Source organism: Amyelois transitella, chromosome 16 (assembly GCF_032362555.1).
Source record: "Amyelois transitella isolate CPQ chromosome 16, ilAmyTran1.1, whole genome shotgun sequence".
Classification (NCBI taxonomy): Eukaryota; Metazoa; Arthropoda; class Insecta; order Lepidoptera; family Pyralidae; genus Amyelois; species Amyelois transitella.
In genome coordinates this window covers 2442429-2584266 of record NC_083519.1, presented here as the reverse complement: position 1 = coordinate 2584266, position 141838 = coordinate 2442429, and the positions used below count along the sequence as shown (strand labels likewise).

Genomic DNA, 141838 nt, shown 5'->3' with positions numbered 1-141838 from the left:
CAAAATCCTATTTGGATGAAAGAAGTTTGTCGTGTGAAGTGATGACATACATTTCACGTTTGTGACTCATAAGGCTGCGCGTCCATTTTGTTTGTTTTTAGTTTTTTTTTTAAATATTTCAACTGTGATTCTGTATATTCCCTTGTGACTATTTAGAGAGAGAAACCTTCTACTTAATTGTCTTATGTTAGATTTTATTGTGTGAAATATAACCTTATAATTCCTTTAGTGTAAGTTTCCTTTTTCCAAAAAGGAAAGGAAAAAATATAAATGCCGTGTGGTTCCCGGCACCAATACAAATAAGAATAGGACCACTCCATCTCTTTACCATGGATATCGTAAATGACGACTAAGGGATAGGCTTATAAACTTGAGATTCTTTTAGGCGATGGGCTAGCAACCTATCACTATTTGAATCTCAATCCTATCTTTAAGCCAAGTAGCTGAGCGTGGCCTGTCGGTCTTTGCAAGACTGTAGGCTCTGTCTACCCCGCAAGGGATGTGGACGTGATTATGTGTATGTATGTACCACTCCATCTCTTTACCCTGGATGTCGTAAATGGCGACTAAGGGATAGGCTTATAAACTTGAGATTCTTCTTGTAGGCTAGCTAGTAAAGCTAGCAATTTGTCACTGTTTGCATCTCAATTCTATCACTTAGCCATACTCGTATATCGGAACATGGCCTTTCATTCTTTTCAAGATTATAACATTCGCAAAAAAGGAATTAAGAAGTTCAATCGATTCAATTCAAAGTTATGCTGGAGGCAGCTGTTCCCTTTTTTATTTCATTGGCACTAGTTCTAAGGCTGCTCCGCCATTTCTATTGAACTTAACAATAAATTTTAATACAGTAGTTTGCTGAAGCCGTAACCTGGTAATTAACAAATTAACTCGGCAGCGTTAATTGCTCACACCTGCACGTGTTTATGATTCGGGCACATAAAAATTTTACAATTACAATTCCAACTTTCAGTGCCTATTGGCAGATGTCGTGTTATTTTTTTGCAATACAACCATACATACATATGGTCACGTCTATATCCCTTGCGGCGTAGACAGAGCCAATAGTCTTGAAAAGATTGAAAGGCCACGTTGGGCCTGAGTTGATGGTTTCGCAACCTGTCACTATTTGAATCTCAATTCTATCATTAAGCCAAATAATTGAACGTGGACATTCAGTCTTTTCAAGACTGTTGGCTCTGCCTACCCCGCAAGGGATATAGACGTGACCATATTTATGTATGTATGTTCTCGAAATACTTACTCTTCAACATTGATGTCATATCAAGATATACGTGTATAGTTGTCGCCAATTGACTATTGCGTTCTAGAACTATCTAATACTCTAATGTAGTAATTGGATATGGTGAGCTTTGATATAGTATATTAGATCTAACAGGTCGTCTGTTACCTGAAAGCAATTAGCGCTGTTCCATAGATATATTATAGAGTGGCAGAATTGTGTCTTGTAATACGTAAAGTAGTTTTTATTGGACTCTTTAATGAATCATTTCATTCATACATACATACATACATAACACGTATATATCCCTTGCGGGGTAGATAGAGTCAACAGTCTTGAAGAGATTTTTAAGCCACTTACAACTGTTAGGATTAATGATAGAATTGAAATTCAAATAGTGATACCCCTTAAAGAAGAATCTTAAGTTTATAAGCCTATCTCTTAGTCTCCTTTAACGGCGTCCATGGAAAATAGTTGGGGTGGTCTTATTCTTATTTATATTGGTGCCGGGAACCACACGGCAAATACATAAAAGGGTGGCGACAAATGAATAGTCTGCCTAACATCCTGAGAAAAAAAAAGTGTACGACATCGTAAATGTGTGCTTAATCCTTATGAAATAAAAACTCTTTTTCCTTAATCAAAAAACCCACCCCAATAATCATCATGATCATTACTGAGAAGAGAATTAAACTATCGGATCTTATTGAAATGTGACAAGGTTCTATTGTGCAACTCCGTACAGACTTGATCTAAGGTAAATGAGATTATAATAGGACCCTTTCACAATAGAATATCGGAATAGCGTTATAATGAGCAGGATCGAAGACTGTTCATTTTAATAAAGAGAATAATCCACTAAGGCTTCTTATTTGTTAAAGTTTTTCTGTTTGGTCAGCTGGTTGACTGGTAGAGAATGCCAAACGGCATTAAGTCCGCCTTTTGTGCATTTTTTTTGTGCAATAAAGATTTAAATAAATAAAGTAAATAAATATAGTACTGAACCAAAATAAGAAAAGCCAGAACGATAAAATTGTTTATGATTTTTTACAACTTATGTACAGGGTGGGCCATGAATTTGTTTACATTTGAATTTGACTTCGCGCGCAAACACCAGAGGGGCGTGGTGCCGGGAGAGGTCTAACAGCTAGCTCAGTTCTTGGAAATTTAGTTGACATGGATCGCTTCACGGGACCGCAGCGTGCTTTTTGCGTAAAGCAATTTTATTTAATCAATGGTTCGCTCATCACTGTGCGGCGTCTATTTCACGTGGAATTCCATTTACACGACCTAAATGAGTGCCCAAGCTCAGTTTTAATAAAGAAATGGGTAAACAAATTTGAAGAGACCGGATCGACGCTAAATGTGAAGCAAACCGGCGGCCCACGGACTTCACGGAGTGATGAGAACGTGCAGAGAGTTTCAGCTTCAGTTCGGCGCGATCCAAATTTGTCGACGCGCAAACGCTCGGCTGAATTAGGCATATCTCGCACGTCTTTACGCTGCATTTTGAAATGTGATTTAAAATTACATCCATATAAGATTCAATTAGTGCAAGAACTAAAGCCTAATGATTTGATTTTACGCAACATATGCTGAAACAATGTTGGATCGCTTCCGTAACTTTGACAACATCTTGTTCTCTGACGAAGCCCACTTCCATCTCAATGGGCACGTCAATAAACAAAATTACAGATATTGGAGCAGCGAAAATCCCAGGGCTAAACAAAGGCCTCTTCATTCCCCTAAGGTCACTGTATGGGCAGCCATTTCAGCTACAGGAATCATTGGACCTTATTTTTTTGAGGATTTTCGTGGCTGTACGATCACAGTAAACTCCTCCGAGTATGTGAAGCTGCTGAGAGAATTTTTGACACCACAGCTGCAAGAATTTGCCGGCTACAATCGGCAGACGTGGTTTCAGCAAGATGGAGCGACTTGCCACACGTCTAATGAATCCCTACCGGTCGTCAAAGAAATGTTCCCAGAAAAGCTCATTTCCCAAAGAGGTGACATTCCGTGGCCACCTAGGAGCCCTGACCTAACGCCAGCCGATTTTTTTCTTTGGGGATATCTAAAACATCGTGTCTATACCCACAAACCAAAGACATTGCTTCAATTAAAGGCGAAAATAAGAGACGAAATGTCAGCGATCCCACGATCTTTATTACGGCGAGTATTCGAAAATTTTCGTGCTCGTTTAGAGGAATGCCAACGCCGTGATGGTGGCTATTTAAATGATATTATTTTTAAAAAGTAATTTCCATTTTATAAGCTATCTCTTAAATAAATAATTTTTGATGTAAATATAATAGTTTTTTTTAATGATTTTTTAAAATGTTAACTAATTCCTGGCCCATCCTGTATATATGTATGTTGCCGCTATAACAATAAATACTAAAATAAAAAAAAATTTGGGGTCTCCAAACAAAAACTGATTTTTTTGGATTTTTTCAGCTCAATATAACGACAGTACTTGATAGACACTTGAACTTTTCACAATATACTTAATTGTATACCCTTTCAGAATAAATAAATAAATGACAATAAGATTATTATTAAAAAACAAACGAAATTTCTTTATACATATTTTTTCGAAACCCTTCGTGCTCGACTCCGAATCGTACTAAGCCAATTTTTTATAAAAAAAAAAACAAATAGACCAAGAGAAACTATCTTGATACATGTCAAGTGGACATCCATCCTTACGAATTCAAAGAATAGGCTTTTCTGAATAGGTTGAAGATCCCTGATATTGTATTGTTAGCTGAATGGGATTCATTATAAAGACATCCAGAAAATTGTCTAAGAATAACCAGCATTGTGCATTGTTTGTGGAAGTAAGTACCCCTTTCCATACAATACGTATTGTACAAATTTAAAAAAAAAGAGCAGAAACAATTTTCCTAATGACAAACAGAAAAGTCTTACTATTATGAAAGCGATATTATTATGGAAAACTTTTGTTCAGAATCTACTAGAAGATACTAATTTCTAGAAATTTAACATAACATATAATCACGTCTATATCCTTTGCGAGGTAGACAGGGCCAACAGTCATCAAAATACCGAAAGGCCGCGCTCAGCTGCCTGGCATAATGATAGAATTGAGATTCAAATAATGACAGGTCGCAAGCTCGCCTACAAGAGGAATCCTAAGTCGCCTTTTACGACATCCATGGGAAATATGGAGTGGTCTTATTCTTTATTGTATTGGTGGCGGGAACCACACCGCACTAGAAATTTCATTTTTATTTTCGTTTTCTTAAATCTTATCCTTCATATGAGAAATTCCATTAATGTGTATATTTTTATTATTTATTAATGTAAGATACTAAATATAAATAAATATAAATATATACGGGACAAATTACACAGATTGAGTTAGCCTCGAAGTAAGTTCGAGACTTGTGTTACGAGATACTAACTCAACGATACTATATTTTATAATAAATACTTATATAGATAAACATCCAAGACCCAGGCCAATCAGAAAAAGTTCTTTTCTCCTCATGTCCTGGCCGGGTTTGAACCCGGGACCTCCGGTGTCACAGACAGTGCGTACTACCGCTGCGCCACAGAGGCCGTCTACTTATTTAATAAATTAATAGTTTAATATTAGAGTAGGAAACTAAAGGATATGACAATTATTTAGTGATGTTTGAAATGTCCCATAATACTGAATAAAGTTGTAGTTCACTTCTACTCGTACATAAAAATTAAATGACAAATTTTCATTATTTTTAGTTTTTAAGAATAATACTGGATGATTATATAAAAAGGCGTAATTTTATGTATGTACGTTTGTATGTATTTCTCTCTACTGTTGTAACATTTTATCATCCTTAATCACGTTTATGTTTGCGGGGTAAACAAAGCCAAACGTAATTTCAAGACTGAAAATATTGTAGAAAAATTCACGCTATAAAGGTATTAAATATGTAAGTAAGGTAAGTACAAAATTATAACAATAGATTAAGTTTAACATAACATCCATGCTACGAGACTGTCTACGCTCGTAGCAGTCGTAGCACTGTCGTAGACACTTCGTAGACACGTTGTCAACTACAAGTTGGAACACTCAGACGTATTATATAATTATACCTTTTATATAACTTCATCTATAAACAAGTATTTATAGGATATGAGACTTAATTAAGATTCTTTATTTTATTTTTATTGAATCTTTGTACGTTAATACATATACTCACATTTTATATACCTTGCGAGGTAGATACAGTTCATATGCTTTTCCCATAGTCACCTTTTACGACATCCACCTTTTACGGTATGAAAAATAGACGTTGGCCGCTCACCAAATTTCATGAGAATCGGTCAAGCCGTTTCGGATGAGTACAGGAACGAACATTGTGACACGAGAATTTTATATATAAGATTAATATACAATTTTGCATGAAAAATGTGACGTCCTTTATAATGGCACATATCTACACATATAATAAAACAATAAAATTATTTTGTCTGTACATTTAGTATTTTTGACTGAAATGGATTTTTTTTTATTTTTTGTCTGTCTGGACTCTATGTATGATCACGTTTATCTCCGAAAGTACTAAACCGATTTACTTAAAACTTTCTCTTTAAGTTTGTTTCATCAAAATCGGTTCACTAAAAAAAGTTATCGTCATTTGAATGAACTCGGCATAAGTGTGCCTGCAAATAAGTTAACGCACAAAAATTCGAAATTTACGCGGACGAAGTCGCGGACTACAGCTAGTATATAATAAATTTTCTAATAACGGACGGCAAAGCAATAAACTGTCGTACAAATGGACCAGCCATATCTGAGAGTGTGGTCATCACACATTCTTATCAGCTGTTATCGTTGTGTAAGACGCTGAACGTTTTTACGTGATAGAATTTATTTATGACCTGAAATAGGTTATTGAAATTTTAGACGGCTTAATTCCTTGTGGTTCCCGGCATAAAAAGTGGAAAAGGACCACGCCATTTCCGATGGAAGTCGTAAAAGGCGACTAAGGTGAAGGCTTTTAAACTTGTGATTCTTCTTATAGGAGATGGTCTAGCAACCTGCCACTATTTGAATCTCAATTCTATCACTAAGCCAAACAGCTGAATGTGGCCTATCAGTCCTTTCAAGATTGTTGGCTCTGCATACTCCGCGAGGGATAAAGAAGTGACCTTATGTTATTATATATGTAATAAAAATTACTATATATGTGACTATTCATTATATCTATCAAAATATAAAATTTACCATTTTAATGCCGTGTCGTTCCCGGCAGCAATAGAAAAAAGAATAGGACCACTCCATCTCTTTCCCATGGATGTCGTAAAAGGCGACTAAGGGATAAGCTTATGAACATGGGATTCTACTTTTCGGCGATGGGCTAGCAACCTGTCACTATTTGAAACTTTATTCTATCTTAAACCCTAATAGCTGAACGTGGCCTGTAAGTCTTTTCATGACGGTTGCATCTGTCTAACCCGCAAGGGAAAGAATTTAGACGTCTGTTTGTATGTATATAATTTACCAAAAGGTCTGCCGCTGACAAATTGAAAAAAAAAAACACTTTTATATCCTAACAAGAACACATCAGTTCAATCCCATAATATCATAAGTGATTTACAATTTTCTTTGGGAATTTGACAATATTTCTAAGAGCGTTGGCACCGTGTAGTACTATTTATTGCTTTCAGCTTGATGAAAATATAAAATTGTGAGATCCTTTGAAACTTGGATACAATTTCTTGACTATGACACCTGGATACCAATTTGTGACATGGAATACATACGGGTCTGTTGAATATTTTATTTATATGTTATAACTTTGTACATAAATAACATACATAAGTAATAATTTGAAAGCTTAAAAGATAAGTATCACAAATCTGTAAATGTAAAATAACTTTTTTATTCCGTGTGGTTTCCAGCACTTTATAATTGGACCACTCCATTTCTTTCCTATTGATGTCGTTAAAGACGACTACGGGTTAGGCTAATAAACTTAACTTAACTTTAGGCGATGGGTTACCAACATGTTGCTAGTTGAATCTAAATTCTTTTGTTAAACCATACAGCTCGACGTGGCCTTTTAGTCTTTGTGAGACTGTTGGCTCTGCCTTCCCCGTAAGGGATAAAGACATAATTATATGTATGTATGTATGATTGACTGACAGGGCATGATAAGAAAAGAACGTTTTCTGATCGGCCTGGGTTTTGGATTATCTATATAAGTATTTATTATAAAATATAGTATCGGTGAGTTAGCATCTCGCAACACAAGTCTCAAACTTACTTCGAGGCTAACTCATTTAGTGTAATTTGTCCCGTATACATTTATTTATTTATATATTTCATCTGATTTCATGAAGGATAACTAGATGCAGTTCTTTCTATTTTGCACATAATAGACAATTTATTGTATGTGATAGTCCAGTTAGTTGTAATAATAAAGTGTCAATTTATACATACATGCATACATACATACATATGGTCACGTCTATATCCCTTGCGGGGTAGACAGAGCCAACAGTCTTGATAAGACTGAATGGCCACGTTCAGCTTTTTGGCTTAATGTTAGAATTGAGATTCAAATAGTGACAGGTTGCTAACCTATCGCCTAAAAAAGAATCCCAAGTTTGTAAGCCCATCCTTTAGTCACCTTTTACGACATCCATGGGAAAGAGATGGAGTGGTCCTATTCTTTTTTGTATTGGTGCCGGGAACCACACGGCACGGTAAATTTATATAATTAACATCAGAAAAACATACACAGCGACACATAAAAACTGAAAGGTCACGTGGAATCGAGATTCAAATAGTGGCAGGTTGCTAGTCCATCGCCTAATCTCAAAAATAGGTTATGAAAATTATTTAGTGTAGTATTGTAGCACATTTTCATTAAAAAAATATTCTGAACATTTTTTAATGAAAATTGTATTCTATGCTTTAATAAAAAATGTATTTAAGTATTTTTATAAAAATCTCAATTTCAAAAATGGAATATAATACAAGCGTATGCATATTTTTTTTTTTGTTGTTATAAATAGCATTTTTTTTTCTAAACTCCTAACATTGTTATGCCAAAAAATAACCAAGCCAGTATCTTTTCTGGTTAATTTAAACTGAGTTCGCTGGTTTAATGGCCGAATTTATGTACTTGTTTTATGTCCCTATAAAGTTGCTTCAGGGGAGCAACATCGTTAATCCAGCGTTCCAATAAAATGGGACTCAATGATGTGATGTGGCTAGTATGTTTGTAAACGACTTTCAATGTTGTTCAATGTATCGGTGAAATGGATAAAGTACTTGACGAAAAGTGAATTGAATGAAAGATACTACTTAAATGAAATACATACATACATATGGTCACGTCTATATAGGACCACTCCATATCTTTCCCATGGATGTTGTAAAGAGCGATTAAGGGATAGGCTTATAATCTTGGGATTCCTTTTGTAGGCGATGGGCTAGCAACTTGTCACTATTTGACTTTTAGTTCTATCATAAAGCCATCCAGCAGAACGGGGCCTTTCAGTCTTGGCTCTGTCTACCCTGCAATGAATAAAGACGCGACTGTACGTATGTATATAGATAAATATCCACGACTCAGGCCAATCATATAAGATCGTATCTCATCATGCCCTGGCCGGAATTCGAACCCGGAACCTTTGGTGTCACAGACAACAATCTTTTATACATAAAATGAAAGAAGTGACGTCATAAACCAATATAAATATATATAGGCACGAAATACCTTAAAAATACACCCGAAAACGACATTGTCACTTGGAAAAAAATGTCGCTGTTCATTCCCTGGCGAGTATATATCGTTGTTTAAGCAAAACAACTGACTCCCACAGCGGACATATCCGCGTTGCGGTGATAGCTAGACGAAATATAACGCCCTAGGGATGCATTCAATTAGACCATGGAATTCGCTTCTCGATTATTGTAATTCTATTTCCTTTTTAACCGACATCGAAAATGGAGGATGGTTCTCAATTCGACCGTATTTTTTTAATGTTTGTAATTCTCCGATATTTATAAATCTTCTTCTTTTTCCCATGGATGTCGTAAGAGACGACGCTTATAAATTTAGGATTCTTCGTTTAAGCTAGGAACCAGTCACTATTTGAATCTCAATTCTATCGTCAAGGCAAAAAGCTGAACGTGGCTTTTCAAGACTCTGTCTACCCCGCAAGGGATATAGACGTGACATATTTATATAGTTGAAGAATTCTTTTTTCATTCAAAAGAGTAGTATCCATGTGGTTTGTTCCCATAGAAATTTGGTTTAAGATCTAGTTATCGTATTCATGTTAAAGATATTTCAGGGAACCAGCTCAAACTTCGACAAAATGAAATCTGCAGTTACCACATTTATAACTGTGTATATGGCAAAGGTCACTTCTCATAAGGAGGCACATGACCGTTATACGCATTTATTTATCTCACTGACTAGTAAAAAACCAGTAAAAAAGCTGAAAGAAAGTGAGCAGATATTATGGAATAATAACATTACTGTACTTACACTAAAAAGTATCAAGTAAAAAAGTTCCGACTTCAAAAAAAAAGTTAAGTATAATTAATTGGATTAACAATACGTCGTACCTAGCCGATTAGAGAGTTGGTGCCTTTTGATTTGCTGAATGAAAAAGCACAACCAGCTCTGTCGGAATGACAGAAGTGGTTGTGCTGGGATGGGACCCGGCAATCAAATATCTAGTCCTACTAGAAGCTAACACAAGCTTTAAGCAAAGGAATAAGTGCACAATTTTTTATTAAAATCATTTGTCAGCCAAAAATAGATGACTTCCGAATCAAATGTCCCAGAGAATGAAAGGCTAACTGTTAACTCAAAAGGTCGTGACAAACCTTTATATATTTAGACAATGGTTAAGAGCTATCAATTAAATCCAAAGTAAGGATTGTTTGACAACGAAATGGAATTCTTATTCAGTGGCTCTTGAAAATTTCATTAGTCAGGGAGGTTCTGAACCCTTCTCTAATTAAACATCATACCATTTATACTATTTGTAAAATTTATTTTAGAACTATTTTGTACAGTAGCAATTTCGAACTTGAAAAATCAAACATGAAAAATTGTCATTTTACTATATCTAAGACAGAACGGCTTAGATATAGTAAAATGTCGATCTAAACTATGGAAAGATCACTCTAAAATGATAACCTTTTTCTAAAATTACTTATATCTCAATAACATCAAAAACCCTAATCCAGACTTGTAAGTTATACTTTGAGATTCTCCTTTTTCCGTGTTGAAAACTACAAAAAATATATTTTTTCAACCAAAAAATTACTAAAAATCGGTTCACGTAAAATGTACTAGAAATATGTAACTACACGCGGAGCCGCGTAGCTATTTAAATTTACCGACCAGCCAACCGCTACAGATTTTTAACCGCCCCATTCCTTGCTTCATTAACCCTGCATTGCCGTCGGCTATGAAAATATTAGCTGCGGTGTGAAACGACGTCAGGCTCACACACCGTACACATCTTGTTAGTTCCAAATTTGAATATCAGCCAATCAGCGCCCGCCGCCGAGGGAAGGGACGACCCAACCAGATTCAATTATTGTTTTTTTTTTTTTATTTATTTATCGGGTATTTGCAAAACTGCGACGGTAAACAAGTTTTCGTATTACTGGCGGCAGTTGTGATTCGATGTTTGAATTTCGTTGTTAGCGTATGCAAATATTTGGTGTTGTATAACGTACATATTCATGTAGTTAAATCAATATTTACTTTATTACAACTATTGGTTCTAAATGAGTAAAGTTTTGGTGTTAGGTAACTTTTGCGTTGACAAATTGTTTGTATAATAACTTCGATTTAATGGTCGGTTCATATGATACTGAAAACAAAACTTATAAAATAAATTGTTATAACATTCGTCATTTGAAAAAATCTAAATATAACTTAAGCTTAAATTAACCCACAGCATTCTAACGACTGTAAACACAAAACGTCAATAACATCGTGACATGCTGCAATAACAGACCGCAATCGAAAACGACAAATATACTCGTTATTTTCCAATTCTTATAAAAGCCAATCAAACGTAACGGGTGCCAGCGAATGTCAATAAAGCTTATAACACAAACGTTGACCTCTATGTTACTAGTCTGAATGTTAAAGTAAGCAAGGTCCAGTAATAAAAAATACGTTGACAGAGGTCCGTGTTAAATGTCCAAAAGAATTATAATAAGAAGGCTATTAAACCCAATAATGTTGACCTTAACTGATAACGATAAAATAAATTTAAAGAACAAAACCTAAAGCCCTAACTGATAATAGTAAAATAAATTATAGTACAAAACCTAAAGCCCCATTTTACTGCACAAAAATTAAAAAAATAAATCTAAAAAAAATAAAAATGGAACTTTTGTAAGTTAAATATGAGAACATAACCACGGTAATTATTATTGAAATATTAACAATATTATTATTGAAATATTAACAATGCCCCTAAAAACCTGTATTAGACTGTGTTGTGTTTTTTAAACGAATTAAAAAATACAACATGATTTTAAAAGAAATTCAAAATATTTTTTTATTTATCAGTCTAGTGAGTATTCGCATAATACGTCATTGCCTACAAGATACGCATCACCAGGGAGGCGGAATGTGTTTTTTATTAGGGATACGAGCCGCAAAAAGGTGAGTACACTGACGGGTTAAGGTTTTGTAAAATAAACGTTCAGATATGCAAGATTCTCTCTCATCTTTGCCTATAAGATTGCACCCTCCATCGCAACGCTTCAGAGTCCTGGGTCTGCCTTCTGAAGAAATGCCAAGCAATTTCTTGTGTTATTTAAGTTTAAGATAGCAAATAAAAGGAGCGTGGGTTTGTAGCGACATCACTAATGTCACACAACAACTTTCAATCATTGCGAAGAAAATGACGCGCTCAGCCAATATTAGCGAAGAATCTAAAACGCGCAAGCAAAGGTTTCACGGATTGGAGCATAAAAACGACCTTCGACTCAACATCTTCGGAGCCGCGTTTCCCCAGGCATCACACCTAGCCTGGCGGAAGTTCTCTTTGGTAGCGATCGAGCACGAATCATCGCTCCTGCTACAAGTTCGTCGGCCCCATGTTTATTTTAAAAATGTTTTTCGAATCGGAAATGAGTTTAAAAAGTGCTTATCGGTAAACTGCAACAAAGCCATCTAGTGCAAATAGGTAGAACTATACCGCGGTCAATACATATTGTTGCGCGTCCACTCCTAATAAGTTCCGAGAAGCAAGTTAGATGGCGCTGTCCAAAGATACCTTGAGACATTTTCTCTCCACTTTTTCCAGTCTTTGGCATCTATTCTGATTAAAACCAGGGTTTTGCTCTCTGAGCAATTTCACCACTGATTTGCTGCCTTTCTGTTGCAAAAGACGTATTATAACCCTGACATGTAGGTATATCTTGACCTTGACTTGAATATAAACAAAAACACATGTCTGACTCGATATGTATTTTTGTTTTTATTTTCTTATAGATAGGCTTATAAATATGCGATTCTTCATTAGGGCGATAGACTAGCAACCTGTCACTATTTGGATCTAAATTCTATTATTAATTAATTCTACTATTAAGCCAAACAGCTGAATATTGCCCATGTCTTTTGAAGACTGTTGGCTTTGTCTTGCCCGCAAGGGATATAGACATGATTGTGTGTGTGTGTAAAGTGGCAGGTCGCCTAAATGAAGAATCACAGTATATCCATTAGTCGTCTTTAACGACATCGATGGGAACGAGATGGACTGACAATGAATGACAGTGGAGACATTTTTTATGTATATACATATTTATATGTGTATGTTTTAACGAACACGCTAAAAAGTTATGTTTGTAGTCAGGCTATATAAAAGCTAACAGCGTTTTAACAAATTGATCTACTAGAATATAAAAGATAGCTAGGCTATACACACAGAGATAACCGATAAACCGGACACACCATACTGTTTTTTTTATAAACAGAAATGTGACTTTTGGATTTTATGTTAATTGGGTTAAAAAACAATAACTTGAAGTTATTCTAACATTGTTAAGAACTTGCGTATTCACGAATAACAAATATTATTTCAACAAATAAAAAGTTACCTAATTTTTTTAGCGAAATGTAGTGCTGCGCCTATTTAAATAAAATTTAATTAGGTATTATATTATAATACTACGCGCCAAATTCTAATCTCGATTTAAAAAATAAATAAGGACAGAGCCATTAGTCTTAGACTTTGAATGCCACGTTTCGCTGGATCGTTAAATGTTTAATTTGAAATTAAGATAATGATAGGTTGCTAAACCATCATCTAAAAATATATTCCCAAAAAGTTTATAAACCTTGACAACAAATCAAATTCATAAACCGCCCCTTATTAAAATCTTTTAGAAATGTTGAAAACAAAAGTCCAATAACTTACCTCTTAATGTAGTCAAACAATCGATTCGGAACTTCTATTGCCTAACTTTAAAAGCCTAGCAGACCCACAAATGTACCGACCGCCTCGTTTCAAATTTAAATTTGGAAGGAACGTGTTTTACAATTCAAATAAATGGAAACTTGGACACCGCGCAAAGGTGAGAACTGTTTTATACCCTACTTGATCCTTTTTAAGTTGACTTATAATGCCTTTTAAATAAAGTTCATAATGCCTCCGCCCATCAATAATCTTCGGGAATCTTGATGTTATTAAAATAATTGTTTTCTTTCAAATTGTCATTGATATGTTAATGTATAGACTTGATATGTTATATTTTTGTACGAGTTATATTCTGTTTGCTAAAATTATATTGCCGGTACAGATATTTTTGTTTAAAATTATCCGAAATAAATATTTTAGAGTTAAAAATCAAAAGTAGCTCTGAGATATATTATTTGTTGTTGCAAATATTGATCAAATTGTTACTATTCTGTAATGGGTCACAGATCTCATCCATACTTAAATACCTTATTAAAAGCTTATTAAAATACAAATTCATGTAACATAAACATTTTTCATTCATTTCTTTTAAAATTAATGCTAAGCCGTATACCACAGAGTATTTACTTCGGTTGCAAAGTTCTTTCCTCGTTCTTTTCTTATATAATAAACATTAAAAAGATTAATATCTTGCCATTAAATTCAAATAAGCATTTGTTTCAACTGTAAAACGAATTGAATAAAAATCTTTGAAACTGTGCTCTTGTTATGAAAATTAAATATGAGTACAAACAGTGCACACCCGCTTATAAGCCATGTACACACGAAAGTCCATTCCATCATTAAACCATTCAGTTAAACGTGGCCTTCGACTGCTTGGACGGCTCTTTCTACCACGTTAGTTTCATTATAGTAATTAAGTATGCATTAAAAATAATAAAGAAAAAATATTTTTTTATTCTAAATTTATTTGCCAACTAAGTGTAGCTAACATTCTTATGATGATCTCTCTCTTATGGTCTTCGAACCTAAACCTTCCGAAGTAACATTGGCGACTTTTATCTGACAATATATAACAAAACATATAATATATATATTCCAAGTCTCAGAGCCGTATGCAAAAGTTAGATATTACATACATTTTTAATCCACTTTAAGATGACTTTTTAATGCCTCCGTTTTATAATTAAGCAACGCGAAAGTTTAAAAGCAATAAGACATAAAATATAGGCATATTCTAAATCTTAACCCTGAAACACTTGAAGCAAGTCACGGGATTTTCGCTACAATAAATCTTGAGGGTTAAGACTTACCCCGTCACATCTTTGCGTGGGATTATCCCCAATTACTTTCTTCTACACGTTTGTTCGAGCACATACACCAGAACTGGGAATGGACTATCTTTCAACCGTGACCTCGTTTGGATTCTCATATAAAAATATTAATCTGAACAATGTATTCTCTCGTCCACATTCTATTCTAAGTTTAATTGATATTGTGAAGTTGACATTGTTGAAGAAAATGCTGCAGTGCAGTTTGTTACCGCTTCTTCTGCACTGACGCCTTGGAAGCGGCAGTAAACTTAGTTTTAAGTAATTTATTTGACGTCAACCAATGTTGTTAAACCATACGTTTTGACAATTATTAAGCGATATGAAGTATCCTGTACTTCCATTTTGAGTTTGAAGGGTTCAAAATTTTTTTTTAATAATATGCGTGCATAATATGATAAGGCGGTTATAATTCAACTGTATTCAATTTCATGATAAGGTGGTACATATTTAAACCGTGACCCCGTTTGTATTTATATAACAATAGCTTTTGCGGTTTGCCCGCGCACATTCTTATTAATATTAGAAATGCCACGGTATAAGTTATTTTGAATAATAAATAAATAAATATATACTGGACAAATTACACCACCTGTAGCTGTTTGACCCAACGATAGAATTGAGATTCAAATAGTGACAGTTGCTAACCCATCACCCAAAAAAAGAATTTCAAATTTACAAGCTTAACCCTTGGTATTGGTAGCCTATTAACGACATCCATGGGAAAGAGATGAAGTGGCCCTATTCTTTTTTCTATTGATGCCGGGAACCACACGGCGCAAGTTGGCGCTGAGTTTACCTGAAACCTTCTTCTTCCTCGCTATCAATTAAAGTGTGATCCCAGCTTTATTTGGCTTCATTCAAAATTGAAACACTCAACAGCCAAGCAAACAATACTGGGCTCAGTCTTGACTGTAATATAATTGAATTGTTCAAAACGATAACAAGTCCACTGAAATTTACCTAGGAAGACGGACCCTGGACCCCGGGCTCCGAAACACTTCTGTGGAGGGTGCAACCGGGAACACGCAGAGATGAGAGAGTTGCATTCTAAGTAATTGTTTGAAAGATTAAATATTTTGTGAATGTTTGTTAGAAGTTATAGTATAACGTAAAGTTGCTTCCCCGCGTATTTTTTGTGTGTATGTTTGAATCTTTAAAACTATATAGCGGATTTTGATGCAGTTCTCATGGAAGAGATTGCTTTAGCGATAAGTCCGCATTTCGTCGGGGATAGTGCAAATCCGCGAAGCTACCATACGTAAATGGTGCGTATCTGCAATAGATCCAGTTTAACAGGGGAAGGTTAAAACTTTAAGCTCATTTTACACAAAAAGTAATTAGTAATGTGTTCTATCTTTTGGTCAAAATGAACTCTTTTCAAGTCGGTGGCAGCCTATCAAGATTTAGCGTGAATTTCCCGCGAAAACTTAAAATGGCTACATTTGTCATATACGCGGAATTATCCAATGCTAGTTACGCGGATTTGAACTATCCCCGACGATTTGTACCTCATTGCCTGTGTTTTTTTCTGTTTTTCTTTTTTTTTTCTTATGGTGTAATAAAGAGTCTATCTATATATCTATTTAAAATCTTCATTGTCAGCATCAGATAAGATGGTAGACAAAAGCCTACTCCAATATTAAATAAAACTTACAGAAGAGAAGCTGTTTTTAAGAATTTATAATGATAGAGCCATGGTGTTAAAATTCGAAATCCGACAGAGTAAAATAAGACCACTTGTAATTTCTATTCTATTCTCATCATATCCCTGTATTGTCCGGCCGTCCCTACTAATGACTGATTGACTTTTGTATGGCGTAAACATTCGTCAAAGTTTTTAAACTATTAAGTACAATTGTTACCGCTTCTTCTGCACTGACGCCTTGGAAGCGGCTAGTTTTTAATTTATTTGACGTCAACCAATGTTGTGAAACTAAAAGTTTTGATAATTATTAAGCGGTATGAAGTATTCTATAATTATGAATAAAAATTTTGAATTTGAATTTGGACATGTGTCAATTCTATAAAATATCAACTCTATGTTACACTCAAACTTCATCAACTAGTACTTTTCTATGCTAACTAATGAAAATAATAATGTGGCTTCATTCCACCGCCTGTTCATTACACTAAATTATTTCAAGAGCTGGCCACTTTGGTGTCTGAATTAATTTGTTCTAATTTTAATGGCAAACTAACTTTTTGAATATTCATAGTTCGCGGTCGTAGTCGAGTGACTTGCCAGTGTTGGAAAAATAACCATTGGAAAAAGAAATCAATTCGAATTCTTATTTCATATTTGAACCAAAATTAAAATTGACGTGCAGTATGTTAAATCGAAATATTTTTATAAATTTCTTTTCTTGGGATTTAACAGTGACTTACTTTCTTTATTTTTATTATTTTCAAGAACAATTCCAAAAAATAATTTCTTACACTTCCGTAAGGTACATTGTATTTCATGCTAAATCGAAAATTAAATAAATAACCGACCAATTTTTTTAAAAGCCAATACAAAACTGACAAGTCTAAAGCCATCCGCATAATTTCTTGACATTATTTTAGAAAAATAGCATAATTTATACTTTAATTACTTTGTATGTTTTATAATTACTTGTAAATGTACATAATCTTAAGTCAATATTGATTTAATGGATCGTACAAGTTATTTTTAATTTCAAAAAAGTATCTTATTTCAAAACTTTTGATTGAAATACTCACGAAAATATTTGAAAGAAAAGATCAAAGTGAAAGGGCTTTTCAAGTGCGGAAGGGACCCATACAGCTCAATGATTCGCTTTTGTCATGTCTTGTTACGAGTTATATCTTATTTCTTGGAACACTTTCATATTTTCTATTTATCAATATTGATAGATATAAAGATTATAAATGCGAACGTTTGCAACGCATAAACATGCATACGTAAAATCACGTCTATATCCCTTGCGGGGTAAAGAGAGCCAATAGTCTTGAAAAGACTGAATGGCCACATTCAGCTGTTTGGCTTAATGATAGCATTGAGATTCAATTAGTGACAGGTTGCTAACCCATCGCCTAAAAGAAGAATCCCAAGTTTATAAGCCTATCCCATAGTCGCCGTTTACGACATCTATGGGAACGAGATGTAGTGGTCCTATTCATAATTTTTTATTATTGGTGCCGGGAACCACGCGGCACTACGCATAAACTACTGCATAACTGCATTAAAATTACATAATAAACTATATAATGTTCTTAACATTATTTCGGGTAGATTCACAAGTAAATTCCTACCACTATACATACATATCTTAGAATTGTTGTTGTAATAAAAAGCCTTAGTGCTCAGGTGGCAGACACATAGCACTATTAGTGAGACTAACTACCCAACTACCCCATTATGGGTAGGATTACCTTACCGCAATGATATTGTGGTGTTTGCATTACGTTAATTACAGAAAACTTGCTGTAATTAGTTCTAGTTAATGTTCCGGGTAATTTTAGGTTATTTCTTTGTATGCAATTTCATGCTTTGTTTTGGAATATAGGTCCGTTAGGTTGGTATTACATACATACATACATATGGTCACGTCTATATCCCTTGCGGGGAAGACAGAGCCAATAGTCTTGAAAAGACTGAATGGCCACGTTCAGCTGTTTAGCTTATTGATAGAATTGAGATTCAAATAGTGGCAGGTTGCTAGAGTAAGTTTTATTTTGTTTTTCGGAATTCTTAAGTTAAAAATAAGTGATTTTTCGGACGTAATACGAGTGAAATATTACAACGATGCATTCACATAAGAAACGATGCACTTAAGCAAATAGAGCGGCGTGCTACTGTTTCATACAGCTAGGAACTTTGAAGTATTTTGATGTTAAGTTTGTCCATATTTTTCAAATTTTGCTTGCACGATATAGGCTTGACTTGAATTATATCCCTCCTAATTTTCAAACGCGATTTTGTTCATTTATATGTATATAATATATATCTAGCCGTGTGGTTCCCGGCACCAATACAAAAAAGAATAGGACCACTCCATTTCTTTCCCATGGATGTCGTAAAAGGCGACTAAGGGATAGGCTTACAAAGTTGGGATTCTTTTTTAGGCGATGGGCTTGCAACCTATCACTATTTGAATCTCAATTCTATCATTAAGCCAAATAGCTGAACGTGGCCATTCAGTCTTTTCAAGCCTATTGGCTCTGTCTAACCCGCAAGGGATGTAGACGTGACCATATGTATGTATGTATGTATGCATGTATGCACGCTCGTCAGTTTTTGGTTACTGTCTTGACCTGACCTTTTGCCACAACCTACATTTATCACGTTTTTATTACTTACGGGGTAGATAGAAACAAAAGTTATAAGACTAATACGTTTGTGATTCAGATAGCGACAGTTTAGTGAATTTATCACATTATTTGTCACAACAAATAATGTGATAAATTCATTAAACTGCCTAATCAAAAGCCTACATCAAAGGCCAACAATCTCGAAAAGACTGAAGAAAAAAAGAAAAAAGAAGTGGCATTTCAGTCTTTTCGAGATTGTTGGCTCTGTCGACCTCGTACGGGATAAATAAATATATATACTATTAAATTAATACGTCACTATGATAGTACAAAATACTTAGATTTATATTTATTTTATGGCTTCAATACAATTTTACTCCTTATCGAAATAGATAACATTAAGTATTAACTGTGATTCTTGACATTGATTTACTGATATCATTTTATACGATAAAATATTATTAATTCTTGACGATATCATTATTTTCTAACTCCTTATCTATTATCCATTTCCTAAATTAAGAATAGCAACGAATTCACAGTAGTTATTATGTTATATATAAGAATATTTTACTAATATGTAAATACATACATATAGTCACGTCTATATCCCTTGCGGGGTAAACAAAGCCGACAGTCTTGAAAAAATGAAAGGCCATGTTAAGCTGTAAGGTAATATAATGGAATTGAGATTCAAATAGTGACAGGTTGCTAGCCCATCGCTTACAAGAGGAATCCCAAGTTTATAAGCCTATCACCTAGTTGCCTTTTACGACATCCATAGGAAATATACGCAATGGTTGTATTTTAAAGTACCGCAAAACTTGTTATTTCGAATCTAAGGATTAAATTTAATTTTCTCTAAAAATATTTTTATAATTATAATCAATAATGCCTTTCAGTCTATTATTAGAAGACACTAGGTTATCTTTAGAAAAAAAATTCTAAAACATTGAAACACAACTGCTAACCATTAGCCCGTGCTTTCAGTTCCAAAAAACCTCTGCCCGAAAAACATCAAGACCTTTTCCTACATTTATAATGACGAGAAAAGACAAAAGAAACAGGAAAACACATAAAGGATATCAAATAACAGAACTATCACACCATAGACTCTAACGAGACAACTCAGAACAACATCAAAGGGCGTCGTTATTTTTAAATTCACTTTAACAAAGAGACTTTATCCGTATTTCTTTAGACGGGGTAAAATAACCAGGGGAAATTGTTTATTTCACGTATAAAAAATTGAGAAGGTTAACCATATCTTGAAAGATGTAAGTGTAATATTCCGGCTCTTATATCTCAACCATTGTAATTCGTAGATACCCAATAAACATATATTATTTTATAGTAGGTAAAATCAATCACTATCAATAACTATTTGTTGAACCACAATAAACATACATACGGTCACGTCTATCCCTTGCGGGGTAGACAGAGCCAACAGTCCTGAAAAGACCAAATGGCCACGTTCAGCTATTTGGCTTAATGATAGAATTGAGATTCAAATCGTGATAGGTTGCTAGCCTATCGCCTAAAGAAGAATCCCAAGTTTGTAAGCCTATCCCTTAGTCGCCTTTAACGACATCCAAGGGAAAGAGATGGAGTGGTCCTATTCTCTTTTTCATTGGTGCGAGGAACAACACGGCACTGTAAATTACAGCAAATTCATAATTATGCATTGAAAATATAGCAGCAAAAGGTGACCTTATCAATTAAAGCGATCTCATCCAGGTAACCTGTAAATTGTGTATAAAACTTCACCCAGAAAAACATTACATGCTGCATTCATACATATAATCACGTCTATATCCCTTTGCGGGGTAGACAGAGCCATCAGTCTTGAAGACTGATAGGCCACGTTCAGCTATTTGGCTATCTGGCTTTGAGCTAGAATTGACATTAAAATAGTGACAGGTTGCTAGCCCATCACCTAAAAAGAAGAATCCCAAGTTTATAAGCATATCCCTTAGTCGCCTTTTACGACATCCATTGGAGATAGATGGAGTGGTCCTATTCTTTTTTGTATTGGTGCCGGGAACCACACGGCGCAAGGTGCCGCTGAGTTTACCTGAAGCCTTCTTCCTCCTGGCCTTAGTCCCGGTTGCGTCCTCACCCCTCTAGAGAGGAGCCTTTGACCATGGACCCTGTTATCTTATAGCCTATTCTACTAAACACGTTATAAATATTATAAACCTATATAAACATACCTAAGATAAATCACATACCTAGAATGGACACTGAACCAAAGCTATAAGTAAGAAGTTATGAAGAAAGAAAATGTAGTTGAACAAGATTTTTAAACATCGTAAGGAAATCGTGTGGTTCCCGGCATCAATACAAAAAAGAAAAGGACCAGTGGAGTGGTCCTATTCTCATATCTTTCCCATGGATGTCGTAAAAGGCGACTAAGGGGCTTACAAACTTGGGATTCTTTTCAAGTGATGGGTTAGCAAACTGACACTATTTGAATCTCAAATCTATCATTTAGCCAAATAGCTGAACGTGGCCATTCAGTCTTTTCAGGACTGTTGGCTCTTTTTACCCCGCAAGGGATATAGACGTGACCATATATATGTATGTAAGGAAGCCTACGCGTTCAGGCAACTGGATTTAGGGCTTAGGTACAGCTCTTACAGGATCAACTAATTAGTATAACCCCAGCATACGCGTTAGACGACAACGTTTAAGATAAAACTTCTCGAGAGTACCAAGATAATAAATCGTCAAGTTTCTCTTCTCGTTGGCAAGTCTTTTGTCCTTGATATAGGGTTGCTAGATGTGGCTGATGCGTTGGTGGTCACCTCAGCCATGTATAAATGAGGATTTTTGAAATTTTGTAAATTAGTTCGAGAATATTAAGTAATACTCTTACTGTGAGGGAATAACCTTAGAAGACCTGCATATTCAGGCAGCTGGATATGTAGCCATAATCCAATATGAGTAACGTTCCCCTGCAAAGTTTGCGGAGATCAGACGGGACTCGCTTCGTGTAAAAAATTGACTAACACAATCCAGGATACATACTCGTAGTCTTAGGCATACCCCGGGCTCCTCTCCAGAGAGGTGAGGATATAACCTAGACTAATAAAAAAGTAACAAAATAAAATTTTGAATGAGTTCATACATACATACATAAAATCACGCCTCTTTCCCGGAGGGGTAGGCAGAGACTTCCTCATTCCACTTGCCACGATCTCTGCATACTTCCGTCGCTTCATCCACATTCATAACCCTCTTCATGCAAGCTCGGCGGTTTCGGGTACTTTTGACCTGACCCTTTACCAGGGTAATGAGTAATTAACATTAAAACATATTGTTAATTTATTTTCAGATTTCTCTTTGTGAATTCTATTTAATAGATACATTTGACAAATGATCCCATTGAAACTAATGCCAATATCGCAAAACGTCACGATTTTTGTGGTAAATGTGGTTTGGGAATTGTTTACGTCACGCATTGCGTGTTCTACTATTAGATGGATCATTGGTTCGAATCAGGTCGGATTAATTACTGATTATTTTGTTTTTATTATGTCTCATTTAATGTTTGGAATAATATATGTTTGTTTTGGTTTGTCATTCTGTGTTTATGACTGGTGGTATCTATTTATGTTTTAATCATTGTTAGAAAAATGGTTTGGAAGCACAATGTTTTAAAATATAGACATAAAAAATAATAGACACGATTGAAAGATATGTATTTGTTTTCATTGATATATTACACTTTTATTAATAACAAATTAGGAACAAATATGAAAAATAAAATAAAACATAATTATTTTTAGGTATATTTCCATTAAAATTTAAGCTACAGTTAAATTTTAATGAAAATACCCGTCGGTGGTTCCGGTGTCCAATTGAAGCGTGATATGCATAGAAACACAGGTTAAAATTTTACCTCGTCCATGAACTAATTACTCATTTCCGTGTTATGTACATACATACATACATATAGTCAGATCTTAATCCCTAACGGGCTAGAAAGTACCCACAATTTGAAAAGACTGTAAGGCTACGTTCAGCTGTATGGCTTAATGATGGAATTGAGATTCAGATAGTGACAGGTTGCTAGGCCATCGCCTAAAGGAACAATCCCATATTAATAGCCTCTTACGACATTGCTTTATTTATTTTTCTTTTTTTTTCTTTCTCTTTTCTTTATAGTATTTTAATTTTAGCTGTTAGTTCTGTTAGCCAGGGTATTAAAATCCGAGAGGGGTGGCCTAGTTACCTGTAGTTCAGGTTCGACCGAATCTTTTTCAGGAACTAGCCTCCCAGCAAAGATCTTTAATAACCATTTAGCTATAAGTAGTTAAGTTAGCTTAAGTTTGATCTTTGTAAAGAGGAAATAAACGAATTTTGAATTTGAATTTATGGGAAAGAGATGGATGCTCTTATGGAAAATTACGCAAGGGTTCCTGTACATTCAGGCAACTGGATGTGTAACCATGATCTATGACACAATATGGGTTGGGTTGGCAGATTTCGAATGTCAGGCAGGAATCGCTTCGTGTTAAAACCTGACTCACCCAATCCAGGATCTATCTATCCACAGTGGTGAGGATGTGACCGGGACTAACGCAAGGAGGAAGAATAAGGGAGTTAATCTAAGTAGTTTTTAAATAAATAAATAAATATATACGTGACAAATTACACAGATTGAGTTAGCCTCGAAGTAAGTTCGGGACTTGTGTTACATGATACTAACTCAACGATACTATATTATATAATAAATACTTATATAGATAAACATCCAAGACCCAGGCCAATCAGAATAAGTTATTTTCTCATCATGCCCTAGCCGGAATTCGAACCCGGGACCACCGATGTCACAGACAAGCGTACTACCGCTGCGCCACAGAGGCCATTTAAAAGGCATTTCCATGTAGTCCTATATCTATCACCATGCCTTGTCCTACCTTATGACTTAGCTAAGGCATAAATTAAGCTGGCGGACGTAATGGGGCAATATTCGAGACAAGACTGTTTTATTGCCATACTTCGGCTGTAAGTTGGGAACGTGTGTCCTTTGCCTTATATGCAATTTTAAAAATAAACCATTCGATACTGGCCATTCGCGTGAGTAGTGTTCTAACTTTTAAATATAGAACTCTTTATTGCAGCGATAAGTTATGCGGTAAAATGAAATATTTTATTAGCTACTTTCTGTGGGAATTTCGAGATAAAAAATACCGAATATATTATTTCAGGTTTATATACAGGTGTAGTTAATTTCATCGAAATTCTTCCCGTAGATTTTGCGTGTAAAAGTAACAAACACTCATTCATTCTCACTAATTTTCGCATTTATATTTAATTCGATGAGTTAACGAAGTAATATACGGGGCAGTGATCATTTCTTATTTTAGATAACTGAATTTAAACACTTTGGAATTTGATACTCTACTTGTACATCTAAACTATAACATCGTTTCATATTTCGGCTAAACATGCGCTTTGAAGCCAAGTTGTCTGTTGTATGCAATACGGTAGAGTAAAAGTAGTTGTTTAAATATCCTTTAGACACCCTTACGATATCCAATGAAGAAAAAATAAGAGTGGTCTTATTTATTTAAAGGAAACCACAATTTCCATCGATTTCAATAAATTCCAATATAACTGTTTCTCTTAATAAACAAGCATAAAAAATAAACATCGAAATAACAGAAATTTACAGGAAACATTACGATTCCGAAATATTTGCGAATAAACAATACATAAATATTAAATTGGAATTCCATTATGAAAAGTAATCCAAATAATTCAATGTGTTTACGAAGCGAAAGCAAATATACGAATTCTGTTTTAATTAATGAAAAGCTCCTGCCCTTAAATAAAGGGTACCGCAAACTATTCTTCCGTAATAGCCAAGTGACATCCCAGATCTTAATCGCGGAAATTTAATAAACAAGTAAGTTTTTGGTAACACTGTTAATTAAATAAGCCAACTTTTTAACTGTTATCTAATGTTAATTTTCAATTATTTTTCTGCTTCTATCGTCTATGTAATTCACATTTTCTTACGGTTCAGTGCTGTCCTCATTTGAAATAAATAGTTTTATTTAAAACAAAGACGAAAAAAATTATGCCCAATAAAGCGCTTGTAATGTTATTCAGTAATTTAATGGAGAATATTTATAATCTTTGTCTCTTTTTTAAAATAAAATTATTAATTTCATTTGAGTGCAGCACTGTGCCGTTGAAAAATGTAAAATGTTTCTTAAAGTAATGGAACGATATAAATATCGATTGGACGCAAGTACATTGCTAATTAAATAGCTATAATAATAAATCATACGATAAAATTACTAAAACAAAACTGTGCCTAAAATTAAGGAATGGAATAATCTACTAGAAGTAATGCGTATTCAAAACCAAATCTGTATGTGCGTTTGTTCATTTCGTCGTCATATTAAAATGGTATGTCGCATAGTTTTTTTAATTATTTACATTTTAGTGCATCAAATGTTATTAACTTTGATGGATATATTGCATGTTTTGCTAGTGCATCCTCTGGATAAAACTAAGATTGTAATTCGAATGGCGTACACTTAAAAAAGGGGAAATAAATCTACCTAATTAATACACATTTTATACAAAATAAAGACTGTCTTACCATAATGGCAGTTCTTTCATTTGTTTTTCTTATTAGTTCAGTTTTGTATATTGAGCATCCCTGACAACAATGTGTATAACAGGAAACGGGTACATATATCTTATGAAGTACTTATTTGACGATAGTATGAAAGCTACAACGATGAGCGTTTAAGGCTATTATGTACATTGGGCTAGCGTATGAGCCAGTAACATAGGCCAGCGCATAAAGGGTTAGATGTACTTAATGTATACTTATATCCAAAAGAGATCAAATTTCTAATTATTCGATAATAAATTGACCATTATCTGCGGGTCTAATAGGCTATGTATGAAAAAATTAAACGTCAGGATTCAGTCTATATATAATTTATATATGTATGTATATAGACTCCTCCCATACTATCGTCAAATAGGTTAAACTTCTTTTTAGAACTATCACAACAGTAGTGAATGAGTAATTTTATCGGTATCGTGGTACTGTATTTTTTTTTTCTTAATTTTGATTTGAAAATACTTAATGGCCAACGAGTAGGCCAGTAACTGGCTCAATGTGAACACATCCTTTATTTTAAGGGCCTGTTTAATTAAGCTCAGTTAACTACCTGTGGTATGGCAGGCGTTGGCACCTCAACTGTACATTTTGATTAGCGAAACGACTGAAAGGCTAACTAGTTTCCCTTCGTGGCTTTGCTTTCGTGGGAATTATCGAAAATTCTCTATTATGTACAATTTCGTCATTAAAACACCCATAAATCTTCAATTTAATTTAAACTAATGTGTTTTTTATCAGAAAGATTCACCATGGCCGCAATATGATTGAAATGCTAGATGAAACATACGAGTCAGATATCTAAATTGGAATAAGACCACTTCAATGTATCCCGTGGGCGTTATAAAAGGCGACTAAGCAAATAGGCATATTTGTCTAGTGCAAGCTTCCATGCTGGTGTGGTAACGAAGAAACAACATACTTAATGTGTGCTACATACATATATTATATGTCACACGTCTATGCGGGGTAGACAGAGCCATCAGTCATCAAAAGACTGAAAAGCCACGCTCAGGCGCTCGGCTCATTGTTAGAATTGAGATTCAAATAGTGACAGGTTGCTAGCCCATCGCCGCCTATCCCTAAGTCGCCTTTTACGACTTACGTGGGAAAGAGATTGAGTGGTCCTCTTGCTTTATTGATGCCAGAAACCACACGGCACAATTATTTGTGCTACATTTGTTTGTTTCGTTTTCACAACGCTACCTGACCAAAATGGGCTCAATTTGTAGTCATGAATTCTCCTTCTATTTAATAATTCCGTTTACCAACTAAATCTCACCGCCAATGACGTCACAAATCCTAGGACGATACCAGCAAATTATGCAGTCGACTGGGCTATTAGACTCAGGTGCGCAGTGGCCGAATCAATTAGTGTTATTGCCACGGCGGCGGACTATTGGGTATTTGTGTTATTCCCTTAATAAGCTGAGCAGGTGGTCGTGTAAACAACAGCTAGAAACAAAAGTGTTATGCAGTAGCAATGTTTTTTTTTTTTCTATCGTTATATGTCCAAAAAAATTTGGACTCCAAAATTTTTCAAAACTATAAACAGCTCCTAATATATGTATTAATCTGTCTAAGGTTTAGGAAAGTCTCCAAAGTTGGCCAGTTAAATACAAGCTGTTAGTGTTTTCTACGAAAAATAACGAACAATTGCCATAACTTAATTACCTTGAGACGACAAATATTTTAGCTACTTATCACTCGCAAGTATTTTCTTTTTCGTCTTTTTATATTTTCGCAGAGATGAAGTGACACTATTAATTATTCGGAAACAGAACTTCAATATCTCTTTTGTGCTGTAAACGTGTAGTTACCTGACATAAAAAAGAATATATATGATACGCTGAAGCCTACATTCTAACGTTCTATTTCTGAGGTAGCAGAAATCTTATAAAACTCAATTTAGTTAAAATCGGATTGCGTTTCCTTTGCACTGGGATAAAGATGCGATCACACACGTCGATGCCGCATTTATCGATGTTATGATTGAATTTAACATTATTTAGATAAATATCGATACTGTGTAATGATTCTCTTGCTAAGTGTAAATAATAAACTGCATTAGGAAATCATAATAATGTTGTTTAACTATAAATAAATTACTTTCCGTCTTATAACATGGTCGTGGAAGGATACAGTTCTCTCTCGAGAAAACAAGCAACCAGGTTAAGTAAAGGTTATATATTGGGTTTTGTATATGGTCTAATTAAATTGAATGTACTACAAATTTTTTATATATATAAATTAGGTATATATTTACTCAAATGTGCTTATAACTAAACTAATTAACTGAATTAAAGATCAGATACCATTTACTGTAAAAATATTTAAAATAAAACACTATATACTTACTAGATTTACAGATTAGAGAGACAAAAGTGATGAAAATGTCGCTGGATGATGATGAAATCAAACAAAAAGATCGTCCGCACGTTTATACGGTACAAAATTATTTAATATTATCGATAAGATAAAGTGCTTCTTGCACATCACTACGGCAGAATCTTGTGGGATCTTATGCGACGAATGATTTCAATTCTAGATAAGTAGATTCGGCTTTCATATATTTTTATTATTAATGTGTTAGATTCCGAAATCCAGTTCTTCTATGTTGGATGCATTTGATTTTATTTCGAGTTTAGTACCCTTTTCAAGATGAAATTCACTCATTCATTCATATAATCACGTCTGTATCCCTTGCGGGGTAGACATAGCCAGCAGACCGACAGGCCACAATGAAAAATATATTTATTTTATAAAGGTCTAAGTCTAATTCTGTCAATTCACATTCTTTTGAATGAGAAAAAACTTCTGACACTTTACGAAAGTATCATATTAAATATGGTAACGAAAAAGTATCGGGATTTTGTTTTTCCTCGTGACAATATATTATTACTTTACACTTAAGTAGATATTACGCCTTTATCTGTTACAGATTGGACACCATTATGACAATGCTTATAAAACAATTGCGTTATATATCTATATGTGGCGACTTCACAAACATCACTCTCTATTAAACCAATCACAGTGAGAATACGACGTAGCAGCGAAAAGTTTAAGCCTATAACAGCGCGTATGCTAAATCGCACAAGCAAAGATTTCACGGATTGGAGCATAAATACAACCTCTGACCCAACATGTTCGGAGCAGAGGTTCCCCAGGCATAACACCTAGTCTGGCGGAAGATCTTCCCTTTGTGGCGGTTGAGCCCGAGTCATCTCTCCCACTACATATGTATATTATTATTCCAGTAACATGACATTCTCAAATCTTGTAAACATAACTCCATTGCGGTAGAAGTATAATTATGTTTTCAGCAGTAACTAACAACACTATACTCCTCCTCTATAATTTGGATATGAATAGGCTGTAATTTAGACGGGAATTTAATTACAAGACCTCAAATTTTACCGCCGTCGGAGTCTTGAATTTTAAACATGTACCACGAACTAATAAGTTTGTATATATTGCAAAACATGCTTATATCTAACTCTATGGAGTTATCAAATCACCTTGGGTATATATTATTAGCTCTTTAATACTTAATAGTGCATAGCTAACAATACTATTTGGCAATAATAAAATACATACAAAGATAAACAAACATTTAGGGTAGGAAATTCAGGAAATCGTTTTCACTATATGTACATCTTAACCGACACCTTTTAACTAAGAGGCAAACTCTACAACATGCGCCACAGGAAACCGTGTTGTGAATCTAGAACTAAAAGTCAAGCAAATTATACCAAACGAACAATAATTTTTTCGGCTTTTCGACAATCCGGTCCAAAACATTGTATCAAAATCGTACTGTTGCATTCGCTAGCATGCAAAATCTCATGACAACGTAATTAAAATTTTAATTCCTTTTCTATTTATCATGATGGCTTTGGCGGCGCTTGTCTGTGACATCGGAGGACCCGGGTTCGAATCCCGGCCAGGGCATGATGAGAAACGAACTCGCTCTGATTGGCCTGTGTCTTGGATGTTTATCTTTTTTCTTCCTGGCTTTAGTCCCAGTTGCAACTCAATCTGTATAATTAGTTCCGTATATAATAAAAAACCTGGTTCAATCAATAAATGTCAGCCATACAAAAAAGAATAGGACCACTCCATCTTTTTCCCATGGATGTCGTAAAAGGCGACCAAGGGATTGGCTTACAAACTAGGGGTTCTTTTTTTAGGCGATGGGCTGGCAACCTGTCACTATCTGAATCTTAATTACAAACAGATCGTCCGCACTTTTATACATACGGTACAAAAGTCAGTCACTATTTGAATCATAATTCTATCAGTAAGCTAAATGGCTGAACGTGGCCATTCAGTCTTTTCAAGACTTTTGGCTCTGTCTACCCCGCAAGGGATATAGACGTGACCATATGTATGTTTGTTTATAGAGCGGATTACTCGCATAACATAATTTCGTGATAAAACCACTTAGGCTACACCCATAAAACTAACATGGACCGTCCTATATTTAATGAAACAAAAGATTTCTCGCCCTTCGCTAAATTATGGTCGTATAAAGTGTTGGTGACAAGAAAGAAAGTTACAACCCCTAAAGGGCCGTGGGATGACCATAGGATTCATTCTTGATAGAGTGAACGTTTATAACCATTTGGAATTTATTTTTAATAATCCAGATTACAATTTGGTGTAAAGGTTCGGCCGGTGAGAATGCATTATGGCATGAAATCCACTTATTGTAGATAATTTTTAGGCGCAATAAAATTTAAATAAATAAACATTCTTGAAAATTTTCAAATCATTAGATTAAGAAAAAAGGCTAGGCATTCTTGGAGCTTGCATATACTTCAGACATCATGCTTACCATTTCGCAGATTTAGGTTTTAAAAAACTCAAATTTAATTGAAAAAGAGAACTAAAAAATACTTTAATTTGTACTTAAAACCATCTTGTTTACAGTGTAACCCAACTAGGCGATAGGCTAGCAACTTGTCACTATTCGAATCTCAATTCTATCTTAAAGCCAAATAGCTGAACGTGGCCTATCAGTCCGCTCAGGACTGTTGGCTCTGTCTACCCCGCAAGGGATATAGACGTGATTATATGTATGTATGTATGTATGTATGTAACCCAACTCAGATTATCACACATCTCATTATGGATAAGAGTTACTCTGTTTTTAATGCGAGTCTATTTTTTCTTTAGTCTATGATGTTCCACCAGATTTTATTACTAGAGCAAAAAGAAGAATTTCTGTCATTCTATGAGGGACAAAAAGTGTCGCTCCAAGAAAAATGTGTTTCAGTAAGTCTGACGGCTTCAATGTTTTTTTTTGTTACATCTCCTTTTTTCTATGATACCGTGTTATCTGTACCTTTTGTGTTTTTCCTTGTTATATTACGAGTCACGGAAAGACTGATTTAATAGATTTCAATATTTTTTAAAATATTTTTTAACATAATAATAACGTCTTTATCCCTTACGGGGTAAACAGAGACAACACTCTCCAAAACACTGAAAGGCCACGTAACGATGGCATTGAAATTCAAATAGTGACATCGCCAAAAATTCTTTAGTTTATTACAATTTCCCTTGATTGACTTATACATTCTGCATGGAAAGAGAATCAGCTGGTACGTATTGGGTATGTTTTTTTCGTCGCTAGTGGGCCAACGTAGAAGCTGGCATTAGATGAGTGTGCACCTATTCACTTAGTCATGACATATAATTTTTCGTTTTCATGAGAAATTTGAAATAAGAATTCTTGTTTAATCTTACTTTAACAGGATTTCTTCCTTCCTCCCTTTTTTTTATTTTCAAGGCAAAATTTTTAGGTTAAAAGGCTAGGCGTTCTTTGAGCTGGCATATACAACCTCAGACCTAATAAACTAGTGTTTAATCACAGTCCTAAAGGAATTTCCTAACATGAGAGCACTAAAACGTTACATTCTGAGCGTAATCCCCAACGCGTGGGTTTTAAAGAAAATTTAATTAACTCAAGCCTTAAGTTCAATTTATTATCGTCCATAAAATCTAAAGTGTTACGATAAAACTGGTAACGTCACGACTGCGGCTTCGAGCTTGGTAAATACACGATAAAATGCTTTACAGCAAAATAATATGAAAAAGGAAAACTAAACACTGATCTTGCCAAAACTGACGACGAAATTTTAATCTTAAACCTTTTTTTTTTGTGCCGTGTGGTTCCCGGCACCAGTACAAAAAAAAAATAGGACCGCTCCATCTCTTTCCCATGGATGTCGTAAAAGGCGACTAAGGGATAGGCTTACAAACCTGGGATTCTTTTTTAGACGATGGGCTAGCAACCTGTCCCTATTTGAATCTCAATTCAATCATTTAGCCAAATAGCTGAGCGTGGCCTATCAATCTTTTCAAGACTGTTGGCTCTGTCTACCCCACAAGGAATATAGACGTGACCATATGTATGTATGTATGTAACCTTTTTTATTTTATATATTTATCCAATATTTAGTGTATCTTACAGTTAAAAACTAATACGATAAACCAGTAAGTACCTTTATTGTAACTTTGAATAAACAAAGCCGTCAACTTATAGAACATGTCATTAAAAAAGTATTAAACAAGTTAAAATCATAACACGATCAAATAAATATATGCATAAAGACACATCTATATCCCTTGCGGGGTACATAGAGCCAAAAGTCTTGATGTGACTGAAAGGCCACGTTCAGCTGTTTGGCTTCATGATGAAATTGAGATTCAAATGGTGACAAGTTGCTAGCCCATCGCCTACAAGAGGAATCCCAAGTTTGTAAGTGTATCCCTGAGTTGCCTTTTACGATATGCATGGGAAAGATATGGAGTGGTTTCTGAGTTGGGTACATAACATACATATGGTCACGTCCATATCCCTTGCGGGGTAGACAGAGCCAACAGTCTTGAAAAGACTGAATGGCCACGTTTAGCTATTTGGCTTAATGATAGAATTGAGATTCAAATAGTGACAGGTTGCTAGCCCAATGCCTAAAAAAGAATCCCAAGTTTGTAAGCCTATCCCTTAGTCGCCTTTTACGACATCCATAGGAAAGAGATGGATTGGTCCTATTCTTTTTTGTATTGGTGCCGTGAACCACTCGGCACATTGTGTACATATTGATTGCTAGATGCTCCAACGCTGAGGGGAAACATCGTGGGGAAACCTGCACATTCATAATACTGGATTGATCCATGATACAATATGGGGACGCTTCGTAAAGATAGGTAAAAATATGATTTACATAATCCAAGATCGTAGGTTATCATAGAAAAATCGCAATTTTATCACTAAGCCATACAGTTGAACGTGTCACTTCAATCTTTGTGAGACTGTTAGCTATGTAATACTTGATTATATACTTACTTGATGCATGTACCTGTGTATTTTTAACTATAAAATTAATACTCGCTGTTACAACAGTTTACATTCGTACAATTTTAAATATTTTAAGACTAAAGTCGACTTTCTTTACTTTATGTGCTTGTTGAAAAATGTAAAAGAGTGAAAATCTTCAACAATAGAACTTTTACTGCCCTGTAAAGTTTCTCATTGTATTTTTACTAAGGAAATTCGTTATGGTAGTCTTGAATACGTAGTTAAAAGAAAATTCATTAACGGACCATGAAATTATAAACTAGTTGATAAATATTTTTCATTTTATTCTTATAATAACGTCCATATCCCTTGCCAGGTAGACAGAGCAGTCTTGACCTGCTGACAGGCAACTTTCAGCTGTTAGGCTTAATGATTAAATTTGAGATTCAAATAGTAACAGACTTCTACCCCATCGCCTATAAGATATAATCCCAAGTTTATAAGCTTACACCTTAATCTCCTTTTACGACATCCATGGGAAAGACATGGGGTGGTCCTTTTATGTTTGTTGTTGCCACACGGTACCAATTCTAATACCGTACTTGTTTATACGTCTATATAATAATAATATATATATACGTCTACATAAATATAATTACGCCTTTTTCCCTGTAGGTAGGCAGATACTACTCTTTTCACTTGCCACGATCTCTGCATACTTCGGCTACTCTTGATCTGACCCCTTGCCAGGACGTCCTTAATTTAATCAAGATACGTTCGTCTAGGCCTTTCCATCCCTGTAATATGATATATATATTACTAAGGCGGTGGATGCAATACAGCGTTGCTACAACTCTGAAAAAACACAATTATTAATGCAACAATAAACACACTCAAACGGTGATTGTCTTAAACACGTGAGTTTGTTTTATACAATTACTTGAAGTAACTTCAACTTAAGCTTCACTTATACAAGGCGAAGTTTTAGGCGAAACTTTAAACTAATAAGAACATTGTCCAGCAGTCAGGAAGAGATGAGAGTTATTATAAAGTTGTAGAGTATAACGGGTTTCACAAGTAGCGTAAACAATTAAGAGTTCTTAAAAAACGATATGAAAATAAACAAATGATGAGGGACAAATTATAAACTTAGGATTCTTTATTTAAGCGATGGGTTAGCAACCTGTCACTCTTTGAATTTCAATTCTATCATCAAGCGAAAAACTGAGTGTGGCTTATCAGTCTTTTCAAGACTGTTGGCTCTGTTTACCCCGCAAGGGATATAGACGTGACTATATATATGTATGAATAAAAGGTAAAAGGTAACTAAAAATCGCATTTATTTATAGATTTAAAGGCTGGAAGACAATAGCTATATATGATTATCAGATTTTTAACTCCTGGGTCGCAGACTTAACCAAGAAGACAAGTCGCAAAGACGATAGTAATGACTCTTCTTAGGTTCAAAAAATTAAGATTTTCGAAATTGAGGATTTCAATAATCTTCTTTATGTGAACCGTGTAGCAAATGCAGGAATAAGACAAGTGTGAAGTTACGACAGTAACTCTACTAAGCTGGACGACAGCTAACTTACAACTACAACATATCTCAACGCGGAGGTGCGAAGTAATTATCCCGCTTCGCTTTCTGCTACAGAAACTTTGCCGTTGTTTCTTTAGATAATATAGTCGTATTTCTTGTTAAATGTTGTTAACACAAAGTTTTTTGATATATACTTTGATGATAATCATCAATGTATAAAATTGTATCAAAAAGTTTATGAGTGTACAAGCTAATTTTTGTTTTAATAGAATTGATGGATATTGTTGCGGAATGCATCTTGGAAACAAGAATACCTTACCAAAATTTATCTTTTTGAAACTATTACGAATAAAGAATTAAACTATAATAAATAATGATACTTAATTAACTGGGCCCATAACCTGAAGGAAGATTAGTTACAATTTCAGAGTATTACAGTATATGTAGGTACTTGTGTCTATTCCGTATAAGAGCTAGTACAAGAATCAGAGTTGACAATCTTTTTTACAGTAAGTAGCTATATAAAGTTTTTCAGTATTCTATTTTTATCAAACAAATTGCATCCTAAACATAAATACATATAGTTACGTCTATATCCCTTGCCGGGTAGACAAAGCCAACAGTCTTGAAAAGACTGATAGGCCACGTTCAGCTTTTTGGCTTGATGATAGAATTGAGATTCAAATAGCGACAGGTTGCTAGCCCATCGCCCAAAAGAAGAATCCCAAATTTATAAGCCTATCCTTTAGTCGCCTTTTACGACATTCTGAAAACACTCGTTTACCTTGATACGAGTATAGTTAAATTATTTTACGCTACTGTGATTTATGCAGAAGCAATTTTTTCGTTTACGCCAAAACACCTTTTATGGGCAAAGTTTTACTGTGTTGCCAATTTAGAATAAGTTTCAAATGTGTTCCAAAGTTGCCACGTTCATTTAACTACCTCTGTTGTGCAGTGATAAAATATTCCTACATCTGAATTCAGGCCCCGGGATCGGCCCTCGGACGGGTTAAGGTGAATTATGGTTAGACATATTCATATGAGAAAGATATACCATTAAGTCAAGAGTAAATGTAATTGAGATTTTCATAGTGACAGGTTTCTATAGCATTAAAAAACAGAAAAGCCATGTTTTGCCAAAAACTTTCGTTTGATGTACTTTTATACTTATTTAAAATTTTCAATCCATAAAAAAAAAATATTATTAAAATCTATTCTCTATTCTCTTATCCACATTTTTAAGTTTGAATAGTTGTGAAGGTAACGTTGTTGAAGAAAATGCTGCAGTGCAGTTTGTTACCGCCTCTTTTGCACTGACGCTTTGGAAGCGGCTGTAATTTAGTTTTAAGTAATTTATTTCACGTCAACCAATGCTGTGAAACCAAGAGATATGACATTTATTAGGTGATATGAAGTATCCTATAATAATGAATAAAAATTTTGAATTAAGAATCTGCGCAGGAAGAGAACCAATTGGCACACACTTTATATTTCTTCGCTGCCACACAGAAGCAGATGAGTGAATCGAAATTATAATTAACATTGTTCTTTTAAAATCAAAATAAAATAAACTCTGTACAAATATACCTAAACCTTTATCTACAAAACGTCCGGCCTCAACTTTGTCCACTTAATAATTTATTTTGGGGTCTGAAGCTTTGCCCTTTTCGCGTCTAATTGTAACACGAAACCGTTTTCTTTTTAAGGTGACGGTTGGCTGTGTTCCCGAAAGATAAATGTGCTAGACTTTTTAGAATTCAACCTTTTTTTGCGAAAAAACGCTGAGATTTTTTTTTTATTATACTGCGCGTTATTTGCTGGCGGTTGGCAATTTTATTTTATGAATTATTACTTCGGGTCGTTGAATTTTTTCTTCTTCTAATATTGAAAAAGTCTTACTGTTTTCTATTATGTGTGGCCAGTAATTAAAAAACGGGCTAAGTGCGAGTCAGACGCGCGCTCGATTTTCGTAAAATATAAAGGGTGTAATAAACCTTCCACATTTGCTAGAAGGCTTATTGCACCCTTTTTATTTTATTAAAGGCCTATTCACATTCCTTGATTTAGTTAGCGCAGCGGTAGTGTGCTTTTCTGTGACGCCGAAGGTCTTTTTCTGATTGACTTGGGTCTTAGATATATATCTATTAAATATTTATAATAAACGTAACACAAGTTTCGAACTTACTTCGAGGCTAATTCAATCTGTTTAATTTGGCCCGTATATATTTATGTGTATAGGACGGGTACATATAAAAGATGAATTATTTGAATCTGTAAATCCCACACTAGCTTTAACAAATAGATCCTTAATCAAATATTAGGAGGGGCAAATGAATAATAACTCCCAAATTCGGCTAATGCGGCGAATAATACGAGTTCCTATGAGTTATGCGTCACAGTATATTATATTACGCAAAACATTACTTCTGAAAATTGTAGTGTAATGTTGCATAATTTATATCAAGTTATGAATTTCCAGCGAGAAAATTACCTTTCGGAGTAACGACACTTGAAAATTGCGTTAGGTATTCCTGTTTATTTTTAAATCATGTAAGTAATTAAGTACGTTTTTTTTTCTATAACGCGTAATATTTATGTACATGAAAATAAATCCAACTAGAAGTTAGGATTAAGAGAAAACTATTCTTTATAATATTTTTTTATAAATAATTAAATTTTATATTTTAATTAATAAACTTGCACGTGGCTAGTTTTATTTTTCAACTTATTTACTTATTTTATGATGAAAATAATTACTTAGTGGTTGTTTAGAATCTTTATAAGTTTTTAATAATCCACACCTACAAAATTGTGACTAAAGGGATTTTTTTTGCATTTTTGTTTAAGAAACTATGATTAGTTTTTATGAATTTAACCATAGAGAAAGATTAATCATTAGAAATAACATAACCTAATTATTTTCTAGAAATGATCGTGGGATCATCTCGTTCCCATCGTAAAAGGCGATGGGCTAGCAACCTCTCACTATTTGAATCTCAAATCTATCATTAAGCCAAACAGATAAACGTGGTATATTAATCTTTTCAAGATTGTTGGCTCTGTCTACACCGCAAGTAATATAGACGTGAGAATATGTATGTATTAACGATTGTGGGAGCAATGACTCCAACAAATTTTAAATAGCCTAGTATTACCCACTGTAATAAAATCGATAAATAATTATTTAAAATTAAACTGTAGCGTTACTTATATGTTAATTAAAATTACTCATTTCAGACCCCTTATTTCCTTTCTTCTCGTATTAAAACAAGAAAACGCTTCAACCGATCTCTTTGAAGTGTTTTGGCAAACTTTTATGTGTTTATGGCATGTTTCGATAAAGGAAACATTGTGTGCGCAGGGACGGATTGAGGCTGTAAAATTTATTAAATACTATGGTAAGCCCGCAGTTCTGCCCACGTAAAATAAAAAATTTAATCCCGTTGATTCCTATTCCCGTGAGAATTTCAAGAAATACCAGAATACGCATTTACCGTTACAATTTCATGAAATACCAGAGTATCCAATAGTTTCTGCTGTACGTTGTTTGTCAGTCGACTGACTGACTGATGCACAGTATAGTCTATCTATAAATTATAATAGAATAGTTTTATTTTCAAAATTGGATACAAGGTATCACTTATTGACGTCTCATAACTTACATACTCGTACATACATATGGTCCAAATAGTGACAGGTTGCCAGCCATTCGACTGAAAAAGAATCCCAAGTTTATGAGCCTAGGACCACTCCTTCTCTTTCCCATGGATGTCGTAAACGACGACTAAGGGATAGGCTTATATACTTAGTATTCCTCTTTTAGGCGATGGACTAGCAACCTGTCACTATTTGAATTTCAATTCTATCGTTGAGCCAAATAGCTAAACGTGGCCTATCAGTCTTTTGATGACTGTTAGCTCTGTCTAACCCGCAGGGGATATAGAATTGATGATATGTTATGTTATGTCAGAGGTTTGATTTATTTTTTATCTAATGTTACTTTCCTATACCCAACTTGAGTTCAGATTCGTCCCTGGTTTTAGATGTAACGCTAGATCGTTTCTTAATAAATGATTATGTTTTGATGTAAAATTATAATTCAATACAATACAAAACAAATTATCTTTATTGCCCATAAGAAAATACATATGTAGAAGAAACATACATTATGAATATGTTGAGCAAAGGCGGACTTATCGCTAAGCAATATCTTCCGGTCAACCTTTGGGGAGTGAAAGGTAAAATCTTGGAATCGGATAATCTATACGTTAATATATATATTTTATTTTATACGTACTGTGCCAATTCGCCTTACTATTTTTAGTTTCCTCCCACCCTAAGGTTGACTGGAAGAGATTGCTTTAGCGACTTCCTTTGTATCTCATCACCTGTGTGTTTTTCTTTTCTTTTTCTTATGGTGCAATAAAGATAGACTACGTTTAGCTGTTTGGCTTATAAATGATATATATTTACTATTTGAATCTCAATTCTATTGTTTAGCCAAACAGTTGAACGTGGCCTATCAGTTTTTTCATGACTGTTGGCTCAGTCTACTATGTATGTATATAAATAATGCATTTATATGATATGCATATCCAAAGAGTGCAATTAAAAAAAACAGTCCGTGTTAACAATAATTTAATCTCATTAGAAAATCAGATCAGGATATCGATTTGGAAATATGTTGTTTTTCGCTACAGACTTAATACAAAAGAAGTATGAAATGAAAACATGTTATAAATCTTTGCGAGTTTGGTTCTTTGGGATAGAAAGATCTAAATAGCGAACATAATCTGGTCATAGCCGTCTTCTCACCAGAGAGAAAGGGATCAATCTAGAACTAACACCAATAGAAAAAAACCACTGCGCGAACAAGTAAGAAATAAATTGTAATACTCTATAGGATTATTCACTCGATTTGACTATTATACAAAGATTCATTTTGTGGTCCGAAGTCTTAGAGCTTGTAAAAATGCAAAAGAAAGATTGCGTAGCCAGTTCAGTGAGCAAAGAAACTTCTGTCGGGAATTTTAATACGGGGTCACTTAGCAGGAGTTCACGGGAATTCTTTGAAAGGAATTTTATGAATTCATAACTAGACTCCGCCTTCGATTTTTGCACAAATTCGATATTGCAATTGTAAATATAATCATGTCTATATCCGTTGCGGGATAGACAGAGCCAACAGTCTTGAAAAGACTGATAGGCCACGTTCAGCTGTTGGGCTTTATGATGGAATTGAGATTCAAACAGTGACAGGTTGCTAGCCCATCGCCTAAAAGAAGAATCCCAAGTTTATAAGCCCATACCTTAGTCGCCTTTTACGACATCCATGGGAACGAGATGGAGTGGTCCTTTTCTTTTTTTATTGGTGCCGGGAACCACACGGCAATTGCATTGTAATTGTAGTTTTCAATAATCTAAATCTCTTCCCACTTAGATTGTAAAAGATGATTAAAGGATAGGTTTGAAAAAGTAACATTTTTCTATTAGGCGATCGCCTAAAAAATAACACCATATCTCATAATCTCAAATCCATTGTCAATCCATTAGACCTTTCAATCTGTATATATTGTCATTTTCTATCCATTCAGAGGCAAAAGGTTAAAACTTGCATGAAGAGAGTTATGAATTTGGATGAAGGTAAAAAAAAAATTAGTTACGTTGTACTGCGGTTTTGACAAAATCAATTTAATATACAAGTTAACATCGACAGTGAACCGCATAACTCTATAAAATTTGAGTTTGACATTTTTAACCCAAAATTTGCTGCATATTCCAGAATACTTAGGAATATACTTTATCACAAACTGACACCTTAAGTTAAATCCTCAAATTTCTTCTAATTGAAATTTTTCCAATTGTATCTGTTTGTTTTGTTTTTTATTTGTTTTATTTTATTTTTTTTGTTGTGCTAATTGTGGCAAGGCTTGTTAGATTTGATTTAATTGAAATGTAATATAATGTATTTTAACGCATGGAACTCTTTCCCCGTTTGTTTTTTGCATAAACACATCCTGTGGGATACTACCCAGATCTGTTTCTACTATTTCTTTTATATCTTATTATATGTTCTTAGTTGTATTCTGTTATGTGTAATAATAATAATAAATAAAATAACTGGTAAACTGCATTATCTTCAGTGCACTAACTACTTAATATTTTTTAATGCATTCTCTATAAAAATGCTGGAAGATTCACAGACATTCATTGCTTTAAATTGCTGACTGGATAACGGAACATTAGTCAGTCAGCAATTTGAAGCAATCTGTTTGGTCCAACAAGACCTGGGGAGGAGCTAACTATTAGTGGTTTGGTACAAGTCATAAGCTGAACGAGTCTTGAAAATACAGAATAGAATAGAATAGATTTATTTTCAAAACTAGCTGTGCCCGCGACTTCGTCCGCGTGGAATAGATATTTTGGGCATCATTGAAGCCCTTAAGAGTGAATAATTTTTTCCCGTTTTTTTCACATTTTCCATTATTTTTTTGCTCCTTATAGTTGCAGCGTGATGTTATATAGACTAAAGCCTTCCTCGATAAATGTTCTATTCAACACAAAAAGATTTGTTCAATTCGAACCAGTAGTTCCTGAGATTAGCGCGATCAAACAAACAAACTCTTCAGCTTTATAATATTAGTATAGATTGGATACAAGGTATCACTTATTGACGTCACATAACTCACTGTGATTGGCTGATGGCATGTGACGTAAGTGAAGTCGCCACGCATCAATCAGACCTTCTTAAACTATTTGATCAGTACAGCAGAGATACAATAATATAAATATTTATATTATTATAAGAGGTTACCCACAATCACCCATGACTCTACCAATAATCTGGCTGCGCGCGCTGATCTCGCATTCGCATTTTCTGCCAGCGCATCCTTTCTTGACTCTTTAAAATATTTTTAAGTAAAAGAAAAGAAAGAAAAAAATTATTTATTCGCTACAAAATTAAATATATAACAATTTATCTACAAATGTACCAAACAGGTCTCCGCTCAGCAAATGTCACAGTGTGAGCCGCTTTAGCCGCTAAGTGCTATCGGAATCTTATTAACGCTCTTCAATGTCCGATATAAAGTTGCTGTAAACGCTATATCTCATAAACCTGCGCTGTTTAAGGTTCCCCAAGCCTGAAATTAAATCGGCCGTGTGATTTACATTTTAATATGTCGGGGGACGTACCTGTAGTAAAACCAAATTTATGGTATTGACGGAATGGTGCGTCCGACGCGAATGCAGGATTTTATGTTGATGGAATTAACCGATCCATTCTCTTTATAGGAAGCTTGTTTTGAGAATGTATCTCAAGATTTTTATCCTGTTGTTTTTTTTTCCATACATACATATGGTATAGACGTGTCTATATCCCTTGCGCGGTAGACAGAACCAACAGTCTTGAAAAAGCTACATATTTGGCATAATGATAGAATTGAGATTCAAATAGTGACAGGTTGCTAGCCCATCGCCTAAAAAAGAATCCCAAGTTTGTAAGCCTATCCCTTAGTCGCCTTTTACGACATCCATGGGAAAGAGATGGAGTGGTCCTATTCTTTTTTGTATTGGTGCCGGAAACCACACGTCTCACTCATTCTCATGAAGTTTTGTGAGCATATTGAGTAGGTCTGAGAATCGGCCAACATCTATTTTTAATACCCCTTAGTTATCCACCCTTAACATTTTATTTTAACTAGAAATTACTTTAAAATTATTTATATGGCAAAACAACATTTGCCGGGACAGCTATACATTACTATGGTCTGCCGGCCGACTCCTAAGCCTGCCTCTTTACGTAATTGTACTAGTTACGAACTGTTTTCTGAGTTACCTATACATTAGTCTATTTACTGACCAATATTCTTACTGTGAGGGCAACTTGATTCAAGCATGATAAGGTTCTTCTGCAGGGTCACCGAAGTCAGATAGAAGTTGCTTTGTGTAATTTTCTGACTTACCGACTTCAGATTCGTAGTCACAGGTTGGCACCGGACTCTTCTAAAGAAGAATACGCAACTACAACACTAATGACTGGAGATTAAAGATTAAGAATTCTATGGACACCTAACTAACCACACCCCTCTTTTAGATCTAGGGTAAAAACAATACAATCACACCGCGGGAACAATTCGTGAGAAATATTATCGCCTATTACAATGTCCGCAGTACGTCGCGATATAAACTATCAGCCATTACGAAAACGGGAGTTTAAGTCTGCAAGGAATGTGCTGAGCGTTTCGTCAGGTATACAGCCCATGGCAGGGTTGCCAACAATATGTACTAAATTTGGGTAATTTTTTTAAAGTATATTTTGGCCACTGAATCTTGAGTTCTTTATATATAGATAGATAGACTCTTCATTGCACCACAAGAAAAAGAAAAACAGAATAAAAAACACAGGTAATGAGGTACAAAGGCGGACTTATCGCTAAAGCAAATCTCTTCCAGTCAACCTTAGGGTGGTAGGAAAAAAGGCGATTGGCGGATATGCTCGTAGGTACCTATGCATATGAGGAAAAAATTAAACGTACTCTTCGTTTTGGCAAAGGTCGTATTTGGTACTGTAATTGCCTCTTATAATAAATAATCTCCAATTTGATATAATTTTATCTCTGCTATGCTAATCAATAGTTTAAGTACCTCTGATTGATGTGTGGCGTTCACTTGCGTCACATACCATCAGCCAATCACAGTGACAATTCTATGCGCTTAACCAATAGCGAAAGCCTATGACGACATCTCAAACGTCACACACCACAAAACGTATCAATCGAGCTAACAAAGACTTCACAAATTGCCATACAATTAGTGGATTTCAGTATTTATGATAGTTTTGGCTCTGTCTACCCCGTAAGGGATAAAGATGTGATTATTTGTATGTTTGCATTATTATATGATGATATTAGGTAATCATTTTATTTGGGTAAATTAAAACTTATAAATCAACATTCCACATAATACCGATTTTTGGAGACTCCGCGGAAAGGGAGTAACATACATACATATGGTCACGTCTTTATCCCTTGCGGGGTAGACAGAGCCAACTTTAACTTTTTTCTTTAAAAGACTGAATGGCCACGTTCAGCTATTTAGCCTTATATTAGAATTGAGATTCAAATAGTGCCAGGTTGCCAACCCATCGCCTAAAAAAGAATCCCAAGTTTGTAAGCCTATCCCTTAGCCGCCTTTTACGACATCCATGGGAAAAAGATGAAGTGGTCCTATTCTTTTTTGTATTAGTGCCGGGAACCACACGGCACTTGTATTAGTAGTAGAAGGGAGTAACAACGGGATTTTTTCATTTTACGCGGGTGGAGTGACGGGCGCTCGCTAGTTTGTTTCTACAACCGTGATTGACAAAGTGCCAACCCTAGCTTGCTATCGCGCATTATTCATGAAGCTATTTATTTGTATTGCTTACTTGCCTTCACTCTGTTGGTTTTCCGGGCGAGTTTTCTTTTTTTTCCCCTGCCAAGGAACGCATATTTTACTAGAAATAAAACTAGAAGTTGACAAAATGAGAAGGCTGAGTATAAGACGATTTTACTGAGTGACGGTTTTAGAAATTATAATTGAAAATTTTGTCAAAATTCTTTGATAAATGATCTTAGGTAGTATTAATCTGATTATTTTTAATGGTTTTGTTTCATATCCTCCTTGTTGATATAGTATTTTATTTTTAAAATATATCTAATAATACAATTTTAATTTTTTTCTACAATTAAGCACTAGGTACTTGTTTTAATGTAGTCCGTTAAAAAATATCAGTAGTATGTTGAAACGTGGCGTCACAAATTGACAACCTCTTATGAACTCTGAACAAATATGAAGATAGATTTATAGACTCTTTGTACCATAAGAAAAAGAAAAACAGAAAAAAATACCACACGTAATGAGGTACAAAGGCGGACTTATCGCTAAAGCAATCTCTTTCAGACAACCTTAGGGTGGGAGGAAATCAAAATGATAGGAAGTATTAAAGATATTTTATTTCAATTTATTTAATGCATATCGTTTTGTACATTTCATACATACATACATATGGTCACGTCTATATCCCTTGCGGGGTAGACAAAGCTAAAGTAAAAGCTAAAGTTCAGCTATTTGGCTTAATGATAGAAATGAGATTCAAATAGGGACAGGTCGCCAGCCCATCGCTTAAAGAAGAATCCTAAATTCGCAAGCGCATCCCTTAGTCGCCTTTTACGACATCCATGGGAAAGAGATGGAGTGGTCCTAATCTTTTTTTTGTATTATTATATTATTCATTTTATTTGTACATTTCAGTTTTAACTAAGTACTACAATAGTCACTGTTTAAATAATGGGTACAATGTGAACCCCGTAGGGTATATAAAAATTTAAATTAGAACGGCAAGAAGTTTTTTCAATTAAATTAAATGTAAATTGATTTTATTTAATTCGATTTGTTCATTTGTTCACTCAATTCAAATTAGCGTATTATTTAAAATTTTATTGTGTCAATATCATTAATTTTTATTTAATGTCAAATCCAAATGTTTATCGTTAAAAAAACTCGTCAATCGTATAATATGTTTTATTTATTAGTAATAATTTTAATTGATTTATAAATATTTCATCTTTTTCTTCACACCGTAAAATTTATTGCAAAATTCAGTTCATGATTCTATCTACGGAACAAACTAATCCGAGTCGGGATACCGATGACGTCACGCCTCCTCCCGGAATTCCTGTTCTGGAATTCAGTAGAGCCAGTAATAATCCGATAGAAACTGGTTTGTTGTAAAATTTTATAGTTTTCCTACTGAATTAGGCAACAGCGCCGTGTGGCTCCCGGCACCAATAAAAAAAGAACGGGACCACTCCATCTAGTTCCCATGAATGTCGTAAAAGGCGACTCAGGGATAGGTTTAGAAACTTGAGATTCTTCTTTGAGGTCATGGGCTAGCAACCTGTCACTATTTGAATCTCAATTCTATCATTAAGCCAAACAGCTGAACGTGGTCTATCAGTCTTTTAAAGACTGTTGTCTCTGTCTACCCCGCAAGGGATATAGACGTGACTATATGTATGTATTTTAATAGTATAAGATTCGTAGACGTACCAACACGAAAAACAGTAACCAGAAAACACGTCAGGAAGATGATGACGATAAACAAACAATTACATACATACATACATATTGTCACGTCTATATCCCTTGCGGGGTAGACAGAGCCAACTGTCTTGAAAGACTAAATGGCCACGTTCAGCTATTTGGCTTTATGATAGAATTGAGATTCAAATAGTGACAGGTTGCTAGCCCATCGCCTAAAAAAAAAAGAATCCCAATTTTGTAAGCCTATCCCTTAGTCGCCTTTTACGACATCCATGGGAAAGAGATGGAGTGGTCCTATTCTTTTTTCATTGTTGCCGGGAACCACACGGCACCATAAACAAACAAACTTACAGCTATCCTATGCTCAGAAACCACAGTTCATAATATGAATACCGAATCAGCGTTCCAAATGACCTCATTTCTGGAGCAGACGAAGCCGGGTCGCATCACTAATAAAGCCTTCGGCAATCAAGAGGTATTCTAATTCAAATACGGTCTCAAGTTTGGCAGCAGGTGTTCATTCTATGTTAGCCAGATGTTAGCGGTGTAACTTGTACGGGCCGTGTGAATTAAGTTCAATTTTTTCCTTAATTTTGAGTTATAATAATAATTTTGACTTGAGTTTTTTTTTTGATTGCGTCCTCTCAAGAGAGAGGGCGAGAGAGAGAGAGAGAGAGCGTAAGAACTACAACGAGATTCTATTTTTAGTCTACCCAGGAAGGCAGCAAACTGGTATTTATAGTGATAATATGATAGTGATAGTTCACGACTTTTCCATGTCAATAAAAATCAAAATGCTTAATAACATCATTAGATCTTGTTAAACATGTTTATAAAGAAAACAGAATTTAATAGATTTGAACTCAATTCGAATAGATTTTTCATTCAACATTAGAACATATTTAAGAACGAAATCAACTGGTCTTGAAAATGAACTTAATTTGTACGAATCTAATACGAATATAACAACTTTAAACTAACAGTATACTAAGTCAAAATCCAGCCATGTGTATTAGTTTAGATCAATTTGTTTTGGAATATGCTATTCATCTCCCAAACGCCTACACATTAAGTCAGAATTTCAAGTAGGTAGATAGTAAGAACAAATATTTAATTATATAAAAGACTATATATTATCCGCAGTTACAGGTTACAGCTTAAATTTTGCGCTATCTGCAAAAATCGATGAATTTGACGTCCAAAAGTAGTACCACTTACAAATAGCATTGAATTTTACGCCACCGACAAAAAGCGACGAATTCAGCGCTACATACAAAAGAATAAAGGTTTTTCGCAAATCCTACGGGAACTATAGTTTTCATCGGGATGATATGTACTTCTTCAGACTCTTATTATATATACGTAATAATTCAAGAAGAATAATTCAATAGATCATCCGTTAAGAGGTAACAAACAAACAAATAAACTCACTTTCGCATTTTCAATAAGTTTTTTTTAAATTGAATATTACCTTCATCAATTCTCAATTGTGAACGAAAAAAAAAATCATACGAAATCGTACAATACCGAAATAGACGCCGACCGTTTCGGTTATTTACGTTCGCCGATAACGATTCTTCTTCGCGTACATATCGTTACACCGAACAGTTATTTCTGTCTTGTGCACCAGTCACACTTGTTATCCTGTCCGGCCGATGGACTTGGAGGAATATATTACGCTTAAATGTCCATACGAAACAAATGTACTATTGTTTAAAGGTAACCCTTCGTCGTTTATAAATATATACATACATATCATCACGTCTATATTGTCTTGAAAAGACCGAAAGGCCACGCTCAGCTGTTTGGCTTTGTGATAGAATTGAGATTCAAATAGTGACAGGTTGCTAGCCCATCGCCTAGAAAAAGAATCCCAAGTTTATAAACCAATCTCTAAGTCGCCTTTTACGATATCCATGGGAAAGAGATGGAGTAGTCCTATTTTTTTCTATTAGTTATTTTCTATTAGTGCCGGGAACCACACGGCACATATAAATATATATAACAAAAAAATATTACAAACTATAAATAATGGGCCCACAATACAAACTTTTCACTCCGAAAGACAGACAGACAGACAGACAGACTCCGATTGTTATAGGCGATGGGCTGGCAACTTGTCACTGTTTGAATCTCAATTCTATCATTAAGCCATACAGCTGAATGTGGCCTTACAGTCTTTTGAAGATTGTTAGCTCTGCCTACCCCGCAATGGATATAGACGTGATACAGTGACGTACGTACAGGTGTTATTTAAGTGTTATAGTGACGAATTATTGGCATTAGTCATATATTCTCCACTTGTTAAGATAATGATATGTAATGATAACGTAAATTCTAAAGGACTTATTATTGAAAATTATGTTCTTACTAGAGTTTCTCGATATTTGTTCTTTTTTCAATTGCTCGAAATAAAAGTAGCCTTAAAGGATAGATAGATCTTTGTTAAATTTTATCACACATCAAAAAACAGTGAAAAAATACAGCACCAACAACTTATGTACTTAGCAGTCATAAATTAAATAAAGTATCATAATGTTTTAAGGATCAATTTAATAATTATTATTTGTAAGAGCCAAATTATGATTACTACGAGATGTTGTTTGTCACGGACAATTATTATATGTTTTTGATAAAATTGTGAATATTTCAAAACGACTGAACCGATTACGTTGCTCTACGAACTTGCATACATACATACAATAAATACAAACATACAAAGAATTAATTTTCACTCGGAGTTGACTTTATTTTTATTGCAAGCCAACATTATACTTTAAACAGATATTATTATGTTTAACTAATAAACTATCGATAATAAACAATAGATAAGATAATTATTTGCATTAATTCTTATTGCACGTTTGCAATAGACAGCAATGGATTGGATTTGAGTTGGATTATTTATATTATTATTTTTTGCTAATTGTGTAAGAAGTGAAGATGTTACTTTTCGTTCCAAAAATGATGAAGAATACTGTGGTGATTTGCTATTTTGGGATTTAATCAAGTCATCAGTTACAGATAAATCTTATTTTATATCACCAAAGAAAGTTTTAAGTTGTTTTTCGTCTGATATCATCAATTTGACTAACAGTGTTCTACAAAATGAAGTGACTTTGGATGAAGTTATGAAAAGTGATGATATTACTTTGATTGTTTATAAAATGAATGGTTCAAATGAAACAATACACCAACCAGTTGACTTGTTAGCTTTAATTGATAGCCATGTCAAAGGAATTGCTACAATCGGGATAAATTTAAACGTTTTTAACGATAACAATGGAGCGAATTTTGTTTACGTAAGTATGAAAATAACAGAGCACATGATATTTAAACTAATATTTTTCTTATTGTCTTAATCATGACGAAATTGTAAAACACTAATGACAGCTAATTAATAATAAAAACAAAAATAAATTAATTTGTCGTAACATTTTCAGCTAAAACAAATATGGAAATCAAATAAAATAGCAAAACTACGCAATCGATCAAAACGTAGTTTGAGAGAAATAGACAACTCTGTCAATCTATCAGCTTGGGAAAAAGACACAAATGTAAACAATGAAGCGAAATCAAATGAAAGCAATAAAGAAGAAACAGGAGAACCAACAAATATAACAAAAGAAGAATACTTCAAACAAGCTACAAATAAAAATCTAATAAAAACAGAGAATTTTATAAAAACAATTATTAAGATGATGAAACAAAACAAACAAGTATCAACAAACTCTTATGTGGAAAAAAAGACCCAAATATTACAACAGTTCGCTACAACCAATGACTTTACAACCACCGATCATACAACAGACTCTACAACCACCGACCATTCAACAGACTCTACAACCACCGACCATACTACAGACTCTACAACCACCGACCATACAACAGACTCTACAACCACCGACCACACAACAGACTCTACAACCACCGACCATACTACAGACTCTACAACCATCGACCATACTAAAGACTCTACAACCACCGACCATACTACAGACTCTTCAACCACCAACCATACTACAGACTCTACAACCGTCGACCATACCACAGACTCTACAACCACCGACCATACTACAGACTCTACAACCACCGACCATACAACAGACTCTACAACCACCGACCAGACTACAGACTCTACAACCACCGACCATACTACAGACTCTACAACCACCGACCATACTACAGACTCTACAACCACCGACCACACAACAGACCTTTCAACCACCGACCATACTACAGACTCTACAACCATCGACCATACTACAGACTCTTCAACCACCGACCATACTACAGACTCTACAACCACCGACCATACAACAGTCTCTACAACCACCGACCATGCCACAGACTCTACAACCACCGACCATACTACAGACTCTACAACCACTAACCATACTACAGACTCTACAACCATCGACCATACAACAGACTCTACAACCACCGACCATACAACAGTCTCTACAACCACCGACCATGCCACAGACTCTACAACCACCGACCATACTACAGACTCTACAACCACCAACCATACTACAGACTCTACAACCATCGACCATACAACAGACTCTACAACCACCGACCATACAAACGACTCTACAACCACCGACCATGCCACAGACTCTACAACCACCGACCATACTACAGACTCTACAACCACCAACCATACTACAGACTCTACAACCATCGACCATACAACAGACTCTACAACCACCGACCATACAAACGACTCTACAACCACCGACCATACTACAGACTCTACAACCACCGACCATACTACAGACTCTTCAACCACCGACCATACTACAGACTCTACAACCACCGACCATACAACAGACTCTACAACCACCGACCATACTACAGACTCTACAACCACCGACCATACTACAGACTCTTCAACCACCGACCATACTACAGACTCTACAACCACCGACCATACTACAGACTCTACAACCACCGACCATACTACAGACTCTACAACCACCGACCATACTACAGACTCTACAACCACCGACCATACTACAGACTCTACAACTACCTACCATACTAAAGACTCTACAACCATCGACCATATAACAGACTCTACAACCACCAACCACACAACAGACTCTACAACCACCAACCATACTACAGACTCTACAACCACCGACCATACAACAGACTCTACAACCACCGACCATACAACAGACTCTACAACCACCGACCATACTACAGACTCTACAACCACCGACCATACAACAGACTCTACAACCACCGACCATACTACAGACTCTACAACCACCGACCATACAACAGGTTCTACAACCACCGACCATACAACAGGTTCTACAACCACCGACCATACAACAGGTTCTACAACCACCGACCATACAACAGACTCTACAACCGTCGACCATACAACAAACTCTACAACCACCGACCATACAACAGGCTCTACAACCACCGACTATACAACAGACTCTACAACCACCGACCATACAACAGACTCTACAACCACTGCTTATACTACAGACTCTACAACCACCGACCATACTACAGACTCTACAACTACCTACCATACTAAAGACTCTACAACCATCGACCATATAACAGACTCTACAACCACCAACCACACAACAGACTCTACAACCACCAACCATACTACAGACTCTACAACCACCGACCATACTACAGACTCTACAACCACCGACCATACTACAGACTCTACAACCACCGACCATACTACAGACTCCACAACCACCGACCATACTACAGACTCTACAACCACCGACCACACAACAGACTTTACAACCACCGACCATACTACAGACTCTACAACCACCGACCATACAACAGGTTCTACAACCACCGACCATACAACAGGTTCTACAACCACCGACCATACAACAGGTTCTACAACCACCGACCATACAACAGACTCTACAACCGTCGACCATACAACAAACTCTACAACCACCGACCATACTACAGACTCCACAACCACCGACCATACTACAGACTCTTCAACCACCGACCATACTACAGACTCTACAACCACCGACCATACAACAGACTCTACAACCACCGACCATACTACAGACTCTACAACCACCGACCATACAACAGGTTCTACAACCACCGACCATACAACAGGTTCTACAACCACCGACCACACAACAGACTCTTCAACCACCGACCATACAACAGACTCTACAACCACCGACCATACAACAGACTCTACAACCACCGACCATACTACAGACTCTTCAACCACCAACCATACTACAGACTCTACAACCACCGACCATACTACAGACTCTACAACCACCGACCATACTACAGACTCTTCAACCACCGACCATACTACAGACTCTACAACCACCGACCATACAACAGACTCTACAACCACCGACCATACTACAGACTCTACAACCACCGACCATACAACAGGTTCTACAACCACCGACCATACAACAGGTTCTACAACCACCGACCATACGACAGGTTCTACAACCACCGACCATACAACAGACTCTACAACCACCAAGCATACTACAGACTCTACAACCGTCGACCATACAACAGACTCTACAACCACCGACCATACAACAGACTCTACAACCACCGACCATACTACAGACTCTACAACCACCGACCATACTACAGACTCTACAACCACCGACCATACTACAGACTCTTCAACCACCGACCATACTACAGACTCTACAACCACCGACCATACTACAGACTCTACAACCACCGATCATACTACAGACTCTACAACCACCGACCATACTACAGACTCTACAACCACCGACCATACTACAGACTCTTCAACCACTGACCACACAACAGACTCTACAACCACCGACCAAACAACAGACTCTACAACCACCAACCACACAACAGACTCTACAACCACCGACCACACAACAGACTCTACAACCACCAACCATACTACAGACACTACAACCACCGACCATACAACAGACTCTACAAACACCGACCATACTACAGACTCTACAACCACCTACCATACTACAGATTCTACAACCGCCGACCATACAACAGACCCTACAACCACCGACTATACAACAGACTCTGCAACTACCGACCATACTACAGACTCTTCAACCACCGACCATACTACAGACTCTACAACCACCGACCATACTACAGACTCTACAACCACCGACCATACTACAGACTCTACAACCACCGACCATACTACAGACTCTACAACCACCGACCATACTACAGACTCTACAACTACCTACCATACTAAAGACTCTACAACCATCGACCATATAACAGACTCTACAACCACCAACCACACAACAGACTCTACAACCACCAACCATACTACAGACTCTACAACCACCGACCATACAACAGACTCTACAACCACCGACCATACAACAGACTCTACAACCACCGACCATACTACAGACTCTACAACCACCGACCATACAACAGACTCTACAACCACCGACCATACTACAGACTCTACAACCACCGACCATACAACAGGTTCTACAACCACCGACCATACAACAGGTTCTACAACCACCGACCATACAACAGGTTCTACAACCACCGACCATACAACAGACTCTACAACCGTCGACCATACAACAAACTCTACAACCACCGACCATACTACAGACTCCACAACCACCGACCATACTACAGACTCTTCAACCACCGACCATACTACAGACTCTACAACCACCGACCATACAACAGACTCTACAACCACCGACCATACTACAGACTCTACAACCACCGACCATACAACAGGTTCTACAACCACCGACCATACAACAGGTTCTACAACCACCGACCACACAACAGACTCTACAACCACCAACCATACTACAGACTCTACAACCACCGACCATACTACAGACTCTACAACCACCGACCATACTACAGACTCTACAACCACCGACCATACTACAGACTCCACAACCACCGACCATACTACAGACTCTACAACCACCGACCATACTACAGACTCTACAACCACCGACCATACTACAGACTCTTCAACCACCGACCATACTACAGACTCTACAACCACCGACCATACAACAGACTCTACAACCACCGACCATACTACAGACTCTACAACCACCGACCATACAACAGGTTCTACAACCACCGACCATACAACAGGTTCTACAACCACCGACCATACGACAGGTTCTACAACCACCGACCATACAACAGACTCTACAACCACCAAGCATACTACAGACTCTACAACCGTCGACCATACAACAGACTCTACAACCACCGACCATACTACAGACTCTACAACCACCGACCATACTATAGACTCTACAACCACCAACCATTCTACAGACTCTACAACCACCGACCATACAACAGACTCTACAACCACCGACCATACAACAGAATCAACAACCACCGACCATACTACTGAGTCTACAACCACCGACCATACTACAGACTCTACAACCACCGACCATACAACGGACTCTACAACCACCGACCATACAACAGACTCTACAACGACCGATCATACTACAGACTCTACAACCACCGACCATACAACAGATTCTACAACCACCGACCATACAACAACAGACTCTACAACCATCGACCATACAACAACAGGCTCTACAACCACCGACCATACAACAACAGACTCTACAACCACCGAATACACTACAGACTCTACAACCACCGACCATACAACAGACTCTACAACCACCGACCATACTACAGACTCTACAACCACCTACCATACAACAGACTCTACAACCATCGACCATACTACAGAGTCTACAACCATCGACCATACTACAGACTCTACAACCACCGACCATACAACAGACTCTACAACCACCGACCACACAACAGACTCTACAACCACCGACCATACAATAGACTCTACAACCACCGACCATACAACAGACTCAACAACCACCGACCATACAACAGACTCTACAACCACCGACCATACAACAGACTCTACAACCACCGACCATACTACAGACTCTACAACCACCGACCATAATACAGAGTCTACAACCACCGACCATACAACAGACTCTACAACCACCGACCATACAACGGACTCTACAACCACCGACCATACAACAGACTCTACAACCACCGACCATACAACAGACTCTACAACCACCGACCATACTACAGACTCTACAACCACCTACCATACAACAGACTCTACAACCACCGACCATACAATAGACTCTACAACCATCGACCATACTACAGAGTCTACAACCATCGACCATACTACAGACTCTACAACCACCGACCATACAACAGACTCTACAACCACCGACCACACAACAGACTCTACAACCACCGACCATACAATAGACTCTACAACCACCGACGATACAACAGACTCAACAACCACCGACCATACAACAGACTCTACAACCACCGACCATACAACAGACTCTACAACCACCGACCATACTACAGACTCTACAACCACCGACCATAATACAGAGTCTACAACCACCGACCATACAGCAGACTCTACAACCACCGACCATACAACGGACTCTACAACCACCGACCATACAACAGACTCTACAACCACCGACCATACAACAGAGTCTACAACCACCGACCATACAGCAGACTCTACAACCACCGACCATACTACAGACTCTACAACCACCGACCATACAACAGACTCTACAACTACCGACCACACAACTGACTCTACAACCACCGACCATACAACAAACTCTACAACCACCGACCATACAACAGACTCTACAACCACAGACCATACTATAGACTCTACAACCACCGACCATTCTACAGACTCTACAGCCACCGACCATACAACAGACTCTACAACCACTGACCATGCCACAGACTCTACAACCACCGACCATACAACAGACTCTACAACCATCGACCATACTACAGACTCTACAACCACCGACCATACAACAGACTCTACAACCACCGACCAAACAACAGACTCTACAACCACCGACCATACTACAGACTCTGCAACTACCGACCATTCAACAGACTCTACAACCACCGACCATACTACAGACTCTACAACCACCGACCATACTACAGACTCTACAACCATCGACCATTCAACAGACTCTACAACCACCGACCATACTACAGACTCTTCAACCATCGACCATACTACAGACTCTACAACCACCGACCATACTACAGAGTCTACAACCACCTACCATACAACAACAGACTCAACAACCACCGACCATACAACAGAGTCTACAACCACCTACCATACAACAACAGACTCAACAACCACCGACCATACAACAGAGTCTACAACCACCGACCATACAACAGGCCCTACAACCACCGACCATACAACAGACTCTACAACCACCGACCATACTACAGACTCTACAACCACCGACCATACTACAGACTCTACAACCACCGACCATACTACAGACTCTACAACCACCGACCATACTACAGACTCTACAACCACCGACCATACTACAGACTCTACAACCACCGACCATACAACAGACTCTACAACCACCGACCATACAACAGACTCTACAACCATCGACCATACAACAGACTCTACAACCATCGACCACACAATAGACTCTACAACCACCGACCACACAACAGACTCTACAACCACCGACCACACAACAGACTCTACAACCACCGACCACACAACAGACTCTACAACCACCGACCACACAACAGACTCTACAACCACCGATCATGCCACAGACTCTACAACCACCGACCATACAACAGACTCTACAACCACCGACCATACAACAGACTCTACAACCATCGACCATACAACATACTCTACAACCATCGACCACACAATAGACTCTACAACCACCGACCACACAACAGACTCTACAACTACCGACCATTCAACAGACTCTACAACCACCGACCATACTACAGACTCTACAACCACCGACCATACTACAGACTCTACAACCATCGACCATTCAACAGACTCTACAACCACCGACCATACTACAGACTCTTCAACCATCGACCATACTACAGACTCTACAACCACCGACCATACTACAGAGTCTACAACCACCTACCATACAACAACAGACTCAACAACCACCGACCATACAACAGAGTCTTCAACCACCTACCATACAACAACAGACTCAACAACCACCGACCATACAACAGAGTCTACAACCACCGACCATACAACAGGCCCTACAACCACCGACCATACAACAGACTCTACAACCACCGACCATACTACAGACTCTACAACCACCGACCATACTACAGACTCTACAACCACCGACCATACTACAGACTCTACAACCACCGACCATACTACAGACTCTACAACCACCGACCATACAACAGACTCTACAACCACCGACCATACAACAGACTCTACAACCATCGACCATACAACAGACTCTACAACCATCGACCACACAATAGACTCTACAACCACCGACCACACAACAGACTCTACAACCACCGACCACACAACAGACTCTACAACCACCGACCACACAACAGACTCTACAACCACCGACCACACAACAGACTCTACAACCACCGATCATGCCACAGACTCTACAACCACCGACCATACAACAGACTCTACAACCACCGACCATACAACAGACTCTACAACCATCGACCATACAACATACTCTACAACCATCGACCACACAATAGACTCTACAACCACCGACCACACAACAGACTCTACAACCACCGACCACACAACAGACTCTACAACCACCGACCATACAACAGACTCTACAACCACCGACCACACAACAGACTCTACAACCACCGATCATGCCACAGACTCTACAACCACCGACCATACTACAGACTCTACAACCACCGACCATACAACAGACCCTTCAACCACCGACCATACTACAGACTCTACAACCACCGACCATACAACAGACTCTACAACCACCGACCACACAACAGACTATACAACCATCGACCACACTACAGACTCTGTTACCATCGACCATACTACAGACTCTACAACCACCGACCATTCAACAGACTTTACAACCACCGACCATACAACAGACTCTACAACCACCGACCATACAACAGACTCTACAACCACTGCTTATACAACAGAATCTACAACCACCGACCATACAACAGACTCTACAACCACCGACCATACAACAGACTCTACAACCATCGACCATACAACAGACTCTACAACCATCGACCACACAATAGACTCTACAACCACCGACCACACAACAGACTCTACAACCACCGACCACACAACAGACTCTACAACCACCGACCACACAACAGACTCTACAACCACCGACCACACAACAGACTCTACAACCACCGATCATGCCACAGACTCTACAACCACCGACCATACAACAGACTCTACAACCACCGACCATACAACAGACTCTACAACCATCGACCATACAACATACTCTACAACCATCGACCACACAATAGACTCTACAACCACCGACCACACAACAGACTCTACAACTACCGACCATTCAACAGACTCTACAACCACCGACCATACTACAGACTCTACAACCACCGACCATACTACAGACTCTACAACCACCGACCATACTACAGACTCTACAACTACCGACCATTCAACAGACTCTACAACCACCGACCATACTACAGACTCTACAACCACCGACCATACTACAGACTCTACAACCATCGACCATTCAACAGACTCTACAACCACCGACCATACTACAGACTCTTCAACCATCGACCATACTACAGACTCTACAACCACCGACCATACAACAGAGTCTACAACCACCTACCATACAACAACAGACTCAACAACCACCGACCATACAACAGAGTCTACAACCACCGACCATACAACAGGCCCTACAACCACCGACCATACAACAGACTCTACAACCACCGACCATACTACAGACTCTACAACCACCGACCATACTACAGACTCTACAACCACCGACCATACTACAGACTCTACAACCACCGACCATACTACAGACTCTACAACCACCGACCATACTACAGACTCTACAACCACCGACCATACAACAGACTCTACAACCACCGACCATACAACAGACTCTACAACCATCGACCATACAACAGACTCTACAACCATCGACCACACAATAGACTCTACAACCACCGACCACACAACAGACTCTACAACCACCGACCACACAACAGACTCTACAACCACCGACCACACAACAGACTCTACAACCACCGATCATGCCACAGACTCTACAACCACCGACCATACAACAGACTCTACAACCACCGACCATACAACAGACTCTACAACCATCGACCATACAACATACTCTACAACCATCGACCACACAATAGACTCTACAACCACCGACCACACAACAGACTCTACAACCACCGACCACACAACAGACTCTACAACCACCGACCACACAACAGACTCTACAACCACCGATCATGCCACAGACTCTACAACCACCGACCATACTACAGACTCTACAACCACCGACCATACAACAGACCCTTCAACCACCGACCATACTACAGACTCTACAACCACCGACCATACAACAGACTCTACAACCACCGACCACACAACAGACTATACAACCATCGACCACACTACAGACTCTGCAACCACCAACCATACAACAGACTCTACAACCACCGACCATTCAACAGACTTTACAACCACCGACCATACAACAGACTCTACAACCACCGACCATACAACAGACTCTACAACCACTACTTATACAACAGAATCTACAACCACCGACCATACAATAGACTCTACAACCACCGACCATACAACAGACTCTACAACCACCGACCATTCAACAGACTTTACAACCACCGACCATACAACAGACTCTACAACCACCGACCATACAACAGACTCTACAACCACTACTTATACAACAGAATCTACAACCACCGACCATACAATAGACTCTACAACCACCGACCATACAACAGACTCTACAACCACCGACCATTCAACAGACTTTACAACCACCGACCATACAACAGACTCTACAACCACCGACCATACAACAGACTCTACGAACATCGACCATACAACAGACTCTACAACCACTGCTTATACAACAGAATCTACAACCACCGACCATACAACAGACTCTACAACCATCGACCACACTACAGACTCTGCAACCACCGACCATACAACAGACTCCACAACCACCGACCATTCAACAGACTTTACAGCCACAGACCATACAACAGACTCTACAACCACCGACCATACAACAGACTCTACGACCATCGACCATACAACAGACTCTACAACCACTGACCATACAACAGACTCTACAACCACCGACCATACAACATACTATAGAAACACTGACCATACAACAGACTCTACAAACACCGACCATACTACAGACTCTACAACCACCGACCATACAACAAACTCTACAACCACCGACCACACAACAGACTCTGCAACCACCGACCATACAACAGACTCCACAACCACCGACCATTCAACAGACTTTACAACCACAGACCATACAACAGACTCTACAACCACCGACCATACAACAGACTCTACGACCATCGACCATACAACAGACTCTACAACCACTGACCATACAACAGACTCTACAACCACCGACCACACAACAGACTCTACAACCACCGACCACACAACAGACTCTACAACCACCAACTATACTACAGAATCTACAACCACCGACCATACAACAGGCTCTACAACCACCGACCATACAACAGACTCTACAACCACCGACCATACTACAGACTCTGCAACTACCGACCATACAACAGACTCTACAACCACCGACCACACAATAGACTCTACAACCACCGACCACACTACAGACTCTGCAACCACCGACCATTCAACAGACTTTACAACCACCGACCATACAACAGACTCTACAACCACCGACCATACAACAGACTCTACGACCATCGACCATACAACAGACTCTACAACCACTGCTTATACAACAGACTCTACAACCACTGACCATACAACAGGTTCTACAACCACCGACCATACAACAGACTCTACAACCACCGACCATACAACAGATTCTACAACCACCGACCATACAACAGACTCTACAACCACCGACCATACAACAGACTCTACAACCACCGACCATACAACAGACTCTACAACCACCGACCATACAACAGACTCTACAACCACAGACCATACTATAGACTCTACAACCACCGACCATTCTACAGACTCTACAGCCACCGACCATTCTACAGACTCTACAACCACCGACCATACAACAGAATCTACAACCACCGACCATACTACTGAGTCTACAACCACCGACCATACAACAGAATCTACAACCACCGACCATACTACTGAGTCTACAACCACCGACCATACTACAGACTCTACAACCACCGACCATACAACAGACTCTACAACCACCGACCATACTACTGAGTCTACAACCACCGACCATACAACAGAATCTACAACCACCGACAATACAACAGACTCTACAACCACCGACCATACTACAGTCTCTACAACCACCGACCATACAACAGACTCTACAACCACCGACCATACTACAGACTCTACAACCACCGACCATAATACAGAGTCTACAACCACCGACCATACAACAGACTCTACAACCACTACTACGGAATCAACTACTACAATTATAATACCTATTACTGATGACAATTTTTTTACACCTTTAAATACAACTTTAATAATAATAGGAGCAGTCTCTTCTTTTTTGTTAGTGGTATTCGGTTTTTATTATTATGGGATTTTAAAAGGTCGTGAAGCAATTCTTTATGTTCTGAATCAAGGAATAGACGATTTACCAAGAAATTACGTTTTCCCAAGGCCACAAATTAGGTTTAATGATTTTGATTTGTATTCAGTATAAATATTTTTTTACTGTTAACTTTGCCACTTAAATTATCTTTCGTGTAATATTGTGGTGAATTTTTAAATCCATTTCTTTTATATGAAACTAAATTCATTTTTTTTTCCTTCTGTTGCTGTTCAGTACAATTAACTAAGATATTTGCTCCTAAAATAGGCTGTGTTATTAGAAAAATAATTAAAGTAAATAAGACGGCGAACGGATATTTTCTTTTTTTAACATAAAATAAAGAAATTTGATCTGTAAATAAAGCAATATTCATTTAATATTAAGAATTTTGTTTGAATTATTAGAAATTGAAAGTTTCCGAATTGTATATTATTTTTTACTTTGTTTATTTAGCGCCAATTCAAATTCAAAACATCATCAGATTCAAATTTTTATATGCTTTAATATTAGTATTATATAAATTCATAACTGATAAATAACTCCACCGACAAGAGTTACCTTTTAAATTTACGATGAAGAATAGTACAATATGTGTACAAACTTAGATTTTCTACCAACCCTTACGGATATTGCAAATATTTTTATAGTAGGCAAGCATATCAAAAGAAACTAATTACAACTTTTTAGGTATCTGTCTAAATATAACTATATGTAGGTAAATATCGTATTCTATATATACCTAACCAGTGCTAGTTACAATTATGTAATCAATTATTTTTAATCGGATATAAAAATCAATACTTCTCCGATAAGCCACCATTGAGGCATAGATAAAGTATTAAATTTATAGATCATTTAATTTTGACTGTGTCTTAACATCGTACACAAAATAATGTGTAGAATATTATTAAGGGTTTTATTTGCTTTGAATTTTCAATTTGTTTTATCAAGCTTATTGATAAATGGAGATAAAAATATGTGCAGTGATTTAAGCTTACTTATCAATGAAGATATTGACTTTTTGAAACAAGAAAACATCAAGTGTGTGTACTCGAATGTATTTAAGTTAAAGAAAGGAGTGTTAAGTGCAGATATTCAAATTAAACAAATTAATAATGAAGATGTACTTAAATTTTTCCTATATTCTAAAAGAACTGAAAGTGTCGTTGCACGAAAAACGTTCAAAAAAGAAGATTTATTCAATGGATCACAATCAATTTATTTGGACTTGAATCCAGGAAGAAATGGAGATGGATATGTAAGTAATAAATTTAATTTAATATGCTTTGTTTTCTTCGTTACCATTTTTCCACTCTATACGCTGGTTTGTAACAGAAGGTTAGGGAATGCCAATTTGTTTTAAAAAATAACTAAGTCCAATTTTTGATCATTATGATTACCTAAAAAAATGATCTTGTATTCTAATATAACTGTTTTTTATTTCAGGTTATTATATTCACTAAGTGCGCAAACTGCAATGTCTCCATACGATCGCTACAATTTTTACTCCAACCCTTTACTCATGAATCTACAATCAACAGAAGAAATTTACAAAGTCACAATCGATATTTGGAAAATATTTTAAATAATGTATTCAATTCCAAAAGGAGACGTCGCTCCTTATTTAAAACAGTCACACAACATTTGAATGATCACCGTGATTCACTGCTAAGAACAGATGAAACAATTAGTACTAATGAAAACATAGAAGTTACGGAAGCAATAAGTAGCACCAATACTGAGATATCAACAGAAAATCCAATTACAAATACAGAAGTCATTACAACTCAGAACACAGACCAAAGTTCTGATGTTCCAACTTCAACAACTGAATATATTGATTCTACTATTATAGATTCAACCTCTTTGTTAGAAATTACAACAACTGAAATCTCAGTTGATCCAACAACAACAGAAACGACAGAATTGTCTACTCAAAATGCGATCACTACGACGGAATTCACTACTTTAGAACCTTCAACAGTTACAACTGATGTCACAGATTCTACTACACAACATTTAATTTCTACAACAGAAACAACTTTGAATCCTACGACTGTTGATTTTACAACTATTACGACAGATTCATCAACGTCAGCAACAACAGAATCTTTTACAACAAATCCTTCTTATGAGCCTACAACTGAATTTACTGATTCATCTACTACAGCTTCAACTACAGAAGAGCCTTTTACTACCACAGAATTCACTACAACTGAAATCATAACAGAGTCTTTTCCTACAAATCCTACAACTGATGTAACTGATACTAGTTTAATTACAACGGAAACAACTACTTTAGATCCTATTATTGTTGACACAACAACAGATTTAACAACATTAGACCCTGATACTACCACGGAATTAACAAGTGAAATTACCTCAGAAATGATTACCAATCCCACCACAGTTGAAACAACAGTCGATTTCACAGGTTCTACAGAAACAGAAACAACAACACAATACCCTATTACAATAACAGAGATAACAACAGAAAGTAGTACTACAGATCATACAACTGGTGTAACAGATTCTATTTCAACAGATGCGACTACAACAGAGTTAACAACATCGGAAAGTGTTCCAACAGATGTGACTTATTCCACTACAACAATTATAACAGAATCTACTTCAGTTGATCCTATTACTACAACTGAGTTTTCAACAACGGAAATCACAACAGATCCGGTTATTACAACTGAGTTCACAACAGAAAGTACTACTATAGACCTTACACCTACAGATACAACAACAGATGTAACTGATTCTACTACAACAATTACAACAGAATCGAGTACAACTGACTCTTTTACCACAACTGAGTTTACAACTACAGAAAGTTCTACTACAGACCTTTCAACAACAGATGTAACTGATTCCACTACAACAATCATAACAGAATCAACAACAACAGAGCCTGTTACAACAACGGAAAGTACTACCACAGATCTTACAACTATTTATATAACAACAGATGTAACAACAAGTACAACGGAACATACTATAGAAAGTAGTACCACAGATCTTACAACAGGTGTAACTGATTCCACTACAACAGATTCAACAATAACGGAACTTACGACAGAAAGTACTACCACTGATCTTACGACTATTGATACAACAACGGATGAAACTGATTCTACTACAATAACAACAGAATCAACTACAACAGATTTTTCAACAACTGAACAAACAACGGAAAGTATTACTACAGACCTTACAACTGTTGATACAACAACAGATGTAACTGATTCCACTACAACAATAACAACAGACACAACGACAATGGACCCTATAACAATAACGGAATTAACAACGGAAAGTACTACTACAGATCTTACAACAAGTTTAACTGATTCCACTACAATTATTACAACAGAATCAACTACAATAGACCCAGGCACTACCCCAGTGCTTACAACGACTGAAGTTGTAACAACTACTATAGAACCTATCACCGACGATACAACAAATCCTAGTACAGAATTTTCTACAACAACTGACTCTTCTACATCAGATTCTACAACTGAAATTACAACAACTGATGGTACAACAACTGATGGTACAACAACTGAAGTAACTGACACGCCAATACCAGGGCCACCAGAGGACACAGGATATTGGATTTTGATAACAATAATTATTGTAGTGTCTGTAATTGTTGTAAGTATAGTAATATTTGCTGTTTATAAGTTGATAAAAACTCAACAGGCTTGGGAAATGTCGCCTTTGAAACGGTCGTCGTATATGTCCGATTTTGATGGACTACCAACTTTGACGAATCTCCCTAAGCGAAGAAGTGTTGAAGATGGTTTTTGAGTATTGTTCTTCCTCCTGGTGTTAGCTCTGGGTCTATCTGGAGCAGAGCCATGAAATTTCTCCTGGATTGAGTTAGTTAGGGTTTTACATGACGTGACTCCCACGTGAACTGCACAATCTTTGCAGTTATCTGAATGTCACGATGTTTTCTCTCGCCGTAAGCGCATCAGTTAACACTCAAACTAATGTAGGTACATAACTTGGTACTGCGTCAACTTAACACATGGCAAATAAAGGGTATTGAGAATTATAAACAGGCAAGTATAATGAGATGTTAAATGACAGAAAAAAATCATAATAAACTATAATCACACCAAGCATTTCATATGTAAAGAGAATAATAAGTAAGATAAATAAGACTATTATTTTTACATAATAAATTCTGAAATTCAATAATTTGTTATTGCTACGATTGATATTCATAGTTATTTTTATTTAATAAGAAAATTGGTGCCAATAGTCCTATAACCAAATGCTGTTGTTGCTATAAAATATAAAAAAGTTTTATTGGAAACAAGATAAAAAATTTGTTCCTATCTAATTCTTTCTTTATATTTAGTTTTACATAAAATGTATTGTCGCCCTTAGCGAAATATCATTAATTTAAGATTACTTTGTACCTTATTTCTGTAATTAAAAACTGTGATTATAAGATGAATGATAGTTAATATACGAATAGTTTTGAAAATATATAATGTAAATGAATGTTATTTATGAACAGGAATATCCTAATAATATATTTGAATTATCAACGAAATTCCTAGTTGTCGGTATAATAAAAGTAAATTAATTATATGACAAGAATCTTATCGCATTTATTGAAATATTTATCACAATAAATCTATTCATCCATTGCGTGGGTAATTACTTTTATGGTTTTCTTTGATCGCGTACGATTATGTTTATTTAAAAAAATATATTTAAGAATACGTGTACTTTGTAATGCGGATGTTTTATCTTTACCCGAAATTTCTTAAAAAAGCTTACATGATACGATTCTAGCTAGCACTGATACAAATACTATTGTAATCGTTCCAATCTGAACAATCCTTCTTCCTCCTAGCTTTAGTCCCGGTTGCAACTTCATCACTCTGTAAAGGAGAACGGAGTGGGCCTTTGACCATGGATCCTGGATTGGGTGAGTCAGGTTATTACACGAAGCTACTCCCATCTGACCTCCACCGTCTTTGTTAATAAACCTAACTAGTATTCTATCAATCATGATTGCAAATCCAGTTGTCTGAATGTGCAGGTTATCTTCAGAATGTTTTCCCTCAATTTAAGAGAATTACACTAATGTATACATATACATACATATAACCACGTCTATATCCCTTGCGGGGTAGACAGAGCCAACAGTCTGGAAAAGACTGATAGGCCACGTTCAGCTATTTGGCTTTAAGATAGAATTGAGACTATCTATATTTTTTTACTTATATATATCTAATGTATATAAGTCAAAAAAGAGTTATTGGTACATGGACGAAGGTGCTTAGGTTGCCTACAGTTATTGAGAAGGCAAATATACTCAAAGTATCTTTAATAATATCAGGCGGCCTTGCGACGACTACTTATATTAATTTAAATAAATATTATCTCGCCTTTACCTCTTTCGAGGTAGACACAGCCAGTACAGTCTCAAAAAGACTGAGAGGCTACGTTCAGCTGTATGGCTTAATGATGGAATTGAGATTCAAATAGTGAAAGGCAACTGGATGTGTATCTAAATCTAATTTTTTTTTTCTCCACAATCTTATGAAGTTAATGAATTTGAGGGTTTCATTAAAAACCATCATCGTAGCTGGTTATAATACTACTCTGTCAAGAAAGTAGCAGGAAAAGATCAATAATACACAAACTGTTTGTTATTCATCCAAATTTATTTTATCACCTTCAAAATATGCTCCTTTAGAAACGATACATTTACGCCAACGAATAATCCAATCATCAAAACATTTTTTAAACGCTGTTTCCGGAATTGAGGTCAGTTCTTGCCGCGAATTCTCTTTTATGTCTTCAACCGATTGAAAACGGGTGCCACGAAGTGGTAATTTGAGTTTAGGAAAAAGAAAAAAAGTCGGCTGGAGCCATATCTGGTGAATATGGTGGTTGCTCGATGGTATTTGTTGAGTGTTTAGTTAAAAATTCGTTCACAATGATGGCCTTGTGCGAAGGTGCATTATCATGGTGCAAAATCCAAGAATTTTCTTTCCACAAATCTGGCCTTTTTCGTCGGATTTGCTCTCTTAAACGCCGCATAACACTCAAATAATATTCCTTATTTACCGTTTGACCTTCCGGCAAGAATTCCGAGTGCACAACACCGCGATAGTCAAAAAAAACAGTCAACATGACTTTGACTTTTGAACGACTTTGGCGTGGTTTTTTCGGTTTCGGTTCAGTTGGAAGGCGCCACTCCGAAGCTTGTTGACTAGTTTGCATGTCAAACTCGTAAACCCACGTCTTGTCACCAGTAACAATGCGTTTCATGAATGTTGGGTCGGAATTGACTCGTTCTAGCATGTCCTCAGCGACTCTCATGCGATTGAGTTTTTGAAAAAAATTCAGGTCTTTTGGGACTAGCCGAGCGGCAACAGGTTTATACCCAAATTATTAGTTAAAATGGTACGGATCGACTCGTGAGATACAGAAAGTTCGGTGGCTATCTCTCTCAAAGTTGAATGAGGATTTTCAGTCACTATTTCCTTCACTTTTGCGATGTTAACTTCAGTTGCAGACGTCGATGGCCTACCAGAGCGAGGCAAATCTTCCATCACATCTCGACCGCTTTTGAACGCTTTGTACCACTCATAAGCACGAGTTTTTGATAAAGTCGATTCACCGTAAGCCTTCTGTAACATTTTCAGTGACTCCGAACACGATATTCCATTGGCAATGCAAAATTTAAGACAAACTCTTTGTTCGATGTTTTTATCCATTATGAAATTAGCAATACACACTAGATATGATATAACTAAAAATAGCACTGTATTTAATGTAAACAACAGATGCAACTCAAACTCCGCGCCAAAATGGAAAACAGTTGTGCCAATCTAACAACAACAAAAAAAACAAAAATTTGAATTTGGAACCATAAATAAATAATCCATTCCCGATACTTTTCTGACTGAATGTACATGGTTACAAAAATGACAAGTAAATTCAATGTTGGTAACTGTGTAGCTAGCCCATCGCGTAAAAGAAGATTTCCAAGTTTATTAGCCTATCCCTTAGTCGCCTTTTACGACATCCATGGCAATAACACGGAGCGGTCATATTCTTTTTTTTATCCCGAGAACGACACAGCACAAGGAGAAAAGAAGAGTGCACAAATTAAAATAGAAGTACCAGGATGTATTTTTGCGGGCAGCTATATTTTTATGCTGGAATGAAATCATAATATAAACAACTGCTATCGAAGATAAAGTATCAAACAATATGTCACTCAATATTATATTGCGGCAATGAGGCGCAAATCTAGTGGCAATAAAATTATATCCACGTGGTAATTGGATCATGAAATTGTGAATGATCGACAACAACAAAAGTTTGAGTGTCTTTATGTTTTAGAACAAATAACATACATACATACATACATAAAATGTCGTAACCATGAGGTGCCGTGTGGTTCCCAGCACCAATACAAAAAAGAATAGGACCACTCCATCTCTTTCCCATGGATGTCGTAAAAGGCGACTAAGGGATAGTCTTACAAACTTGGGATTCCTTTTTAGGCGATGGGCTAGCAACCTGTCACTATTTGAATCTCAATTCTATCATTAAGCCAAATAGCTGAACGTGGCCTATCAGTCTTTACAAGACTGTAGTCTCTGCCTACCCCGCAAGGGATATAGACGTGATTATATGTATGTATGTATGTATGTATGTTAAAGAAAAGCAATCAATTTACGTAAGTTACCTACGACATTCTCGCCTTTATTGATTTTAGACTCATCATAATCCCACTCATATCAAAAAATTTATTAATTACATCACCAAACTGTGACCAACCTAATCTTTAGTAATAATCAGATTCAAAGAATAATATCTAATCAGAGATAAATTAGCTATGTGAAAAATATAAGATAGATACGATTGACATTACCATACTTGTGAATTATAATTTGAATAGATCGTAAGCCTAATTAGGTAATATTGATTTTAATAATGTGGAAACACTTCGCAGTTTTCTTAATTTTGATTCCTGCTATATATGGAAGTGTCTGTGTTCCTTACAACTTCGAAGAAGGTTTCGACAATTTCGATTCCACGCTCGGAACAATATGTCAAAACACAAACAATAATTGGTTATTGAGGCCTTATACTTCAACATCTATACAGCCTTCAATAGCACAAAGTGAAACGCATATAACTTCTGTGGCCCCAAGCAGTTGTGTTTCATCATTTTTCTTTGACTTTGAAAATGATGGCGTCGTCGAAGTCGCTGTGTATATGGTTTTCAACGAATTCTTAACAATTGACGTTAATAATGACGCAGGACAACGAACTTCTGGTTGGTCGAGTTTTAACAATCCAATACCAGCTTTACAATGGCAAATTATTAGATTCAATGTCACCACAATTAACCCATTCCGTGGATATGTAAGTATTATCTTTCATTTTCTTCTTTACCTAATTGTGTGCCTGTTTATCATTGCTTCTATTGTTAATCGGGTCGGGTAGTCCTCGCCTCTCTGTAGAGATTCATCTTTTCAATGGTATAGCCAATCCTGGATTTTATAAGTTAGGTTTTATTTAAAACGACATTTCTGGCCTCTGAAAAAGGGAAACCTAATCCGTATTGGATCATCTATGTGTGTATTTATTACGAAACAAAACAATTAATATCACTAAGGTCATCAGCTTCAATCACTTTCGTCAATGATGAGTCAGTGTGTGAATCATAAAATACTTTTATTTTAAACATAATGATAAATTACAACAGGTTTACACAAAAGGTTTCATACTCTATAAAAGCTTGATCTTCGGCAGCCAGTTCTAAAGAACAAAATGAATGTACCAAATATCCACATAACTGTGGATATCCACATCCATTTCCATCCACATTTCATTCTAACATTAAATTACATTGATTATTATTTCATACATTTCTCATTATGTTTCAGATATCAATATTTGCTACTGTATCAACAAGTGAAACGATTCTAATAGACTGGTTTCGGTATATTCCTCCAAATCACGATGTAAATGACAGCGAATGTGCTATATATAATGATAATATCGGTGGAACAACAGAATCTGTTACTACTGAAAACGATGAAACAACAGAATCAATTACTACTGAAAACTATATAACAACTGAAACAGTTACTACAGAAAATGATGAAACAACTGAATCCGTTACTACTGAAAACAATGAAACAACAGAATCTTTTACTACTGAAAACTATATAACTACTACTGAAACAGTTACTACGGAAAACGATGTTACAACAGAATCCGTTACTACTGAAAACTATATAACTACCGAATCCGTAACTACTGAAAATGATATAACAACTGAAACCATTACTACTGATAATTATATAACAACTGAAACAGTTACTACGGAAAATGATATAACAACAGAAACAGTTACTACTGAAAACTATATAACTACTGAATCCGTAACTACTGAAAATTATATAACAACTGAACCCATTACTACTGATAACTATATAACAACAGAAACAGTTACTACTGAAAACGATATAACGACAGAATCGATCACTACTGAAAATACGGAACTAATAACAACTGACAATGGTGATACAACAGAATCTATAACCACAGAAAATGATAGTACAACCGATGGAATGACTACGGAAAGTGAAACTACAGAAGAATCGACTACTGATGAGTCTAATACCACAATAGACTCTACTCCTGAAAATACCACCGTGACAGGACCGGAATCTAACACTGATGGTTCAAGTGAAGTAGATACAACTACTGCTGGTTACACTACTGATATAGATTCAACTGAAGAAACAGACGAACCTGATGAAGATGAACCTTATTCTTTCTGGACACCATTAACTATAACTTTAGTAACATTAGGGTCTCTTCTTGTCCTTATTGTAATTTGTTATATCTCTTATTTGTGCGGTAAGAGAAAAGAGCAGAAAAGGGTGCCTGAAATCTTGTATTATGATATTGAAGACATTCCTAAAACTATAGTTGTTCCTAGAGTTAAGAAAGTCTACACTGAATCTGTGACTAGTAGTAATCCTTACGCTAAAGATTATTATTAATCAAATTATAGTATAGAATAAAATAAAGTAAGTATTAAGAATTAAGTAAGAATTAATTTAAGTAAGGATAAATAATATCCTATTCAATATAAAGCTACAATTATAACATGACATTTAGACTACCTTCCGACAACATCTCCAATTCGCGTGGTCTTGAACATTTTAAGTATATGTTAAAACAATGGACTAGCATTAGTGATAGTTTTGGTAACGTCAAACTAGGATCTCTTAGAGTCAAACGTACCAATTGGTACTGCTCTTCATAACGAGGACAGGCAGTGGTCTCATAAACACATTTAATGTGTCTAGGAACATAAAATGTCCCCTCCGAAGTCCACTGTCAAATACGCGAGTCGGAAGAACAGTTTAAGAGCGGGGGAAATTCCTCGCGAATTTTCCTTGAAAACTTTCCCATGAAAACTAGTTACAAAGATGATAGCGTGCAATCCTTATAAAATAAACTATTATACTGTATATAATATAAGCGTTAAGGAGTATGTTGGGTGTGAAATTGAGTGACCGGATAAGGAACAGCGTGATAAGGGAATGTTGTGATGTGAAAGAAGATGTAGTTACAGGAATAGAAAAGGGTATGTTGAGATGGTTCGGTCATGTGGAGAGCATGAATGAAAACAGCTTGACTAAGCAGATATACATGGACAATGTGTAGGGAAAGGTCGGGGTGGGAAGACCTAGACGAACATATCTTGATCAAATTAAGGACGTCCTGGTAAAGGGTCAGGTCAAAAGTACCCGAAACCGCCTAGCTTGCATGAAGAGAGTTATAAATGTGGATGAAGCAAAGGAAGTATGCAGGGATCGTGGCAAGTGGAAAGAGGTAGTCTCTGCCTACCCCTCCGGGAAAGGGGCGTGATTTTATGTATGTATGTATGTGTAATATAAGCAATTAATTGCGAATGTCCATAGACAAACAATTGCTGTACTTACGACATGCGAATTGTTGTTACATCCGCCGAATATGACCCATCGATAAGTGAGTGGAATTCAGGATTGTGATTAAATGATAAAATGTAAGAATATTGATCTGTTTATAGTGAATAAATACTATTAGGATTATTTACATAAAGTTTTATTTTTGTAAATCATCGTACATACATACATACATAAAATCACGCCTCTTTCCCGGAGGGGTAGGCAGAGACTACCTCTTTCCACTTGCCACGATCTCATCGTACATGAAACATTTTAAAAAGGTCCTCTTATTAGTTCTAGTATTTTTTCTCCATGCCTCCATAATTATTGGAAGCGAAAATGTGTTGGACAAAGCAACAATAATCTATTTAAACAATCACACATTTTGCTTTACAAATATTTTCATATCTTTTTACGTAAATCTGGTTCTTTATATGACCAAAGCCCGTTAAATCTTAATCTTTATACCTATCTATATTTCCGCATTCCTCAATAATTTTTTATTTTATCGTTAATCCCAACTAGTATTATAAATGCAAAAGTAAGTTTATTTGTTTGTTGAACCAATCTTTTTGAAATTCCACGAGACCCGAAGAAGGGTACCGTTCATCTCGGTAAAAACTACAGTTCCCGTAGGATATGCGGAAAACCTGTATTCTTTTGCAGGTGGCACTAAAATAGCGCGGGTGAAGCTGCGGGCAAAAGCTAGTTAGTAAATTATTGAATACTAAGAACACAAAAACGAAGTGCTCTTCTTTTTATCATGCGATTAAAACATTAACTAGATAAGAATAATATTGGACGACATATTGACTCGATTCTATCATTTAGCCATACGTAATAACGTGGCCTTCGGTCTTTTCAAGACTGTTGGCTCTGTCTTCCCCACAAGGGAGATGGACGTGACTATAATTATGTATGTTTGTAGACGACATATCGCAGTAGAAAATAAATTGGTAAATTAAGCATTAAACCACCTGATTATATTCTTTAAGCAAAGATACTGCCAAATATCATTGCTAAATTTAATTTATATTAGATCATGTGTGTAATGATGGAATGGCACAAACAAAAGCTTCAAAAAGTTCTGAATACTGGTAGATGTAACTAAAATTATGTACCTTAGTTATGATTGTCCTGTTAAAGTATTTATGCTACAATTCGGAGACATTTTGCTTGTTAGATTTAGCATTTTCACAATCGTTGCGTAGAGATGTCGCCACAGTCTTAGAACCGATAGCGCTGAACTTTCGAGAAAGGCGGAGGGCGCTTTTAGAAGCTCGCAAATATGAGATCTAATTTTATGAATGATAAAGTTCAATCTTCCTCCTGGCTTTAGTCACGGTTGGATCCTCATATCTTTGGAGAGGATCCCGGTGTATGCCCTTGTCCATGGATCCTGGATCGAGTGAGTCAGGTTTTTACACGAAGCAACTCCCATCAGACCTCCGCAACTTTCGCAGGTAAACCTTACCCATATTGGAACCATTTGTGACATCAAAACCAAAAAAAAAAATTAGCCAACTGGTTTAAGTTGTATCAAATGGCAAAGAAACCAGATGCCTAAAGAAAAACTTAAAACATGAGTGACAAAATAAAACAAATAAAATTAATTAAAAAAAAAAAAATCCATATTGGATCCAAGGGTTGTTGTTTTTGTTGAAAAGATGTTTTCCCTCACCGTAAGAGCATCGGTTAGTTTTCAATTTTAATAACTTATTTTTAATTTCAATAATGGCGGCAAATTACTTTTTTTTTAAACTAGTGTTCAAGAAACCTGATTCATCCATTACTTCGATTGACAAAATAAACTTAATTGAGTCGATAAGAAGACCGAGATAACAAAAAGAATGCTAGATATAAAATTACGCCGTGTGGTTTCTGGCACTTAAGAATAGGACCACTCCATATCTTTCCCAGGGATGTCGTTAAAGGCGACTAAGGGGTTGGTAACTCTTCTTGTAGGCGATGGAGAAGCAATCTGTCACTATATGAATCTCCATTCCATCATGAAGCAGTAACAGCTGAATGTGGCCTTCAGTCTTTAAAAGACTGTTGGCTCTGTCTACACCGCAAGGGATATAGACATGACTATATCTATAGATGTATAAAATTATACAAAATTGTTCTACTTTTATTGTTTTCTGTTGCCCCTCTCTTATTTAGATGAATAACGTCAAGTTCACATAATAGGCCTCCTCTAACGATGATACATTCTTCATCATTGACATTCCGCTACTTTGCTTGTGTGTCACTGGTTTTCATGGCAATAGGTACCTCTTCATACAGTTCAAGAATAGGGGTTTTTCCATTCCCATCCCAGGATCCCAGAGGTTTTCCAACACAGCATTTAATAGAATAGTCTGCCTACCTAAGAAAATATCTTTAAATACACCCACCTTTTCATTTCAACCAAACGTTCCAGAATTACGACTACAAATATTGTCCCTGTGGATTAAAAAATATTATTTTTATCTAGTTGCTTATTTATCTAGGCTCCAGCACTATCATTCCCATAAATTTATCACATCAATATTTCTTGCCTAGTGCGTACACATATATTCACGTGGTGTTCGAAAATAAATTATAAAACCAGATTATGCTTATCAAAATAAAGTTAAAATTTTAATTAATTTTTTAACTTATCTCTATTATTTATATACTCATAACAAAACGGACATGGAAACTAAATTTACTTTTTATCAATATAAATAAAATGGTTTGATTAAATTCAAATTCGGTCATTCGCGGAATTATAGATCTTGCAATCAGTTGAAAGTCTGAAAATATGGAAAATATATTATTTGTGTCATTTTTTATAACATTATCAGCTGCAATGCACGAGCATATTGATTCCTTATCGTTTGCAGTTGATGAAAGCAACTGTGATATTGATAACAATAATGAGTGGGATTTGGTTGATTACAAAAGTGTTGGTGTTGAACCAAGATCAGCAGATTTAGCTTTGCGAGCTAACACTGATAGCTGTTTCTCAATAGTAAATCATGCAGTGGTCAATGGAACTATTGAAATAGATCTGTGCGCGCATTTAGTGTCTGAAGAAAGTGGTGTTGATGTTCTAGTGTACGATAATTTTGATGTTCTCGTTTCGAAAAATAGTTTAACGATTACGAGTGAAGAATATAAGCCTGGATGGAATACTTTTAAAGTACCCTTGAATAGTCATAAAGGATATGTAAGTAATTTTGTTAATATCTTAACAACTAAATAAGAAATTAATCTTGTTAACACAAAATATTTCATGTTCACTGCTTCTTTTTCATTTTGCCTGTTACTGTTCACTAAAGGAGTACATTACAAATATAAAGCTAAATATATTTAATCTTAAATTTCGGAAGTTATTTACATAATAACCATTCATACATCTGCGCTTATAAAGCTCTGGCTAAATACTATTTTCAATTATCTGAAAATCAATTAATTATACAGATAGACATACAAAATAGTAAAACCGAGAGACTAAAATTACCGCAGACTATTATTTAGGTACAATTATTTTTCTTTTCAGATAAATATAATTGGACACAGTAGTGGTATCGAAATCATATTGATCGATGCAGTGCGTTTTGTATTAGAAACAAATTTTAATACTCAAATTATAGATGTTAAATTAGACGATGCTATCAGACATGAAACTATACACAATCCTACAACAGACAAGGACTATGATTTGATCGACGATATGCTTATTATTTACAACGAACCATATGATGAAACAGATAATGATGAAGGTAGTGGGAGCGGTAGTGAACCTCCTGATACTGAAAATCCTGTAACAGAAGAAGATAATGGATTTTGGACTACTTTAACAATATCCCTAACAGTTATAGGTTCAATTGTGGGTGTTAGTGCAATAATATATGGTGCTTATTATTTTGGCAAAACAAGAGGTCGTCGGCCCGATCCTTTCTTAGAAGAATTTGATGAAATGGAATCTACAGTTAATATACCTCGTGTGAGGCCTACGTTTAGATATGAGTATTAAATAAATGATCACAGTGTAAAAATTCTCAGTTGACTAAAATAAGTACAGTAACCTACCTAGTCCTCAGTTGTGATACTTATTAGTAAATTATTAAAAAAAAAACTTCTGTACATGTGATAATGTCGACGCAATATTTTGTCACTAGAGTTTTTAGTATTCTTGATATAGCTTTATTAAGATAAATTAGATTTACTTCTATGTGCTACAATAAACAGTTACCTATTGAAGAAAAAAACTGTGTAATCATTAAGATTGACATCCAATTGTAGTTAATTTAACTACTATTAAATTAAACGAAAATAACGATGAACGGTAAAATAAACAAAATAAAAAATTCAGGAAGCTAAAGATGTACAATCCAAAAAACAGTAATTAATCTTGAGGGATTTACAATAAATTTGTCCATGATCGAGTGACCAATAGAACATGCTTCCTTTATCGGATGTCATAAAACATTAATACTCTTACCGATAACAAACTTGACCAACTGATAAAATATGGGTGTCATATTGCAATTATTGAACTAGTGTAACAGCTCTTTCATTATTCTCTAGTTAATAAAAATAAGTAATTAGCAAAGTGAGACTAATTAAATACTTTGTAAACAGTTTTTCTTAACTGTTTCAACCAAAAATATATCTCCAGTTTTAGAATTATACATATGTGGTTTTAGAAGTTTAACCTCTAATAATGTAAGTACATTGTATTATTTAGAATTTCCTATAGGTATCTACCACCAAGATACGCTAGATGAAGGAGTACCATGCGTTTAAAGACTGTCAAATTGTATATTAATGACATCTGATTGCAAGCTTAAGGATCGATCATGGTTACACATCCAGTAGCCTGAATGTGTAGTGTAGTTTCCTCACTATATTTTCCCTCATCGTAAGAGCATCGGTTAGTATTCAAACTAATGTACATAACTTCGAATATTGTCATTCGTACATGGCCGAGGTGGGATTCAAACCTGTGCCTTTATGCCACATCACGCATTTAATCTGGCACCTCACCCAATCGACCACCGACGATCAAAATGTGCCGAAATCTATTGTTCTTATTGCTATAACTTTCGATCACGGTTTTTTGGGTGAGAGGTATTTAAATGAGTACGCTTTGTCAATACTGCAAACACATTTTTTTTCTGATCAGTGTGTAATTTCAAGCCCCACTGCGAAACGAATGACAATCATGACTAAGTATAATATTACTAATTTTGTTGCAGATAAGTTCAGATATGGTCTAATTTCCAACAACGATATTTGATTAAGCAGAATCATGGAAATCGAAAGAGATAGGCATTTAATTATACTCTATTTGTAATATACTTACAAGACAGGTTGACTAAGCAGATATACAAGGAGAGTGTGGAGGGAAAGGTCGGAGTGGGAAGACCTAGACGAACGTATCTTGATCAAATTAAGGACGTCCTGGTAAAGGGTCAGGTCAAAAGTACCCGAAACCGCCGAGCTTGTATGAAGAGAGTTATGAATGTGGACGAAGCGAAAGAAGTATGCAGAGATCGTGGCAAGTGGAAAGAGGTAGTCTCTGCCTACCCCTCCGGGAAAGAGGCGTGATTTTATGTATGTATGTATGTACTTACAAGAACCGAGCATAGATCTTTAATTTTTCCAGATTAATTTAAAGGATTTAAGAAGAAATAGAGGGAATACCTGAATAGTTAATAACACCGAACCTGTTGTCGAAAGCACTATAATACCTTCGCCATTTCTACTACTTTATTGCGCTGAGCCGCAATCTTTAAATTTTTATCGCAATTTGATTGGTTCTAAATGATCAATATTTTTGTTAAAACTAACAATTCATATTTGGCTAAATATTGAAATTCCAAACAAGTTCGTGTGATTTTTTTATATGAGAAGTTATGGTTAGTTCGGCCTAAAGTTTAAATTTATTGTTAACAAAGTATCTTTATTTAATAAAATAAAATATATTTAATAAAAATTGTTAATAAAATAAAATAAATTGCATATAAGAAGAACTAATAATGGACTTGCCGTGGTATTATTTCGTAGTTATCGGAGCTTCAGTAATAGTTGTATTAACAATTTTAGGTTATGCAGCATATTATTTAGGTAAAAGAAAAGCTGTCAAAGAAATGCCTGACTTTGATATTGAACCAAAGTCAACAGTAGTTATACCTCGTATTAAGGGTGTACATAATTTAGAATTTCCAAATGATAAGGATATAAGTTAAATAATTATTTTGTTTATATAATATATTTCACTCTTTTGTACACTAAATACTGAAACAGTTATGTTACTACATGTTTTTTTTAATAACGAAAGAAAATGTAATACATTATCATATTAATTTGTAATTAAATGTCTTGAATGCGTGGTAATGCGTAACATATAAAAATGTAATTGTATTTAATTATCAATGTTTAAATTAAAAATGAATGTACAAATCTACAATGTATCTATCAATGCGTACCTTAGTTAAATGAATAAAGAAATATTTATTACAAGAGAGTTTATTTTACTTATTCCTATCATTTCTCTATTCAAAAGTTTTTTATTTAATTAATTCACGGGTAGTAATAGCATTATACGTTCTTTAGAACTTTAGTACTCCTCGAATTGTTGGCTTGTCCTATATTGAAATTAATTGATCTTATAGGGTTTGAAGTCCTAAAAGGAACCTTAATAATTTCGCCATGAACCTACTAAAAAAAAGTACACGACAATGTAAAATAGCTATAATAACTAGCGCCCCGGCTTCGCATGGGTAACATTAATGGATAAAAACCTTCTTTAGAAAACCCCCTTTCCAACATTACAAACGGGAACAAAATCCATCCACAACTTAACGAGATTAGCACATACGAGTACATACAGACAGAGAAAAAAGGAGGACTTTACAATATGTAGTGATGTCGCTTTACTATAATGGCAAGTCTACCTTGGCAGTTCGACACACACTTGGCCTATTCTTAAGGTCATTAAATTTTTAAGTTAAAGTCACAACGAGAATTGTACGAATCACGTACAGCTTATGAAAACGTTAGGATTTTTTCTACAATAAGTTCGAACGTGTGTACGTGATAGGGTCAACTTAGTTTTTCTTGCAAATTCGTTGCTTAGAATTGAAATTTGTTTTTTACACTATAATGTAAATATTAATCTTATGTCAGCTTCGAATATTTTTTTAAGACTTATAATTTAATTAAAAGGTGTAACTTCTCAAACTCTTGATCCGAAAAGGGTCATGGGCGTATCTACAGAAATTTTATATATTTCTTGCAATAAATTAAAAACAAAATCTTCCAAAATAAAAGAGAAGACATTTTGATAATCTTGACATACAAAATATACTTACACTTACCAAAACAAGAACCTTCCCACAAATGGACAACGGGAAAACCTGCAATAACTTAACAAAAATCGTCGAAAATATCTCACAAAACCCTGATTCTGATTGAAAAAACCCGTCACACACGAAGCTATAATATATATTTTGTGACGTCACCATGACGTGACAATATATTTTGACGATATCAATGTTAGCGCCTTATGGCTCCCGGTACTTTGGAGTAGGACCACTCCATATCTTTTCCTTGATTGTCGTAAAGGACGACTAAGGCCTAAAAAACTAGGGATTCAATTCAATTTATTTATACAGGTCATCGTTTACAAAATTCTTCTTGTGGTGATGATGATGGGCTAGCGACTTGTCACTATTTAAATCTCAATTCGTCCCGAGCCCAAACCTCTGAGTCTAGGGACTTGATATTTGATGCATAAAGGATTCATTCAGAGAGTATTTCTCGAAATTCCCGCGGGGACGGAAGTTAACAAGTTTTTTTTACGCGTACGGAACCGCTATCGTCCTTTGCTTAACATATATTATAGTTACGTGTGTGATGGTTTTAAAATTAATCAAATTATCCCCATACGAGCATTGCAACGACCTTGACACACTTACACCATTGACGTCATCTCGACCAGAGTTGGCAAGGCCTTGATGCATGCACAACAAGGAGTTGTCAACTCCATGACGTCTCAAAAGAATTGCTGTTTCGTACGAGTGCCCTTAATTGCGAACAAGGAGGTCAGAGGACGCTGAGATGACTGGTAAACAATATTAGACAGTTTTTAAAGGTTAATTTTTGATATGTAATGTAATATAAAACGAGAATACCCTAGGCTTTGAAGCGTGACGACTGTAGGTACAACTTGGTTAAGGAAATATGAGAGATGAATTGAATAACATACATACATACATAAAACCACGCCTCTTTCCCGGAGGGGTAGGCAGAGACTACATCTTTCCACTTCCCACGATCTCTGCATACTTCCCTCGCTTCATCCACATTCATAACTCTCTTCATGCAAGCTCGGCGGTTTCGGTTTTAATTACATACATACATATAATCACGTCTACATACATACATACATATAATCACGTCCCTTGCGGGGTAGACAGAGCCAATAAACTTGAAAAGACTGATACGCCACGTTCAGCTATTTGACTTAAAGGTAGAATTGAATTTTATGCAATAAATATCCTTTAGAGAGGTGAATTAATTTTCTGAGTTACTTTTTTATAGTATAAGTTCAGTTAGCAGTAACTATCAGCTAAGCAGAAGCCTTTCCCTTAGTCGTCTTTAACGACATCCATGGAAAAGAGAAGCTGTGGTCCTATTCTTTTTTAATTGGTGCCGATCACACGGCATAATTATGAAAATAGTATACCTACCTTCATTAGCCAACAGAAAAAAACACATTAATAAAAGATATTTCATAGGTTAACTGGCAAACAATATTTACGCTTTGAAGTTTCAAAATTCAATAAATTTATACATTTTGATTCTAAGCCTTGATTTGCAAGATCAACCACATCCTTATTTGACATCAACATAATATCGCAAATCTTGACTATTTGCAATTTTCATTAACCCTGACAGTGCTTTAAATGGACGATGTAGGGTTTTCCAAAGATCCCAAGGTTTACCCTCACCTTGACGTTTATGCGATCAGATTTACGCAAATGGGTTTAGGTAAAAACATATATCTAAAAAAAACGTTTACAATCAATTCATTGATTGAATGTTAGAATTTCTTTTATATATTTAAAATGTATTTATTTCCTAAAGGCTCGTCTGGCTGTGCATAAGGGCGTGTTGATCCCGACATTAATGTATGTGAGTGAAAGTTGGGTATGGCAAAAGAAGCACGAAAGCAGAATAAATGCAGTGGAAATGAGAGCGTTAAGGAGTATGATGGGTGTGAAATTGAGTGACCGGATAAGGAACAGCGTGATAAGGGAATGTTGTGATGTGAAAGATGTAGTTACAGGAATAGAAAAGGGTATGTTAAGATGGTTTGGTCATGTGAAGAGGATGAATGAAAGCAGGTTGACTAAGCAGATGTACAAGGAGAGTGTGGAGGGAAAGGTCGGAGTGGGAAGGCCTAGACGAACGTATCTTGATCAAATTAAGGACGTCCTGGTAAAGGGGCAGGTCAAGAGTACCCGAAACCGCCGAGCTTGCATGAAGAGAGTTATGAATGTGGGTGAAGCGAAGAAAGTATTCGTAAGTAGTCTCTGACTACTCCTCCGGGAAAGAGGCGTCATTTTATGACATACATAAAATGACGCCTCTTTCCCGGTCTCTTTCTCTTTTCCTTTCTTTTATATTTTATACATATAAAATACAGATTATACCACGATATTAAGGTTTCATACCCGACGAAACTAACAGAAAAAAAAAATTGACAAACAATAATTAAATAATATTATATAATTATTATAAAACATTGCATACTACTCGTAATTTGACCTCCTATTGCCACGTGGGCCGTGACCTCGTCTCGGCCAAAAACCATCGCAACCTTCTCCCGGTCAATCCGACACGCCTTTACGATATAGTTGACTGACTCGGTGACTCACGTCGTCGTATCGAATCGAACAAAAATAGTCTGTCTGATAACAGCTTTGTCATGTAAACATGGAAATAATAAATTCGTTTATAATTTTTTTTGGGGTGTCGAGCTTTATGTGTTTTTTTATTATTAAGAAAAAATACATATACAATACAATATGCATTGAAAAAATATAATATGCATTGCATGACAGTTAATATATTTGTGCAAATCGTTACAGAATATATACATTATATACTTAACGTCTTTATCCCTTAAGGGGTGAACAGAAAAAAAAATTGGAAGCCATGTTCGTCTGTATGAATTAACAAAATGAAATTATAGACAAGGCTCATTATAGGACTAATGATTATCTGAAAGATGAAAACATCTGACTTGAGCTTAGCACAGGTAAAGCATTGTAGGTAGTTAGCACCTCGTAAAGCATTGTAGGTAGTTTGATTTAAACCTTCATCAATATTCAGTACACTCTGTACATAAATCTATTTAAAATTGGCAATCCATAAAAATTATAAATTTTTATGTTATTAAAATCTCATATAAATCAATTAATCTGAACAATGTATTCTCCCGCCCACATTTCTATTCTAAGTTTGGTTAGTTGTGAAGTTGACGTTGTTGAAGAAAATGCTGCAGTGCTGTTTGTTTCCGCTTCACCTGCACTGACGCCTTGGTTAACTTAGTTTTAAGTAATTTGTTTGACGTCAACCAATGTTATGGAATCAATTATTAAGTGATATAAAGTATGAATAAAAATTTTGAATTTGAATTTGAAACAGACGATTGTTAAAACATCTAAAAACTGTCAAATCTTGTTATCTTTAGCGAAAGCTCAGCCTTTGACTTTGAAGCAATACGCTATGATGTTATATTTACGGAGTTACATTTACAACCTGAAAGAAAATTATACAATCAAAAGATTGACAATTATATATCTTAATATTTATCAGCTACATAGCATGTTTCGACTGTTACGTAATTTATCCATGTAATAATATAAACCTCGTGTTTTTTCCGGCTTTAACAATCGTGTTGACTTATGATATGGAAACATAAGACATAATCAAAGTTGTATCGCATTTTGTTTGATATAGTTTAATACTATGGAAACATAAGACATAATCAAAGTTGTATCGCATTTTGTTTGAAATAGTTTAATCTACACTAATATTATAAAGAGGAAAACTTTGTTTGTTTAGTTGTAATGAAAATAGGCTCAAAAACTACTGGATCGATTTTAAAAATTCTTTCACCATTCGAAAGCTACATTATCCACGAGTAACATAGACTATATTTTATTTTGGAAAAAAAATAGGGTTCCGTAATATATTTGGATTTTTCGGACACAAACTGAAAAAAATCAACCAAAAAGTTACTTATTTTGCGTACGCTGCCTTTACTACAAAAGATAGAACCATAAAATGTTTTAATTAATTGTAGATCTTATAAATATCTACAAAAAAGTCCGCGACACACTATACCTATCTATGTCGAGTGAGGCACAACAACCACATTTTTATTTAAAAATCTTGAATTTTTTTTGGTCTACATTTAAACGCGTTTTTTTTTTACTCATGCTATTAATCCTTATCAAAATAAATAATTTCATCAATAAGTACAGTTTATGTAGATAATATTTGGTCTTTGAATGATTAAAATTTGACGTTTGGTTTTGAAGTTGTGGTGAAATTAAAATATTACGATTTCTGCTGCACGGCCCGGGACTGCAGGCAGAAGTGACACTTTTTCCGGGAGCAAGACTTAGCCGCTTTGCGGGCGGTCCTTTAGTTAGTTCTAATAGAGATATACTCGTATTTAGTATCGGCTGTGCATCCGTGCGAAGGCGGGGCGGGTCGCTAGTACAAGATAAATTTATATTACTTCCTGTCGGCCGAATCAATACGTTTTTGTCGATCTTATTAGAGATATATTTCTTAATATTTTCAAATACTGCCTCATGATAATGCACCAATGAGAAATTGAAAAAACTAACGTAATGTGCCGACCCCACGAAATTACAAACACACATCAGGTCTATATACCTTGCAGGGTAGACAGAGCCAACAGTCCTGTAAAGAGTGAAGAAACATTTGGCTTTATAACGGAATCATAGTTCACAAATAGAATTGTTTATTAAAAATTATACTCTAAGTCACTTTAGTTTATAAACGTTTACAAACATGCCGAATTTCAGCTTTCTTATCATTCAGCTATTTTATCTATTGATTCGACCAAGTCAGTCAGTCAGGTTTTTTTACTAATAAAATAGAAATACAGACTTGTCGTCGAATTCGCAAACACTGAGCCGCGTTACTAACTGAACAACAGTCAACAAACAAAGCTCCTAAGTGGGTGCTTAATTAAGCTCCGTTGAAGTATTTTCATGGTGCCACATTAATTCTTGTTTTTCTCCTATCCCTACCAATTATCTCGAGCCGGGAATCTTTCGGGGAGTTTTAATTTTGTCCGTTCCAATTATATTTTCCTTTGCGATCAAACGGCCGCTACTAAGATTTTTAGATGACATTTTTGATAAAAATGTAATTTGTGTAGGTAGGTTATTTCTCAATAAGATAAGTAATGAAATGTAACTGGTTTTAAAAGCAATATTTATTTTTTTGCAGCGTTTTCCTTCTTCTTATATTGAGCATCTACAGCGATGATTTAAAGAGGAGTATTTCTTTTTTTTTTTGTATTATAGCAGTTTTCTGACTTCTAACAATAAATGCCTCTCAGACTCAGGTCATTACCTTCTTGATGAAAATAGCCAGTAGTCATCTTATAGTATATTGATAACATCGATCAGCCTATAATTTTTCTTCGTTATAATTTTACATTATTCTCGACATAACCTGAAATAATACCGGTGTGATGTGAATTTGAAATCACAAATTTCCATGGTAAATACTAAAATAACACTGAAAGAATAAAAATAGAGCTTCATACATATATTTTAAGTCAATGTAATGTGATGATTTTCACAGAGGGTTAGGCAACTAGTAGTTATTTTTTATTAGATTTCGGTGTGAAAACATAGTTTGAAAAGTTACCAAAGATAATTTTATTAATAAATTCCAAACATTAACATTGTCAACAAAACAAAGTTGACTAACATCTTAAAATAAAATAAAAAACATAAATTCATTTACTTACTCGCTACCGGTAAAAGGGGTGTATGTCAGAAGACCTACATTAAAAAATGTTGCTTATATTAATACATAATAAATATGTTTACAGAGCAATCCAGGCTAGACGGAAGCTAAGCACATTCATCTTTGAACTTGCCCCGATCATTATTTTTTTTTACACATTGAATCATCTTAACTTCTGTACATTCGATGTTCTGTGCTCGTTATTTTGCGGTCGGCCTCTTGCTTTGTTTCTCAATGGCTCTAATTTCCTTTGTCCCTTAGTTAAAGAAAAAAGACGCTCCATGCAATTTGCCTTATATTTTGATGTTTTAGCGTTAATTATGTAGAGGGAAACGATGAATTAAATTCCATTTATTTTCAGCTTTTATGTGATTCAATTGCTATGGTCGCTTTGAAGTATTTTTGAGGTATTTTTTTATGTTCTTAGTCATCTCCGACGACACGCAGGAAGCCGGGATCCTATTCTAGGCCGGAATTTATATATGTATTGCCTTTTTTCATTTTTCCTTTTTTTATGGTGGACAGTAACATTTTTGTTCAAGCAATGAGTTGATGTTTCATATTGAAATATCTTTTCTCGTAAGGGTGAACATGAAAATGTAACTTTATTATCCTTGACTTAACATTCTAAGGTGCCGTGTGGTTCCCGGCACCAATAAACAAAATAATAGGACCACTCCATTCCACATATTTTAATCTCAATTCCAATATAAACCTGAATGTGGCCTATCAGTCTTTTCGAGACTCAACAGTCTCGGAAAGACTGATAGGCTCTGTCTATCCCGCAAGTGATAAAGACGAGATTATATGTATCATTATAAAATTTACGATTAAATTAATTAACGCATAACTACAGAAACACTAATAGTAATCCCGCACGTAAGTAGTGAAAAAGGAATAAAATTAGATCAAGCGCGTAAATTTTCTAGGATAATCCTTATTTTTAAAGCTTTAAGAGATATATAAAAATAAATGCTTCAAAAATGTTTATCCAACCAAATCTCGCTACATGACAATATAAAAATTAGCTGAAAGTTTTTTCTACGATACAAGATTACAGCAATCTAACCAAATAGGTGTAATAAAATATGTTGAGAAAAATAAACTGTTACATCCTTCTTTCAGCGCGCGCTATTTTTTATCTGTAGAAAAAAAAAATCCGTGCACCTACCATCTTCGAAAATTGAATTTCCCTCTAATATGAGAGAAATTGTTTTTCATGGCGGGGTAAAGTCGTTACTGAGCCCGAGAGATTATATATCAAAACATTGTAGAAAGTTTTACTTAGTACCTTTTAGGAATTTTTTATTTAAAAGTCTTGGTATCGCGTAAACAAAGGGAGAGAAGTTGGTACGTAGTTAATCATCGGAGTTATGATAGAAATTATTTGATTAATTATCATTCATTATATTATTTTTACTCTATAATAAGTACATACTCATTTATATACATTTTACTACGCCGATTCTAAAAAGAAAATCAGGGCTAGATAAGGCAATAAGCCGTAAATGCTTTTACAAATTATTAAGTACTAGAGGCCGCCCCCGACTTCGTCCGCGTGGAATCATTCCCGCGGGGTCTCCGAAATAGTAATAGCCTATGTGTTATTCTGGGTCTTCAGCTACCTACATACCAAATTTCATCGTAATCGGTTCAGTAGTTTTTGCGTGAATGAGTAAAAACATCCATACTGATTAATTCTATCTATTCTAAGTTTAATTAATATTGTAAAGTTGACGTTGTTGAAGAAAATGCTGCAGTGCAGTTTGTTACCGCTTCTTCTGCACTGACGCCTTGGAAGCGGCAGTAAACTTAGTTTTTAAGTAATTTATTTGACGTCAACCAATGTTGTTAAACCATACGTTTTGACAATTATTAAGCGATATATAGTAGTATCCTATAATAATGAATAAAAATTTTGAATTTGAATTTGGTTTTAACCTATTAACGACACACATTACATATGCCCAAATAAGAGTTTTATCACATACATATAGGCACGCCCGTACACCTCGCGGGGTAGACAGAGCTAACACTCCCAAAAAGACTGAATGTTCGGCTGTTTGCCTTAATGATAGAATTGAGATTGAAATAGTGACAGCTTGTTTACTCTAAAAGAAGAATCCCAAGTTTATCAGACCTTAGTCGCCTCTCACGACATCCATGGGAAAGAAAAAGAGTGGTTCTATTGTAAAATTCCGGTAACCACACGGCACTAAACTTTTTTTTTAAATTGTAACCTATTCAGGTTAGTACATTCAAATATTTTAAATAACATTTTAATTTCTTCGCTCTACATAAATCATTGAACATCGCCATACTTACAACAAACAGACGAGCAGGTCAAACTTAGAACACAAATCTTTTTCGTCGGGGTTGAAAAAAATCCCCACAAATGGCTTACTTATCTGCCCTCCATAATTAAGTGGCTCGTGCAAGCTCCGAGCATTTTTTTGCAGTCTGCCTGGTTGGATCCAAATGTGTCTTTTGTCTGAGTTCCGAGTTCCCGGCAAAAATCACGGAGACGAACAATGGAGGTGGAATCAACGCATTTCCATCGGTAGGGTGACCATGTATCTACAGAGGTGAAATAAAATTTAAACTTCAGCCTACTATCTTTAATTTTTAACAGAAAGTATGCAATTAGTAGAATTAAGTAGGTAAATGTATCACGACACGTATACTAAGGTAAGTAGGAATTTTCTTTTTGAGTTTACGACAAAAAAATCGACAAAATACAAAATAAATACCAGCCCCTCTGACAGGCATGAGCGCGACGCCGTTCTTATCACTCGAAAAACTATCGCTGTTTCGCTTTTTATTATGAAGTAAAACAGGACAGCGATAGATTTTCGCGATATTAAATGCAATGTTGTGGGGGCTGGAAAAGAAAAATATTTCTTTTCTAAATCAATTGCTATAGACAACCATAATGCAGTTGGTTGGATTATTGGTCAATACATTCTACAACAGTCCTATGGAACGGATTGACATAAAAAATCAAGAACAATCCTACTCTAATTATATTAATAGACAATTATTCAGTGATGTTTGAAATGTCCCATAATAGTGAATTTGAATTTGATGATTCCCGAACAGTTCCGGACTTATGGAAACCTTACATCCGAGGAACTAATTAACTGAATTCCATTGAGGTAGTACTTTTTAGAATCCGCCGCGGATGCAATGCTAGATAAACAATGCTGGTAATTACTAATGGATGAGATTAGCTTTGATTTATTGTGGTTATTTTTGGTCGACCGCCAGTTCTAAATCCGATGTATAGACACATATTTTGAGAAACTCAAAAAAAATCATTCATTCATTCATTTTGTAAATAAATGTACGCATACAGATATGGACGCGAACATACCGTTTTTTCTATTTTCGCGTTAATTCCTGATGGCATACATTAATAATCATGAAACGCGATAGTTTAAAAGCATTTTTTGTGTGTTTGCAATGCGCAACTTTCAAACCGCTGGTCTGATTTTGATGAAATTTAAAAGGTATGTAGGATCTGTCAATAGAATTTTCAAGTTCGTTGGGCAACAAAATCGGTTTAGGCGTTTTTGAGATATTCACAATTTTGTAATAATAAACGTGTTCACGAAGTCTAACTTCGCGGCGAACAACTAGTGGTATTTCCATTAAAGTAATAAGTATGTTCATACATAGGTATATATCACGTCTTTACCCGTTAAAGTGTAGTCAGAGTCTATGGCCACAAGACTCGAAGGCCACTATTATCTGGATGATTTAATACTGGAATTAAGATTCTGATTTATGTAGTGATCGGAAGAAATACAAGTTTTGCGAAGTCCTTAAACAACAAAAGAAAAAGTGTCAGATGAATGATTTATCCTTATCTATGTAGTATTGCCGTGTGGTTTTCGGCAATTTAGCATAGAACCTCTCCATATCTTTTCCATGGATTTCGTAAAAGACAACTAAGGGATAAGCTTACAAAGTTGGGATTCCTTTTGCAGGCGATAGGTAACCAGTCACTATTTGAATCTCAACTCCATAATAAACCAATACAGCTGAACGTGGTTTGTACGTGGTTTTTTAAGACTGCTGGCTCTGTCTATCCCGCGAGGGATTTAGACGAGACTATATGTATGTATATAAAGTCTCGCCCGGAACTTCGGGCCCCGGTAATTTTCTGAAATAAAACTTATGTTTTTTTTTGTGCTAGAAATAGTTTGAGAGCGATACTAACAAATGTAATGAAAGCCAAACTTGATGGTGTTTGGATATACCTACTGGATTTCTTTGTATGGATAGGGATTATATGGATACGGATTTTCCCCTACTTATAAATATATATATAAGTAGGGGAAAATCCGTAGGTATCCATATAATGTAAAAGTAATAACTTATAAAGTACCCGAAACCGCCGAGCTTGCATGAAGAGAGTTATGAATGTGGATGCAGCGAAGGAAATATGCAGAGATCGTGGCAAGTGGAAAGAGGTACTCTCTGCCTACCCCTCCGGGAAAGAGGCGTGATTTTATGTATGTATGTATATATCAGCAGATATTTATTATCCTTCGTTGATAGGACACGATAGATAACAAAGATATGTGGGAGTTCCGAGTATCTCAGAGGCTAGATAAACATTTTTCTGATTGTAAAATATATAAATAAGATTATTTAAATTATTACTCGCTAATTGTTGCCCGCGACTTTCATCCAACCATCAGCCAATAACAGCGAGATGCTAAATCGCGATATTGAAAGTGGTTCCCGGCACCAATACAAAAAAGGTAAAGGCTTCTAAGGGATAGGTTTATAAACTTGGAATTCTGTTTTTAGGCGATGGGCTAGCATCCTGTCACTATTTTTTTTTTTTAATGAAAAAATGAAAATGAAAAATGAAAAAATCTTTATTTCTTCAACATACATTGTTTTATAAAAACTAGTTGATGAAGTCTCCTTTTAAGCATGCATAACACGCCTGTGCCAGGAGACTCCGCTCTTCCTTAGCACTATTATCATAACATAAAGAAATATAATCATCATTTATAAAAAAAGAAGAAAAGAGAATATACATACATAAACATACATACACATACATGCACAATACTTACATATAAATTATATATACATATATATATATATATATACAGTTACATACATATACATTACTAATTATTGTAATAGTCACTTTAAATCGTCTTTTCCAATAAATTTTCCACTTCAACATAACTTAAATTTTGTAACCAGTTTATAATTATTGATTTACATTCGTATGGAGTTTTATCACTTATATTGATTTGTTTATCTATCTTATTATACAAATATGCTGAGCGTTTTTCAAACTGAACTCTTGCAAATGCCGTATTGATAACAGGAACCGCTACCGCATTCATTTTTCTCCTTCTAGCTTCAACATTCGGGTTATAAGAGACGGATTTATGTTTTTTTAAGATTAAGTTAATAATGTATAATTTTCGGACCGACAATATTTTACTCACTGAATATAATTCATGTGTTGGGAATGTCCTTTTTTTAAAATACATTACTTTGAGCAGACTTCGCTGAGCTCTTTCTACATCAAGAAAACGAGTCTTAAGGGCACCGCCCCAGACTGGGATGCAGTAAGAAATGATTGATTGGACCAAAGAAATGTAAATATAGTTAAGTATATTCTTAGAGCCATTGGTGTTAGAACCTTTGCCCGGGGCGATATATCTCAGGTTCTTAAATATCCATATAAATTTACGTATCCTAGATGCCAACTGTTCTACTTGAGGATACCATGACAATCTTTGGTCCAGGATCACACCTAAGTATTTTGTCTGACTTACTTTCTTAATAGATGGACAATTACAACATTCAATTGTCGGATTTTGACATGTATGAATTTGCATAGAGAAATCTAGTGACGGTTGAGTATTTTTATAAATACTGAAACACATGAAATTAGTTTTTTCTGTATTAAGGGTAAGCAAGTTATTTTTAAGCCATGTCGCGATCCGGGACACACCCCGCTCCGCATTTCTCTTTATATCAGTCCACGTTGACCCAGTGAAGACAATTGATGTGTCATCAGCATACGAAAATAGTTTGGCCCCATCAAGAGTCAGGTTGCAAAGATCGTTTATATAAACGAGAAACAGGGTAGGTCCCAGAACACTACCTTGTGGTACGCCACATGTCACATCAACATCATCACTCACCGTCTGCCCTAATTTAACTTGTTGCTTACGATTAGTTAAATAATCCCTAAAGATTGCCAATTGAGTATTCCTTACACCAATTATTTCCAATTTACGTAATAGGATAGAGACAGAGACAGTATCAAAGGCCTTCTTTAAGTCTAAAAATATTGACATACACTTCTTCCCATTATCCAGTTGCTTAGTAATTAGAGTGGTTATAGATGTAACTGCATCCTCCGTTGAGATACCATGCCTAAAACCAAATTGGTTTGAAGATAATATATTATATGTCTCAAAGTATTTCAATAGTCTAGAATTGAGCAGTTTTTCTAGTATTTTAGCCAAAACAGGAAGAACGGATATAGGTCTGTAGTTGTTAATGTTGTCTCTGTCCCCATTCTTGAAGATAGGCGTTATCACGGATTTTTTTAGTAAATTTGGAAATATTCCCTTTTTGAAGCAGAGGTTGGCCAGGTGTGTTACTATTGGTATGATTTCGTTTTTTACATATTTAAGATAAGCCGTAGTTATGTTGTCCCAACCTGGGGCACTATCCGATTTTAAATTCATTATTATACTATTAACTTCCTGATAGTCCGTATCTAGCAGAACGAGAGATTGGGGCTGGCTTGGTAGGGAGTTAAGATAATCATTAAGTTCGTTATTATTCACGGTTTGTTGGATATCGTTAGCAAGTTTATTGCCAATATCTGCAAAATAGTTATTTACTAGATTTGCAGATTCTAGGGCAGTAGGTTGCATGTTAGATAGTTCGTTGTTTGGGCAATGTTTTTTATTTGTGTATGTTATTGTTTTTATATTTTTCCAAAGCTGTTTGTTGTTATTTATTGAATTTATTAGTAAATTCCTCTCGTATTGTCTTTTTAATTTTTTAATAAGATTATTACAATAGTTTCTGTATCGTGTATATGTAATTTTTTTTATTACATTAAGAGGGTCGTCACGTGATTTTTTCTGTAATTTATTACGGTTTTTAATACATCTCAGAATACCACTGGTAATCCAGGGTTTTATAATTCTCTTACTTTTTTGTATTTTTATTGTGGTTGTGCTTTCTTCCATCGAGTCTGCCAATCCTTGAATTAAGGTAGCTACTAGAGTGTCGGGGTCATCACAAAATAGAAGTTGCGAAAGATTTTTTTCTTGAAGACATTTTAGTGATTTTTCAAAGTCGATTTTTTTAAAAGTTTTAGAGGCCGTGTGATGTTTTTTCAATTTAGATATACAAAGAAATGTTGTAAGATGGTCGGTAATTGTTGTTGTCATAATAGCAATAAATGCTGATTGTTTTTTCTTGTTTATTTTTAGCATGAAGTGGTCGTAACATTTATTTTCCCTGGTCGGTATAGAATGTCCAGCGAGAATACCATGCGTTGATAACATATCCAAATAAGATGTTCTATTTTTCAATTCATAGTCGTATTCTTTTTCCAATTGAATTATATTGATATTAATATCACCTGTGATAACTATGTTTTGACAAGATTTGATTGATGTTAAATATTGTGATAAGGAATTAATGAACCGTTCCGCATAACGGTTTGAGGGGGAGCGATAGATACCTAAAATTGAATTATTGAACATATCTATTTGTACACAAGTTGCATCAATTAGTTTTATTTCTTTTATATTATATTTTAAGAATTCCTTTATGTAAACAACTATCCCATCGTTTTGATTATAATAGCGAGTTGAAGCGAATGAATTATAATTATTTATTATTGGAATAGGTTTATTATGCTCTAAGCGACATTCTGTCAAAATCAAAATATCGGCTTCAAATTCAAGGCATGAAAGATTTATCACTAGGTCATCTAAGTTACCGTAGATACTGCGAATATTCTGCGAGATTATAGTGAGGTCCGATTTGTTTACATTATGGTACCTACTTAGCTCGCAACAATCGCAAGTGATTGAGCTTGCGATAGTCAGTTCGTCTATATTATTTATGCTTAGAATTTGTTCACCCATAATCATTAGTACGAGGTCTGCATCTTTTAAATCGTAATTGTTCTTTTTCTAATAATATATACAAAACATAGTTGTAATTAACATTATAGTAATTTAAATTTACATCGGTAATTTTAGTAAATAAGCCCATTATCGCAAAAGACGGCTCGTAGATATTACGTAGCAAACAAATAATATATAATAGCAATAAATATATATTTATAACTGGTTTAAGATAAAGTATTATATAAGTGTACATAGAAAGCTTATTATTGTTTAGGTTATATAATGTGATATACGTAACATACAAATTATAAAATTTAATAAACATTTTTCTAAAGCATATAGGTAATGTGAATAATAAAGAAAGCATATTGTAAGCAGATTGTAAAGGAAAATAATTATTTAAAATAAACGTAATATAATGTAAGATAAATGTTATACACATAGCAAAACCTAGTCATATTTGGTCTTTTAATTTTTGAATTTGAGATTCACTGTTTATCAAGACAATTTGCGATTGTTCATCTTTCCTCAAATAAATTTTTCCATACGCCGTCCAGCAAAACTTGAAAGACCCTGCCTTCACAAGGTCACGAGCCAGAAAGTGAAGGCGGGAGGCACGGGGGGTAAGGTGTTCAGAAATAAATATTGGTGTATCTTCTGCCGTTCGGTGGCCTAAATGCTTTGCGCATAATTTTGTTTTATGCTTCACGTTAAAAGCTTTACAGAGTTTTAATGTATCGTTTTTTATAATTGTAGATGTCGTCTCCACGATTATAGGTGTATTCCTTGTTTCTTCCTTTCTCCCCCGGATGCGATAAATATCCTTGATGTCTCTCTTATTAATTTCTCCTCCAATGTTTTTTGACAGAGTTAAAACCATGTCAATGAGGTCCTCCTTTGACTCGTTGTTCTTTTTTGGGACATTCTTTAACTCCAAATTTGACTTACGATTATCCCTTTGCATGTCTTCGATTTTATTTTCTAAAATAGTTATTAGTTTTTTATCTTCTATTTTTTGAGCTTCTAGTTTTTCTAATTTCTGCTTGAGCTCCTCATTTTGCGCCGATAAAAATGACACCGAGTTTTCAATATTACGGTTTGATTGTTGAATCTCTTTTAAAATAGCAGCATTTCGTTTAAACTCCTTCTCTTGGTTTTCCGTCAATTTCATAATCATCTCTTTCATTTCTGTATAGCCTTCACTCCGGTCGTCTTTCCATTTTCTCTTTTGCCTGGCATTAACAAAATTTGGTGTTGTAGTTTGATCCTGTACACGGTTTATTTCGGAGTCTGAGAGTGATTGGTCTAATGCCATGTTAGTCGAGTATATCACCTGTTTAATTGTTTCTTATAAGACCAAAACACAAAGGCTAAGTTATAAATTCTATTTCTATTACTTACAAGTAATAAGGAGGCTCCAAAATAAGTAAATCCTTTATAGAAGACCACCCGAAGTATGTGCTTGTAGGTTTAAATCACTTAACAGATCACTTGTTTACTTGATAAACACTCGCAATTTATTAGAACAAACGGGCAACGCGTAGCTAAGCGTCCTCGTAGCAGTACATATAGGCGTCCTTGTCGTAGACTCGTAGTACTGGGTCGTAGCTCATGCGTCACAGCGTCAGTCGTAAAACTTCGGAAGTACTCGGCCGTCCGCGTCCGCGCACGAGGTGAGATAAAAATAGCAGGTCTTTTTCTTGCGGGGTGGGGTTGCGGTAACCGCGCTCGCTTTAACGTGCCGTGGACTTCGACCCGCCGCGGATGAAGCAGCTTTTAAGTTTATGCGTCGTATGTGCAATTTGTACTTATATGGGATTATTGCACTAATTTGAATGATATTAGATGCGTAATTCGTGTAAACACAATTTATTATTTTAGTAATTAACGGATAACACGTCTAGCTTGCTCAGAATATCGGACGAAAGAGAACTATTTGAATCTCAATTCTATCATTGAGCCAAACAGCTGAACGTGGCCTACCAGTCTTATCAAGACTGCCAAGGCAAGAGAGATTGGAGATATAAAAAAGTATACAATTCTTCTTGTTACTTCAAAATTGCCTTTTCAAAGCTATTTCTCTGTAAGAGAACTAACTCCTGACGAAAACAAAGCTGGTGTTTATACTTACTCACCGAAATTGTTTTTGTCACATAAACTACCTATGTCAACCACCTTTACAATTATCTTTACCTTACGTGTCGCCACAAGACACACCCTACAATTATCTTCAATCAAATTTTGACTACCACAAATTGGTTTTAACAAAAAGTTCACGTGATGAATTAAGCCAATTATTTGCCAGTTTGTATTTGTGTTGTTTGTGCTGTGCCGTGCTCTGTGCTATCGAGAGCAAAGCAGATTAATGTTTGTTATAGAATAGAATAGATTTATTTTCAAAATTGGATACAAGGTATCACTTATTGACGTCACATGACTTAAATCTAATTATAACTACTACCGCTTCCAAAGCGCATGTGTAGAAGAAGCGGCGGAACAAACTACACTGCAGCATTTTCATCGGACGTCAATTTACATTCGAGTACTTAGTCGTTCCTACATCAATAAGAACAGATGTAACAATGATCAAATTTGGTTTTGGTTCGCCTACAAGGTTAAGGAGTTAAGATAGGAGTACCTCCCTTTGTGTAAAACCTGACTTACCCAAAATTAGGTTCGTGGTTATAGGTGTACAATCTCGAACCTATTACCCCGTTGCTGGCGACCCACCATCCCCACCACCACACTAAGGAGCCGAACTAGACCGAACATCAACGAAGGTGAACGAATCCTTGCGTTCTCATTGTCTCGTCAAATTAAGTATACCATAAGTTCTAATAAATTAATTTTACTTGGATTTACAGCGCAATCTACCCAAGAATCTTACACAGGCATTCCTTGTCTCTATTTCAGAAGTACGGTATCAGCATTGATGATGCAAGGCGTGACATTTCATGACCCTATGTAAAATAAAAACACATCTAATTTAAACCTTACGTAGAGCATAAAAGGAGAAAAAATTGGCAAATTGCCTCGGCATCTTTTTAGCTAAATTTTAACGCTCATAAATGGGATAAAACTGTATAAAAATCTAAAGCTGCCGAGGAAGGCTCCCACGGGCATATTACATTAAAGGAAAATAGACTTTGTGACTTTATTTCACAACGTCGTAAAATCTCTTTGCAACGGCGGGGCGTCTCGGAGTAAATTAACACTTTACATACATATCATCACGTCTGTATACTATGCGGGGAAGACAGAGCCAACAGTCTTGAAGCGATTGATAAGCCGCGTTCAGCTGTTTGGCTTAATAATAGAATTGAGCTTCAAATAGTGACTAATATCTACTTAATCTCAATTACATCGAGCTCAACGTGGCCTTTCAGTCTTTTCTAGACTATTAACTCTGTTTATAATATTAAAGACGTGATTATAATATATATATGAGTGTGTATACATAGTTCATTAAAAAGAAAATAGCTACCTACATCTCACAAACAGACGAATTAACATAACAAATGAATCATAACGCAGATTATTATTCTACGCTTGCTCCAAACATTATCCTTGCCTGAATGTCTTGCGGGACTATTAGGAACACTAAGTATGGGACTTCCGTGTATTTATATTATGATACTAAACAATTCAAACTGTATGTATTCCCATAGCGCCAAAAACAACTGATGGAACCTTGGGGAACATCGCCCGTGGGAATTTGAAATAAGTAAGTACCTAAGTATACTTTTTACTTTAAGATGATGTATCTTCTTAATAACTATAGCCTTTGCGCTGAGCTTCGCTCCCATGGGAATTTTTAAAACAAAAAAATATCCTTTTTTATTCCTAAAGTGTCTTCTGTCTGTGAACCAAATTTCATCAAAATCGGTTCAGTTGTTTTTGAGTTTCTTTTATATACAATTTACCTCTCTTTTATTTATTGATGTATAAGTTTATTTAAATTTATGCACGTGATTTGATCATATGATTTTATGCATACAAATAATCCCTTACGGGGTAGACAGAGGCAACAGTAAGACTGAAAGCCCACGTTCAGCTGTACGGCTTAATGATTATACTATACATATGTGTTACCAAATTTGATGTCAATATATTCCCATTATAAAAAATATTTGATCTTGAAAAGGAATAGGCGAATGTGATTGTTTTCATATTATGTGATATTACCGAATAGCTTTTTTGTGTTTATGAGCACAAAGAAGTCATGTAACACATAGTATTATAACAATATCAAGGTCACATGACAAGGGCAAACGGCATTATTTTCGCTGCATTAAAATTCAAAGATATACACAGGTACCTATATACATATAGTCTCGTCTATATCCCTTGCGGGGTAGACAGAGCCAACAGACTCGAAAAGACTGAAAGGCCACGTTCAAATGTATGGCTTTATGATAGACTTGAGACTTAAATAGTTACATATATATATCTCTTAGTCGCCTTTTACGAAATCCAAGGGAAAGATACGGTTCTATTCTAAAATGCCGGAAATCACACGGCAACCACCCTTTTTATGCGAATCCGCTTCTATTATTATGGCATAAATTTCTTTACAAGGTAAGTAACTTGATATGAAGTTGATTGAAGGTACCTAATAAGCTCACACCTCATCACTAACACCAACTTTCGTGTCTTCAAAGTTCTATCTACAAGTAATCCTGATTTCACGATATTTAATTTAAAAAGATTAACTTTTCCTCTGCGTGTTCCCGTTGCACCCTCCACAGTCATAAAAGGTAACTTAAGTCTGTATTCTTAAAATTATTTACCAATCTATTGAATGTTAGTCGAATATATTAATCAATGAAATTTAAATTTGTAATATGAACACGACTATGTTTACTTTTTGTTAATGTTTTAAATTTTCATGGACATTCATGATTATTATGGACCTACATTTAATTTAAAACACGTTCAAAGACACAATATAAATTATCGATTGATATACATTATCAAATAGCAAAAACTGCAGACATTTTTTATTAGATGTTTACAAAAACACGCCAGTACAATTCTATCATTAAGCCAAACAGCAGAACGTGGCCTTTCAGTCTTTTCAAGACTGTTGACTCTGACTACCCCATAAGGGATATAGACGTAATTATATGTATGTTCAATTCTACTTAGTCAATTCCCAATTCAATTGCGAACAATAGCCTAATCAGCAATCACTCATAATTGCAAAGTTCCTATAGGAAAAGCAGAAGTACTTTGACAGGAAATGTAGCATTTCTTTCGGCGTCTATTATTATGTTATACGTATAACAACGCTAGATAACTACATACAAAAAACCCTGGAACTCAGTTCTGTCTGTTCGTATAAAAGACGACAATGCCGTGAGACAAAATCATTGAGCCTATACGTATACTCTTGAGCGGTTATCGCGTTAAATTTAAATATGAGTTTTATGGTGAGATAATTTAAATATTTTTTGCACCGATTCGAATTTGAAATCGATTTGTGAATAAGTTTTTTGATTCGGTTTTTTTAATATTGTTTTATGCCAGTGTTTGTGCTTTCGTGTATTTATGGATCCATTAATTTGTGAATTTATTCGGTTGTTTTAAAAGCTCGTGTGAACTATAAATTTTGTTTTTGTTTTTGTCACGCAGTTTTGTAAGAACGAAAATCAGACATTTGTTCATCGTTATGCAGAAAATCCGATTTATGAAAGAAAATACGTTTATAAAATGCCTACGTTTATAAAATGCCATAATAAAAAAAAATACCTTATGCGTATTGTACCTAATTATTATAATGTCCAATTTCAATAGATTTATTAGTTAAATATTAAACATTTTGTTGGTGCACCAAAATTATCTTTTAATAAGATAACCAAACGACTTTGTCCTTTAGAAAACATTTTCATTTAGCATTTATGAAAATTACCTTTATTTTTCAGAATACAATAATTTTACTATGCACAATAGCAACAGTGGCAAAGGCATTAGGAGAAAACAGTAGCGAATTGGACACGACGCGGCGGAGTGGGGGTTATGGGCTACTGAGGCCCGGTTACCCATCCGGTTATCAGGGGGGTTATAACCAGGGCGGCTATGGCGGTTATGGGGGAGGTTACGGAGGCGGACTCGGCGGTTACCCGGGTAGCATAGGCTATCCGGGCGGCGGCGGCTATCAGGGTGGTGTGGGGGGAGGTGAGTTTTGTTTTGTAAATAGAACTAACCTTGAAGTCATTTAAGTTGTAAGCAATTTTTTGACGAGATTTTGAGGATTTAGTTTGGAGGTCAGACGACAGTTCGCTCTGTATAAAGTCAGGAACCTCGTCAAAACCATTTATATAACGTACTTTTCATCCCGATAAAAACATATAGTTCCCGCGGGATTTGCCTAAACCTGTATTCTTTTTAGGGTGCGCTAAATTCGCGCGTGTTGCTGGCAAAACAGCGTTGCATAATCTTGATTTAAAATACTTTCCGCCAATAAAACATACTGTATCAGTACCTAGGCTATTGAATTTTGCAAGATATAATATATATATTCCCTGTTGGTACACAATTAACTAATCTAGATAGGTCGTTGGTACATTTATTATGTACCTACCTATATTATATTATGACCGAATAGTAAATAGGAGCTCTGAGGTCATACAAACGTGGGAAAATCCTCAAAGATTTGATTGTTAAAAGCACCAACAAGATGAATAAATGTAGTTCACATTTGTTCAAGGTTGGTAGGTATGATTGAAATAAACTACATGCGGCATCGAATAATAAAAAAGCTGCCCAATCGCTAAATATGTATTATAAAGTCCACCATATTTTCTCTGTGTGTATGTACTTATGCGCTAATCTCGGAAAGTTGTGGACGGATTTTGTTCCTGTTTGAAATGTTGGAAAGAGAGTTTATGTCTATAAAGGCTTACCATGCGAAGTAGGGGCGAGTGGCTAGTTTAAAATTAAAATGTGAATTTACATCATTCACTTTTGGTGAAGTTAATCTGTGACATCTATCGTTCATGTTAATTCTATCATCAAGCCAAACATCTGAACGCGGCCCATCAGTCTTTACGAAACTGTTAGCTCTGTGTACCCCGCAAGGGATATAGACGTGATTATATGTACCTATGTGTAAACATCTGTGACAATCCTTGTACCTACATTATTTAAAAAATCTATTGTATTCTTGTTTATTGTATCTGCATAATCAATGACATTTCATTGTGAGTTTATAGAAAGAACAGATTACGTAAATTAAAAAAAAAAAGAGTTCTCAATTCCCATTCTTTCTTAGGTTACCAAGGTGGAAACCCAGGCTTCGGGGGACCAGGTTATCCTAACTACGGAGGTTTGTTATCAATGAGTATAACAATACCACGATTAACAAAAACATTTACATAACGCCTTTAACCTTCAAGACGGACGAGTTATAAACTATAGAAATATTAACATTTAAATTTATTAATTAAATACATCTTATAATTTTTATTTATTTTAAATTGCTTATAAATATCAACTTCAAATTTATTACGACAATTTTTTTTTAATATTGCTATATTCATCATAATAGCCGATATAAAAAAATATAAACCTGCCATATTATTCTAAAATTGCGATGCCCAACAGGGTTCATATTTTACCTACTTATAAGCAGTAACAAATGAAGTTTTAGAAATATATATCTATAATTCTGACACCCATTATTTGATAGTATTTTCTCTACCCATAGAGAATATCTATGCTACTAACTAATGTTTTTTGTGTTTTTTACACCACTTGATCGACACTTACTATTCAATCGTCACGTTAAACAAAACATTCCTACGGAAATTATGCATGTAACTCAAAAAAATCGAATTAGTAGTCAATAGGTATACCTAATACGCATGTGATTTAGGAACAAAAACAATTTTAGAGCTTATTACTTTCATAAATTCTTTTTACAAATTGAACCTTAAAAATAACCTCAAAATCTGTCTCCAGGTTACAGACCGAACTACTACAGGCCAGGCTTCGACGGCCGGCCCGGATATCCGGGAGGTTACCCGGGTGCCGCCGGTGGGTTCCCGGGGGCTGGAGGATTCCCTGGCAACAATTACCCGGGCGCATACCCCGGTTACCGACCCGGGTATAACCAGTTCCGACCCGGATATAACCAATACCAGGGCGGTAACTATTTCGGTGGTTATAATGACGGTTACAATGACAATTTTAGGCTTTTAGGAAGAAAAGTCGGTGACAAAAGCGCTTCCACTGAGAAGGACGTGCAATAGTTAAATTAATATACCAGAGATATGATGTACCTGCACAGTTTTATTACATTTTAATTTAATAACTTACATTTTGTTTTATTTTACACCACCTTTACTAAATTACAACCTGTCACATTTTTAAGTTAGAAGTATTCTTTATAGTTGATGGCTTCCCCTACAACAATGACCCGGGTTCATACCCCGGGTATAACCAATTCCGACCCGGATATAACCTATTATACTAGAGGATATGATGCTTTATAAAATTCAAATTAAATAACTTATATTTTTTGTTTTATTTAACACTGTATTTTTTCAGAGAAATTTCACTCATTCCTTATAAGTAACAAAAAGAGCTTTAAAATAAAGTGAAGTATTTAAATAAATACAAATTGATAAAATATATTAATTTATTTGCATTCAATAATAATCCCAATACATTTAAACATTAATAATACTTACACTAATAAAATGCAATAACACATGTAGACATAGAAAGCGGAATAATATAAGTCAATAGAAATGCCTTATTCCACTTGAAACTATCTTGTGTGAATGTTTTGTATGCGTTCTTTTAGTCATTTGAGGTCTCACATGTACCAGTACTAACCATTTCTATAACCTAAAATTATTCCGAATACTATGCTTGTAGTTCTATATTTAAATTTATCAATTAAAAAAAATCACATATTCCTATGATCCACTGAACCAATCAGAAGTCATTGAATTGAAGAACGAAGCGGCGCCGGACCTTGCATTGGCGAAATTCAAAGGTAAGGATTTCGTCATAATTTCTGAAAGTTCCGATTTGGATTTGCTGGGACTAGCCGATGGGAGTTGCTTCTTCTTTGACTGAAAAACGATAAATAAAAATATTAACATCTAGAACGTTCTAATTTTGGGATGTTCTGGTGAATGAAAAGTCATGTCGAGTGTACCCTAAATTGACAATCCGGGTTGAGAAGATGCATGAACTTAAAGAAGTATGTCGAGAACGTGGCAAAATATATATAGATAATGCTTCTAGCATTAAGTCCGCCAATTGTGCTATACATTTGTATTTTGTGCAATGAAGTTTAAATAATAATTAAATATGATATAAGTAGTATATGCCTACTCCTCCTATACTAATAATACTGAAAGTTTGCTGAAAATGGCCATCAGTCTTTTCAAGACTGTTGGCTCAGTCTAACTCGCAAGGGATATAGACGTGATTATATGTATGTATCCGCAGCTTCGCCCGCGCAAATTTAGCGCCACCTACAAAAGATATTTCACGGGAACTATACTTTTTACGGGGATGAAAGGTACCCGCTGTCCAGACTCTTAAATATATTTACTTGAAACACCTTCGACTATTTGAGAGATAACAGGCATCTGTCATCTCCAGTTGTATGTATGTATGGATATAGGTATATATGATGCAATTCATAAGATCATGCGTTATTGTAGGCGTGTATGTCAAACTAGTAATCTAATAAAGCCGATTAATGATGAAAGGATTATTTTAATAAAGGATTATGTTAAGTGGATTCACACAATAAAATAAAAAACTAAATACAGAATTAGTATTTTGTAAATGCAAACCACGAAATCTGTCATACCCATTCCACTTCACAGTATGAAGACAGCTTCATTCTGTTACGATAGAATTGTAAAGAAAATAAGCAAGTAACGAGAAATAACGCACGAAACATCGAAAACTTTCTACCAAAAGATTCTTAAAATCAAAATTATATAGAAAACCTATAGTATGCGGCTAGTGAAAAGAAAAATTCCGTTAAGTAATTTCTGTACCCCGGATTTTTTCAAACAACGACCTTATTACAAGTACATTGAACTTTAAATCCAAAAACTAAATGTAATTAGTTTTTATATTGGTGCCGAGAACCACACGGCACGAAAGTATATAATAACAAAACTATACATACCAATTTATCCTGTTTTTTATCTCGGCTCGGTGGCGCCGCCACCGGCAGAAGCGAGAACCACTGAGAATCGCTAGATGCTAACAAACCGGCCGCTTTATCGCCGCTACCGCCAGATAAAACCGGTTTAGACCCGATTATACCAGTTAGTTGGCCGTGATGGAGAATCAAACTCCCCAGGAGGGTCTGAAAGATAATAAAATAGTTTATTTTTGTAAATCATAACAGTTAAGTGACCGTTATCAGTAACGTTGAATTGAGAAAACATTTTACTGTGTGCACTATACAGTGAGTGAACCGATTTTGATGAAACAAACTTTAAGTTTTTCTGAGTAAAACAAAGCAATTGGTGAAAGTTTTAAGTAAATCGGTTCAAATTAGTCTGAATCGGTTCGGTACTTTCGGGAGATAAACGTGATCATACATACAGACAGGCAGACAGACCGACAAAAAAAATATAAAAAAAAAATGTTTGCTTTATATTATTCATTCTAACTCTATCCATTTCAGTCAAAAATACTAAATGTACAGACTAAATATTTTTACTCTTTTTTTATATGTATAGATATCCATTATATATGTATTTATTTTACTAAAATGGCACATTCATAACATTGTTCTTTTACGCATACAATAAAGATTTATTTATTCACCAAATAACATTACACTTTGCTGGTATTGAACTTTTAAAATACCAAGACATGCATCGCATATCGTCAAAACATTATAGGCATTTAAAAATATATGACTATTACTTAAAATAAAAAAAAATAAAAATACCTGCACTCTTTGAACAGACCGCTTCAAATTAGTCTGAATATACGGATAAAACACATCATAATCGAACGGATCAATCTTCTGCCGTAAAAACTCGCATATACTCTGCGAGAACTCCATAATTTTTTTGTTCTCCCTCGGAACCAATAGCATAGTCAAATGCCTAACATCCATAAGTAGTTGAAGCGCGCATCTCTGATTTATATCCGTCTCGTTCCCTCTTATGACTTTATCGTAATGCGCGAGGGTGATGTTTGTAAGTTGTTCGATGTACATTGTGTGTATTTCTACGGGTAATGTATGGGGTACGACTTCGTCTAGTATTCTGCTTGTGGCGTGCAGAAACTCTTGTAGTTTCAACGAAGGGCCCGCTGGTACTTTGATGACGGATTCTATAGCGTTGCCTTCGTCGTCATTTTCTTGGATTTTTATCACGTCCCATTGCTGAAAGAGATTATAATAATGAGGTTTTCTTATGTACATTGTGATACCTACTTTTGTACATCTTGTTTCTAAGAGCTGTAAGAGTGAGATTTCAACTTTCTCTTTTTCTTCGAGAATTCTCTTTCATATTTGCGTGCACAGTGCAAAAACTTGTTCTGTGAATCATTACAATGTTTTATAGATTTTTATATGGCAATAAGACATAATGTATGCAATCGTGGTGAATTGAAAAATGTAATCTCTGCCTACCCCTTCGGGAAAAACTTGGTTTTACGCATATTTAATAAGTTGTGCCCTAGTACAAAGTTTATCCTTAGTGTAAGTTCTAGTTGAATCTTTTCCATGATGTACAGAAATATATAAATAAATAAAAATAAAATAAAGAATAGGACCAACTTCTCTTTCCCATGGACGTCGTAAAATGCGATTAAGGGATAGGCTTATAAACTTGAATCTCAATTCTATCATCAAGCCAAAAAGCTGAACGTGGCCTATCAGTCTTTTCTAAGCTGTTGGCTCTGTCTACCCCGCATGGGATTTAGACGTGACTACATGTATATACAATTAAAAATAAATAAATATCAAAAATAAATCTTACCATCATCAAATAATCTATATTAGCTTCTAAAGTAAACTCTTGAGGCAAATCCTTCGTCAAATCTTGCACTTTCACCATCGCAATATCGACCCATTTGCCCCAGCAATAAATACAATTTTCCTTTAACACGGCGCAAATATCATTCCATCTTTTCACGGCACTATCATCTATACTTTCTAATCCTAAGAAATTATTCTCAGGAATATAGCACTTGCGTAAATGTGGCATAAGAGTGGGAATCGCTTGAGTGAATCTTGCCGTGTAGATTGCCGTTGTTTTTCTTTGTAATTCCGTAGATTGTAACGTCTGCTCTTCGAAGCAAACTTTAATGTATTGTAACATGCTGTAAAAAATTTATGTTAAAAAAATTCCTATGTTACAAGTCTGGTTTCTCGCTTAAAATTCCTAAAATGTAAGTGAGAAACCAAACTACATTTGTTTCTCGTTATATTTTGTTCTGATTATTTACACTTACAACACAAACTTAAAAGAAATACTTTTATTTTCAAAAAGGGATACATGATATTACGTAATAATGTCTGAACAACTTACAATTAAATATACCCCCGCTTTAAAAGCGCAAATAAAAAATAAGAAGTGACGGAACAAACTACACTGCACCATTTCCACGAGAAACGTCTATTTACTAACAAAGATCTTATATCTAAACCGGGAAGTATTTTCGTCCACAGTTAACATATAAGTGTAATAAACTTACCTCTGAATATTTTTATCGGCTACATCCCTGAGAAATACCTCAATATCCCCTTTATCAATATACATCTGAGCCAAATCATCATCGTCATCATACGGGAACAGCATCCTATCTTTGTTTACAGTCTTCTTACACTGATAGAGGTATATCTTCAAGTCTTCTAGTAACTTCTGTAATTCGCTGTCCAGACTTTCGCAGAGTTTCTCTAAGGTCGGCGTGAAGCCGCGATCTTGGCGGGACATACCTGGAAATTAATCACGTCGTTATCCCTTACGGGGCAGACAAAGCCAATAGTCGTGAAAAGAGCGTAAGGCCGCGTTTAGCTGTTTGCCTTAATAAATGAATTAAGATCCAAATAGTGACAGGTTGCTAGCACATCGCCTACAAGAGGAATACCAAGTTTATTAGCCTATCCCTTACTCACTTTTTACGACATCCCTGTGAAAGAGATGGAGTGGTCCTTCCAAGTGCGGGGAACTACACGGCACTTGTAATAAGGTCGTTATTTTATTGTGTTTTCATTTGATTAAATTCGAACGTAGGTCCTGCTTTTCTGCGCCTTCAAACTGCTGTTAACACATAAACTATTGTATTTTAATACGGCCAAATTAAAAACGTACCTTTCATAAGAGAGTTCATGACTTTGATCACATCATTTCTCGACTCAATTACAGTCTCTCCAATAAGGTCCTTCCAAATGAACCAATTAATGTCAGATTCCTTCTCTATTTCATTGTCCGATGATACCTAAAAAATAACATCATCATCATAATTTTAGCCGTAGGACATGTATTGCTGAACTCCTCTAATGACTTCCACCTCGCCCGAAAATAACATTTGACTTTTAAATTTAACATAATAGTTTTTACCGGCAGCTTGGCTGGCATACAAAGTTTATCAAAATTTCAATTTTTAACTTTAAAAAAAAAGTGGTTCTCAGTTCGACCTGTACTTGTCTTTCTCGCTTTGCTGAACCGATTTTGATGCAGTTTGCGGCGATAAGTGATACCGATTGGAGGCGGTTCTTTTTATACAAAAGTTATTCTGCATGAAATCCATGTGTATCATGATTCGATTAAATTAAGGTAAGTTACGTGGGCGTTTAATATCTGTAATATTTATAAATAATATAATGCCATGCGTAAGTTTAAAATCAGTTACCATTTGTTAAGGATAAGTAGAGGAAAAAAAGTTCACCTTTGTCAAATCTATAAGGATCTGAGTCTTGAAAGAATCATAGATTTTCAGCCATCTGTTGTCTATGATAGTTTTGACCCTGGACGTCAAAAGAGGTTGGAAATAATGGCACCACACGTGGACGTCTGGTATGTCGAGCGACGTACAGATAGAAGACCAATTTGCTGGTGTTTCTGTAAAATACAAACGAATAATAAGAAAAGATTTGTATTCTGTTATTCTATTTGTATCGAATCAACTCGACCGAATTTAACGAATAAGTTGAAATAGACTTTCGATGAACATAGGCTACTTTTAATTTGTAAAAATCCCACGAAAAACAGATATTGCAATTCCCAACAGGGTTCATATTGTACGTAGGTACATATTAGCAGTAACTGTAATTCAACTGATGTATTATATGATATGCGTTTTTCAGGAAAGTGTCTGCTGTTTCACTTAGGTTTTAGAAATAAAACAGACTTCTAAAAAAAGGAAGACATCGATTGGAGGCGGTTCTTACAAAAGTTATTTATAAAATAAAAACTTTCTTACCAATCCTAAAAGCATCTTCTCTTATCTCATGCAGGACTTTGACCCTTGTAATGTTTTGTAACAACTTCTGAACGCTCTCTGCTATAAACGATTTTACCCACGTGCTCCATTTCTGAACGCACGCGGTTATATCTTCCTTGGCGAGGGCTTGGACGTCCTTTTGTGAAGTTAATCTGAATAAAAGGTTAAGTATATATAAAGGTATAAGTTTATTACTCAATTCTGTTTTACTTTTATATTGTTTTTTACGTTACATTCGAATAAATTATTGTATCAGTGTAACAGTAGCGTTTCTCATATGATCATTTTGATACAACAAGTATGCAGAAATCATGGTGTAAGTATTTAGACTCTGTCTATCCTATCAGGAATGACACGCGATTTCTTGGCATGCCTCTTCAAGAAAGGTATGATTAAATACACATCCAAACACATCCATACATAAAATCATGATTTTTTTCCCGGAGGGGAAGCCAGAGACTATGTTAGACTAGTATATGATTATGTATGTGGACTTACCTAAAAGTCGTGATTCCTGAAGGCAGTGACTTCAAAGCGGCTGTATCACTGAATCTCACTAATCCAATAAGAGGCTGAGAATCTTTACCGAACAAATCTTGCAATTTGGATAGCACCGCTCCACCATCATTATCTATAATATCAAATTATTTTTTTACTTTATGCCGTGTGGTTACCGACACTTCATAATAGAAGTTTTTGAGCCGTGACACAATGATTATACAACAAATTACTTACCCACAAAACAAGCGTACACCAAAACGACAGTTTTCAACACTATTTTCACTCCGTTCACTATCTTATTCTTTATTTGCGTTTTGACATCGCCTTCTAGTATTTTAGTTAGGTCGAACTGTAGGGTAGACTTCAGACTGCTGTTGCTTTGTAAGCTGATCAATGTGTTGAGGAGTTCCACCATGGTTTGTGAGTCTAGGAGGTAAAGGGTGACGAGGCATGAGCAGGCAACCTGAAATATTACTTATATTGTACATGTATGTTTATTTATTTCTGCTGTGGAGCCAGGAGCATTTCATAACAATTACCAAAAAAAAAACTTGAAAGATTGTCGCAAGTATACTAAATTCAAATAAAGATTCAAATAGTGACAGGTTGCTAGCCCATCGCCTAAAAAAAAATCCCAAGTTTGTAAGCCTATTCCTATACATACTATACATACATACATATAGTCAAGTGTATATCCCTTGCGGGGTAGACAGGGCCAAAAGTCTGGAAAAGACTTATAGGCCACATTCAGCTGTTCGGCTAACTGATAGAATTGAGATTCAAATAGTGACAGGATGCTAGCCCATCGCCTAAAAGAAAAATCCCAAGTTTATAAGCCTATCCTTAAGTCGCCTTTAACGACATCCTTGGGGAACGAGATGGAGTGGTCCTATTCTCTTTTTTTTATTTATGCCGGAAACCACTTGATTTATTTACTAATAATACTTCCAAGAGACTTTGAACTTTGAAGCCAACAACTACGAATACAATTGGGAATATGCTAACATTAAAAAAAGAGGGAGAAATGAGAGATGTGAAATATCTCAATAGGAACTCACCTCCACTGTGATGTCGACATCATGCAGTTTCTCCCTACACACATTGACAATGGTGTCGTTGAAGTTGGATATAGAATTCCATTGCTGCTGGACCAGCCGCTGCATAGATTGCATTTCCGGCTTGGCATTTGCACCGCCTATTTGTAATTGTAAACCTGTGAAGAACCACAAAAGTTTCAGTAGACAGTATACAATTATAAATAATCAATAAATCAAAACCGCCAGACCCATTGGAATATAATTTAGTATGCGTGTAGTTAAAAACCCGCGTTTCAACATACGCTACGGCATTTGGCGAAATTTTCCGTTTTACGCGGTCATAGCCGCGTTCGCTCTCTAGTCTACTTGTAAAACAGCTTCAGATAATTTCATATTAAATTCATATAATTCATAGATGTTTTACAGATGTATATTTAATTGACACTATTTATACAAAATTCAAGCACACTGTAATCCTGGCTTTATTCCTTACATAATAAACAGACTCAAGAGGTCAAGTTTAATAATCAGAGACAGTTGACACAGGTGGGCAGAGACATCATTCAATTTGCCACGCACGCGATCCCTGCATACTTCTTTCACATTCATAATTCTCTTCATTCAAGCTCCTCAGTTTCGGGTACTCTTGAACTGGCCAGAAATTTTTTACCTGTGTTAATGTGCCTTGCCATAATAAACAACTGTGTGGCTGTCACATAATCCTCAGCTTCAATGGAAGTCCATATTTTTTCAGGGATCTCCATCAACAGCTTGACTTGCACTGCTATACTTTGCGCTGGATTTATGTTGAACTGAAAACTGTATTACCAATTCTTAATTTTATAGCTGTGACATTTTAGGTAAAAGTCACAGGTAAGAATTAAGTCCAAAGACAATTTAAAGATTCTAAGGATAACAACATTAATAATCCTAGTTTTACAAAATTTTGTGTTGTGGGTTTAGATTATTAAGATTAAGTTTGGATTTGATTATAAAATAGTAAGAAAATTTAAACAGTTGTACCATATTATGTTAATATACAAGTCACAAGATACCTTGGCTGTTCAGGCCTTTTGTCAATCTTGAATCCAACCAAGTGTGTATTATGAAGGTTCCTACATGCTGATATCATCTGACTTATATGTTCCAAAGTACTGGATGTTGTTTCTTTCATTTCCTCTATGGTATCCGCCGCATGTATGAGATCCCGGTACCTTTCTCTAAAAGTGTTAATAGTTTATTAATTAGTTAAAATACAAGTAAATTTACTTAAAGAAATCATATTTAGGGAATTCAGCCTGGTAAAAGGTTGGCTCACATGTATGCTAAACCTATAAGCTATCATGCAATGTTTGATTAATTTGAATAAAGCAAAAAGAATGCAGGGACTGACAAGTGGAAATATTTAGTCTCTGCCCCCCTCTTGGCGAGGAGGAGGAGGTATATGCTAAGCATTTAATGAGAATTGGTAAGATGTTTACTGCATTATAACATAAAATTTTTGGTTCAGAATGATTGGAATATACATGCATAGCATACCCAACCATAGCACGTAATTCTTCCCTCTTTCTCTCGATTTCATATTGCAATTTCTTTTGAACTTGGTCCACATCGCTGACGAAGTAGTTTTGAAACAGTTCTTCTGGAACTATGTCCAGTAAGTTCGGCTGTGACATTTTTGTATTATATATTAAGTTTTATTAATAATATAACATATAACATTCCTATTTGTATTGAGATAACAAGACCATTAAATATTAAAATCACGGAAGGAAAGAAAACTAAAGTTTACCTACAGTTTATGTCAACGCAATACAATGTCAATGTCACTGTCAAATGGAAAAATATTTTTTTTCTTCATTGTGGACTGACAAAGATCTAGTTATAAATTTCTAATTTAAACTTTCGCGTTTCTTTTTATACAGTTAAACGCGCACGTAACGTATCTTTATTTTATCACGGACGTTTCGAATCACGTTACATTGATCCATGGTTACCGTGCAATAGCTGTAGATGCTTTAATTTGTACTTTCTCGGGACTTTTTGCCCCAAAAAAATTATATAAATTCGTTATACTAATATCGCTCCTTCGTTATACTATATAACTCTTCAATACTCATGCTTGTTTGTGGACGGACACTTACTACTTAATCAATAGTCTACAATTATGGAGTTATTGACACGTATACGTTCCTAGGACAGTTTTGGGCCATCTCCTTTATAAGTACGTAGATAATAAATTTGTTTACGACATGTCTGTCATAACATGTCATATACATTATCCTAAAATTATTTTCCTTTATTGTTCTGAATTTACAGCTAAAAGATAAAATTATAGTGAATTGAGCACAGCCAAGAATATATTATAAAATTTTCAATTGATTACCACCGAGGAAGCCCAATGAAAGAAATTTCCGAAGTCCGTACCGACATATTGATTATAACTATTGTCAGCCGCTATTTACCTGGATTTTGATTTGGATTGGATTTACCTTTGGAAATACAAAGTTTTATTAATAACTTACATATTATAGTGCTCACATAATTGTTGTTTCAAGGAAAAATACCTAGATCATGTATGCACGCCAGCAAGTTCAATGTCATCCAAGGATTTTCGATTTTCTATTTTTTCTGATGTACTCACAAACTTTCGCATTTACGCCTAATATTAGTAGGATTTAGTTTTCTTTTTTATTGAGTCTTTTTATACTTTGTAATTTTATTACCTCTTTCCTGAACTGCGCCTGCTGTCCCCCCATGCAGTGTTGTGTCTGTGCTAGAACTTTCACAACACTAAGAGGTTTACATATTCATCAGTCCCGCATCCATCAAGTACGTATTATCCAATCCACTCCATTACCTTATTCTGCCAATTGTAGCAACACACCCTCAGATAATACAGTTCCCCTACAGACCCTTCTATGCCAACTCAAACATAACACACCAATCATCAAACGAGTGCCCCGGGGTGCGAGAGCCCCCGTAGCCGACGCTCTATCGGAAATCATAAACACCTGCGTTAATTCAAACAATCTAGAGTCGTGGCAGAAACTTCTTACATTTTCATTTAAAATTTTACACGTTTCTGAAAACAATGACAATCTCACTCTTACGAGAAAAATAAAAAATAATATTGCCTCACAAAATCTTCCGTCAAATCAAAAGTTCAAGATCACCACAACATATAGTAATGATATCTCGAAAAAAGTTGAACAAAAAATACACGACGGGGATCTTAGAGGTGCTACCCGTCTGTTGTTTTCTAACGACAAAATTGCACCAGATACACCAGAGACCTCAGCTGCGCTTCTATCCAAACACCCCCCAGGTCCTTCCACTCCTCTGTTTGTAGACCCTCCAACAGATTCTTCCGCTTGTCTTCATGCTTCTGAGAAAGACGTAAAAGAAGCCCTTGCCTCATTTCCCAAAGGATCGGCGTCTGGCCTTGACGGTATCTCCCCGCAGCATTTGATAGATTTGACCAGTTACGGCACTGGAGTAGCGGGTAATAATGTCCTAACAAGCATTACCAATCTAATTAATCTTATGCTGCTGGGAGATGTCTGTCAGGACGTGTCAGCGGTGATCTATGGGGCGAATCTTATTGCCCTGACCAAAAAGGACGGTGGTATACGCCCCATTGCTGTAGGGTCTACGTTCAGACGGTTAGCTGCTAAAGTGTGCGTTCGGCTCACTCGCCATAAATTACAAAATCTTTTTGAGCCTGTACAGGTTGGTTTCGGCACACGTGGAGGGTGTGAAGCTGCAGTGCATGCCGTGCGCACCTTTACTCATTCCAATATGTGCGAAGTTCTTTTAAAACTAGATGTCAAAAACGCCTTTAATTCGGTCAACAGGGATACCTTGCTGAATGAAATTAAATTGCATGTTCCGGAATTGTACAACTTTTTACTACAATGCTACCATACTCCTTCAAAATTAGTACACAAATATAATGAGATTGATTCGGCCACGGGTTGTCAGCAGGGTGATCCCCTCGGTCCAGCTATTTTCAGTTTGGCAATTAACTCAATAATTCACGGTTTAAATTCAAAATTAAACGTATGGTACCTTGATGACGGAACCCTAGGTGGAGACTTTAAAACAGTTTTGAAAGATTTAATTGATATAAAAAACAAGTTCTCTAATATTGGTCTGGAATTAAATTTTGATAAATGTGAATTATATATTTCTGAAACTTTAAATACATCTTTGGCATCTCAAATTATTCAAAATTTTAATAACATAGCCCCTAATATTAAAATTTTGACAAAAGATAGTCTCTACCTACTTGGTTCACCGATATTTGATGAGGCCATACCTTCCCTTCTTAGTAAATCAATTTCAAAATTCACTGACTATTCGGACCGCCTCACCAAAATTAGCAGTCACTCTGCGTTATTCGTTCTAAAATTCTGTTTATTCATACCAAAATTAACTTACCTGCTCCGTTGTTGCCCTATTTGGAAATACCCCACTTTGGTCCAACCTATTGATCAACTTTTAAAAAATAAAATTGAATTAATACTCAACATAAGTTTTGGCGAAGAGGCATGGACCCAAGCCTCCCTTCCAATTAGGAATGGAGGCTTAGGAATCCGAAAAATTTCTTGTGTAGCCCTGCCGGCTTTCTTGTCCTCTATCCACAGCACATCTAATCTCGTAGGTAATATTCTTAAGGTCCCTGCGACTACAAACTACGAGATTGCGTGCTTGGATGAGGCCACAAATGCCTGGCTAACCGGACCGAGTCCAAATCTTCCCTCCAAGCTACAAAGCCAAAGGGCCTGGGATTCCATTTCATCTAATTTTATTTTCAGTTCTCTTTTGGAAAATTCCTTTAGCAGAGATAGGGCTAGACTATTAGCCGTGTCCAGACCAGAGTCCGGACATTGGCTTCATGCCTATCCATCTCCTGCTTTAGGAACTTTCCTAAATCCCCTAACTCTTCGCGTGGCTGTCGGTCTCAGAGTCGGGGCTGAAGTCTGTGTGGACCACAGCTGTGCCTCTTGTGGGGTTTCTGTTGATCGCCTAGGTCACCATGGTCTTGCCTGCTCCTCGGGTGCCGGCCGCCAATCCCGCCATGCTGCTCTCAATGACATCCTGAGACGGGCGCTTGTCAGCGCCGACGTCCCCGTGGCCCTTGAGCCGCAGATCGTGCGAGACGATGGCAGGCGCCCCGACGGGATGTCATTGATACCCTGGCGCATGGGTCGCGCGCTGGTCTGGGACGCCACTTGCGCAGATACGCTGGCGGCGTCCTACCTCCCTGCGACCAGTAAACAGGCTGGTGCGGCGGCGGACGCCCGGGAGCGCTTCAAGACCAATAAATACAGTTGTCTTGGCACCCAGTACGAGTTCGTACCGTTTGGTGTCGAGACACTTGGTCCTTGGGGCAAGGGCGCGCGGGAGCTCCACAAGGCGCTCAGCAAACGCCTGAGGGAGGCAACAGGAGACCCTCGCGCGGGCAGCTTTCTTGCGCAGCGTATTGCTATTGCAATACAGCGCGGGAATGCTGCCTGCGTGATGGGAACCCTTCCTAGGGGTCCAAATTTAAACAATAATGTATTTAGCTTGTAATTTAGAATAGTTTTTTTTTTATTATTATTATAAAATAATTAATATTAGTTTAAATTATTTAATTAGGTATATTTATTATTAATACTTTTCTGTTTAATTATAAACAATTGTATGTAATATTTATAAACAAATAAAATATCATAGATAATATATGGTTGAAAATATTGAACTCACGTCAGGACCTGCTTTGCCCAAAAATTCGGAAGATGGCGGGACGGGAGAGTAGACCATCGGCACGGCGTAAGAGAGAAAGTATGGGGATACTTTCTCCCTTACGCCCCGTGCCGATTTTCTACCGCGCCGGCAAAATGGTTGTGTAAAAAAGATAACGAAATCAACACTCAAGTGGGCTGTCAATTAAAAAAAAGTCAATGTCAGTTTGATTTGACAGGCTAAGGCAGAGTGATTTGACATTGAATGCTATGTAGGTTTTTAGCCGCAGGATAGCCAGCAAAGTTCATTCAATTTCAATTCAATTTTCATGTCATGTCGTGGTGTTTTTAGATCTTTATCCCGTAATGATGCAGATAGAAGGCTTACATTGATTTTTAATTCTTACTTCGCATCAGTGCTTCCCATTTTGATGGATATCGTGAATTGTGAAACTGAATAATATGTCGTAGGATACCTACGCCGTCCTACGTAAATATAGGTTAGGTTACGCACCTAGCATTTTGGAGATAAAACGTAAGTTTTTATTATACTATACAGTTGACTATATACCAGTGTTATCTTTATAATAACGTGGTATAATCTTCATCGGTTGTATAAAATTAAAAGTGTCGCTGTTTTTTATATCAAAGATCAGCCGGTGTTTACATTATCAATGACGATGTTACTGAAAACTCGGATTTTGTGCCCCTTACATTGTCTTTCTGTAGGTAGTGGTAATTTTGTCCTCTCATTTATTCTAAACATATTATTGGATTGTAAGAAGTACAATATTTATCAATACAAACCAGTGCATGTGATTTTGTTTAGTACAGTATAATTTTAACTATGAGCACTGCAGTTGAATAGATATATTGATTGAAAAAAATATCTCGATAGTACTAATGACTAGATATCCAAGGAATTTTTATAACATATATAATTATCATATAAGTTAATACAAAATAACCTACTTAATTTCATGGAGGTGTTATTAAAAACATGTGTTTACTTTTCAATTTAGAATTTTTTTGTCTTTTAAATTTGCATGAAAGATTGGTAGGGATATTTTAATTAGCATTCTTAACTTAATTTTATCTGTGAAATTGTGTTACATAATGTATATGTCATCAGAAAATAACAAGAACCGCATGTTTATACTGTTCCTAGGAAGTTAATAAACTTTCATTAGATTCTAAATGAGAGATAATTTGTATTATTTTATGTCCATATTTCCGTAATATTAGCTTTAGCGTATCTTCTATTGATTTATTGAAAATCCCACCAGCACAATTCTTTTTTTTTTAAGGACTGTCGTTAGGGAAAGAAAAAACAGATAATACAAACTTTCTTTTTGCACATACATACATAAATCACATAATTTTCCCAGAGGGGTAGGCAGACGCCACAATTTTCCACTTGCCACAATCCCTGCATACTTCTTTCCCTTTGTCCACATTCATAACTCTCTTCATGCAAGTTCGTCAGTTTCGGTTACTCATCCCTGGAGAAAAATAGAGATTGCCTTTAATTTCCAGGTTAAATATCCAGTTAAATATAATATTTATTCTTTATTTCAGATTCTGCAATCCATAGTGTTAGTAACAATTAAAGTACAGTAGGAATAATCTACCTTGACTAAGCAAATATAAAAATTCAAATTCAAATCAAAAATTTTTATTCATTATTATAGGATACTATCATATTGCTTAAAATTGACAAATCTTTTGGTTTCACAACATTGATTGACATCAAATAAATTACTTAAAACTAAGGTGTCAGTGCAGAAGACGCAGTAACAAACTGCACTGCAGCTACAAAGGTAGTGTGAATGGGATGGTTGGATTTTATTCCAAGTACCTAGGTAACGTACTTTGATCAAATACCAACCATCCGGTTCACACTTGCTTTATATATTTGTTTAGCTAATCTGCTTTCATTCATCCTCTCAACATGTCAAACAACCAATTCATTTAAGCATTCCCTTTTCTATTCTTGCCACTATATCTTCTTTCACATCACAATTTTCCCTTATTAGACTGTTCCTTATCTTGTCTCTCAATTTTGTATTTAAAATATATATATATGTAGCAGATCATGTGAAATAAATTTGGTGAAATAGTTGCACTTCCAACAATCCTCAAAGAGGTATAGAGTTACTTTTACATTATGTTTGAATACATAATAACTTTATTGTGAATTTTGTAATTAGTGATCTCATTGGTTTGTATTTTCATCGTCTTTTCCAGAAAGACCTTTATAAACTTCATACAAACATACATTTATAAACATATCATGAATGAATGGCCTGATGAAAAAGAAATCATAATTGGGCCAGCTGCATTTTTCCCATGCTTATTGTAAAATTTATTGAAGTATATGTATACTAGCTGACCCGCGCAACTTCGTTTGCGTGTATCCCGCTACTTCGACAAATACAGTCAACGCACCAACACATATTGGATACTAATTTTCAATTCATAATAACTTCTCTTTCCCTTAACCGCGTTTAAAATATTAAAATGTTAGGGATGTTAGGGATATGTCTAAATAACACACTGTAAACTGCAAAAATAATCTAAATTAAATGCTCGTGATGATGAACTTACTTATTTTGATAAGGATATATGTATTATTGGTTATATCACCAGTTAAACATCACCCAACGAATTAAATGTTTTTTTAATACAGAAAAGTAGTTTTTGTGACTTAAATAAAAAAGCTGGATATATGTTATCACGGACTTTTTTGTAGAACTAATAAAGACCAATGTTTTTGCTATACATTGTTCTTACTTGTATCCAACGGTATAAGCGGCGCACGCACAAATGCAATTTTCAATTAGATTTTTTTTCTGACTTCTTGGACATAAATCGCTATAACTCAGCTAATATAGTTTCAATGTATTTTAATTATATATAAAAACCTGTCGGAGAAAATACTCTTTCTATTAGTGAAAACCGCATCAAAATCCGTTGCGTAGTTTTAAAGTTTTATGCATACGAAGGGACTACAGACAAAATGGGCGACTTTGTTTTATACTATGTAGTGATGTATAAGTACATAAGTATTATTATGTAGTACATCATTTAGCTATATAATTGAATGTGACCTTTAATTAACAAAAATTTATTATTTATCACTCTTCAGTAAAGTGTGTCAGATGGTTTTTTTATTTGTTTTAGTTTGTAAATTTATATGAAAACATACAGGAATAACATAATGAAAATTATACATGATATGTTTGTTTGTAATATCTTTGTTGTGTAATGTACACAATTTATTGTATTAGCCGACTTGTTCCATGAAGGAATCCAATCTCGTTTAATAATCTACTTTCTCGAGGACCCAGTATTGGCAATTGGTCTACTGTCTCACTCTCTTTTTTGCGTGGAGTTGTTTAATAGCGATACTTAAATAATGATCCCAAATTAATTCTTGTGTTGCAGACCAGGTGAATAATATATTCAGGCATCATGGATCCGAACATCTATGCGATGGTTCTGGAGACCCTGAACCGGGCCACTAGTCAGGATACAGAAGTGTTGAAGCCAGCGGAGAAGAAACTACAGGAATGGGAAATAGAGCCCGGCTTTTATTCTGTACTTTTGGTGAGCAATTTATTATCTTGATGTCTTGAATTCAAAATGGCCACATGGTGTTTTATCTGACTTTAAGAATAAACATTTTTAAGATTTTATAATATAATACTTGTTAGCTATTTAATCCTCTATGCAATCCATATAAAAGAGTAAATATACGTCTAGGAGCTAAACCAAGCTCTTATAAACAATGGTTCATAATCTGCCTTTTGTGCTGTGGGCCCAGATAATATTTCGTTTTGTAAAGGTAATATTTCGTTTTGTAAAGGTTAATTAATTTCATATCATATTTCAGGATGTACTTTCAAATCACTCTATCGACGTGAACGTCCGCTGGTTGGCCGTGATGTGTTTCAAAAATGGTGTCGATCGTTATTGGAGGCGTAACGCGCCGAACGCAATCACCGAAGAGGAGAAAATGAAACTCAGACAGGGACTCCTAACAACTAACATACTAGGCGAACCAGTAGCTCAGATTGCTACGCAACAGGCAGTTTTAATTTCTAAAATAGCTAGGTATGTTATTTATTTATTAGTTTTATTTTTTTTTTGTTTAAGAAATCAAAATTCAAAATTTTTATTCATTATTATAGGATACTATTATATCGCTTAATAATTGTCGTATGGTTTAACAAAATTGGTTGACGTCAAATAAATTACTTAAAAACTAAGTTTACTGCCGCTTCCAAGGTGTCAGATCAAATGATCAATGTATTGGTAATAATAATTTGGAACTAATTAAAAAATCAAGAGGTTGTGTTCATACATACATACATAAAATCACGCCTCTTTCCTGGAGGGGTAGGCAGAGACTACCTCTTTCCACTTGCCACGATCTCTGCATATTTCCTTCGCTTCATCCACACTCATAACTCACCTCCTGCAAGCTGTGTTGTTTGTCATGTTGTGTTCATATTGTTCATATATGCGTGATGCACAGCAAGGCACAGGTTCAAATCCCACCTAGGCCAAGTACCAATGACTATTTTCGAAGTTATGTAAATTAGTTTGAATACTAACCGATGCTTTTACAGTGAGGGAAAATACTGTGAGGAAACCTGCGTATTCAGGCAACTGGGTGTGCAACCATGGATCCAATGGGTTAGCTTTACCTGCAAAGATTGCAGAGGTCAGAAAGGAGTTGATTTGTGTAAAAACCTGTGTTAAATAAATAAATAACACAGATTAAGTTAGCCTCGAAGTAAGTTCCAAACTTGTGTTACAAGATACTAACTCAACGATACTATATTTTAGAATAAATACTTACATAGATTAACATCCAAGACCTAGGCCGATCAGATAAAGTTCTTTCCTTATCATGCCCTGACCAGGATTCGACCTCCGGTGACACAGACAAGCGCACTACCGCTGCGCCACAGAGGCCGTAAAAATACAATATGTTATTATCTATTTCAGGTTTGATTGCCCCACCAATTGGCCTAGTTTAGTACCTGACTTGGTGTGCGCTTTGAAGGCGCCTCAACCACTAGTCCAGCACAGGTCATTGCTGATCTTCCATCACGTCGTGAAAGCGTTGGCTTCAAAGAGGCTGATCGGAGACAGGAGGACATTCCAAGTGAGAATCATCTTATACATAGATACATTAAATCATGTCTATTTTCCAGAGGTGTAGGCAGAGGCTAAATTTTTTCAATACAATACAATCACTTTCCTCATTCATAACTCTCTTCATGCAAGTAATTATGAAGTTAGTATTAGTAGTAGTAGTTAGTATTGCAAGATTGATGCAAGTAAGTATTAGTATGTTATTATTCGTGTTTTATAGGTTTGTCATTATAATATTAAATTATTATATAATTTTCTCTTTATATAAATTGTTATTCCATTCCAGCGTGTTCAAATTTTTACTGTACATCAAAAATACCACAATTAATAAGTACTTACAATAAAACCTTAATCATTTCCAGGAATTAACCCACTCAGTGTACGCATTCATACTAAACTTATGGCACGAGAACACAGAGTTGTTCCTGCGTCACATCCAAGAGGGCGCCGCAACTGGGCTCATAACCGAACATTTGGAGAAAGCGCTTCTGTGTCTTCGTATACTGAGGAAATTGACCGTATTTGGATTCAAGAAAGCCAATGAAAGCCAAGACGCCGTTGCGTTTTTGAATGTGGTGTACGATAGGGCCAAGACCAGCTTGGAGTGCCGTGAGTTTTTTTTTTTAATTTTTAGGTCTGGGTGTGTATCTTTATATAGTATAAAGCAAATTCGCTTCCCGCGTCTGTCTGTCTCTATGTCTGTATGTGAGTATGTGTGTTTAAACCTTTAAAACTACAGATTTTGATGCCATATTTTTTAATGGATAGAGTGGAATTCAAGAAGAAGGTTTATATGTATAAATAAATGCTATCAGTGCGAAGTCAGAGCGGGACGTCAGTGCATGTTATAGATAGATTTAATGTTAATTTTTGATTACAAGCACATAATATACTGAGAACAAAAATAAATAAATAAAAAAAAACAAACAAAAACGTATGAGACGGGTATATTAGACACATACATATTATCTTTATGTTATTTCATATAGTGACTTCGTAAAATAGCCGTCTTATAATATCATCATGTTGAGCATTAAGAAAAAAACTAGCAATATTTCAACTAACAATGGAAAATGCTTCAGTTAGGAATTAGGTTTTGGAAATGAAACTGATTTTAAAGTTTCGCCTAATTATTATACCAACTGTTTATCACTACATAGTATAAAGCAAAGTCGCTTCCCGCATCCGTATGTATGTCTGTATCTTTGAAACTACACAATGGATTTTGATGCAGTTTTTTTTATAGATAGATTGATTCAGAATTATATGTATAAATTCTATCCGTCCGAAGGCGGGGCGGGTCGCTAGTAAATAATACAGGTGAAGGAAATTAACCTTTTTTCTTATATATATTTCCAGGTAAATTACTAAAAGGACGAGGCATATACCCGTTAGAACTATGCGAGAAGTTCATAATACATCTGACCAAAGTGGCCCTGGGAGTGTTGTGTTTCCATCCATTTTCATACGTGCCTCTAATCCGGCCTTCTTTAGAATTCGCGCTCTTTTACTGTTTTACAGAACAGGTAAAGGTTTCTATGAGTATGAGTTGTAACATAAATTAAGATTTACTTAACATTATCATTATTATATACATATGCCGGGTGGACAGAGCTAACAGACTGAAAGACCACGTTCAGTTCAGTATGCCTTTTTAGACGATGGGCTAGCAACCCGTCACTATTTGAATCTCAATTCTATCATTAAGCCAAACAGCTGGACGTGGCCTATCAGTCTTTTCAAGACTGTTGGCTCTGTCTACTCCGTAAGGGATAAATACGTGATCATATGGATGGCTTCAGATTTAAATAGTGACAGGTTGCTACACCATCACCTAAAATAAAAATCCCAAATTTATAAGCCTATCCCTTAGTCGCCTTTTACGACGTCCACGGGAAAGAGATAAAGTGGTCCTATTGTTTTTTATATAATTATTATCAATTTCTTATAATTGCTTCCGACCTAATATATGTTCTATACAGAGTACCTATAAATTTTCTTATTATTTTTTCAGGGCATGTCGTTAATCTACGAAAGGTTTACGATTCAATGCTTGAATATCGTGAAAGGAATATTGCAATGTGTTGAATATAAGCTGCCCAAGGGAGTCGATCAGATTTCTGAGCCATGTAAGTTAAAAATATATCATATATACTATCATACATACATATGTATGTCGCGTCTAATATGTCTTACGGAGTGGACAGAACAAAAGTTTTGATAGGCTAAGATTAGCTGGATTCTACATCTTTCCACTTGCCACGATCGCCGACCGCCGAGCTTGCATGAAAAGAGTTATGAATGTGGATGAAGCGAAGGAAGTATGCAGAGATTGTGGCAAGTGGAAAGATGTAGTCTCTGCCTACCCCTTCGGGGAAGAGGTGTGATTTTATGTATGTATGTATGTATTCCTATTCAATTCACAGTGACCCTACAAGCCCACCAAGTAAAAATGGAGGTGTTAGATCAGAACACAGTGTGCCACATGTGCCGCCATCTTGTGACGCATTACTTCCTGCTGACGTCCGATGACTTGGCGCTGTGGGACGCGGAGCCCGAGAGCTTCGCTATTGACGAGGCTGGCGAGTCTTGGAAATATAGTCTCAGGGTAAGTCTATTAATTTTAGAAAAGAAAAAAAAGTGTGCCGTGTTGTTCCCGGCAGTGCCGTATGGTTCCCGGCACCAAAACAAAAAGAATAGGACCACTCCATCTCTTTCCCATGGATGTCGTAAAAAGCGACTAAGGGATAGGCTTATAAAATTGCGATTCTTTTTTTAGGCGATGGGCTAGCAACCTGTCACTATTTGGATCTCAATTCCATCATCAAGCCGAGCAGCTGAACATGGTCATTCAGTCTTTTCGGGACTGTTGGCTCTGTCTACCCCGCAAGGTATATAGACGTGATTGTATGTATGTATGTAAGAAAAAAAGACTTTTGTTTTAGAATACAGTGTGGCACATGTGTCAAAAGAGGCTACCTTTTCTTCAATATATGTAATTACCGTGTAGTTAATGTATTTATATCAATTTATATGTATTGTATGCCAATGTTCTGTCTGGTTTCCTTCCACCCAAAGGTTGACTGGAAGAGATAGCATTAGCGATAAGACCGCCTTTGTACCATCTGTGTCACTTGTGATTTTATTTTATGTTTTACTTTTATGGTGCAATAAAGTGTTTTACCTACATAACATATACCTGTTAGAAAATGCATTCAGTATTAAGTCCGCCCATTGTATCAACATTGTTTGTAAAATAAAGTTTAAATAAATAAATATAGGTATTAAAATTTTTTTTTTACAGCCATGCACTGAAGCCTTATTCCTTGAATTGTTCCAATTCCGCAACGTACTAGCGCCGGAATTGGTCCGGCTTTTGGCATCGCTTCAGCAACGGCCAATCACGCCCGACGACCTGCCCGCCATTTTGAAAAAGGACGCCATTTATAATGCCGTCAGGTTGGCAGCGTTTGATCTCTATGACGATGTGAGTTTTTTTTTGTTTTTGAACGTACATTACACATGCCTCATTCTCGGTGTGGTAGGCAGAGACTAGAGTTCCATTTGCCACGATCCCAGTAAACTACTTTCATATCAGCCATATTCGTAACTCTCTTCATGCATGAAGGTTAGGTTTTTTGTTTACAGAAGTGTAAAAATATTATGAATATAAATTTTACCAAAATGGTAGCGGTCTGATGTCAGCAATACACCCCTTTAAATCACATTTCCTAAAAATGCTTTGATGAAAGCTTTGATTTATTTCAAACTTTCTTCAAAGCATTTTTAGCGGAAAGAGAGAGAGAGAGATAGAAATATTAAATTTTGAATAAGTACTGTTAATAAATTTGTGAATAATAAAACATCGTGAGAAACCTGCTTAGGTTCCCCATGCAAAGGTTGCGGAGGTCAAAAGCTTCGTGTTGTCTGTCTCACCCTATCCATGATCCATGGTCAAAGGCATACTCCGGGCTCCTCTCCAGATCGGCGAGGATGCGACTATTAATAAATTCATGATATGCGTGTGCGCTTTTATGCACTTCTTGTGATTAATATTTACATGAAATTGTTTTATTTTTTACAGGTGGATTTTGACGAATGGTTTACAAATGTGCTAAGCCAAGAATTGAAAATGAAACATAATAACTACAGAATAATAAGGAGAAGAGTTTGTCAACTTATTGGTGAGTTCCTATTTTCACTCTTATCTTTCTCCCCCTTCTATAGTTTTATCCGTGTTGCGTTATTTCCCCAAAAATCAAGGGTATTTTAATGATTGATTTACGATTCAAAAGAAGTTATAGAATAACTCAAAGTTGTTCCCGTCTTCGAGTTACACTATGTAGGTTTCTTTTCGATCTTTTCCCTCGCAGTGAGATCATCGGTTTGCAATCTAACTAGTGTGCGTAACACGTAAATAAATAAGTGGTACAGTATCCTGCAGAGAAACATAACGTCTGCAGGCCAAGTTTCTCTGTGCGAATAAGCATTGTCGCGTTTGGATTTGATCTTTCTGTCACAACTGCGGCAGTAGATTTATTTTAAGGTTTTTACATTTTACGTGCATAAAGTTAAAATAAGATAATGAACGAATTAGTGAATGAGTGAGTCCATTTTACCATAGAACGGGTATGTGTTTACTAACTACCGAACTGTCATTGTTATTATAATATATAAATACAAATTACAGGTATCTGGTGCGGCGTACGCGCATCGCAATCACTCAGACCGGCGATGTATGAAGCGCTCATCGAACCTTTAACACAACCCGATGAAGATCCGGCTGTGAAATTAGCAGCCGCCGAAGCGCTCAGAAGCACAATAGACGACTTCAATTTCGATGTGGAACAATTCGCACCATACGCTCCGCACGCGATTGCAGCGCTTTACGAATTATTGGTAAGTAGTATGAAAAATTTTGAAGCGGCTTTTTCAAAATTTTGAAGCTGCTTTTTATATGGTGTAGGTAGAGATGATTATTTAAGTATTTATTTTCAACTATTTGCCCCAACGGGACGTGTTGATTTAAAAATATTACTTAATATGTACTAGGTATCTTAAGATTTAGTTAACATGATATATTATCACGTATTTATGTTTTGCGGGTTAGGCAGAGCCAATAGTCTTCAAAATATTGAAAGGCCACGTAAAGATTGTGTAACGTAACGTAACACATTTGTGGCGGGTTTTTTTTTTAAATTGCTAATTTAATTTTAAGTAATATTCTATTATATTACAACCAGTAGACTCCGTTCTTCACTATTTCAGTGTAATTTACCCTAAATCGGGCCAAACCTAATCATAAGTAGTTTATTAATAAAAAAAATATATTACGAACATGAGGGACAGAGAGAGAGTGTTGGCATTCACGGGTTTGGAACATTTCAAAGATACAGTTTTGTCATACCTACCTTTATATTACATACTAGCTGTGCCCGCGACTTCGCGTGTGTTTTTTTTTACACATTTCATTATTTCTCCGCTCCTAAAAGTTACAGCGTGATGTTATATAGCTTAAAGCGTTCCTCGATAAATGGTCAAATCTTTTCAATACGAACCAGTAGTTCCTGATATTAGCGCATTCAAACAAAACAAACAAACAAACAAACTCTTCAGCTTTATAATATACATACATACTATACATAAAATCACGCCTCTTTCCCGTACGGGTAGGCAGACACTACCTCTTTCCACTTGCCACGATCTCTGCATACTTCCATCGCTTTTATTCCTTTATAATATTACATAGTATAGATAATGATATACACAAACTTAATTCACAGGTGGAATCCCGCTATTATTCCTTAATAATATTACATAGTATATAGATAATGATAATACACACAAACTTAATTCACAGGTGGAATCCCGCTATTATTCCTTAATAATATAACATAGTATAGCTAATAATATACACAAACTTAATTCACAGGTGGAATCCCGCTATTATTCCTTAATAATATTACATAGTATCGATAATGATAATACACATAAACTTAATTCACAGGTGGAATCCCGCTATTATTCCTTAATAATATAACATAGTATAGCTAATAATATACACAAACTTAATTCAAAGGTGGAATCGGAAGAGTGCGATACGAAAATGCACGTCCTCCACGTGGTGTCGTAATGATATACACACAAACTTAATTCACAGGTGGAATCCCGCTATTATTCCTTTATAATATAACATAGTATAGCTAATAATATACACAAACTTAATTCAAAGGTGGAATCGGAAGAGTGCGATACGAAAATGCACGTCCTCCACGTGGTGTCGTACGTGATGGAGCGGTGCGGCGCGCACGTGGCGCGCGGCGGCGGCGCGGGCGCGCTGTGCGCGCACCTGCCGCAGCTGTGGCAGCACGCCGCCGGACACAACATGCTGCGCGCGGCCGTCTTGTCCGCTACCGTGCACCTGCTCAAGGTATACGTTATTGTGTTCTTCTACATCTATATATATATATGTGTGGGAATGAAAGTAAAACAGTGCGGAATTATATCGTAAATCTTCTTATTTTATTGGACTTCTTAAAAACACATCTTATAACGTCTTTAATCGTACCACAGACTCACTATTCTATCTCTTAATGTTACCAACGTAAAAATAAGTAAGAGGTCAGCTAACAAAAAGGATTTAAATAAAACAAAAAACAAAACTTCTCCCACACACATATATATATATATGGTCATGTCTATATCCCCTGTGGGGTAGACGGAGCCAACAGTCTTGAAAAGACTACGATAGGCCATGTTCAGCTATTTGGCTTTAAGATAGAATTGAGATTCAAATAGTGACAGGTCGCTAGCACATCGCCTAAAAAAAGAATACCAAGTTTGTAAGCCATGTTCTTCCAATTTTAAAACAAAACTTTCAGTCCGATTAACTATTTGACACATTTAATTTTGGAACAACAACACGTCGCTAGTTATGACATGCCGCCAGCGGTCGCTTTGTTTGTAATAGTTCACCTGCTCAATGTATAGCTATTCAAGATTTCGACTATAAGAATACTAGTTAAATAGTAACATTTTATCAATTTTTAAGTCAGGTTTTTTTGATTAGTTCAAAAGCGTGTGTGTGTTAATACGTATGTATGGTATTGAAAGTCAGAGATTGTGTGTCAATCTTTTAAAAATTACACCGACATACAACATTATCAAAAAACCAAGACGGCTGACTCTAAATTATAAAAGTTTGACTCACAAATTGAAAAATTACATCAATAGACAACGGTCACCCAAAATTCAAGATGGCTACTTCCTCGAATATGGTGGATACAAGTTATTTTGTATCTTCTCCCCTCTCAACATAATCGAGACAAAACTTTATTTGAAAAATCTTTGTTTTTCAGGCAATAGGCGAATGCTCGCCGAACGTTCGGCCTTGGATTGTGAGCGTTGTGAACGAATCCACTCGCTTGTCTGAACCAGCACATGTGTATTTATTAGAAGACGCATTGGAACTGTGGCTAGCCATATTGGAGACCTCGCAGGCTCCCGACCCGCCTACATTGACGCTGGCTGAGAATCTGTGTCCTATATTAGGTTGGTATTTACATACATACAAAACACCACATCTCTTTCTCGGTAGGGTAGACAGAGGCTATATTTTTCACCAAAATTTTCCAGATTGAACATGGTTGTCTGGTTTTTTGTAAAATTTGTTGATATTTTATTGCACCGGGTGGTTTTTGGCATTTTAGAAAAGGACCACTCTTGCACTTGCAATTTACGACATTCATAGGTAAGATGTGCTTACCAATGGATGTCGTAAATTGCAACTAAGGGAATCTGTTGGCTCTGTTTACGCCGCAAGGAATATACACGTGACTGTATGTTTGTATGTTTTTTGTTGCGCTAATGATGTCGTACTGAATCCAAAATGGCGGATGTACCAAGATGGCGTACCAACAAATTTTAACGCACCTCAACCAAAACAATATCACTTAAAGTTTTCATTTTTTTCAAGTAACTGTTATTCTGTTTCTAAGCCCAACAATATTTTATTCTCTATTCGAATTCTCACTTTAAATTAGTATCACTTTGTCCACAGAACAATCAACAGAGCATCTCCGAATAGTCGTATACATAATGCAAGCGTACACACTGTTATGTCCCGAGGAGTTCCTGACAGGCGCTGGCGGGAAATGTATGGCGTTGTTAGAAGACATGTTGAGTGATATGAGAATAGAGGGTGTGATCACCGTATTGAAAATGGCGGAGATTTGCATGAGCGTCACGTTCCCGGAGAGGAACGCGTTCTTAGGCGTCAAAGTTATATGGCCTATTCTCATAAGAGTTATACAGTAAGTCATTTTTTTATTCTATAATTAAAGTATGAGAATAGAGGGTGTGATCACAGTGTGAGTTATACAATGAGTTAAATGTATTTTTAAATTATTCTTACTCAGCAATCTTTTTTTTTTATATTCGAAATGTTAATGTGAATGAAATTTTGTTTTTTGGTCAAAGTAATCGAATAATTCTGTTGTCACTAATGTGGCGATTCAAACGCTACCTTTACCTAAGTTATTTCATACTAGCCGTGCCCGCGACTTCGTCCGCGTGGAATAGTTATTTTTGGCATCATATTTATTTTTGCAAACATCCTCCTCGGCTTTATCAATTATAGCTGCTAATTGTTATGCGACTTGGCGACGACTTGGCACACATCATTACCCGTGACGGAACGGAGACCGTATAGTGAGATGAGAGGCCTTTGCCCAGTAGTGGGATCTTACAGGCTGAGACTTTACTTTAAAATAGTAATAAGGGCAATCGAAAGATGCGGGGTAAGGGGGGGGGGGGGGGGGGCGGTCAGGCGGTCATGCGTATTAGAAAGAACGCTGGTTCGCCGTATTAAATGTTTCGCTGCAAATTGCTTATAACGACTATATCTCAAAACCTATTCGTCTGATAGATATATACTGTAAATGGCAATTTTAGTCTACATATAGAGAAGCCGAAAGTAATAAACATAATTATTTGGATAAGGATTTATACTGAATTAAAGAAAATTGGTTTCAAAATAACTTATGTTTATAATGAAAAAATAATCTTAAAAAATGAACATAAAAGTGGTTATTGTAAGTAAACCTTAAGAGATAGATATATGCTCTCGCTGACTTTTTTGACGTGACAAAAAATGAGTACTTCACATCTTTAGTACATTGTTTTACTATATCTTTGTTGGTTTGCGCAGCGTTCGCGTGGAAAGCTCGCAGATGGCCGACTCATTCAACTTTCACCTTCATTGTTCACGTTTCCCGTAGGAAATCCGGGATAAAATGTAGCCTATAGCCTTCCTCGATAAATAGACTATCTAACAGTGAAAGAATTATTTAAATCGGTTCAGTAGTTTCTGAGATTAGCGCGTTTAAACAAACAAACAAACAAAACAAACTCTTCAGCTTTATAATATTAGTATAGATTAAGGCTGCATTTACTCAAGTTATTTTATCCAAAGCTTGCTTCAATAAAAGCAGTTTCCCATAATGTCTGTCAAGCGTTTTTAAACAACCATAGAGTTTTATAACAATTGATTGATGTATTTTCTCTTTGTCCAATAGTTGTCTGCTAGAAGGAGATGATCTGCCTTTGGTCCTATCAGTGCAGCTGTCACTGGTTTCAAGAGTGATATTGCTATCTTCGGATCTATTCTACAAAGCGGTGCAAGAGGCGGCCGCCTCACTAACTGAATACGACCATGATCCAGGGAAAGTACTAAATAGGTATGTTTCTTTCATATTTATTTATTGTAAAAACAATATATGTAGGCAACCTTCATGGTATACGCCATAGCAACGGTTGCCACGATGTTGTTTGTTAGTGATATATGTCAAAAATAATTTTTATTGTAAAAGCTTCTCAATTTTTATGTTCATAATATAATTATTTTAAACTGATTATTTTCTCCTCTTTTCTCCTTCTTTCTTCTGTAGGAATAAATAACTAATAACTATACTTCCTACAATATATAACAATATAAACATACATTCTGTCGAAATTTGATAGCATAGGTAGAAAACATATATATAATCACGTCTATATCCCTTGCGGGGTAGACAAAGCCAACAGTCTTGGAAAGACTGATAGGCCACGTTCAGCTGTTTAGCTTAATGATATAATTGAATTTATCATGGAAGTTCGTAAAATAAGTTTCAAAATATTTTTTTTGTTAATATTGTACGAATAGCTGTATAATCTTTTTATAGCGATCTAAGGCATTCTTAATAAACGTTCTGTGTAAGATTTAAAATACATTTCCTAATAAAAATTTAAACATTTTTTTTAGGTTACTTCAAGTATGGACTGAAAACATGAACCTGGTTACACAGGTGGAAAGGTGGAAGGTAGTAGGTGAGTTTATGATTTTTTAAAATTGAAAGTGTCAGTAATGAAACATTATTTTAGATTTATTACACGTGTGGCCCCCATAAAAGCGATTATTTTCCTTCTTTACATATATAAATAAAGTCACGTCCATATATCTTGCGGGGTAGACAGAGCCTATCACTCCAGAAACATGGCCTATCACCGCGTTCAGCTGTTTGGCTTAATGATAGGATTGAGATTAAAATAGTGACAGGTTGCTAGTCCATCGCCCAAAAGAAGAATCCAAAGTTAATAAACCTATCCCTTAGTCGTCATTTACGACATCCATGGGAATGAGATGGAGTGGTTTCTATTCTTAAGACCACACGGCATTTCCATATTTTCCAAAATTCATCATGCAATGAATCTTATATGTAACATACTCGTGTCACAATGTTTGTTCCCGTACTCCTCCGAAACGGCTCGACCGATACTCATGAAATTTTGTGAGCATATTGAGTAGGTGTGAGAATCAGCTAACATCTATTTTAACTGCTTACTTGTCCACTCTTAACATATTTTGTTAATTAGAAATTACTTAAAACTTATTTATATGCCAAAACAACGTTTGTCGGGACAGCTAGTATATATATATATAACTTAATTATATATTTATTTGCAGGTCTAGGATTGGCCGCTCTATTGACGACACAGAACGCGACAGTTCTCGAGCGGTTCCCGGCGATACTACTGAATTTGACTGAAGTGCTGAATGACGTCATGAAGACTGAAGACAATGGTGCTCATGTCGAGTGAGTTGTTTGTTTTTAAACTCATTTCATAAAAAAATAATATAATACAATACAGTAACTGGAATTATAAGTACAATGACGGAGTTATCGTTATTGAGAAAACATTATTGACAAATATATTATATTTGTTATAAAATTAAATCATTCTATATCATCCCACTAGCGTACGTCCCGGTTATGAGAGCTGAATGTTTAAAGAATGGAATATTTCCACTGTTCCTGTCATAATAAAATCTTTTTAATTGAAAACTCCTTGATTTTAAAAATCGAATACCATTTATTTATTAAAAAAAAAGATTCGCGGTCTTTTCACGTAGTCCTGTCAAAGTTGTTTAGTCGTTGATTCAATGGAATTGACTCGAAAAAAATTCAAGAGCGATGATTTGGAGAGGATCTCAGGGTGCGCCTTTTAATCGCCTTTTACTATAATCCATGGGAATGATTCTACTCTAAATACCTGAAACCCCACGCCATTCCAATATGTCATATATAATATAACTTGTGCTCCAGAAATTTTAATTGAATAATAATTAATAATACTCTAATTTGTCTTCTAGCGGACTAGTGGCCCCCCCGGGCTCCCGCCCCCCTTCCCCGCTGGAGGGCCGCGGGGGCGCCGCGCGCTGGGGGGACGCGCGGGGCGGGGACTGCAACACGCCGCACGAGCTGCGGAGGAGGAGGCTGGCGGCCGCGCATCCCGCCAGGGTCATCGACCTGCGAGCTGTTGTGCATCATCAGGTGACATTCTGTTGTTGACATTGTGCGAGTGTGCTTACTATGGGCTAGCGATCTCTGTAGAATACATACATACATATGTTCACGTCTATATCCCTTGCAGGGTAGACAGAGCCAACAGTCTTGAAAGGACTGAATGGCCACGTTCAGCTATTTGGCTTAATGATAGAATTGAGATTCAAATAGTGACAGGTTGCTTGCCCATCGCCTAAAAAAGAATCCCAAGTTTGTAAGCCTATCCCTTAGTCGCCTTTTACGACATCTATGGGAAGAGATGGAGTGGTCCTATTCTTTTTTGTATTGGTGCCGGGAAACACACGGCACTCTCACTCTCTGTAGAATAGAATAGATTTATTTTCAAAATTGGATACAAGGTATCACTAAGTGACGTCACATCACTTAAATCAAATTATAACTACTACCGCTTCCGAAGCGCATGTGTAGAACAAGCGGCGGAACAAATTACAAAATAATTTACAAATATAGATCTCTTAAAACTACATCGTGGACGAATGAACATTGTCTACATTAAAAAAAAACATGAATGAATGTAGAACTAATTGTATTTCGTCAAATAAATAAAAATAAAATAAAATATGTACACACTGTAAAAATTATGTATGGGGGGAGAGGGGGATGTCTATAATAGTGGTGGGCGAACGGCCACAAGAGTCAAGACAGAGATTATTGGCTGCTGCCCAACCCGCTAAGGTCATTGACATTGGTGGGGCTGTGGAGAGGGAAGAGGGGAGATCAAACACACATGCCAAAGTCAAATTACTGTTTGTAATGTCACAAATTTACTGTGTACCATTTATGAGTATTATGACAAAAAGTTCTATTAACCACGATTGAAAGATTGACCGTTTTCAATAGGGTCATTACCTGATTTGAAATTCTGACAGGGTCGTCATGTAAATGTATTAATCAGACAAGGACTAATTTAACACCAATTTGTATCATTTCAAATACACATACGCCTCTCTACCCACCACACACATATGAAAGATCATTGTGGAAATTAATGTAAAATCTTTATTTCAGTTGGAGACACTAAAAGGACAAGTCGGCGCAGAAACGTTCGACCGTCTCATACAAGCGACAGACCACGAGACGTTACAGCAAATTAGAGAATACATACCGCTTTGAATCTAGTTTTGACACAAATTCGCTTTCGACGCGTTCGGAAACACGTTTAAATTATAAATGATTTCAATTCGGAATGAATTTTTTAGTTTTTTTTTATTATCTGTGTCACATTTTTTTTTGCGGCAGTACTAAGTGGTATGTGTCAAAAAGTTTCGTTTGCATTCAGGTCGAATGAATAAGAGTGAATTCTAGATAATGTAAGACTTTATAAATGCTTTATTGCACTTGAAACAGAATGATGTTTTGTATTCTTGCATTGCATGTAATGTTGTGCGCAGTAATGTAAATGCTGTGATATAATACTCAAGACTTGATTGCGATTTATAAACGTTATTTTGTTGCAATGATCAGTTGTAACGAGTCATTTGCCATTATTTAGTCCATTTCTTTAAGGTACTAAAATAAAGGCTCACAATTTTAATATATCTTTTTAAATAATAATACTTAATTCTACATCTTTTATTTCATTTCGTTTTATCTTATGTCTGTAAATTAATTATAAAAAAGACGTTTAAGATTGTTTGCTTTTATTTCAGAACCTACGAACTGGACTGTACTTACAAATTATAAAGTCTTATATTATGTATTTAGAATTATATGCGTATGAGCCTTTTGTAGCTAGACTGAATAAGATTGAACAATAAAACTGCCAAACGTGGAATGAATTCTTAATTTTCTTTATTGACATCACCAACAATTAAATATTTTTTAAATAGAAAAGCTGTATTTTAATCTGTGAGGCCTAATTTTGTTTTAATTCATAGTGGCGCTAGTGTGATTGAAATAAGCGCCACTAGTGGCTACATATTGAACTAACTGTTGTCAGAATTAATTTCCCATTTTACGGCCGGTAAATACATTAATTTCTTTCTAATTGTAAAATTTTTGTAAATTTTTAATTTTATATAACTTGCTTGTCGTCCTCATTTAAGATATAGTATGTGTTATGGAAGTAACATTTTATCACCATTTATGTATTAATTCCGATTTTGGCCGCTAGATGGTGTGTTGATCAATTTTTATTTAATTCTAGTTGTGAATATTGTATTTTATTTTGTTCTGTTTTTTTTCTTGTATTCTGTCTATTAAAAGTATTAATTTTAACCGACCACAAAATAGGAGGTTCAATTATTCTGAACTCTTCGAAAGCAGATTAATTAAACTTTGTTTATATTTGTACATTTTGAATTGCATGTGTATACTGTCTATATATGACTGCAGTTAATTAGCTATGCGATTGATTATATCTTATAATATAAGAGGTTAATTAATTTAATTTTTGTTTCTTTTATACCTATTTCTTATTTTAAGCTTAATGCATTGTAATAAAGAAGACAATCCTATTAATATCTGTTTATTTTGACGTGCCGACATTTTTGTTCGGTTTGGACATTTTTAGCGGAATCGAAAGGCGACGTTTCATCAAATGACGTTTAACCACTAGACCACGACATTTATCACCTAAACTACATTTTCAGCTGACAATGGCATTAATAGGTTAGTGTAGGCTTACATAACATACGTAGAGATGTTATAAAATATCACTCCTCTTTCTCGGAGGGGTAGGCAGAGACTACATCGTTCCATTTGGTACGAACCTTGTTACTTCGGTTCACAGTTGGTTCTCCAGTCTCATTTACCAAACAGTACTTATGATCGGAAGCTGCATTGTCTTAGTTCTAAATACCTGTTGCGGGGTAGACAGAGCCAACAGTCTTGAAAATATTGGTAGGCCACATTCAGCTGTTTGGTTAATTGATAAAATATAGATAAGTTATCTTAGTTCTTTTTGCATCATAAAACATATACCTACGATACATAAAAACTACAGATATTTAGGTACAAATTGAAAATTCATAAGATAAGCAATGTTTGTGTGATTGTGTAACCAATGTGAGGTGTGAATTTCGTCTGCCTTATTTGCATATGAATTAGATTAAGGTTATTTTTTGTCGAGTAAGTAACACATTTTAAGTAATACAAACAAAAAAAATAAGAAAAACCTAATCTTGAATCTTCAGCATCAAACCAAATTTAGAATGAATTTTAAGTTAGTTTATATTTTCTGCTACAATAAAAAAAATCTTTCTTACTTATTAAGTTTTTTTTTATTAAAGACCATGATTTTAAATTTTGATCTAAAAATATCGCACGTGACGCCCCATAATGTGGTTATATATTTAGTATAAAACAGTTACCAGTTTCCTATGTAAAATAACATTGAATTTTAATAAATACTACCTATTCGATTATCCAATATTAATAAAAATAAATAAATTGTATTACCATGTAAATTTAATTATACCTAGTGATAAATTATTGAGATCCATTTCACATTTAATAAAAAGAAATAATTAAAAATGTGAAAATGATCATAAGCGTATATTTTAGTCTTTGCCCAACTGTGGCGCGGTCTTAATCTGTAGAAATTATAATAATTAAGGACAATCAATCATTGTCTCAGTTGCTTGAACAACACAATTTTTTAAAATATTGATATTAATAAAATAATTAGATATATAAATAGGAATCTCGATGCTTTTACGGTGAGGATAACATCGCGAGGAAACCTGTACATTTAGGCAACTGGATGTGTAACCTAAACGCAATATGGATTCCAAATTGTGACAACGCCTTAACTTTATGTCTCTGTTATCCTACTTATATTATAAATGCGAAAGTTATTACAGATAACGAGTATGTCAGTATGGATGTTTGTTACTCTTTCACGCAAAAACTACTGAACCGATTACGATGAAATTTGGTATGTAGGTAGCTGAAGACCCAGAATTATCCCGGAGTTCCCGCGGGATAGATAGGGTTTCCATGCGGACGAAGTCGCCGGCGGCCTCTAGTTTATTATATGTGCAACAGAAATACAAAGAAATCAATATAATAAAGATATCATTAAAAAAATATTTTTGTTGAGAACGTTTTGCTAAAAAATTACGGAATATGTACTTATATTTCGATTGGAGTTTTTAGTAAAATAAAATGTATAATTAGAAGTACCTATGCCTAATTTAAAGTATTTCTCTTACGACTAGATTTAAAGAAGGCAGTGGGTGAAAGTGTAACATTTTTTTTAGAAAAAAAATAATATTATAAATGTGTAAAATACAAAAAAAATATATACATATATTATAAACGAGTAGAACTAAAACATAATAAAATTGATTAATTACATATAATTAATAAAAATACTACGCTTAATGGGTGATTTTGGGTGTGCCATTTTGTACAGTGTGGCAGAATTGACACTTTAATTCTGTAATATTTTTTAACTATGGTCTTACTTTTTTTTAATAAACGAAAGTGGACCTTTAAATATATAGGTAATAATTATGATTGTAACACGTTTCAACTAAATTTTAAAATATTTTTTTAGCTCAATTGATACTAAATTTTTAGATCAATAGCGTGTTTATGAAATGTATGTTTTTAAGTAAGTATATTATTTCCTAAGTTTGGGGTGGTTGTTACTTGTAACTTTATAACTTGTAACTTTTTAAATAAAGAGAGTCCATAGAAAAACTATTAAAAATTAAAGTGTGATTCTGAGGTGTGTTTATATTGGTGATTGTATACGAAAAGTTTGCAATACTATTTCATTAAAATGTAGTTCGTAAGTCATATATGGAAGATGTTGAAATAAAAATATTTTTGGTGAATATTCGTTTTATTTATACGAGAGGTTTATGTTTTTTTTTGTAACCGACCGAATTTGATGAAATGTGCCACTGATACAAACTAGACTAAGGATTATATAACATAGGTACCTACTTTTAACTATCCCCTGGGAAGCGAAGCTCCGGTAAGAAACAGGGACAAATATAAAGGAACAATCGCGAAAATTGCCATCGAAAAAAATACGATAAAATCTATGGTAACAATTTTATTTCCTGAGATTGATACATTGACCTTTTTAAAAAATCTGTGCATGTTTTTTCGAAAAGAACAAACAAAACACTAAACTTATTTACTTTATGATTGATCATAGAGTTTGATAATATAGATACCTACTGATGGGCATCGGGATGATAACGATAATAATATGACAAATGATAATAAACAAAAAAATAATATAACTGTATTGGTTGGATGAATGGAACTGTATTTTTTTTTATTTAAATTCATTGATATGACAAGTTAACAACTTTATAACAAGTTCTGAGTTAATCTATGTAGCACTTCATCAAACTCGCATGTACAAAAAGTTTTTTTAGAGTGAGTGCGCGTTACGTACTCTAGAACATACCAAAACGCTGCATTTTAAGGACGACCAACAAAAAACCTAAAATATTACCGAATCGGAAAGGCTCCAAGGGTTTTTCGGCGTAGACACATCGACGTGCATATATTAAACCTCACGCGAAACTAGCCTAATATATGCGGTGGAAGATTTCTCGAGGGCCCGCCCTAATGGGAATACATTTTAAAGTTACCTAGACCGCCTGGAGCTTTGCCAAAAGATAACTCTTGAGACTCCACAAAAATCCATATTAGGTGGACCATTTACAGCCGGTACGGATAACTGTGAGTTACGGGTTACTCCTTTGGAGATATCGTCAAGTTGTTGTAAAGAATTTTTATTCCGGCTTTTATTACTACTATCATTGTTACGATTTATATGATCGAATCTAAATCAATGTTAATATTGGCAGTGATTGATCAGTAATAAAGAAAGTAATAATATTTAAGAATTATTTTTTTGTATTTAAACTAAAACACTAAATATTGGCATTGTAACAATTTCCTTATACCTATTTGTAATAAGCATTAGGATTTTCATTGTTGTCAAAAGTGCCTAAGTACCACTACTTATTATTTTTTTCCTCACAAATAAACTCTTTCATTTAATTCTCTACAATATTCGTATTTCGCTATATTACTTTACTTAAATATTTAAGGATTGAACATCCTATGAATGCGATACATTTATGAGACGGATTATTTATTTTATTTATTTAGAACTTGTTACATATATTATATTTATGTAAAACGTCGCAGGCACCTCATGGTGATGATTTAAATATTTATAGAATAACGAAAATTTTGAAATTTAAAAACTTTGAAAATTGAAATTTCGAAAATTGAAAATATTGAAAATTGAAAATTGTCAATTTTCTTTATTGTACTAGTTTAACAATTTTTATGAGAGCGTGGGTTTAGCTATAGACACGAGATCCAGCAAGAATCAGCTTATAAAGGATCCCCGGCTGTTGAAGAGGGCGTAGGGGCTTCACAATTTGAAGACTCAGCGTCAGAAGTCAATACGAAGTTTAATCTTACGTTACAAGAATCCCAAGTAACAATTAGGCGCTAAAGTAAGATTTATAATAAGTCTATAAAAGCGCTAACTAGATTCTAAAGTGGTTTATGGGTGTAACAAATTAGTGTTAGAGCGCGCTCTAACCCTACTTTACCCCCGAATTGGGCACAATTTTTATATTACTTAAGGTTGTATAATGACGGTATACAAGAGTTATGGTAATTGACTAAGAGGTACAATCAGTGCTATAAGAAAGTTATTATAGCGGTAACAGGATCTCTTAGCGATACAAGAGGGGTAAATAAGCGTCAACTCACTCCTTAAGCGGTACAGTAGAGATACAAAGGCGTTAATTATATTTTCAAGCGCTAAAAGGGAGGTAAATAGGTGTTTCGTAACGGTCTGAACGCTATTCAAGATAATTAAACTAATTTTGTGATCTAATAATAAATAATTTTATTTTCAATGGCTATAAGTTTACGACTAATGATTTTTATATTAAACAAAAAAAAGTGATATTGTATGGTGCGAAAGGAAGCATATTTTTGCTGCGAAGGGAAGTACACTGTGAATATGTTACATATTTATTGGCAAATAATTCGAGCGCCCGATGTATGTTGTCTATTTACTGAAAACTTTTCCACGTATTTACAACAATTTTTGTTTATTTTGGTTGCGACGCCATTGTCAAAAACAAGTAGTCAATATAAGAAATACAGTAGTGACCTTAAGCGCTATTACTTTACCTTTAGTCACAAAAAAGTAACAATAGACGCTAGAGGATCTGTTATAGCGAAAAATTATACTCCTATTTGACTTAAGGTAATGCAAGAGAGTTTTGTATAACTTCAAGCATTTGGTTCTATATAAGATTAAATAAACACTATTGTAAGGCTGGTAGCGCTTATTAACGCTATTGTGCAACTTTAGGTTCTTGTAAAGAGTTTATTATCACCTGCATAGCACTTTTGGAGGTAGTAGCTAATTCTTATTCTTATTTAGATCTTAGAGTTCTAAGATTCACTTAAAGCTATAACACAAAATGCTGTGCATGTACAACAGTGTTAAGATTTGCCATAATACATCCATAACCTTTAAGCTCGCCTAATTGTCGCGCTTGTAACTCTGTATTATAAGTAGAAGTGATATACGTTACTTGGTACGCCACTTTATCGCCAATAGTCATAAGTGCTGCTACTGTAATGCCTTTGTAGCCCACTAAGTAACAAAATAAGCTCTAATCGTCGCCTAAATGTTTGTTGGGATCCATTTCACTATTAGCACTCTACATGTCTCTATGACGCGACTTGAAAGAAGCCCACAGCGACTTGGCAGAAACCCAGGAAGATAACATAACTGGGGAACCTAACTACCTACGTAAGATGTCGCGAGCTTACGATAATGAATTTTTGATTGCCTTCATTCATTATAGCCTTATCCGAGAACTTTAAAAAGAACATTACTAAACTAATACTAGGTATAGATGCAAAAGTGAGCTTAAAAAGCATATAACTAAACTAATATTGTAAATGCGAAAGTTAGCTTGTTGGTTTGTTTACTTCTTTACGAGTTATTTACTGAAATATCGTCTTTAAATTTAGCGTAGGTAATATAAGTAATTAAGAGTCTGAAGAAAGACATTAGGGTACTTTCATCCCGATAAAAACTATAGCTCCCGTGGAATTTGATAAATACCTGTATTCTTTGCAAGTGGCACTAAATTCGTCGCTTTTTGTTGGTGGTTTTAAATTCGCGCGGGCGAAGCTGCGGGTAAAGCTCTGAAATTAATTAAACTGAATCTTATTATAACACTACTTAAAAGCTAAAATACAATAACAGTGTCAGAGCTTAACAATAATTAATATTATGGTGTAATTCTTCACTTTAGGTAGAAATAAACTGTTTTATCAACTTTTTTAAATTATATTTTAGGTTTTGTAGTATTTTTGTCGTTTACTTAGTGGGTAAAGTTGAGCGTACTCATAAGCATAAATCTACAAATTGAAAAAATACGTCGCAATGACACCTGCTTATCTAGAAAAATCTAAGTTACCTACTACAAGAAATGATTAAGAAATGTTGTTGTAACAGTTATTTCATATATCTCCTGAAAAGTAATCACCGAACTTAGAACTAGGTTATTATCTAGGGGCCTACAAGTTTCAAAGTCCCAGAGACATACGGGTGACAAGGAGTTATATCGGAATATTTATCAGTAGAGGGTAAAAATCAAGACCTTCTTCCGCCTAACGATAATCCTCTGTGAAGTGGAGCCCAGGGTGCGATTTTGACCTGATGACCCTGAATTGGTTAATCAATATCTTTTTCTTCCTGTCGCGGTCAAATTCTCAATTCCCTGGAGAGGAACCCGGGATGATCCGACTGATTGACTGACTGAAACCCTGATTTGTGACCCTGGATTGTGAAAGTCAGGTTTTCACACGCAGCGACTTCTGTCTGATCTACTTCAATTTGCAGGATCCAACCCATATTTGATCATGGTTACACATCCAGTTGTTTGAATGGGTAGAATAATAAAAGAATAAAATAGAATAAAAAATGAATAAAATAGGCTGAATGGGTATCTCACGATGTTTTCACTCACCGTTAGAGGATTGGTTAGAATTGAGCTCTATATTAGCTCAGAAAAGTCATTGGTACATAGTCGTGGCAGGATTTGAACCTGTGCCTCCCTATGCATCGCACCTTTTTAATCGGGCGTTAAATCGGACCGACCCAGTTGCTAACTTAATCTTCCGA

General features: G+C 35.6%; 6 protein-coding genes across 9 annotated transcripts; 5 read left to right on the top strand and 1 right to left on the bottom strand.

The window, feature by feature from the left end:
- The first annotated feature begins 62532 nt into the window (after positions 1–62532).
- On the top strand, positions 62533–66378 carry LOC106143275 (mucin-2). Of its 2 annotated transcripts, XM_060948675.1 has the most exons (3): positions 62533–62952; positions 63141–65241; positions 65272–66378. In XM_060948675.1, exons 1-3 carry the CDS (start codon positions 62587–62589, stop codon positions 65511–65513), a joined length of 2709 nt encoding a protein of 902 aa, XP_060804658.1. In that variant the 5' UTR covers positions 62533–62586; the 3' UTR covers positions 65514–66378. The 2 variants fall into 2 exon arrangements, with proteins under 2 accessions (XP_060804658.1, XP_013200777.2); XM_013345323.2 differs by having other exon boundaries at positions 62534–62952; positions 63141–66378.
- A 3209-nt stretch (positions 66379–69587) lies between these two features.
- Positions 69588–72855, top strand: LOC106143294 (uncharacterized). The gene is made up of 2 exons (XM_013345340.2): positions 69588–70115; positions 70640–72855. Exons 1-2 carry the CDS (start codon positions 69681–69683, stop codon positions 71765–71767), a joined length of 1563 nt encoding a protein of 520 aa, XP_013200794.2. The 5' UTR covers positions 69588–69680; the 3' UTR covers positions 71768–72855.
- A 2573-nt stretch (positions 72856–75428) lies between these two features.
- LOC106143325 (uncharacterized) lies at positions 75429–78042 on the top strand. Of its 2 annotated transcripts, XR_001228889.2 has the most exons (3): positions 75429–75896; positions 76230–77398; positions 77932–78042. XR_001228889.2 is itself a non-coding variant. In XM_013345378.2 (2 exons), exons 1-2 carry the CDS (start codon positions 75489–75491, stop codon positions 76704–76706), a joined length of 885 nt encoding a protein of 294 aa, XP_013200832.2. In that variant the 5' UTR covers positions 75429–75488; the 3' UTR covers positions 76707–77402. The 2 variants fall into 2 exon arrangements, 1 of the variants encoding a protein (XP_013200832.2); XM_013345378.2 differs by lacking the exon at positions 77932–78042 and having other exon boundaries at positions 76230–77402.
- A 19701-nt stretch (positions 78043–97743) lies between these two features.
- On the top strand, positions 97744–102227 carry LOC106143276 (uncharacterized). 2 transcript variants are annotated; one of them, XM_060948494.1, is made up of 4 exons: positions 97744–99341; positions 99834–100086; positions 101183–101236; positions 101872–102227. In XM_060948494.1, exons 1-4 carry the CDS (start codon positions 99330–99332, stop codon positions 102159–102161), a joined length of 609 nt encoding a protein of 202 aa, XP_060804477.1. In that variant the 5' UTR covers positions 97744–99329; the 3' UTR covers positions 102162–102227. The 2 variants fall into 2 exon arrangements, with proteins under 2 accessions (XP_060804477.1, XP_013200778.2); XM_013345324.2 differs by lacking the exon at positions 101183–101236 and having other exon boundaries at positions 97746–99341.
- A 496-nt stretch (positions 102228–102723) lies between these two features.
- LOC106143316 (conserved oligomeric Golgi complex subunit 1) lies at positions 102724–111690 on the bottom strand. Its single transcript, XM_013345366.2, has 14 exons — positions 111432–111690; positions 110948–111112; positions 110563–110711; positions 109914–110068; positions 109090–109318; positions 108853–108985; positions 108334–108506; positions 107800–107972; positions 107223–107349; positions 106606–106846; positions 105888–106230; positions 104849–105289; positions 104072–104254; positions 102724–102992 (listed from the first exon to the last, which is right to left on the bottom strand). Exons 1-14 carry the CDS (start codon positions 111566–111568, stop codon positions 102834–102836), a joined length of 2808 nt encoding a protein of 935 aa, XP_013200820.2. The 5' UTR covers positions 111569–111690; the 3' UTR covers positions 102724–102833.
- Positions 111691–115908: 4218 nt separating this feature from the next.
- LOC106143317 (importin-11) lies at positions 115909–135082 on the top strand. The gene is made up of 19 exons (XM_013345368.2): positions 115909–116159; positions 119072–119233; positions 119520–119740; positions 120641–120800; positions 121153–121399; positions 122150–122316; positions 122805–122919; positions 123217–123398; positions 124095–124277; positions 124875–124974; positions 125481–125689; positions 127023–127220; positions 128149–128341; positions 128850–129102; positions 130366–130527; positions 131091–131155; positions 131793–131922; positions 132480–132660; positions 133702–135082. The coding sequence occupies exons 2-19, from the start codon at positions 119099–119101 to the stop codon at positions 133804–133806; spliced, it is 3006 nt and encodes a 1001-aa protein (XP_013200822.1). The 5' UTR covers positions 115909–116159; positions 119072–119098; the 3' UTR covers positions 133807–135082.
- Positions 135083–141838: the final 6756 nt, after the last annotated feature.

Coding starts and splice junctions, on each gene's coding strand:
- LOC106143275 (XM_013345323.2), top strand. CDS start 62,587: ATGTGTAGAATATTATTAAGGGTTTTATTTGCTTTGAATTTTCAATTT. Junction 62,953..63,140: donor GAAGAAATGGAGATGGATAT/GTAAGTAATAAA, acceptor TTTTTATTTCAG/GTTATTATATTCACTAAGTG.
- LOC106143294 (XM_013345340.2), top strand. CDS start 69,681: ATGTGGAAACACTTCGCAGTTTTCTTAATTTTGATTCCTGCTATATAT. Junction 70,116..70,639: donor TTAACCCATTCCGTGGATAT/GTAAGTATTATC, acceptor ATTATGTTTCAG/ATATCAATATTTGCTACTGT.
- LOC106143325 (XM_013345378.2), top strand. CDS start 75,489: ATGGAAAATATATTATTTGTGTCATTTTTTATAACATTATCAGCTGCA. Junction 75,897..76,229: donor TGAATAGTCATAAAGGATAT/GTAAGTAATTTT, acceptor TTTTCTTTTCAG/ATAAATATAATTGGACACAG.
- LOC106143276 (XM_060948494.1), top strand. Junction 100,087..101,182: donor TCAGGGTGGTGTGGGGGGAG/GTGAGTTTTGTT, acceptor ATTCTTTCTTAG/GTTACCAAGGTGGAAACCCA. Junction 101,237..101,871: donor AGGTTATCCTAACTACGGAG/GTTTGTTATCAA, acceptor ATCTGTCTCCAG/GTTACAGACCGAACTACTAC.
- LOC106143316 (XM_013345366.2), bottom strand. CDS start 111,568: ATGTCACAGCCGAACTTACTGGACATAGTTCCAGAAGAACTGTTTCAA. Junction 110,069..110,562: donor GGCAAGGCACATTAACACAG/GTAAAAAATTTC, acceptor GGTTCTTCACAG/GTTTACAATTACAAATAGGC. Junction 106,231..106,605: donor GCCGATAAAAATATTCAGAG/GTAAGTTTATTA, acceptor AATTTTTTACAG/CATGTTACAATACATTAAAG.
- LOC106143317 (XM_013345368.2), top strand. CDS start 119,099: ATGGATCCGAACATCTATGCGATGGTTCTGGAGACCCTGAACCGGGCC. Junction 120,801..121,152: donor GAGACAGGAGGACATTCCAA/GTGAGAATCATC, acceptor AATCATTTCCAG/GAATTAACCCACTCAGTGTA. Junction 131,923..132,479: donor GACAATGGTGCTCATGTCGA/GTGAGTTGTTTG, acceptor TTTGTCTTCTAG/CGGACTAGTGGCCCCCCCGG.